Below are 132,886 nucleotides of genomic sequence, written 5' to 3'. Positions count from 1 at the left end.
GGTTATATTTAATTTACAATAGTAAAGAGGTATTATAAAGTATTTTTTCTAAAAGAGGGGGCACTTGGTCTTGGTAAAGCTGAGAACTACTCTAAGTTTATTATACTACGAGAGCCAGCCACAGCCTGAATAAGATAATGTGTACGAAAATCACCTTGTATCTACTAGACACAAAGTTAGGGTCTGTTTAATTCATAACTTATTTACAAGGATCCTTTAGACCCTTGCTAATCTGTAAGTATGGTCTATGGACCAGCAGCATTGGCAACATCTGGAACATGTTACAAATGCAGAATCTCAGGCCAGACTTGCTGAATCAGAATCTGCATTTTAACAAGATTCCTAGGGCATTCTTGTGCACACTGAAGTCTGATAAGCATTGCCCACAGTTTGAAAAGTATTAGTGAAACTTATTATCACTCTCATAGCACATGTTGGATTAGTAGTGCATCATCTTTATATATGTATTTAGAATATATTTTTTATTGTTTAAATGCTGGTTTTAAAAGATAGCTGAGCAATGAAGTTTTAGAACATTCAATTTTGACTTACCTTGTAATACAACATTTATAACACAATATAATTCAAAAGCCAGAAATCTTTATTCATTCATTCCTCATTCAAAAATATTTATTGAATGCCTGTTATGTGTCATGTATGCAAAATACTGGCAATACAATGGTGAACAAGACAGCAGTGCTTTTGCCCTCATGGAATTTACAGTCAGTTGAAGAAGATAGGTTCCCAAACAAATAAATCTCCAATGAAATAATTAAAATTATTTGAAGTGCTATGAAGGAAATTAAAAAGTGCTAAAATGGAGAATAATGGTTGGTGCAGGGTTGGTGAACCTCTCCTCTGAATAAAAGGTCTGGCTAGAGATAGAAATTTGGTTATCCTCAGCCCATAGATGATATTTAGTGCCATGGGAATGATTAGGATCACCTGAAGAGAGAATGTATTGTGAGAAGGGGGCTCGGGTTTGAGCCCTGAGAAGCATCTTACTTAGGTGGTCAGATAGAGGAGGAGGGGCTAGCATGAGAGGAACAGCATAGCAAGACCGGTGAAAAACCAGCAGAGTGTGGTGTAACAGAAATTCAGGAGAGGAGAGTGTTTCATGAAGGAGTGGGTGGTTAGCTATGTTGAATGTTGCTGGAAAATTAAGTAAGGTGAGGACAAAAAGTGGGGGTTGGTTTTGGCAACATAAAACTTGCTAGTGACCTTAACAAAAGTTTTTTTGTGTAGTTGTGGGGATGGAAACCTAATTGAAAGTGGGAATGGGAATAGAGGAAGTAGAAACATTGTTACAGACCATTTCCCCAGAAGTTTAGCTAGAAAGTAAAGCGGAGAAATAAGTGGGGCTGTTGCTGGAGAGAAATGTGGATGTGGATCGAGAGATTTTGTTTGTTTGTTTTTGTTTTCCAAAGATGAATGGCACAAACTATCTGTAGCTTAAGTTTAGTGAAAAAAAAAATCAAAGATCAAAATTGAAACATCTTTTTTTAAATAAATAAATAAATTTATTTATTTATTTTTTGGCTGTGTTGGGTCCTTGTTGCCTCGCGTGGGCTTTCTCTAGTTGCGGCGAGCGGGGGCTACTCTTCGTTGCGGTGCACGGGCTTCTAATTGAGGTGTCTTCTCTTGTTGCAGAGCATGAGCTCTAGGCGCACAGGCTTCAGTAGTTGTGGCACGTGGGCTCACTAGTTGTGGCTTGCGGGCTCTAGATCACAGTCTCAGTAGTTGTGGCGCACGGGCTTAGTTACTCCGCGGCATGTGGGATCTTTCCAGACCAGGGCTCGAACCCGTGTCTCCTGCATTGGCAGGCAAATTCTTAACCACTGCGCCACCAGGGAAGTCCTGAAACAGATCTTGAAATCTCAATTATCAGGAAAATTTGATTGAAGAATTATCTATCACTGAAAATATCTTCATATTTATTTGGTACATAACATGTAAATAAATTTCCTGTCAGAATTTTTATATGGCACCCATTCAGTGGATGGTTGGTATAGATATACGGTATAAAGACGCTATAGAAGACTCATGAGAAACCCTTGAAATTCAGACTTTTTTTTTAAAGTGGGAAGATACTGCTATAATTGTATTTCTAAGGTTTGGGATTTTTTTTTTTTTTTTTTTTTGGCCGTGCTGTGTGGCTTGCAGGATCTTAGTTCCCCGATCAGGGATTGAACCCCGGGCGTCAGCAGTGAAAGCACCAAGTCCTAACCACTGGACTACCAAGGAACTCCCCTGGGATTTTAGATATTTGAAAATGTTTGTGTTCAATAGATTTTTTTAAATTAAGGAGTAACATACGATGAAGTATACCTTTCTTACATATATAGGTTGATTAATTTTTACCTATATATATTTTTACCTATACTCCTTCTAGGTCAAGATATGAAACATTTTACACCAGAAACTAACACAGCATTGTAAATCAACTGTACTCTAATAAAATAAATTTTTTAAAAAGCTATGGAACTTTTGCATCACCCCAGAAGATTCCCTTGTGCCCATTTATAAAACCTCCCTTGGGCTTCCCTGGTGGCGCAGTGGTTGGGAGTCCGCCTGCCGATTCAGGGGACGCAGGTTCGTGCCCCGGTCTGGGAGGATCCCACGTGCCGGAGAGCGGCTGGGCCCGTGGGCCATGGCCGCTGGGCCTGCGCATCCGGAGCCTGTGCTCCGCAGCGGGAGAGGCCACAGCAGTGAGAAACCTGCGTACCACACACAAATTAAAAAACAAAAAAACCTCCGTTTACCCCAAGTAAAACACTATTCACACTTCTGTCGTCATAGATCAGTTTTCCTGTTCTTGAATTCCATATAAATCATACAGTAGGTACTTTTTTGGTGTCCGGCTTCTTTTGCTCAAGATACCTTTGAGATCCATCCATATTGTTACATTTATTAGTAGTTCATTCTCTTTTATTATTGAATAGTATGAATATGCCACAGTTTGTTTATACATAGTACTGTTGATGGCCATTCGACTGTTTCCAGTGTTTGTCTATATGATGAACATTCTTATACATGTCTTTTGGTGGACATATACATTCATTTCTCTTGGATGTGTATCTAGGACTAGCATTTCTGGGTCATAGGGTAGGTGTGCATTTAGCTTTGATACATACTGCCAAACAGTTTCCAAAGTGGTTAGAGACAGTTTACCCTCCCACTGGCACTGTCTGAGAGTTCCAGTTGTTCCACATCTTGTCAGCACTTGCTATTGTCAGTCTTTTTAATTTTAGCCATTCTGGTGGTATTTCATTGTTTTAATTTGTAGTTTCCTGGTGAATAATGATGTTGAGTACCTCTTCGTATGTTTATTGGCTATTTAGATATTCTCTTTCCTGAAGTGCTGTAAGTCTTCTGTACATTTTTTAAAAAGTTGGATTGTTTGTATTTTTCATACTGATTTTGTAGGCATTTTTAAAAAATTTTAGAAACGTAGACTTTATCAGATGTGTATTGCAGATATTTTCTCTGAGTCTGTAACTTGCTTATTTATTTTCTCAATCTATTTGATAAATAGAATTCTTGATTTTTTTTTTTTTTTTTGCGGTACACGGGTCTCTCACTGCTGTGGCCTCTCCCGTTGCGGAGCACAGGCTCTGGACACGCAGGCTTAGCGGCCATGGCTCACGGGCCCAGCCGCTCCGCACACGTGGGATCTTCCCAGACCGGGGCACGAATCCGCGTCCCCTGCATCGGCAGGCGGACGCTCAACCACTGCGCCACCAGGGAAGCCCAGAATTCTTGATTTTAACAAAGACTAACTTATCACTTTTTTTTCTTTTGGGATTAAGTGTACCTTATGTCCTGCTTAAGAAATCTTTGCTTATCCAAAGCCATGAAAATATTCTCTTGTATTTTCCTCTAGAAATTTGATTGTTTTAAGTTTCACATTTAAGTCTATTACCCACTTCAAATTGATGATTCTTGACATCATAAGAACATCATAACTGTTTTTGACATCAGTTATTTTTTATCAGAAACTAGGCATTTTACAGTTACAAAATGAAAATCTTACTTGGAATATGTTGGATTCAACCACTTATGCACAGTTTTTCAAAGTATCAATGACATGAAATACCCATTCTTCCTTTTCTCTCTACATGTTCATTTGTTGGCATGTGATATCCATGCTAAAATATAAATATACTTATTTTTCTACAACTTTAGAGTAACTGACCTTTCAAGGAAAATAACACTAGATATTGAATTTGCTGTTTTAGACCTGTGCCCCACAGTCTATAATTTCTTCACTAGAATTTAATCTAGGGAAAAAATGGAATATTTTGTAAAAAAGGGTAAGGTAGGAAGTATTGAAATGGTAACGTGGGCTGTATTTGATTTGATGTTCTTAGACAAGTAGTCTTGATGTTTCTTAACCTTTACCTTAATCCAAAAAGGAAGGGAAGGAAGTATTTCATGGCTGGAGAGACTACTCTCATTTTAAGGCATGCCCCCCTTTTTCTTTTTAAAATTATTTATTTATTTAGCCCCCCTTTTTAATATCTTCCTTTCCTCTCAGACATAGTCACTTGAGGTGTTTGAAATTAATTGGGTCTAAAATTTCTTCTAGTTCTGACTTTCTTCTAAGATTTATAATCTGTATAGGAAAGCACCTTAAAACATTATTTAAATTCTTTGAAACAAAGGTGAAACTCAAGAAAGGAATCCTGCTTCTCTTCATAATGTGCCACTGACATTGTACCTTTGGACATTTACATGATTTTATATTTTTTTTCATTCTTTGTGTCTTAAATTTCGTTTGTAAAATGGGGAGAATAATAAATGCCATTGCACGTGTTTATCTTCCAGAGATGCTATGAGATAATACGAAATCTCATTTGCACTCCTGGGCTAAGTGCTTGATGCCACATTTTTGGAGGACCACAGGCAAACAAAACCGGGTTCAGAAGAAAGCTGTCACCATGGTTAGGGAACTGAATGGTAGCATTTGTGTAATAACTTATTCTGGATGTTCCCAGAAAGCTGAACTAGGACCTGAAATGGACAGTTTAAGAAATTTGAGTTTCACTACATTTAAGGAGGAACTTTTTGAACCATTAGAGTTTTTCTGAAATGGAAAGGTATAACTTCTGTACACTTGGAAGTGTCTAAGCAGAGACTTTACAACCCAAATAGGGAGATATTGGAGGAAATTCAAGTATCAAATGGCAGGGGAAGGAGAGGTAAGGTAGTTAAGATACCTACTCCAATTCTAATATTCTAATTTCATTGGTTATAGGGATCATTTTTTTAAATTATTATACAGAACTGTTCTTGTGACGGTAAGATTCCAGGTATGATTGTATGTGGTAGTAATAAAGGGAACTCATGAAGGATCTTTCAGAAATAGTAGCTAACACTTCTGTGCCACATTTGTCGTCCTGAATGTGAATGTTTCAATTATGAATACATTTTTGTAGTCAGCGACTCAGTTTCCAAAGCTTTTTATTAAAAAGTAAAAGTGGACATTTTAGATTTTAAAAAGAGGTATGGGGAGAGAGGAATCAGTTTATTGTTATGAAGGTAAAGGAGAATGTCAACGTTCAGAGACGGCTTTCTGGCAGCTGTCAGGCACCAGTGCTGCTGACAGCTGGCAAACTCAGTACATGATTCTTTCTGAGATTGACATTTTGCTCTCCTTTAGCATCTACACTTCCTACTGGGAAAACAGACCCACAAGTGGAAATCTGATCTCTGAAATTAAGAGTAGAATTGTATTAGCTGGTATTCTTAATTGAACGATGATTTCTTAAAGTATCAAAATAAAGACAAGTTTGTAACCATTTGAATTAAAAATATGGTTGCCAATTTTGTTGCTAATGTAAATATTTGATTTTGTTGGTAGATAACATATTATTCACATGTGAATTTTGACAAAATCTCAATTAACCAGACTCCTGCCATTTCCAAGTTTAAATTTTGTTCGTAATCTACCCCTTTTCATTTTGCAACACATAAAATACTAGAATCTCAGAGAAAAATCTTGGTATCTTTTAAAAAGAATTCTAACTAGTGAATTTTTTAAAATAGCATCTTTGTTGACGGAAAGAGAATCTGAAGGAATAAAAACAAATTTGTAATTGTCATCTCTCAGTAAGCATGTGATGAGATTGTTTTCAATTCTGGAAGAAAACAATTTGAGATTGCTAGTAAAGCTTTGAATTTATAGAGTGCTTGGGATACAACAAAAGAAATAACCTTTAACTTTTAAGTCTAATATATTTGTGAACTGTGTCAGTAAGAGACTAGTTATACCTTTCACAAGATTTGTTATTTAAGAGGTAAAGTGTCAGTGGAAAACACTAATGATTTAATTAAACCAAAAATATATCAGGAGTTAGTTAGTTAGTTACGGGAAGAGCAGGGGGGCAATTGATATGAAAGAGTGTTAACTAGGGTTTTCTGCTTGATTGTAATGTTGGCTTTTAAATGAGGTAAGAAAAATGATTTTACCTAATGATATCAAAAAATCCCAATGTATATGCTGAGTTTATATTTGTACACATACAAAGGTACATTTTAAAATATTTTATCTGGATGTTTGGCATCATGTGGGGTTATTTTTTAACCCTCTGAAAAGTCACATTAATTTTTTAATCAGTGAAATTTGTAAAATGCTTCGTATGAAGGGTGCTGTTTAGATCCTTTATCTTTTTGATTACTGCATTAATGGAAAATGCTTTTGCCTGAAATTCCAATTGCAGGAGTTTTGGAAATATTGATAGAAGATGGTCATTGTTAAGCTGTTTCCTAGTATAATATCTTTAGAATTTTGGTTGATATTTAGTTTTTATACATGGTTTGATCTACTTGTTTTTTCCTGACCCAGAGTTTTAATGTTTGTTTTAAATGAATAGCTTTGCAGTGAGTGGTATCCCAAGCAGCAATGAGATATTCTAAAATCTAGAGCTGTGCTATTCAGTAGAACTTTCTACAGTGATGGAAATATTCTTTATCTGTGCTATCCAATATGAAAGCCCCTAGCTACGTGTTCTGTTGAGTACTTAAAATATGGTTGGGGGGACTTCCCTAGTGGCGCAGTGGTTAAGAATCCGCATGCCAATGCAGGGGAGCCGGGTTCGAGCCCTGGTACGGGAAGATCCCACATGCCGCGGAGCAACCAGGCCCGTGAGCCACAACTACTGAGCCTGCGCCCTAGAGCATGCAAGCCACAACTACTGAGCTCGTGTGCCACAACTACTGAAGCCCGCACGCCTAGAGCCCATGCTCTGCAAAAAGAGAAGCCACCACAATGAGAAGCCCACGCACTGCAAGGAAGAGTAGCCCCCGCTCGCTGCAACTAGAGAAAGCCTGTGCGCAGCAATGAAGACCCAACGCAGCCAAAAATAAATAAGTAAAAGACTTGACCTTTTAAAAAAAAAAATGTGGTTGGGTAACTGAGAAACTAAATTTTTAATTTTTATTAACTTAAATTTAAACTCAAATTGGCACATGTAGCTAGAGGCTATTATATTGGACAGTTCAGTATTAGTGCTAGTATTAATAATAGATTTAGAGCAGGTCTTGGTAAACTTTTTCTGTAAAGTACCAGATAGTGAATGTTTTAGGCTTTGCAAGTCATATAGTCTCTGTTACAAGTACTCAACTCTGCTGTTGGAATACAAAGGCAGTCATAGACAACGGGTAAATGAACGGATTTGGCTGTGTTCCAATAAAACTTTATTAACACTGAAATTTGAATTCCATCTAATTTTCAAGTCGCATGAAACAGTATTCTTCTGATTTTTTTCAACCATTAAAAAATGTAAAAATCATTCTTAGTTCACAGGCCATACAAAAGCAGGTGATAAGCTATAGTTTGCAGAACCTTGACCTAGAGTGTTTATAAGTAGCAAGGATAGAGATATAAAAATTCATGTGTTAATTCAACAAATTTATTGAGTGGCTATCACAACTGGGCACTATTTTGAGAGCTGAAGATACAGCAAAATAGCAATAAAAATTACAGTCAACATCCATGTTTTCACGGAGTTTACATTCTGGTGGGGGGAGACAGATTTTAAAAATGAACAAATGTATGTCAGGTGGTGAAAATGAAATTTTTAAAAAATAAATTTATTTATTTATTCATTTTTATTTTTGGCTGCCTTGGGTCTTCGTTGCTGCGCAGGGGCTTTCTCTAGGTGCAGTGAGTGGGGGCTACTCCTCATTGAAATGCACGGGCTTCTCATTGTGGTGGCTTCTCCTGTTGCGGAGCACAGGCTCTAGGTGTGCGGACTTCAGTAGTTGTGGCATGTGGGCTCAGTAGTTGTGGGTCACAGGCTCGAGACCGCAGGCTCAGTAGCTGTGGTGCACGGGCTTAGTTGCTCCGTGGCATGTGGGATCTTCCTTGACCAGGCCTTGAACCCGTGTCCCCTGCACTGGCAGGTGGATTCCCAACCACTGTGCCATCAGGGAAGTCCGAAAAAGAAATTTTATGAAGAAAAATAAAGAGAAAAGAAAGTGCCAATGGAGGATGACATTTTATTATAGGGTAGTTAGGTAAAGCTTGTTCAATAAGGTGACTTTTGAGCACACACCTGAATGAAGAAAGGAAGTGGGCCACGTGGCTATCTAAGGGAAGAACATTTTGGTCAGAGGGAAGAGTAAAAGCAAAGGTCCTGAGGCAGGAGCATGCTTTACCAATTCATGTAAAAGGAGAGATGTAGAAAATTGACAAGAATTGTATTTCAACAAAATTAACCCACTTTGGAATTCTTCCATCATTTGCATCAGATATGTATAAATATCAGTAAAGGGAACTATATTTCTATCAAAAGCAATATAGGGACCTTTCCTTCTTAGCTTTCTAGAGCATTCTTTTTGGAAAATAGTTTAAAACTATGTAGACTGCCAACACATTAAAAAAGACCCCAGTAGACCCCATCATGGAAACTTTTTGAAGTCTTTTTTGGACTGAAGTATGAAGGAATTACAAAATGATCCATTAAAAACTGTAAAACTTTTGCTGCACTTAGAAATGTTTAACAGGTTTCTGGTCTTCAGATGGGAATTCCTTTACCATCTGTTCACTACTGGACTTCATATGTTTATAAAGACCTTTGAGTTCAAGGGGGGAAATGCACTTCAGTCTATTTTGTCCTTGCCTTTTAAGTATTTTTTAGCACCTAAGAAGAACATCCATGTAGCCTGATTATAGATGGCTTTAATGTCTCCTTCAAGTTCTGAATACTCAGATAGTCAAATCTTTTTCTCTTGGAAACTGTACTCAGTTCCTCCTGGTGTTATTTACAGCACACAAAGGCTGCTTGAAAAAATATTGAGAGATATTTAAATGTCACTGTCAGAGTTTAAAAGGTTCAGGGGACCAGGACCTTTTTCCTTTAGGTCACCAAATCAAAAGCCATCTTGCTCTGTAGTAACTAAAAGGTGTTTTCACATGAAGGTTGTTCATGTGAAACTTTTGAGCTAGTTTTCTTTCTTTTTTTTTTTTCTGTTCAGAATCCCTTTAGTGTGCAGTTAAAAGTTTCACAGTTAGCTTTAAAAAAAAAAAAAAACTTAAAAAAACCCACTATCAAACTTACAGAAAAGTTGCAACACTGTACAAAAAACTATTTTTTTCCGGAAATTTTGAGAGTAAGTTGCTGACATGAAGCTCTGTTACCCTTGAATACTTTAGTGTGTCTTCTACCTTCTCCCACATAACCACAAAACAACCATCAAAATCAGGAAATTAACATTGATCTATGACTAATATTTTAAAAAAATATTTATTTATTTATTTGGCTGTGCCGGATCTTAGTTGCGGAATGGGGGATCTTCGTTGCTGGGTGCGGGATCTTTTAGTTGTGGCATGTGAAATCTTAGCTGCGGCATGTGGGATCTAGTTCCCTGACCAGGGACTGAACCTGGGCCCCCTGCATTGGGAGCACGGAGTCTTAGCCGTTGGACTACCAGGGAAGTCCCCATGACTACCATTTAATCCTCAGACCCCATTCAGATTTCTCCAGTTACTTCTATAACGTCCTTTACTTCAGGAGGATTCAGCTCAGAATCATACATTGCATTTAGTTGCCACGTCTCTTCACTCTCCTTCAGTCTGGAATAGTTTCTCAGTCTGTCACGACCTTGACACTTTTGAGGATTACAAGCCAGTTATTTTGTAAATTACCCTCAGTTAGTTTGTTTTCTCACGTTTAGATTCGTGTTGTGCATATTTGACAGGAATATCACAGAAGTGATGCTGTGGGGTTTTTTTATATATAAATTTATTTATTTATTTTAGGCTGCGTTGCAGCTTCGTTGCTGCGCGCGGGCTTCGTTGCGGCAAGCAGGGGCAACTCTTCGTTGCGGTGCGCGGGCTTCTCATTGCGGTGGCTTTTCTTGTTGCGGAGCATGGGCTCTAGGCGTGCGGGCTCAGTAGTTGTGGCTCGCGGGCTGTAGAGCGCAGGCTCAGTAGTTGTGGTGCAGGGGCTTAGTTGCTCTGCAGCATGTGAGATCTTCCCGGACCAGGGCTTGAACCCGTGTCCTCTGCATTGGCAGGCAGATTCTTAACCACTGCGCTACCAGGGAAGTATGATGCTGTGTTCTTTTCATTATCAGTGGGCACATAATTTTCATTTGTCCCATTACTGATGATGATCACTTTGCTCAGTTACAGTGGTGTCTACAGGGCTCTCCACCATATAGTTTCTCTTTTCACGTTTGTAATAATAAGTATTTTGAGGAGAAGCACTTTGAATCTATATAAATATTCCATTTGTTACTAGGCTTTCAACTTATTAACTTTCTTATTAATGTCAATATGGACTCATGAATTTCTGGTTTTTTTCAATGAGTTATAATCTAGTACTATCATAATAATTTTGATGCTCCCTTGTCTCAGATTTGGCGAGTGGAAACCCCTTCAGAATGATTTCTATATCCTTTTAACATATCCTCTTCGTTCTGTGAGCACTTCCTTGCTTTCTGGCACAACAAAATGTTCCAGTCTCACCTGTACTTTCCCTGCCCCAGGCTTCGAGTCAGCCATTTTTCCAAGGAATCTGGTTCCTTTAAGTTGAGAATGATATTTAGAAGTTAATATCTATATGCTAGAAGCTGTTGTGGTGTCACTGCTCCCAGGTGCTCTCAGTGGACAGGGCTAGAGACTATGTGTATGTATGCCATACATATACACACATTTACATCTATATTTTGTATCAATTGATATACAGTAGAAGCCATGTGTTCCCGCCAATACTTGCATTTCCAATATAGGACCACAGGTTTCCATATTTGTAACTCCCTTCTCTGACAGAGAAAACCTGGGTCTCATTATCTGTTATTATATTTTCCTTATTTGATCAATCCTCCTTTATATAACCAGTCATCCATCGCCATTGCCATCTCCTCTTCAGTGGAGATGCTTTCCTTGCCTCATTTGGGTTTTGACATTCTGTCCTACAGCCACTGATCTATGTGGACACTCTTTTCAGCTGTTGGTGTCTGACATCCCAGTGCAAGGCTGCGCCTAATATGTGGATGCCCTCTTCACCCCACTCAAGTTTGGACACTTTGCACTGGACCGCATCCACGCACACAAACTCTCCTCACTCCATTTGGGCTCCTTGGTGCCAGCCCCCACTGTCCCTGTGCAGGTACCTTGCTCACCCTGTTTACTCTCTGAAACCGGAGCACCCCCAGGCATAGATGTCCTCTTCACTATGCTCAGGCTCTGACTCTTCATGCTAGGCCATCACTTACTTGGATATCCTCTTCATGCCTCTCAGACTGTAACACTCCAGGCCACGTAATTCTCCCGCCCTTCTTATCTGTCTCAGGCTCTGACTTCCTATGCTGTCTGCCCTTCATATAGAATCCCTCCTCATTTCATTCTGAATGCCCACCACACACAGGCACACTCTTCATGCTGGTTGGTCTCCAGCAGCCTGCCTAACCTGTCCCCATTCCTTGTATAGATGTTTCTTTCACCCATCTTGGGTTTTGACCCCACATAGCAGGCTGCCCCTTTGCTTACTTTAAAAATACTTGTATTTTCCCTGGCTTTATGCTTTGCTGCTAACATTTAATGGGTGGTGTGTTAAACTTTTAAAATTAGGATAGAATGTAAGTACAGAGACTACATTTTTCAAAACAATAATTGGAATATGTCTGAAATATGGTATAGAATATTTGAAATCAGTGCTATCCGGAGCAGTTTTGGGTATATGATCACCATTAAAATAAAGAGCAGGGACTTCCCTGATGGTCGAGAGGTTAAGACTCCGGGCTCCCAATGCAGGGAGCCCAGGTTCGATCCCTGGTCAGGGAACTAAATCCCGCATGCCGCAATTAAGAGCCCGCATGCCGCAACCAAAGATTCTGCATACCACAGCTAAAGATCCTGCACCCTGCAACAAAGAACCTGCACGTGGCAACGAAGGTCCCGCATGCCGCAACTAAAGACCTGGTGCAGCCAAATAAATAAGTAAATATTAAAAAAAAAAAAGAACAAAGGAGAGTTTCAATTTCTTTCTTTCTTTCTTTTTTTTGGCTGCACTAGGGTCAGTAGTTGCAGTGCATGGGCTCAGTTGCCCCGTGGCATGTGGGATCTTAGTACCCTGACCAGGGATTGAACCCATATCCCTTGAATTGGAAGGTGGATTCTAAACCACTGTGCCACCAGGGAAGTCCCAAGAGTTTCAATTTCTAGTAGTAGAAGAGTACCTCCTATTGAACCAAACTTCCAACAGATAACAATTATAGGTTCTGGACAAAATATGAAAAAAATCTGTTACCTGTTACCAACTTGTTTTTATGGATTTTTTGCCCAAGGGCAGGCCCCAGTTTTAGCATCAGGGTGACCAAAACTTGAGTAGATAATCCACAGTTTTACTAGCTTAAAAAACGATAGCAATCACAACAGTTGGGAGGCAAAGGGGGAAATCCTAGAATGGAGAGGGCAGAGAGGGCTTTTTGTGTATAAATTCTCTGGCTGGACCAAATCTTTAGCTAATCCTTGAACTACACATGTATGGGTCATACCCTGAGCAATCCATCAGAGGTGAAAGTAACTGAATAGAGATTTACACTTCTGCAAGAGCGACCAACTTGTCCCAGGTTCCCTGAGGCTGTGAAAGTTCTGGGGTCTGGGAAAATCCTCAGTCCCAAGTATACTGGGACAATTGGTTATGCTAGCTGCTGCCCACCACAAATGAAACAGAATTTGAGTTTAACTACATGCTTTAAAAAGTAAAATAAACAAAGAAAAGATCCTATATGCTTCAAAAGAACATAACAGACTCCAGAAATTCTGTAATATCTTTATAATGTCCAGGGTACAATCCAAAATTATTAGGTTATATGAAGAAACAAGAAAATGTGACCCATACTCAAGAGAAAAGGAAACCAAAGATGACTGAGCCCAAAGTGACAGGTATTGGACAAGGATCTTAAACAAGTATAATAATTATACTCAAAGATGCAAAGGAGGGCTTCCCTGGTGGCGCAGTGGTTGAGAGTCCGCCTGCCGATGCAGGGGACGCGGGGTTGTGCTCCTGTCTGGGAGGATCCCACATGCCACGGAGCGGCTAGGCCCATGAGCCATGGCCGCTGAGCCTGCGCATCTGGAGCCTGTGCTCCGCAATGGGAGAGGCCACAGTGGGGAGAGGCCTGCGTACCACAAAAAAAAAAAAAAAAAAAAAAAGATGCAAAGGAAAATATGCTTGTAATGAATTAACAAAAAGGAAATCTAGCAGAGAGACTAGAAAAAAGAACAAAATGGAAATTCTAGAACTAAAAATTACAATATCTGAAATAGAAAACTCACTGGATAGGCTTGACAGCACATTAAGATGAGATAAGAAAGAGTAAGTGAACTCGAAGATTTATCAATAAAAATATTCAATCTGAGCAACAGAGGAAAGAATTTGGGGGAGGGAAAGAATAGAACCTCAGGGAACTGTGGGAAAATATGAAAAAGTCTAACATACATGTAAATGAAGTCCTAGAAGGAAAGGGGCAAGAGAATGGAGGAGAAAAAGTATTTGAAGAAATAATGGCTGAAAATTTCTCAGGTTTAGTGAAAAACATAATTTTACACATAAAAAGTTCAGTGGACCCAAGTGGGATAAATGTGGATAAAACCACACCTAGACATATCATAGTCAAACTGCTAAAAACCAAAAGTCAGGAGAAAATCTTGAAAGCATTCAGAGAAAAAGAATACATATATATAGGAAGACGACAATACAAAATATCACTGACTTCTCATCAGAAACAACAGAGGATAGAAGATAGTGGAATGCCATCTTTAAAGTGCCAGAAGAAAACTGTCAACCCATAATTCTATGTCAAGTAAAAACAACCTTTAAACTTGAAGGCAAAATAGAGATATTTCCAAATAAATGAAAACTAAGAAAAGTTGTCATTCATACAGCTGCCCTACTAGAAATGCTAAAGGAAGCTCTTTAGACTGAAGAGAGACAATACCAGAAAGGAACTCAGGTCTTTATGAAAAACTGAAAAGCACCAGAAATGGTAAGTATGTGGGTAAATACAAAGTACTAATTTGTTCCACTTAATCTCTTTAAAGTATAATTGCTGCATGGATTCCTTTTATTCTCCTTGAGGCATATTTTAGGGAGGATATAGAGAAAGAATTAGTCCTGCTCTGAAGAGGAAATCAGCAATTAAGTCTTCCAAAATAGTACCCTTATTAAATTTAGAGTGCTCAAATCTGAAAAAATTTACTCTAAGTAGCTAATATTTGTAATCCTTTTCTTTTCAGATATAAAACCAAATGTGGAACTGAAAAGCACTCAAGAGCAGTCTGTGCCCGCAGGTAACATCAGGTCTTTCCACTCTGATAATATACCGTGACTGAATAGACCAAAGGAAGAGGAATATTCTGATTGCAATAAAAATGCTATGGAAATGTGTTGGGGAAAAAATGTGGTTGTCTCTTCCTGATACAAAAATAACAAATCCATTTAGATCATATAAGTTCTTTGGCATCACAGAGCCAAACCATCTACCTAATGTTAATCACTGGTTTTTTATTTTCTTTTCACATTTCTTCAACTGATTGGTTTGAATAAAGACAGTTTTTGTTGAACAATATAGTAGCTGTTATTTGAACAACTTGTGCTTTTCACTCAGGAACAGTGGTCAGCAAACTTTTTGTAAAGGGCCGGAGAGTAAATATTTTAGACTTTGTGGGCCATATATGGTCTCTGTTGCCTATTCCTCTTTATGTTATTTACAATCCTTTAAAACTGTAAAAACCATTCGTACCTCCTGGGTCCATACAAAAACAGACCATGGCTAGATTTGGCCTCAGGCCACAGTTTGCTGAGCCCTGCTCCAGAATAAACTATAAACATTTAAAGTAATCTATTTCCTAACAATAACTTCTGTGTTTTCTCCATTGATTAACTCACTTTGAATCAAAGCTTTTGCTATATTACAAAATTTACCACTTAAGTGCCTTGTTACATTACTGTGAGTTGTAACCTTATGTTTTTGGGGTTTTGGCTTTTTAAAATTTATTTATTTATTTACTTATTTTTGGCTGCATCGGGTCTTTGTTGCTGCGCGCGGGCTTTCTCTAGCTGCGGCGAGCAGGGGCTACTCTTCGTTGTGGTGTGCGGGCTTCTCATTGCAGAGGCTTCTCTTGCTGTGGAGCACGGGCTCTAGGCACGTGGGCTCGGTAGTTGTGGCACGTGGGCTCAGTAGTTATGGCTTGCGGGCTCTAGAGCGCAGGCTCAGTAGTTGTGGCGCATGGGCTTAGTTGCTCTGTGGCATGTAGGATCTTCCCGGACCAGGGCTTGAACCCGTTTCCCCTGCATTGGCAGGTGGATTCTTAACCACTGCACCACCAGGGAAGCCCTAACCTTATGTTTTAATGGAACCTGTACCTCACATTAGTTGTTCAGGCGTGCACTTTACGTCCGTTATTTCAGGATTGAGAAAAGTAAACTATTTAGAGTCTTACTGTCTAAGAGTGTATGTTATAATATGCAGAAAAGAGAAACTTTACCTATAAATCAAAACCTGAGTCCATGATGACCACATTTTCAGGTCCTCTTAGTCATGGATTTTATGTAATATGTTTCCATTTTACTCCTACATGCCAGTAAAATGTCCTGCTCCATGTGTTCAGTCATGCCTGCAGCTGAAAGGAAGCCCCTGCAGTTTCTAATCACCTCTCTTATTTCAGCCCCTCCTTAGTCCCACAGGATTCAGTGTCTTTATTTGTTGCATGTAATAGATTCTCAGCAAATATTTTATTGAAAATTGGGAAGGAGTTTGATAGCAAGCAGGTATCTTTTCTGTTCATTTCTTTTATCATCTTTTTGTTAAGCTACTATGCTTAAATGTGAAATAATTCCAGCTACGTCATGCCTTCTTCCTTACTTCTAATATTATCAATATTTATTGTACAAAATTATATTTTTGTTAAACTTGATTTTTAGTAAGTTTGCTGTTTATTTAACCATGCTTTTATTATGTCTACTGCCTTTTACATAGGAACTCCCATAACACTTTTTTTTTCCCTTAATCTCATGTCCAAGTCTACATTATAGGCCTGAGTCTTGCATTATAGTTGTGCGTTTGTTTTATCTACATCTGTAAAGTATAAGCTCCTTGAAGACAGGAATTATAACCTATTCATATCTGTAGCCTTGTCAACATTTAGTAAATGTTTGATGAGATACAGGAATTTGGGGGCCAATATGCTTTCCACAGAATCACATTTATAATGTGAACAGAAAGGGAAAATAGGATTTGATACAGAAGCTTACAGGCTTCCTCTCAGGAAAGCATCTTTCCCAAATTGAGTTATGCCAGTAGTTTCAGACTCAGTATTTCTCATCACTATATGTTAATATTTCTTGGTCTTAACTAGCAATAGCATCCTACTGGATATTCTGAGATATACCAAAGGAGAGACAATTTCAATCCAAAGGAACTTGAGTGCATTTTAACTCAGGTGAAAGAAATAGTCAAGAAAATGATGTCTAATGGAAAGGCACATGAACCTTGGGCATCTTTCTAAACCTCAAGAGTTTTCACATATATCTTACTTGGGTGTATGTGAAAGCGATATTGTCTATCTCTAAGGGATTGGGTGAAGCTGAAATAGGAGTCTTACTTAATACATGTTTATAAAAATCCTTTAAAGTTGACTGCATAGTTAAAATTCTTCTTATCTCCTAGAAGGTTCGGTGCTTTTGCATGACTACGATTTAACCAAACCTCATGAAACAGAAAATGTGGATGGTACAGAAGGCCCAGCCAATCAAGATGAAGACATAGGAGGTGAGCCGTAGTGTATAGACCAGAAACTAAAGATATCGTTCAGGCTCAACATGGAGAAGAAATCAGGAAATCTCCGAGGAAAACTTGCATTTGTGGGTTGAGTTGGAAGGAATTCAGTTTTGTTCACTTTACAAATATTTACATTTAATAATTTGCTACAGGATGTCAGCAAACTTTGAGAATTTAAGGTGCTTATTCAGTGTTCAAGTTATACTAACTTCTTTTTTTAAATTTTTTAAAATTAATTTTTATTGGAGTATAGTTGATTTACAATGTTGTGTTAGTTTCTGCTGTACGGCAAAGTGAATCAGTTATACATATACATATATCCACTCTTTTTTAGATTCTTTTCCTATATAGGTCATTACAGATTACTGAGTAGAGTTCCCTGTGTTATACAGTAGCTTCTTATTATCTATTTTATATATAGTAGTGTGTATATGTCAATCCCAATCTCCCAGTTTATCCCTCCCCCCCTTCCTCCTCGGTAACGATAAGTTTGTTTTCTACATTTGTGACTCTATTTCTGTTTTGTAAATAAGTTCATTTGTACCATTCTTTTTTAGGTTCCACATATAAGTGATATCATATGATATTTGTTTTTCTCTGTCTGACTTACTTCACTCAGTATGACAATCTCTAGGCCCATCCATGTTGCTGCAAATGGCATTATTTCATTCATTTTTATGGCTAGTATTCCATTGTATATACGTACCACATCTTTTTTTTTCCTCATCCTTATTGGAGTATAATTGCTCTACAATGCTGTGTTAGTTTCCGCTGCACAACAAAGTGAATCAGCTATTTGTACACATATATCCCCATATCCCCTCCCTCTTGAGCCTCCCTCCTACCCTCCCTATCCCACCCCTCTAGGTCATCACAAAGCATCGAGCTGATCACCCTGTGCTGTGCAGCACCTTCCCACCAGCCATCCATTTTACATTTGGTAGTGCATACACGTCAATGGCATTCTCCCACTTTGTCCCAGCTTCCCCTTCCCCCACTGTGTCCATTCTCTATGTCTGCATCTCCATTCCTGCCCTACCACTAGGTTCATCAGTACCTTTTTTTAGATTCCACATACATTCGTCAGCATATGGTATTTTTCTCTTTCTGACTTACTTCACTCTGTATGACAGACTCTAGGTCCATCCACCTCATTACAAATAACTCAATTTTGTTCTTTTATGGGTGAATAATATTCCATTGTATATATGTGCCACATCTTCTTTATCCATTCATCTGTTGATGGACATTTAGGTCATTTCCATGTCCTGGCTATTGTAAATAATGCTGCAATGAACATTGGGGTGCATGTATCTTTTCGAATTATGATTTTCTCTGGATATATGCCCAGGAGTGGGGTTGCTGGATCATATGGTAGCTCTATTTTTAGTTTTTTAAGGAACCACCATACTGTTCTCCATAGTGACTGTACCAATTAACACTCCCACCAACAGTGTAGGAGGGTTCCCTTTTCTCCACACCCTCTCCAGCATTTATTGTTTGTAGACTTTTTCATGATGGCCATTCTGACCAGTGTGAAGTGGTACTTCATCATAATTTTGATTTGCATTTCTCTAATAATTAGTGATGTTGAGCATCTTTTCATGTGCTTTTTGACCATCTTTATGTCTTCTTTGGAGAAATGTCTATTTCAATCTTCTGCCCATTTTTTGATTGGGTTGTTTGTTGTTTTGGTATTGAGCTGCATGAACTGTTTGTATATTTTGGAGATTAATCTCTTGTAGGTCGCTTCATTTGCAAATATTTTCTCCCATTCTGTGGGTTGTCTTTTTGTATTTCATTTTTTAAATAATATGTTTATTTTACTTCCATCATAAAAGTAATACATGTTCATGATAGAAAATTTGTCTGGGATATTTTCCACCAATTCTCCAATTCTCCAGACACAAACTGGGCATCCAGCAATTCAATTCAATTCAATTCTTATGCTAACTTCTAGAATTAGTGCAGAACCCACAGGTTAAGGGCTCAGTCCCCTAAGACTGCCCTCACTTCAGACACCACTTAAAAGTACCAGGTCCCCAGGTTACCTGAACTTCTGTCCAACTAGACTCCAAATTCGGGATTTCCCACAACCACCCCCGCCCTCAGGTTTGATAATTGCCTAGAATGACTCACAGAACTTAGGAAAGCACTTTACATACTATTACTGGTTTATCATAAAGGACACAACTCAGGAACAGACAAATGGAAGAGGTACATTGGGCAAGCTATGGGATAGGAGGGTGCAGAGCTTCAATGCCCTTTCTGGGCACACCACCTTCTAAGCAGCTTGATGTCTTCACCAGACACTCTCTGAATCTTACAGTTCAAGAGTTTTTATAGAGCTCAATCTCCAGTCCCTTTCCTGGAGGTTGGTGGGTGAAAGTTCCAACCCTCTAATCACTTGGTCTTTCTGGTGACCAACCCATCCTGAGGCTATCTAAGGGCTGCACCCTAAGTCACCTCAGTAGCATAAACTCAGGTGTGATTGAAAGGGGATTGTTATGAATAGCAAAAGACACTCTTATCACTCAGGAAATTTCAAGGGTTTTAGGAACTTTGTACCAGGAACATGGGACAAAGACCAAATGTAGTCTTTGACCATGAATCTCTTATAGCAAATGCATCATAGAAGTCAAAACATACTGGCACATTACTAGAGTCACACTCAGTCATTAATTAGTCCAGTCCATCATCATAGCATATGGAAATGTCTTCTAGGGTGAGACCACTCAGATTTGCAGGCTTCCATTTGATCTTGTCAGGTTCCAAATGCAGGAGTGTCTCAGCAATACATGGCTTCATCTTTTCAAGCATCTGGTATAACTAAGCTAAAACACAATATTATTCCCTTGCTCTGAGTCTCTATTGAGATTGTAATATAATATTGGATTTCCTTCATTGCATAACCCATTGATTCATTCCTTTGCCCTTAACTACTATTCCTCCTTCTCTCCATTTATTTATACTTAAACTTTTCCACCTTTGGAAGGAACTTTAGATTCAGCTACTGTGATGTTCTAGATTTCAGGCAACAATACTAGTCTAGTAAGTGCCTCCCCTTCAGTTCACTTCTATTCATATAGGGTAGAGTTACTTAGGTACGGAACTAGTGGGCTATTTTTACCACCAGACAGTGGCTACTTTCAGTGTTAACCTTGATTTTGCTAAATGGAATGAAGACATAACCTGCCTTATCAGGCCTTTAGGAATTCTGACATAAAGGTTTAAAACTATAGTTACAGTTTCTTGCTTAGAAATCATCCCTGTTTCTTGCACTTGTAGTTGTATCCTTGGTCCTGTGACTACAGGGCATCAGATAGGAAAGAGAAAGTTGAGGTATGCGGAGAAGAAAAAAAAAGTATAGTTATCCTACCAGTGTCCTCTCTCCTTGGAAAGAATCATATAATCATACCATGATCTTCCTCCCATGGAAAAAATTGCATAGTCATACTAGCAGCCTCTCCCCACCGTCTCTTCCCCAGATCCACCAGAAAAACAGAGGAGTCTATCTAGTGGGGACAACACTGCCTTAGCTCCTCTAATGTTGAGTGTGAACACACACTCTTTTTCTTTTTAAATTAATTAATTTATTTATTTTTGGCTGCATTGGGTCTTCGTTGCTGTGCGTGGGCTATCTCTAGTTGCGTTGCTGTGCGTGGGCTTCTCATTGCGGTGGCTTCTCCTGTTGTGGAGCACCGGCTCTAGGCGTGCGGGCTCAGTAGTTGTGGCGCATGGGCTTAGTTGCTCCGTGGCATGTGGGATCTTCTCAGACCAGGGCTCGAACCTGTGTCCCCTGCATCGGCATGCGGATTCTTAACCACTGCGCCACCAGGGAAGTCCCTGAACACACACTCTTGAAGACATATAAACCAACCTTTCATGCCTACGTCTCCCCCTGTTTTAAACAACCAATGTTTCAACTGCTTGTTCCAATTCTCTATGAAACTATTATTCTGAGGAGAATATCTCTCTGCCTACTCATTATTTGATATTATTAGCTGTAAAATGTGTTCCTTGCTCTGAATAAATGTGATTTGGTGGTCCAGATGGGTGCAATATCTTCTGTTCTGGTTCTTTTATAGTAGTTGGACCATTTGCATCTACCACCACGTAAGCAAAGCCCAGTCCAGAGTCAATGCCTATTCTATCAAAACCCATTTGTAGCCCCACTGGGGCTACTGACATTGGTTCAGAGTAATCCACTTGCAAGCTGTGTGTGGGGTCTTCCCCCTGAGGAATCTCCCCCAGAGCCATCTGCACCCTCTGTTTTTCTTGTTGGCATACTGAACAGTTCTTGTTGGCATTTTGAGCCTCAGAGGGTACAAAAGGAATATGTGCAGATTCAGCCCTCTGCACTGCTTTGGTCCCCAAATGTCCACTTACTTCATGGACCCAAGTGGCTGCCTCAAGCTAATACCCCATAATATCCATGGATGATTGGTCATCATCTAATCCTGGAAGGGGTTTCTTCTGTTAGGCATCAACCTGTCCTACTTTAATGTACCCATCGAATTCCCATAGTGATTTCCATAGGGCTATGGTCCATATGGACATCCTTTTAATAGACCAGACTTCCATAGCCCTCTGCTTATTGGTATGGCCAGACCATTGGCCATCACTTATGAGTCAGGTAAAAAAACAAAACATAGAGGCTTTCACTGTTGTTCGATTCTTCCATCCCTGTTAGGTAAACAGCATGTAATTCATCCCACCAAACTGATTTGTTTTTACCTTCTTCAATCAGAGTGGTAGTCTTCCAAACAGGATATTGGCCATTTACCTTGGAACTGCCATCCATAAACCAAGCAGCGTTTTGTTGGTCAGTCAAGAGCTGTTTATAGGGCACTGTCCAAGTGACAATAGAATCCGGCAGCTCCCTACAGTTCAAAAGTCAGTCTTAGGAGAAAAGAGGCTCCCTGCTTGTGAGTATCTCCTGCTTACATTCCCCTTGTAGCACAATCCTGTATAAACCATTGCATTTTATTATGGAACTCTTCTGGGCATTGCCCCCCCATTAGAGCATTTTTCTGACATCTCCTAAGACGTCATGGGTGTTTCAGATATTAAGATTATTTTTTGTCCTGCAATCATAGGGGCAATTTCAATTAATGTCTGATATCAGCCTACTAATTGTCCCTCAAATAGAAACTCTCTATTCCATCCTCCCCATAGTTGTCACTGGGAAGCACTCCCAGGCTTTTGCCGTAAGCCCCAACCTATGTCCTACATAGAGCTATCGCACAGAATTTGTCCGCACCAGCACTCCAGCTTCTCTTCTACACTGTGTGGACTTGGGCAATCTTATCCATCCTCATTTAGCATGTCCAATGAATATCGCTTGAAGGATAGATTTACATGCCTCCTGTTTTACAAAGTAGTTCCCCAGTCAGACACAATACCCATACCCATAATACATTCAGGTAAAAAAGGTACAACCACTTCGCACGTACCAGTTTTCCTCCAAACTTTCACCTTAATCAACCAACCCTTATATTCCTTTTGTAAAAAATTGAAGTATAGGGCTTCCCTGGTGGCGCAGTGGTTGAAAGTCCGCCTGCCGATGCAGGGGACATGGGTTCGTGCCCTGGTCCGGGAAGATCCCACATGCCGCGGAGCAGCTGGGCCCGTGAGCCATGGTCGCTGAGCCTGTGTTCCGCAACAGGAGAGGCCACAACAGTGAGAGGCCCGCGTACCACAAAAGAAAAAAAAAAATTGAAGTATAGTTGATTTACAATGTTCTATTAGTTTCTGGTGTACAGCAAATTGATTCAGTTATACATACATATATTCTTTTTAATGTTCTTTTCCATTTTGATTTGTTACAAAACAGATATTGAATATAGTTCCCTGTGCCATACAGTAGGACTTTGTTGTTTATCTATTTTATATATAGTAGCTTGTATCTGCTAATCCCAAATTCCTAATTTATCCCTCCCCCACCCCCTTTCCCCTTTGATAACCATAAGTTTGTTTTCTATATCTGTGAATCTGTTTCCATTTCATAAATAAGTTCATTTGTGTCATATTTTAGCTTCCACATATAAGTGATATCATATGTATTTGTCTTTCTCTGTCTGACTTCACTTAGTATGACAATCTGTAGGCCCATCCATGTTGCTGCAAATGGCATTATTTCATTCTATTTTATGGCTGAGTAGTATTCCATTGCGTATATATACCACATCTTCTTTGTCCATTCATCTGTTGATGGACATTTAGGTTGCTTCCATGTCTTGGCTATTGTAAATAGTGCTGCTATGAACATTGGGGTGCATGTATCTCTTCGAATTACAGTTTTGTCTGGATATATGCCCAGGGGTGGGATTGCTGGATCATATGGGAACTCTATTTTTAGTTTTTTGAGGAAACTCCATACTGTTTTCCATAGTGACTGCACCAATTTACATTCCCACCAACAGTGTTGGAGGGTTCCTTTTTCTCCACACCCTCTCCAGCATTTGTTATTTGTAGACTTTTTATGATGGCCATTCTGACCAGTGTGAGGTGGTACCTCACTGTAATTTTGATTTGTATTTCTCTAATAATTATCTATGTTGAGCATCTTTTCATGTGCCTGTTGGCCATCTGTATGTCTTTTTTGGAGAAATGTTTATTTAGGTCTTCGGCCCATTTTTTTTTCATTGCAACCCTTATATTGCTAACTAACCTCCATAGGACTCATCAATAGGTTTTGGTTTTACAATATTAGGTAAGAGAGATGTTCTCCAATTGGACATAATATCCATTCTCATAAAACATTCAGGTAAAGGAGACACAATTTCTCCATGTAAAGCTTGTTTAAAACATCCAAGTTTTCATCCAAACTACCACCTTAATCCTATCAACCCTTACATTTCTATATTCTCTCAATCTAATCGGAGCCCCCTTTAGGGCTTCACTAACATGTTCTGGTAGCACAGTGCATGAGGTACCCATGTCAGAGAGTTCCAGAAACTTTTCTTCTCCGCCCCACTGACTATTTTATCTCTTCATGTGCAAAAGAATTTGGGTCCCTATTGAGAGGTTGAGCCAGGGGACCCTGGCTCTTTTGTTATGACAAAGATTAACCTGCCCATTGCCCTAGGTGATTTCAGGTCCGATTTCTCATTGCAGTCTTTGCCTTCTAGTTTTTACACTGGAGTGAATAGAGTGGACTTATCTGGGGCCCTTTAAAGTAGAGGAACTGGGCTTCCCTGGTGGCACAGTGGTTGAGAGTCCGCCTGCCGATGTAGGGGACACGGGTTCGTGCCCCGGTCCGGGAGGATCCCACATGCCGCGGAGCGGCTGGGCCTGTGGGAAAAAAAAAAAAAAAAGTAGAGGAACTAGCAGGGAGTCCTTTTGGTCCACCCAACTTTCTATAGTGCTGTATTAAGACCGTTGTTTCAACTCTATCAATGTCCATTTTATTTATCCCATTTCTTGATAACTATCTAAAGATTTTCATCCTGCTGAAATGAGTCCCTTAACTCTCCCCATTCTTTTTCTTCTTTATTTTGGCCCTATCAATGTTTCCTTTATTCATCTTACTTCTTGATAACCATTTACAGTTTTCCACCTTGATGGGACAAGTCCCTTGACTCTCCCTTCTGCCTCTCCTCATTTTCTTGTTAATTAACCTAATGTTTTTATTAGCATCTGAAAGACCCAAGAGAGGAAGCTGAGACAGCAGATTCAATAAGGCTTCTCAGACTGTTGCTTGATTTTGAAGCAGTAATATTAAATGGGATGCCCATGCAAAAGAGGTCCCCTGTTCTGTGTTTTCTTAGATTCCGTATTTGTCTTTTTGGCATCTATTCATTCATCTATGTTTGATGCTTTGATGTTTGGGGACCTTACAGAACCAGGGAAAGACTGTCCTTCCCAGGGATAGCCAGTTCTTAGAGACAGCAAAGAACTTGGCCAGGAGCGTGCTTTTCCTATATAAACCAACCAATCCAGAGTCCCTACCCCCCAACCATCTCCTTATCTAAATCTCATGAACTGAACTAATATTTCCCCTGTCTGAAATCAATCCAGGGCCAAGTAGCAGACAACTAGAGACCACTCCTGTGTCCCAAAGCCTGCTGGAATTATTCAAACCAGGCAGTCCTAAACTGTTTATCCTGCCTGCCTTGCCTTTTCTTGGAAACTCCAGTGAAGGCTCTAGCCTAGGATTTTCCTTCCTCTTTTCTGCATCCTGACTGACATTGGTGCTTCCCCCCCGTGGCCCTGTGTGGTATAATAAAGTTCTTATGCCACCTGTGTGGTGACCCCCTCTATGGACCCTGTGAGTATAATAAACTTCTTCCTTCCAGACCTTGTTCCCATTTCCTCCTGTGGCTGCACCAACTTTACCATACTATATACAATATGTACATGCTTAGAACACCCCCTTAATCCACAGCATTTACCAAGACCTGGGTAATAGGCATATTTAGTGAGTGACTATCTTGGTTATCATAAAGTCAGTCCATATGGCTTACATATGAAACATATCAGCTGCTTCATCTGGGTTGTTCTACTTGGCACTTATAGAGGGAGTTGGACAGTCCTCTTTCTCAGGGTAAACAGACCTTACAGTGGCTTTTATCCAGTCAACTAGGCTGGCCATTCCCTCAGGAATAACGTGCTGTGTTTGTGGATCATGTATAATCATCTGCCATTGTTCCGTAGTGAGCTGTGGGTCCTGGATCAACCCAGACATGCTCTTCCACTCTGCAGCATCCCAAACTAAAGACAATGCCCCTAAGTTAGTCACTCTCACAATCCATTTTAGTAAAGGTTCTTCAGGAAGCTGATGATACTGATTGAAAAAATAAGACAACTCCTTCACACCCTACCCCCTGGTTTCAGTAGTTTCTTGGTTTTGCCTTCCCTCCACATGAACCGCCTTCTTGGTGACCAGAAGTCTTAGAGATACTCTCTACTGTTCTCACATAATTGTTCCCTTTGGGGGAATCTTTGAGCCTAGTATCTGAAGCACAAACCAACTGAAATCTGACCTTGGTTTATCATCAAGGTCTGACTCAGAACTCTCTTTTCATTTCATTTTGGCTTTGCAGATAACAGTAACCAAGGAATTGTACATTTCGCTTTTCTCTTATTAGTTTGCATTTCTACACATATCCAGTGAGTCAACTTCCCAAGAGTTGGATCCACCTCTGAATACCCTTGGTAATTTTACTTTTAGTAACTGATCAAAGCACAACTGCTGCTCCCTAACACGGGTGACCATGTAACCAGGAATCAGAGGTTCTTCATCCCTTGCTTTTTCTTCCTTTTTCTTCCCAAACCATATGTTTCCATGAGCCAGGACTGTTCTAGCAAATCCCACTCATGACACCTATTGTGGGATGTTTCCAACACCAACAACTGATTCTTCAGACACCAATTCACCATCAATTCAATTCTGCTGCTAACTTCTGGAGTTAGCGCAGAACCCACAGGTTAAGGGCTCAGTCCCACAAGACTGCCCTCACTTCAGACACCACTTGAAAGTACCAGGTCCCCAGGTTTCCTGTACTTCTGTCCACCTTGACTACAAATTCAGGTTTTCACACAACCGCCACTCAGGTTTGATAATTTGCTAGAATGACTCACAGAACTTAGGAAAGCACTTTACATACTATTACTGTTTTATCATAAAGGACACAACTCAGGAACAGGCAAATGGAAGGGGTGCGTTGGGCAAGCTATGGGATGGGAGGGTGCAGAACTTCCATGTCCTCTCTGGGCACACCACATTTTCAGCAGCTTGGTGTCTTCACCAGAAGCTCTCTGAATCTTACAGTTCAAGAGTTTTTATAGAGCTCAATCTCTAGTCCCTTTCCTGGAGGTTGGTGGGTGGGGCTGAAAGTTCCAACCCTCTAATCACTTGGTCTTTCTGGTGACCAACCCATCCTGAGGCTTTCTAGGGGCTGCACCCTAAGTCACCTCAGTAGCATAAACTCAGGTGTGATTGAAAGGGGCTTGTTATGCATAGCAGAAGACACTCTTATAACTCAGGAAATTTCAAGGGTTTTAGGAACTCTGTGTAAGGAATTGGGAACAAAGACTAAATACATTTTTGTGTTTTACCACAGCTTGGAAAGTTCATAGAAGTAGAAAGAAAAAAGAAAAACCCACTTCTATCCTACCACCCAAATATAGTCTGTATTAGCATTATGGAATACTTCCAGGCTTTTTTTTGGAATTTTGAGCACTATATTTATATTAGCATTGCAAACATTTTATACTAATATTTATGTTGCTAAAACTTATCACTATTGCTTTGTGAATATCACTCAGATCTCATCTTAATGTCATTTCTTCAGAGAGACTTTCCTTGACAACCCAGTTATTTTAATGCAGTAGGCTATTGTAATTCTCTGCATGGCACTTTGCAACAGATAATTCTGGAGTTTTATTTGTTTATTGTGTCTCTCCCTCCACCCTTCATGAGCCAGGATCTTGAGTTTTCTTTTTCTCTCTAGGTATTTGCAACACCTAGAATAGTACTTGGCCCATAGTAGATGTGCAGTAAATATGTGTTTCGTTAAAAAAAAAATACACACAAACACACACACACACAAACATTTTTTTCCTTAAAGGAAGAAAAGAAGAAGACAAAAATTGTTTCTCCAGATCTTCTTTTGTCTTAGATCCTTAAGAACCAAGAAACGGAGTTCTATGTCTAAAACTTCTGAGACTCAAATCACAGCTTCAACTAATATTCCAACTCTGCCTAGCTATACATTAATTTGTACCAGTTCTCAACCACAGAGACTGAAAAATGCTGCCTGGCACAGGATGTGGTCATTTGTGCTGAGGAAAGGCATATGGTGTTCTACCAGCTTCGTGAAACTTTTTGAAAGTGACATCCATGGAGTCACACTCAGAAAGAGGCAAAAGATAACTGTGCCTTTGGCTGGCATTCTTCTGAGTTAGGGTTTCTGAGTTCTACTAGTAAACACCATGAAGTTTAGGTTTGAAATTATGATCCCTATACAACTTTTGGTCTGGGAATTTATAATTTATGTTAGAATTTGTTCTGAGTTCAGAAGTAGCCTATGAGTTTTATGTTTTCAGGTAGTCGGGGGAAAAAAACAGATGAAATACTCAAGTATAAACAAGAAACCAAATAATTACACTCAACAATAGGAATTTGAAACAGATATTATTAAAAGCCATGTGGTACAGCACTTCTCTAGGAATCCGTACAATAAATTCCTGGCCTCTGTGTTTTGACCCTGCTCCAGAAGTGCTTCCAAAGGTCATCTTCAACTGCTGTGATGCCTATGCCGCTTCTATCACCTTACCTCCAACTACATGTCAATGGATTAATGGGATACCTGTGTATTTTTCTCAGTTGTTAGGGGTCTGGGAGTGTCATGTAGTTTCTGGTAGAGACTAGACGATACAATCAATCATCCTAAATAATTTGGAAAAGAGAAGAAACAGTTCTTTCTGCTAAGCCTGACTTAGAAAAAAGTGAATAGGCTAACTTTAGCATTGAAAGATTAATTCATCATTTCATGATTAAGCTCCAAACTGATTACTGTACTGTACTGTAATGCTGGCACTTAATCTGGGTCATATATCTGGGGAAAGGTTGTTACCAGGCCCCTGCTTTTTCAAAAGATATAATATGATCAGTATATACAAATTATATATGCTAAATTATAAAATAACAGAACTGAAAAGTAGCATTACCTGGTAAAAGTTATATAATAGTGTATCTTAATATGAATTAAGGCACTTCTGCCATATTCAGCATAGGGAAACATTAAGACTAGAATTAGGATTATACTTTTAAAGGTAGTTAGGGAAATTTAGCTATAATATAATAATGATTATAAGTAACTTTAAAGTATGCTTTAGAGGATCTTAGTCTGTTTAAATTTAATGGAAGCATTTTTTAATGTCCTCTAAAACGTTTTAGAAACTAAGACCAGTCTTGGAATGTTTTAAATTCAGAATAATTGCCGTCATGTTTAATTTACATATTTAAACATATTATGTGCATCTTTGTAATTTTCCAACTCTTAGAAAATTATCTTATAGAAAAATTAGAAACACTCACTTAATTTTTCTCTAGTGGAAAGGCAGACTAACTTTTTAGAGGGAAAAGTCTTTACCCAACTAGAATTGTTGTTTGAGAAGCAAAATAAAATATTTGGAAAAAAACTTTTTAAAGGTATAAACATTTAAGTTAAATTTACTTGTTTCCCATAAGATAAAAAGATATTTTTGGACTTCCCTGGTGGCGCAGTGGTTAAGAATCCGCCTGCCAATGCAGGGGACACGGGTTCGAACCCTGGTCCGGGAAGATCCCACATGCCGCAGGGCAACTAAGTCCGTGTGCCACAGTTACTGAGCCTGAGCTCTAGAGCCCGCGAGCCACAACTACTGAGCCCGCATGCTGCAGCTACTGAAGCCCGTGTGCCTAGAGCCCGTGCTCCACAACAAGAGAAGCCACGGCAATGAGAAGCCCACACACCACAATGAAGAGTAGCCCCTGCTCGCTGCAACTAGAGAAAGCCCACGTGCAGCAATGAAGACCCAGTGCAGCCATAAATAAATAAATAATTAATTTTTAAAAAAAAGATATTTTTATCTTTTTTTTTTAACAATATATTCCTAGGAACCTAGTGCAGGAGTTGGCAACTTTTTTTGCAAAGTGCCAGGTAGTAAATATCTTGGACTTTGCAGGCAACACGATCTCTGTTGCAGCTTCTCAACTCTGCTGTTGTAGTGTAAAGCAGCTGTAGCAGATCCAGAAATTAATGCATATGGCATTCAATAACTTTATTTATAAAGACTGGCATTAGTGATAGAATGCAGGGGTGGTTAAATGGTTGTTCACTGTAAAATTCTTTCAACTTCTCTGTATTTCTGAAAATTTCATAATAAAGTCTTGAGGGGGGGTGAAAAAAGCAGAAAAAAAAAAAAGACTGGCAGTAAGTGGGTCAGATTTGGCCTGCAAACCGTAGTTTGCCGACTCCTGGCCTAGAGTATACATTTATTGTGTGATGACTTAAGAAAGCTTTTGGTCCTTGAAAGGAACAAAGTTCATGTAAGCATATCAAAAGGGCATCAGTGAGGAGTCTAACACTATTATTATTTTTTTAAGATTTATTTATTTTTAGCTGCATTGGGTCTTAGTTGCAGCATGTGGGCTCTTCATTGCAGCGCATGGACTTCACTTTAGTTGTGACGGGCAGGCTCCAGAGCACGTGGGCTCTGTAGTTTGTGGCACGCAGGCTCTCTAGTTGAGGTATGCCAGCCCAGTAGTTGTGGCGCACGGGCTTAGTTGCCCCGCGGCATGTGGGATCTTAGTTCCTTGACCAGGGATCGAACCCGCGTCCCCTGCATTGGAAGGCGGATTCTTTACACTGGACCATCGGGGAAGTCCCTAACACTGTTATTTTTAAAATTAGAAAAATGTACATCACTAACAGCCCTGTTTATCATATACATATACTGTGGGTATATCTCTGTGCCACTATAACATATAAATTAATTGGTCACAAATAAAACCATATGTGGATTCAATGTTGTGTTTACCACTTAGTTGCTTCCTCCTTTCTTCCTGAAAATTTAAACCTAGTAGACTGATGCACTGGAGATATTTAAATCAACTCCAGTTTGTTTCCTCCATGAGGCCTGCTTGCACTGTCCCAGCTCCCCCAAGTGTGGTATTAGAGCTGAGTTTTTGGAGTGTGTTTAATTAATACTTATTTAAGCCTAATTATACTCTATCCATCTGGAATTGTTTGTGCATGACAAACTTTCACCCCATTACATTACAAACTTTTTGAAAAAAAGAGCCCTAGTAGCCCACATTTACATCTTTCTAAAAATACCTACCTAAGAAGTGATATAACCCACCTAGATTTTTGAAGAGGTTGAGAGTTCTTTTTCCAGCCTGGTCATTGACTCCTATGAACAATTATTATTTCTCTTCTTAGTAACGACCAACTCTAACTGTTGTCAGACGGGTCTTGAGCAGTAGGAGATAACCCAGGGTTCCCCAAGTCTTTACGTTTGTTTAATATTGAGTGAGTGCTGAGAGTATCATAGGCACTTCACTGAATACGGAGGATATTGGGACTTTCCTGTGGGATGTAAAATGTCACTGAGATACTGTAATGTCAAAAGCAGGTGTTAAAGCAATTATAAAACATATCATGAGAGAGAATATCTTTATGGCTTGTATCTGGCCTGTGTTCACAGCGGAATAGAATAAAATAAAGCCTCTGGAGATCAGGGTTAGAGGTAAGATGTGTTTTAACAGTAGTGTACCCAGGGATATAACTAGATAGAGATGACACACCAGATGGTGGAATATCATCCCAGCGGGGCCCTGTGAAAAAGAAATGCAGTTAAAGGCAGAATGACTGAGGTAGAACCTCACAGCTTTTTGTTTCAGTCCTTCTTCCTCTGAAATTGGATCCCCATCTTTGCCATTTCCCACTTAGAATAAGGAAGGAAAGATTCTGTCGTTTGCATGTATGTTTTGAGTTTTTGATTCGCCATGAATATGCTGATGGCATTGCTTTTCTTCTTTGAATAATTAGGGAATATGAATTTGGCTATCAACACCCTGCGTTTAACATGATACTGGCTTCCATCTTTCAGCATTCCTAACAACCAAACACCATCTTTTCCTTCTTACACTGGCAGTTTTTTCTGGAGCTACTACTGGGCAAAAAGTACACAATATATCTCAATATCCATCAGCTTCAGCTGTTTGCCCTGCTTAAGTTGCACATTTACCCTTTGTATTAGTTTTCTAGGGCTTCTATAACAAATTACCACAAACTGGGTGACTTAAGCAGCAGAAATTTATTCTTTCACAGTTTGGGAGCGTAGAAGTCCCAAATCAAGGTGTCAGCACCACCATGCTCCCTCTAAAAGGCTCTAGGAAAGAATCCTCCTTTGCCTCTTTCTAGCTTCTGGTGGCCCCCAGCAATCCTGGGTGTTCCTTGGTTAGTAACAGCACAACTCTAATCTCTGCCTCTGTCAACACATGGCCTTCTTCCCTGAGTATATCTCTGCATGTCTTCTCCTCTTCTTATAAGAGCACTAGTCATTGGGTTAAAGGCCCACCCTCATCCAGGGTGACCTCCTCTTAACTAATTACATCTACAATGATCTGATTTACAAATAAAGTCACATTCTGAAGTTCCTGACAGATGTGAACTTTGGGGATACATTCAGCGCACTACACCCTTCATCTTCAAAATCTTTACAATCGAATATCAGATATACCTGATTCTCAATGTGAAATAGATTTCTTTTTAATTGTACAGTGGTGATCAATTAGTGTATTTATTTAATTACTCCTTGTGTAAGAGTTAGGATTGTGACTGATTCCATGAAAAAAGTTGAATCTGATAATTTTTTGAAAGGAAGGCCTTAAATTTTCTCTATGCTGATACCTTGTGTGATGCTTAGGTCAAAGATGAGAACTTTAATTAGAAAGTTTGCTGAAAAAATAATTCTCCCCCCCTCAGGAGCTAGAGCCCCCATCCCCAGTAGTTTTCCGTGTCAGGGTCTCAATATCTTTTGAGGTGTACAACTTTTTTGCACTCATGAGAAATACAAACTATTTTGATGCTTCTGAAAGTGGGAGGAAAAAAACCAAGCCACATTTGTGGTTTATGGATGCTAATTACTGCTACATTTAGATATGTGAAGGAGGGTCTATGTCTGGAGGGAGCTGGGAGAGACTGTCAGCCTCGCCTAGGCGCTCACTGAGGTTCCAGCGGTACTGCTCAACACACGCAAATACATGCTTCAAAAGGAAGTGCCGCTTTTTATCAAAATATTACATCTCTCAAGCCCAGATCAAGACCTGTCGCTCATGGGATGCAGGGGTTATCTTACAAAATCAGCAGTGCTTTGCTGCAGAAGTTCACTCACAGGGGATTTCTGTAAGTGCTCACAATGGGCAGAGAGGCTTCACGGCTCATACTGTGTCAAACGGGTAAGTTCTGTTGGTGATGAAACCCAGACACCTCTCCTTGACTTTTTTTTTTTTTAAACGAAAAACACCCGGATTCTTTTTTTTTTAAAACCAAGCTAAGTGGCACAGTGAACTAAAAGGAACTTATAGGAAGATATTTGGCATCTGCGAAAAAGGAATGTACAGTTGTAACAGTTGACAGAAAAATAGGTCTGCCTACTGTCCTTAGTGGGTCTTCCAAGATTCTTTCCCTTTCCTTTGGCTTTCTTTTAACCATGGAGCAATAGTACTGGTGCTTCCTTGGGGTGGAAGCAAGATGAATGAAATTTAAAAAAATGTAGATTCTAGTCCAGTTGGTTAGCAGTACGTGTGAAACACCCATTTGTGCCCGCTAACTCTCATAGCATCTACTCTTGCCCAGTGAGTTTGGCCACTCAAACTAAGTTTGGCATCCAGTATGGTGAACCGGGCCATTGTGTACCCTGGTACAGTTTGGTAACCACGTGAATGCACCTGCTGAGGGGTAAATGAGCAGTCCCAGTCGTGTGCCAGAGTCAGCTCATAACCACTTGTTAAATTTTCTGTGAGCTGGCTGACTTCACATTGATGGCTTGGGACGGGCCGTGGTATTATACCACTGACATTAGCAAATGCTACAAAGAAGCCCTTCCCCGCTTCTGAGTGGGTTTTTAAGCATTTACCAGCATACCACTGGACTGAAGACTGAATGAAATCCTGTTCTGGCTCACTAGGTCACCATTTTTCATGATTCGTCAGAGGGTTTTTTTGTTTGGTAATTTGCACAAAGGAGAATAGTGTTGGAGAAGAGTAAGTGAGAGATCTCCACAACATAGTAGGCACAATCCAGAAATTTTATCCTTAAGGTATGGGGGTCACATTATTACAAAGTTAATGGAATATAGGAGGTTTTCGGTAGCTACTGTTACAAAAAGCACAAAGCAACAACAGTGAAATTTAGACTAGACACAACTGACCACACATTAAACTTTAAAAGTCTCAAATAATCATGAGGCAGTTACTTCCTACCTAATCCCATAACATAAGAATTTTAGCTTGCTCCTATCAGAGAAGGGAAGAAGAGCGAACAGCTGGAGGCAATCACCAATCCTGTTATATTCAAATTGATATCAATACATATTGCATTGCGGTGAAGTCTTACTCTACTTCATTGATCCCAAAGAGTTGATGACGTGGCAAGGACAGTCTTTTTTAATCTCATTCTTCTTTTATGCTGAAGTTTGAGGTATACGGTAAATGCTAAATATTTACCCATTTTTCTTTCTGCCTTTCCATCCAACCATCCATTTATCCATTCATCCCCTGCACTGTTCCCAAGTGCTCACTAAATAATTGTCAATTGATTAAGTAAAGTGAAAAAGAACATGTGAGTACATTTTGGCCTTGAGGTCTTCTTTAGCAGTGTTCTTCAAACTGGGATATGGGGAGACTTTCCAAGGATTACATGGATGTGGATAATTTTAAGAGAATCAATCTCCAGGTCTTCACCTTCATTATGTTCCCTTTCCTGAAGCAGGTCTCCCCTATAAGGCTGTTGTCTTTGATGTTCTTCTTTCCCACCTCCCTTTTCACAGTGATCCTTTTCCACTTTGTAAAAGAAAGGGACCTCTCTCTCCCATCCCAAATTTTACTTCTTTGCCCTAAAGTGTAAATATTTCCAGGATGCCAAATAAAGGGTCAATTAGATAATTCCTCTTATCAAAGTTTCATAAATGCTTGCCCCCCTCCATCCATCTCATTTAGAGGTACATTCCCAGCAAGTTTTACTTTTTATATTTAATAATTATTGATCCAGATTTATAGCATACATATATTTTTTTCATCAATTGTACGCTAATAATTGTAATGATAACTCAATCCCAAAGAATTTTTAACATAGCATTTCATAAAAATATTTTTATTTTTATTTATAGTTGTTTTCCTTGTAGAGACATATGATAGGATGAGCAAGAGAAGACTCAAGCATAAATGACTAGCACATAAAGGTAAAATTCTATGGGAAAAGAGAAATGGAAATAGAAGTTCAAGGAGAAATTTTCTCATTTTTTAAAGCTTATTTATGTATTTTTAAATTTATGAGGGAGTAAATCAAATCACTATTATTTATATTCCATATGCACCCATTTGAAAGGGTGCAATAACAGTTTTCACCGTCATTATTTACAATGAACAAAAATGTGTTTTTGTTTTAAAAACTTTTAACTTATGATAAGAAATTACAGATGTCAACTTAATATCCACTTAATGTCCACTATATACAAGGGAGAAACATAATTTTTCAAAATTCTTTTGAGAGTACTCGAGCAAAAAATTTGAAGACCAGCCACTGTCATGTACAGTATATAAAATATAACATAAGGAGCCTTCAATTTAAGGCTGAACCTATTTAACGGCCTAATACAAACTTGATACTTCAAGGTTTGAGAAACCTCGCAAAACTATGTGAAATTTTGTGTTTATTGTTATATGTACATTTTTCTACGTACAGTATAGTTCTCAAAGAGATAGGGCCACAACCCAGAAAAGATGAAAAAGCCCTGACCAAAGTGTATAAAGTCTTAAGCTTCTTGACTTCGCTGTTTTTGTTATAGTTTATTTGTAATGGTCTCTATGCTTTTAACATAAACAATTTTGGTTCATTTCTGTATGTGTATAAAATAATATATACTAATTATGAAAAATCATGAAATAGGCACAATCCCCCTTACTTCATCACCAGCCTGAACCCTATCCTAGGCAACCTTTTAATTGTATTCCTTGTTGATTCAAAAGCCTTTCCTTTTTTCTTAATTTTGATAGGGAATGTTGGAAGTGCTTCATCCATAGAAAAATGCTGGGTGGCAATTTGGAAAACAGTTTTTAAAAGAATAGACATCATCTGCCCCTGACAATTCTATGTGGTTTCTTCCAGCATTTGATACCCAGCAGTCTAGCAAATAGGTTGACATAGTATTCAGGCTTAGAATTAGGAAAATTACATTTGGAAGTGACTGACAGCGCAGTAGTTTTAAAACTTTGGATTTTAAAGTGTCACACACAGAGCAGATGAAAGAAGATGTCAGAGCCAGGGCTAAAGGAGGACTCTGGTAATCCAGCCCTTGGTGTATAACCTTCAAACACCAATAAACAAGATTGTCTGTATTTAACATGTGACCTTTCTCATTCTGACTGGTAGGTCCAGATGTTTTCTCATTCAGCTGCCTGGTTGAAATCTGCTTTTTAACCGACTGCATTTCAATCTAGATTCGAGGTTGCAGAAATGACAGTCTTGAAAACTATATTCTTCAGTGAGTGATGCTGTCTAAACAGTAACATATGGAAATCCATGTTTTAATAATTAAAAGTAATTTGCGACCTTACCCTTAATAGATTTGTTAATTATGTCAACTGAATAAGTAAAAATGGGATCGCAGTAGATAGTTCACTATATTAGTCAGTCTGGTGGCATTTTAAAAACGTTGGCGGGATTTGTTAGAACCAGGCTTTTCTGCACCTGCGTCTGCAGAGGCAGAATTCCCAGTCATGCCTTTGTTACCCTTTGTTACTCCTCAAAGAAGTTCATAGCAGCCCTAGAGAAAATAGGAAAGGCTCTTTATTAGCTTCTCTTAAGTCACTCTAGGCTTCTGGCCATACTTCTCACCCACTTTAATGTACCTTTATTACCTTTTTTCATTACTTGGAGCCCAGAACTATTTCTGGCATTTTTGTATGAACTCTTACTCACCATTAACTTGATTTTCCGGTTCTAGTCCTTCAGGTTGTACTAGTTCTCTCTCTTAGATTATATAGAAAAGATAACTCTTTATTTTCTTCTTTTCTTATGGGAGAACTAAACTCTCACATTCTTGAGTGAACCCTCAGAGAGCTTCCCCATGTGCTTTGTACCACTGCTAACTTGTAGATCAGGGACAGTGCTCATTAATTAAGTAATAGTCATAGCCTAGTAAAGCACACTAAACCATTAACAGAATAGAAAGTGAGACATAAAAAGACATAAAAGCACAAAATGTGACAAAGAACTAATACAATTAGAAAATCTGGATCTTTATGGATTTTAGTACAATTTAGAAAGAGAGCAAAAATCAGTAGTTACTTAGGTATTCTCTGAAGTGGATAACTATAGGAGATGTTCTGTGAGGCCAACTCTTACATTGATTGTTTTAGCCTCTTTCCTACTGCCAAGTAGCAGATACAACTTGTGTTTTTAACAAAAAATTTATTTAATTCTTTGCAAAGGGCATGGAATTAGTTACATAAGAACAAAAGGAGTTAAAGATAGTCTTATGAGGATTCGTCATATGAGTTTAATCATAGCTCAAAAGCTACACTTGTCACGATGCTTCTTGTAATAGTTGGTGAATGAGCTGCTAAACTCTCCCCTCTTGAGACAGTCAGTATCAGTGTAGCTGGCTATCAGTTGTTGGGTTTTTTTTTTAATCCTTATAGTGTTCTTTAAAAAAAAAAAACTTTAGTGTGGTTATAATTTACATACCTTTAAGTGTCCAATTGAACGATTTTTAGTAAATTTACAGAGTTGGGCAACTAGCACCATGTTTTAGAACATTTCTGTCACCCTAAGAAAATTCCTTGTACCTGTTTGCAGTCACTCCCCATTATTACTCCCAGCACCAGGCAACCACTAATTTGATTTTTGTCTCTATAGACTTACCATTTCTGGACATCTCATATAAAAGGAGTAATACAATATGTACTCTTTTGTTCTGGCTTCATTTACTTAGCATAATGTTTTTGTTTAAGTTTATCTGTATTGTTGCATGTACCATTACTTTGTTCCTCTTTATTTCTGAACAGTATTCTATTGTATTGATAAAGTACATTTTGTTTATTAGTTCACCAATTGATGGATGTTCTGATTATTTCCATATTTTTTGGCTTTTATGAATAATCCTGCTATGAGAATTTGTGTACAAATCTTTTTTTTTTTTTTTTTTTTTTTGCGGTACGCGGGCCTCTCACTGTTGTGGCCTCTCCCATTGTGGAGCACAGGCTCCGATGCGCAGGCTCAGCAGCCATGGCTCATGGGCCCAGCTGCTCCGCGGCATGTGGGATCTTCCCGGACCGGGGCACGAACCCGCGTCCCCTGCATCGGCAGACGGACTCTCAACCACTGCGCCACCAGGGAAGCCCTGTGTACAAATCTTTGTGTGGACATAGGTTTTCATTTCTTTTGGGCAGATGCCTAAGAGTGGGATTGCTGGGTTGTATGGTAAATTTATGTTTAGTTTTATAAGAAACATTCTATATTAGTTATTGATTGCAATATAACAAATTACCCCAAAACATAACAGCTTAAAACATTACAAAGCTATTATCTCAAGAATAGACGCACAGCTTATCTTGGTCCTCTGCTTCAGAGTCTCTTATAGGCTGCAATCAATGTATTGACCCAGACTGTGGTCTCATCTGAAGGCTTTAGTAGGGAAGGATCAACTACCAAATTCACTCATGTGCTTGTCAGAATTCAGTTCCTTGAAGCTTTTTGGACTGAGGGACTCATTTCCTCACTGTAGCTTGGCCAGAAACTGCCTTCAGTTCCTTGCCACGTGAGCTGTCTAGCTTACTTCATCAGAGAAGCTCATGAGAAGCATGAGCGTGCACACGAGAGAATGAGAACAAGATGGAAGTCATATTCTTTTATAGTATAATAACAGAAGTGATTGCCCATCACTTTTGCCATGTTCTTTTAATTAGAAGCAAATCACCTACGTCCAACCCACATGCAAGGGGAGATTACACAAGGATACAAATACTAGGAGTCAGGGATTATTGGGAGCCATTTCAGAAGGCTGCCTACTGTATTGCCAAACTTTTCTTCCAAATGACTGTACCATTTTTCATTTCCACCAGCAATGTATTAGGTAGAGCTCCATTTTTTCCACGTACTCGCCAACACTCATTATTGTCTGTCTTTTTGCTGATAGCCATTCTAGTGGGTGTGAAGCGGTATCTCACTGTGGTTTTAATTTACATTTCTCTAATAACTAATGAGGTTGAATATCTTTGCCTGTTGTTCATTTGGTTAATTTCTTTGGTGAAATGTCAATTCAGATCTTTTTAACATTTTCAGTTTAGGTTATTTGTCTCATTATTGAGTTGTAAGAAATTTTCATTTATGAATCATGCTTTTGGTATCGAATCTAGATTCCAAGGTCACAAAGATATTATGTCTCAGCTAATATGCTAGGCCTTTATATACATTATTTTGCCTAATTTAATTACAGTAACAACCTTGTTAGGCGTAGATGTTATCACTGTTGCACAAATAAGAAAATTCACAGAAGTCAAGTGACTTGCTGAGATCACACAACTAGTTAGCACAGCTTGAACCTAGATTCTGTCTTATACTCCAAAGTTCATGCTCTTTCATCAGAACTTTTTTAAAAAAAGATATTCAAACCTATTTTCTGTGGGCAAAATAAGAGTGAAATATGGTATTGTTCCTTCCTTATAATTATTAGTGCCCATTCTGGTGCTATTTGAATACTGTTATTAGAAACCTCTATTTGTGATCATTGGAAGTTGCCTTTTTAAATAGAAAGGGGCATGTACTACAGTTTGTTGCCTAGATTCCATCCTCGTTTCATTCTGCCAGACAATATTCCCTCCACAGTTTCTGGTGGGGCTAGGATGCAGTTTTGCTTGCATTCTTGAAGTGTGTCACTGGGCAGCTGTTAAGCAGTTACACTTTACCCCCAGGGACGAGCATGTTCCAGTGACAAGATAGCTCATTCCCTTATGTGCTTTTAACGTTGTACATTCACCTAGGACAAGTCAGTGCTGAGTTCCTTCCATTGTTTCTTAGTGCTCTAATTCCATTATTTGAAAAACAGGGGAATGGAGGAAGCAGAGAAGAAGAAAAGTCCAAAGAATATATAGCAGATGGTAAATTTTATATTATTTTGTACATATTTTGTTTTAATTAATTTAATGTTTAAAAGAGCAAGAATCTTCTAATTCTTAAGCCTTATATTCATTTTTCTCTCTTCCAAGAATCCTTTATACCCTTTGAGTCTGGTTGATATACTTTAAGTTAGAAATACAATTTATTATTTTCTTCTGCTGTGGCCTAAGATGCTAGCCTTAGGCAAAATTACAACCTGTGGAATATTTTGGAAACATCTCCAACCTTAATTTTGTACTTGAAGCAAAGAACAAATAATTGTTTACTCCTTCCTTCCTCCTTGCCTTCTTTCTTTCCTTCCTTCTGTTCATTTGGTAAGCAGTCGCTGAACTATGTGCCCAACAGAGTGCTAAATATTAAGGGCGCTAGTGGAATGATATACAGACATTGACATCAAGGAGTGGCTACACAGAGAAGAAAATGGGGACTACCATAGGAGGAGCAGACGTGGAAAGGAAGTACAGAAGATAGAAACAGTGAGCCAAGTTGAGTATGAAACAAGTATAAGAAATCCAAGAGGTGATTGGAAGTATCTGTTGGGCTCAGCAGGGAGAAATGGCTGGAAATAAAGATTTGGGAGTCATTAGCAACAAAAAGTTGGATCAGGAGAATATGTAAAGTGAAAAAACAAAAGCTTCAAGAAACAGACCCCTGGAGACCATTCACACCTAGGAGGCAGAGAAAGAGGAGTAAACATGGAAAATAAATTAGGTAGGAATAGAACCAGGAATGAATAGAGTGAGGGAAGAGGTTCAAGAAGCAGGGACTGGTCAGTGGCATCCTGTTCTAAAGTAGCAGAGTAGGAGGGGCTGAAGCCAGACCACGCCAGGCAAAGAAATCATCTGGAAAACTGATCATCACTGTAGGGCTTGGGACTTTCTCTAATGTATCATGAGGAGAAACTCTACATACTACAGCTCATCTTCAGACTGTTGTAGACAAGTTGGGGGGTGATACAGCAAACTGACTGACTTCTTCCTTGGCTGGCCTTCTTGTTATCATTAAATTGGTTCAGGGGCTTCCCTGGTGGCGCAGTGGTTGAGAGTCCACCTGCCGATGCAGGGGACACGGGTTCATGCCCCGGTCCAGGAAGATCCCACATGCCGCAGAGCGGCTGGGCCCGTGAGCCATGGCCGCTGAGCCTGCACGTCCGGAGCCTGCGCTCCGCAACGGGAGAGGCCACAACAGTGAGAGGCCCGCATACCACAAAAAAAAAAAAAAAAAAAAAAAAGTTTGGGCTTCCCTGGTGGCGCAGTGGTTGCGAGTCCGCCTGCCGATGCAGGGGACGCGGGCTCGTGCCCCGGTCCGGGAGGATCCCACGTGCCGCGGAGCGGCTGGGCCCGTGGGCCATGGCCGCTGAGCCTGCGCGTCCGGAGCCTGTGCTCCGCAATGGGAGAGGCCACAAAACAGTGAGAGGCCCGCGTACCACAGGAAAAAAAAAAAAAAAAAAAAAATTGGTTCAGGCTGCCCAAGGAGTTCATTCATTCATTCATTTATTCATTCAATACCTACGATAAGTGGGCCCTCTGGAAGGTTCTAGGGAACACAAAAGTTCTAGGTTCTGGCCCCTGCCTTGATGATGCTTCTGATCTATATGGGAAATAAACATGTTACTGTTGTACAGTTGACATAACACATACGTGTACTATGTATACCAAGAACTACTTATGCTCTGCATATATATAGAAGACATTTTCATTCCTTCCCTTACCCATCATCCTGAGTTTGGTGTTGTGACAGTCAGAATGTTTTCAACCAATTTAACTGTATTTGGATGACAATTTTTGAATTTTTCTAAGAATTATGTTTTAATATGCCTGAAATTTTTTAAAAAATTTATTTATTTTATTTTTGGCTGCATTGGGTCTTCGTTGCTGCCCATGGGCTTTCTCTCTAGTTGAGGCGAGTGGGGGCTACTCTTCGTTGCGGCACGTGGGCTTCTTATTGCGGTGGCTTGTCTTGTTGCAGAGCACGGGCTCTAGGTGCGCGGGCTTCAGTAGTTGTGGCTCACGGGCTCAGTAGTTGTGGTGCACAGGCTTATTTGCTCCGCGGCATGTGGGATCTTCCCGGACCAGGGATCGAACCCATGGCCCCTGCATTGGCAGGCGGATTCTTAACCACTGCGCCACCAGGGAAGCCCTATGCCTTAAATTTTTTTAATTGAACTCTGTTAAGAGAAAGATAGAGTGAATATTCTATACAAGAAAATTATGAATGAGAAGAAAGTTTTTTCTTCTAGATTTATAAATGAAATATCTACCAGGTACATATTTTAGTCTATCTCTAGTATGTTTAGGCAACATCCAAAACCTTAACCTCTTTAAACGCATTTTCAGTCAATATTTTTCAATGGATAACAGTTCTTTCTCAGAAATATAAATATAAAATAATAAATACACAGGTCGATCAATAGAAAAATTCATAGCTATAATGGACAAAAATGAAAAAATATACTTGTATACTTTTTTATAGTTTAGAAGGAACTTCCACACATCATGCTTTTCAGTCCTCACAACTCAAAGAATTCACCTGGCCTGATGATAGCTGAAGAGCTTAGCCCAACTGATCAGCTGTAACCATACCTACTGCTGATATGTAGTGTATTCCTGTTGTTAAAAGTAATAAATCTCCTCTTGTTCTAAGGGAGAAGCAAAGAATCGCACTGAAATTATTAAGCAAAATTATTTTTACTATTATGGCAATGAATGAGCTATTTGATAGTCAGATAATAAGACAAAGATTAATGTCAGTAAAATTGAGGGTGGTTCCTTTGCAGCTGAAACTTTCTTCATGTTTTCATGCTAATGCTCTTGAATTTGAAGTGACATGATTTACTGATTACCAGTTTAGCTTCTTTAAGGGCAAGTTTAAAAGTCTGATAAGAATACGTTTTAATGAGAACTTAAACCAAATTAAATATTGTCCAAACTGCTACCTCTTATTTCATCGCTATTGAGATATCAATATTTTATCTCTTATTAGTCTGATTCACATTTTCCAAGTTTTTCCTAATTTTAAAATAATTGTTTTAAAGTTACTAGATGTCTATCATTTTAAATTTTAAAAGAAGAGAAAAATGAAAACATAATGGATACTATAAATCAATGACCAAAAGTTTTGTTTTCATTGAAACTTTATAATTTTACTGATTAGAAAATACTAAAACTTCATATTCTGTTGTTTTTTTTTTTTTGTGGTACGCGGGCCTCTCACTGCTGTGGCCTCTCCCATTGCGGAGCACAGGCTCCGGACGCACAGGCTCAGCGGCCATGGCTCACGGGCCCAGCCGCTCTGCGGCATGTGGTATCCTCCCGGACCGGGGCACGAACCTGCGTCCCCTGCATCGGCAGGCAGACTCTCAACCACTGCACCACCAGGGAAGCCCCAAAACTTCATATTCTTTAGTTCTCAAAATATAATTGGTTTTTCTCCCTTCTCACTTTACACAGAAAAATGTAAATTAGAAAATGAAAATGACCCATAATTTCAGTGTTCCTGTTCGTAATACAAAGAAGCCATTGTGGGAAAGGAGTACAGACATTAATTTTATAAGGAAAACTGTTCTAGTTAATCTGTCTGTGCTATATTGGGTGATAGCAACAAACTCTGTAGACTAAATACCTACAATACATATATCTCCCATTTTGCTCTTTAGTGCTTCAAGCTTCTAAATCCTATTAACAGCTGTCAAAACTTGGTAAACTATTTAGATGCTTTCACAATTTGTTTAATTGGTTACTTAGAAAATGACATGCTAGAAAAGCCCATTCCCCCACCCTTTCTTTTAGCCTGGCTGAACATCTGTAGCATTAGGGCCTCATTATCTCTGAATTGGCATAGCAAATCAGTGGCATCATTAAAATGCCACATTAAGATGATTAAGCTTCTTTGTTATCCAGTTGACTTTTGCATGTGCTGAGGATTTCATGGTTATGACCCCCAATCCTTGTAAAACACTTAAACAACATCACCGTTTTGTGTCTTCCCTGTCTAACAGTCGCTATCTGGTTTTGTCCCTTCTCACAGTATCTTTGGCAAACTTGAAGCTATTACTCCAGACTTTGTCCTGATTTAAACTGGATTCTGAGATCTCATAGTTCAGAGTGGAAATTCAGAACCTGCTTTTTACACTGGGAAGGTCATACTAAAAACATGTTATCCAAGACACCCAAGTTGCCTGTTCTGTTTGCCATCTTTGATAGGTTCTTCTCTCCAACTGAGCATTTTATGTGCCTGTAAAACAAACTGAGGCACGGTTGGCTGAGACTGCTATTGCCCCTGAAGGATTTAGCTGTTGGATCCTTTCCAAGACCCATTGTTTTTGCAATGTCTCAGGTGAAACCAAAAATGTCTACTCTGGAGTGCAAACCTTTCATGTGATAAGCATCACCCCAGGAAATGAGACCATGTGCCTCAGCCCCGGTGAGCCAAGCCTTTGTTCTTTTCAGCCTACAAAATTCTCTCTGGGGGGTGTGTGTGTGTTAGTGTGTGTCATCTTCCTAAGAGGCCTCCAGAACAGAGACAAAGATGGGAGCAATTGTACCCCAGAGTAGCTCCTTTAGAAAGAAGTTCAGCTTAATCTAATTTTCTGTGGGTTAGATTCAATTTAGACATCTTTTCCCCCCTCTGGGAATGTTTAGCAATTACCTTTATCAGCAATTTGTGGTTTGGTATGTTCTTTTCTCCACAAACTCAGTTATAAGAAATTTACTCAGGAAGCCTTTACCATTTTTTGTTATGAAGTATATCACACATAAAAAAGGCAAATATAATTACATGTATAAAGAATAATAGCAAAACAAGCATCCATGGGCCCACCACCTGGCTTAAGAAATAAAATATTGCTGGTACCTGTGAAGATGCTTGAGAGTCAAGTGGCAATTTAAGCCATGTGTCTAAGGAACCTAATATATTTAATAAGAGACTGGAATTTACAAAACTGAAATGGGAGATTATTCACATTACAAAAGGTCTGTTCACTGTACAGAAGACTTCAGGATGCTGTGGGGGCCTCTCCTCAAGTATATTCAAGTATTTCTTGCCAGATCTTTAAGACTTTCTGCCTTTATTAACAGTGCAGGTGTTGCCAGTCACTGACAACTGAAAAATTGAGGAAAAATGAAGATAAACATCTCTGAATGTATAATGTAAATCTGTGGAACAATAGTATTGGTTTTACATGTAATGTTTTATGAAGACAGAAACAGGAGAATTTTTTGCTAGTTTAAGGTATCTAGGAAGACTTCATGGAAGAAATGGCATTTAAACAGCATCTGGAAGTTTGAATAGAATGTTGATGTGGGGAAGGGCATTTTAGGTAAAGGAAAGACTGGAGAAGAGGTTTGGAAAACTGCAGTTAGTAAGATGGCTACTGTGCTTCTCAAACTTTAATGTGTATAAGAATCCTTGAGGATTTGTTGAAATGCAAAATCTGATCCAGTACGTCTAGGGTGAGGCCTGAGAGTCTGCATTCCTAACAAGCTCCCAGGGGATGCTGGAACTGCTGATTCAAGGACCTCACTTTGAGTAGCAAGGTTCTAGTCTAGAGAGAAGGATGATTCAAGGAGTCTAGTGAGAAATGAGATGATCAGGTCGGCTTGGGGCAGATTCTAGACAGGTCCTTGAATGTCTCACTAAGGAGTTTGGACTTTATTCTGTAAACAAAATGAAATCCTTGTAAGTTTCTGAACAAGAGTTTTAGTACTACAGGATGATTAATCTGGCAATAGGATATAATCTAAAAGAGAGGTCACATATACCGTGGACCAGCTAGGAAGTTAATGTAGTGGTATATTCATGTATTAAGTATTTATTGTGTATGTACTTTATGCAGAGCACTGTGTCATAGAGCAGCAGTTCTCAAACTCCATTGTGCATAAGATTTGCCTAGAAAACATATATATTTTTTAACATCTTTATTGGAGTATAATTGCTTTACAATGGTGTGTTAGTTTCCGCTTTATAACAAAATGAATCAGCTATACATATACATATATCCCCATATCTCCTCCCTCTTGAGTCTCCCTCCCACCCTCCCTATCCCACCCCTCTAGGTGGTCACAAAGCACCGAGCTGATCTCCCCGTGCTATGCAGCTGCTTCCCACTAGCTATCTATTTTACATTTGGTAGTGTATATATAAGTCCATGCCACTCTATCACTTCGTTCCAGCTTACCCTTCCCCCTCCCCATGTCCTCCAGTCCATTCTCTACGTCTGCGTCTTTATTCCTGTCCTGCCCCTAGGTTCTTCAGAACCTTTTTTTTTTTAGATTCCATATATATGTGTTAGCATACGGTATTTGTTTTGCTGTTTCTCTTTCTGACTTACTTCACTCTGTATGACAAACTCTAGGTCCATCCACCTCACTACAAATAACTCAATTTCATTTCTTTTTATGGCTGAGTAATATTCCATTGTATATATATGCCACATCTTTATTCATTCGTCTGTTGATGGACACTTAGGTTTCTTCCATGTCCTTGCTATTGTAAATAGAGCTGCAATGAACGTTGTGGTACATGACTCTTTTAAATTATGGTTTTCTCAGGGTATATACCCAGTAGTGGGATTGCTGGGTCGTATGTAGTTCTATTTTTAGTTTTTTAAGGAACCTCCATACTGTTCTCCATAGTAGCTGTATCAATTTACAATCCCACCAACAGTGCAAGAGGGTTCCCTTTTCTCCACACCCTCTCCAGCATTTATTGTTTGTAGATTTTTTGATGATGGCCATTCTGACTGGTGTGAGGTGATACCTTATTGCATTTCTCTAATGATTAGTGATGTTGAGCATCCTTTCATGTGTTTGTTGGCAATCTGTATATCTTCCTTGGAGAAATGTCTATTTAGGTCTTCTGCCCATTTTTGGATTGGCTTGTTTGTTTTTTTGATATTGAGCTGCTTGTAAATTTTGGAGATTAATCCTTTGTCAGTTGCTTCATTTGCAAATATTTTCTCCCATTCTGAGGGTTGTCTTTTTGTCTTGTTTATGGTTTCCTTTGCTGTGCAAAAGCTTTAAAGCTTCATTGGGTCCATTTGTTTATTTTTGTTTTTATTTCCATTTCTCTAGGAGGTGGGTCAAAAAGGATCTCGCTGTGATTTATGTCATAGAGTGTTCTGCCTATGTTTTCCTCTAAGAGTTTTATAGTGTCTGGCCTTACATTTAGGTCTTTAATCCATTTTGAGTAGAAAACATATTTTTAATGCATGTTTCCAGCCCCCACACCCCCAATTTTGGGACCCCCAAAATTTCTATTTTAAAACCCCACAACCTCTCGTCTTACAGATAGAGGTGAAGCAGTGTCATAGGGGATACTGAGTTGAAAGCAAAACAAAAAACAAATAACAAACCTGTGTAGCTTCTGACCTCAGATAGCTTACATGTCCATATGGGAGATGAGGTGAGCTTACAAGTAACTCAAAGAACGAAGGAACAGATTATTTTGCAGCCGGGGGATCAGGGAAGGCATAGTAGGGGGAAATGGCATATTAGTTTTGCCTTAAAAGACGTGTAGGATTTGGACCCGTGGTAATGTTGGGGAAAGACCTTTAGGGCAGTGGAAATAATAAAAGGAAGGATACTTAGAAGTTGTATAGTTTGGTTAAAGATATCTCAGTATTCAGAATCAACATTACAAAAATTGTTGGGGCCAGATATTGAAAGGTCTTTTAAATTCTTTGTTTCTGAGTTTGGATTTTATTTTGTAGGCAGCAGAGGATATTGGAGAATTTGGACAGGGTCATGATATGACCAGAGCTACAGTTTACAAGAACCATCTGGTGGCAGAGTATAGCATGAGCTGGAAAGGAAAGAGAAAGGAGACAGGGAGAACAATGTAGAGGCTAGCACAATAGGAGAGCAATCAGGGTCTGAGATTTGGGATAAGGAGGGTGTAAAATAGTGGGGAGGAGAAGCAGACTGGAGAGAGGGTACAAAAATAAAACCAATGGGTGATTAAACGTGGGGTGCAAACAAGAGGAAGGAAAGATGACTGTAAAGATTCTAACCTGAATAACTATGAAGATACCTAGGAGGCCTTTGGGAACAGAGGACTGAAGAAGGGGAGAGAGATTACACCTGGAGATACATATTTGGTGATTAATCATGTAAAATGCTAGTTGAAGCCTTAAGAGTGGATGAAATTGCCATAGGGGAGGGGGTATAGAGGGAAGAAAAAAGGGGGTTAAGGACAGTATTTGGGAGGCAGAGCTGGGGGAAGAGCTAGAAAGAGGCAATCAGAAAGGTGAGGAAAGAAGGTACAGTTTCACTGAAGAAGCAGAAATACAGAAGAACAAGGAGTGGAGGTCAACAGTATCAAGGGCTACAGAGAAGCTGGGGAGAATGGCACACAAAAGGCCATTAGATTTAAGAATCAGGAGTTTATTGATGATCTTCAAGGGAGCAGATTCAGTGAATTATGGAGGCAGAAGCCAGATTACAGGGAATTTTATATCAGTTTTGAGATCGTAGAGACAGTAAGCACAGATTACTTCTGTATGAAATCTATCTAGAAAGGAATGTTGAGAGAGGATGAGTTTAGGTATGATGGGATGAGAGGCTAAACTAAATTACAAAGGGAATAGAAAAGAGGAGTTGGCATCTAGAGAACCTGAGGACGTAGAATCTATAGGACTTGGAGACTGACTTGATGTGGAGATTGGACAGAAAAGGATTCCAGTTTCAAGACTTGGAGAATGCAAGAAGGAAGATGCCATGTGTGACTATAAAGACATCATAAGTTAGCAGCAATTTTGGGTTCAAAGATGACAATTTGATTTTAGATATGTTTCTTAATGTTTTCAAGGGATACTAAGTAGAATGCCCCCACCTTTCCTCTGCTCCAATAAATTTTTAAGGAAGAGAATGAATCTCTCAGTCCTTAGAGCAGACTAGTGTCGTTTCTGGTAGTTTTGGTGGACTATATTTGGAGACTGGGTGCTAAGCCCAATAATCTCTCAGGAATCCCTTTTTTATCTTAGATACTAATGTATTCTAATATTCAGCTCTGTTTATTTTCACATGGTAAACCATAATGAATTGTTGATCCCCAGTAACCATGCAGAGAGGACAATCCAGTTCTTTTACCTAAAACTGGTAGGACTCCAAGGGCAAACCAATAACTATACCAGGAGCTCTTTTGGTCTGCTAAGTCCCAGGGACTTCCTTAATGCCCTGTCCATGTGTCTGTATGCGTTCCCTTAGAGCCCTGGGTCTCAAATACTGTCTTCCTTGTTCTATGGCTAAGTCCCAAATGACAAAAGCCAAGAATTTGTTTTGAGCCAGGTCGGGGTAGTATTGAGTTCTAGGTCAAGCCCATTAAAGCCAAAATCCTGAGAGAAGGAGCAACCCTCTCATGTCCTGTGTTTTCAGAAAGACCCGAAACATTGATCTTACTAGTTTTTAATTGTCACTGACCACAGAATGGCCTGAGTCTGTTCATATTAACATTTACAACGAAATTGAAAAGGATCCTTCTCTGCCGGCCCTTTCTGTATGCTGTTTCTGGTTTTCAGTAGCTGAAGTTTTCCGTTGAGTTTCTTTTAAACGCCTACATGCAAACTAAAGAGCATTCAAGCTTTGGTGGGATATCACCCACAGCTGGAGTGATGGAGGAAGGGAGGAGGGTACAAGCCTCAGGTGCATCCTTCTCTTTCAAAAAAAAAATTTTTTTTAAAGCAAAAGCCACTTAAGAAAACAAATTCCATCTGAAAGCAGGCAAGATGTGTCCAGAGAAAGAAGGGAATGAATCTCTCTCCATTCCCTTCTCATCCGTTTCCTGTAGGAAAACGTATAATCTGTATACGTTTTCATATAATCCAGATGCATAGGATGGGCAAATTTGAAACACGTTGGATGTTTCCTGTAGCCCTACATTTCTTCTAATCACGGAGTGAAAGATTGTGAACCATGAACCGTGATGAGAAGCAGTGGAACAGTGTTGCAGCAATGGCTCCTCTGTTGGTGGTTAGGCCCTGTCTTGCTCTATTAAGCAAACACAGTTAATATAGATGAAAGGTAACCCTGATAGAAGTGAAAATTGAAACTTGAGTGGAAGGTAGCAAGCCAGGCACAGCTGCAGTTATACTTCCTCCTATGTGGCAACAGGAGCTGCACTTACTGGTGTTGTTTGGAAGGGATGTCGTTTTTTAAAATATCTTTTCTTCAGCGTGTTTTGGTTTTTAAAGTCTACCCCATTGATGGGGGAGTGTGGGATATGATAGTAAGGGGCATATTAGACTTGATGTGTCAGAGTGTGAGGCCAAATCCAAGCTCAGTGTTCTAAGCACAGTTAATCTGCTATTAACTGGCTGTATAACTTTGGACTACTCACCAAAAACGTCTCTGATCCTGGATTTCCTTACCTGAAAATCAAGGGTTGGATTAGATGATCTCTAAACTCCCTTCGAGCCCTGAAATTCCATTGATTTGTGATTCCTCATGGAGCATTACAATTTCCAGTTTCTAAGAATGAATTTTTTTTAAGTAAGCATTTATGCAGCCTTATACATATATGAAAAAATCCCTTGTAAATATTTATTGTTATTATATCAGGCAAATATTTAGGTTTTCTTAGTATCAGTACATAAATTTACCTTCTTCATTTCTTATGTTCTTCAGCTTAAGAGTGCTGCACCTCTTTTTGAGATAGTACCTGATCCGCCAACTCACTTTGGCCAGCCCCACCTCTCCTATCCAGTCCTACAACTCTAGGACCTCGAGTTTAGTCCTCCCTAACTTGGGTATAGGTGCCCTTCCCCTTGCTTAGGTTGAGCTTCATTTACCTGTGTCAATGAAAATGACTCCTTAGAAGGTTATGTTAAAGGATTACTTCTCCTTTTATCTTTCTCAACACTATTTCACTAGTACTGCCAGCTTCCTCTACATTCAGTGTTCTCTCTTTATTGGTTCCGAGAGAGAGAGAGATAAGACTCATTTTAGCAGTTGGTATACATGGAAGGGGAAGAGGCAGAGCCTGGCTTAAAATCAGAAAAAAACATGTTAACTATTCAACTCTCAGTCTTAGTGGCATAAATTGGATGCAATTGAAGAATTAAAGCAGCATTTTCTTCTTGAAGCCAAGGAGAACATCACCTTGCCTTGTAACTGCAACCACCAAAGAAGTACTAAATCTGAGAACCTTTCTCCTCCCTCGGTACTGGAGAAGAATTGCTCAAAATGTTTTTTTCATAGTCGCTTTGAACAGTCATAGCTAAAATCTATTCTCTCTAATTTTCTGGATGTCCTAAAACACTGTCATCTCTTTGTGTGCGTGCGCGCGCGTGTGCGCATGCGCGTGCCCGTGTCTGTGTTTTCCCCTGACTATGGTTCTGAATTCAAATAACGCGTGATCATCCTAATGGTATTTTCTTGTTTTGTGCATGTACAATATTGTTAGCTTCATTTGGTATTTAATTGTCAGTTGTGGGTCTCTGCTCTTTGAGCTGCTTTGATAGCTCCAAAACCAATCATTGTTCATTTCTTGCATTTTCCTCCCTACAGATGATTCAATGAAAGTGAAAGATGAATACAGTGAAGGGGATGAGAATGTTTTAAAGCCAGAACCCTTGGGAAATGCAGAAGAGCCTGAAGTTCCTTACAGCTATTCAAGAGAATATAATGAATATGAAAACATTAAGTTGGAGAGACACGTTGTCTCATACGATAGCAGCAGGCCAACCAGTGGCAAGATGAACTGCGATGTGTGTGGATTATCCTGCATTAGCTTCAATGTCTTAATGGTTCATAAGCGGAGCCATACTGGTAAATAGTCTCCTTTATCCATTGTTCTGAAAACTGTCCTAATTCAACCACAGGAGAAAAGAAGTGGTGGTATTTAAGACTTACTTTTGATTACTTTCATTGATTTTTGCTAAAATTCTGATGTATCTCTCCCTCTCTGTATTTCCATTTACCCAGTGATTTTTATTCCTGCTTCATGGTGCATTTGGCAAACATATTGCAAATGCTATGAATAAAAGAAGACTGTAGAGAGCACAGTGTTCTAGGTCAGCCACATATTTTTCTTCAGTTAATAAGTGGGAGTTAAATTGTGTGATATGCTTTTTAGGCGTCTTTCATATATTTTTGCATAACTTTTAAAAAAGCAGATCTCATTGTATTGAGTTCAAATTTGGTAGATGAAAGGACATAGCTTTTTTTTTTTTTTTTTTTTTTTTGCTGTACGCGGGCCTCTCACTGCTGTGGCCTCTTACGTCGCGGAGCACAGGCTCCAGATGCGCAGGCTCAGTGGCCACGGCTCACGGGCCCAACCGCTCCGCGGCATGTGGGATCTTCCCAGACCGGGGCACGAACCCGTGTCCCCTGCATCGGCAGGCGGACTCTCAACCACTGCACCACCAGGGAAGCCCAGGACATAGCTTTTATTAACAATTTTAAAAAATTTATTTTCGGACAACAAAAAGGCAGTCAATAGAAATGCATACAAACATAACACTCCCAGTGAGCCCAATAGATTTCATCTGACATCGGATATGACAACTTTAAAAAGCATTTCTTGAATTAAAGAAAAAAAACACTTCTGGCTCTTTATACCTTGTTAGGACTTCAGTCTGTGATTCTTTTTACAGATTGAGATTACATTCAGAAGGAATGCTAAGTAATGTAAAAACTTAAATCTAGAAAGCACTTCTAAAGCTGCTCTTATTTTTTTGCTCTGATCCAAGACAAGATGCCTCAAGTAGCCTTGCTAGGTGAGTGCTTTTTCTCTTCTGGAGGGAAGATTCCATAAGTAAGTCTTAGGCTTGCCTTGAAATACAGCTCCCATCTGATCCCAATATGAACAGAAACTATCTAAAAAATGAGCTTTTGCCATAGGCATCTAATCTGTGCATATGTTTCGCCACTTGCTGGGTGATCAGAAATCTCTTTTTTGTCCTTTTTAAAGGTGAACGCCCATTCCAGTGTAATCAGTGTGGGGCATCTTTTACTCAGAAAGGTAACCTCCTCCGCCACATTAAACTGCACACAGGGGAAAAACCTTTTAAGTGTCACCTCTGCAACTATGCATGCCAGAGAAGAGATGCACTCACAGGTCATCTTAGGACACATTCTGGTAAGTGAGAGCAATGAGCATTCCATATCTAGTAAATGTGTGTTCCTCAGTGCCCATTGAGGAAACTAGAAAGAGTTAAGTGTGGAGGTTTTAATCTGTCACTCCGGTTCTGAAGGGTTACAACAGCAGAGACCTCTAGGGCTAATTGCACTTCCATTAAGGCATTAATTGCTCTCCGTCTGGCTCAATGGGGTTGATCATCTCCGTACCATCTTTGCGCCCCTAGAGAACATCACAGTCAGACAGGAAAAGCCTGCCCTATAAAAATGCTTTTTTAATTTTTGCAAAAAAAATTATAGCCATCAGTATTTTTATGGTAAACTTTATTAAAAGATTATTTTCCTAAAAATATACACACATACTTTTCATTCAAAAGTCTGGATAAAGCAAATGATGTACTGTTTGTAAATTATGTAAAACTGTAAACTGGGTATGACTCATTGTTGGGGGTTAGTTTTGGCTAGTCTGGGCTAAATTGGGGAGTTTTGGCCATTCTGGTCTAAATTTCTTTTTTTGCATTGAGATATAATTGACAATATAACATAGTATTAGTTTTAGGTATATATGAGCTAAATTTCTTAAACCCAACTTTCTTCTTCATCAGCCTATTTATTTTTAGTCTCTAAAAGATGAGCAGCAGTAAGAATTCATAAAAAGCTATGTTCTGTCTTGATGTTTTCGCTCCTATTTTAACCACGGAAGATACATTTTTTTCAACATTTAGAATTTCCCTCCTAGAAAAATAAAACTGAGTTTATTTTCAAATTTGGGACCTCATGTTCTTGATGTTATCTGACAAAATTTTAATTGAAGAGCTTTGTTTTTATGTCAATTCACATTCTGCTTTGATGAAAACCCAGCCCCAAACCCGCAACTGGTCACAATGCAGAGACTAAGGATTAAACAAATCAGCCCCAACGAAACCCACCATGAGAGATCATAAGTGGCAAAAGAAGGGTTTCTTTTACAGCTCATTGTTCAAAGTAATGAATTACGACTGAGTTTGGTCCAAAAAATTAGAGTAGTTCTTTTCTGTTGCTTTTTCCAAGTAAGATCCAACAATAATAGTCATTTTTAAGACAGATTCTAGAGGACCCCAATTTATGCAGAAACTTAACATTCTTAGCCCTAACAGAGCTGCATTTATTTTAACTTGGGATTCCATAAGGATCTTTTAGTGCTTTAAGTCCCAAAGGCACTGTTTTAAACCGAGCAAGAGGATTAGAAAATAAAAAAATCTCAGTCCCTAAAACTGAAAAATTCATGGGGTATATTTCATTGACAAGTCAGAAAGGCTAGCCCCGCACACAGAATTGAAGTTATTACTTACATAATTTAAAAAATAACTCATTTGGAGGAGTTAGGAGGTTAAAGGTGGCCTGAATTGTATGGATGAACTTTTGAGGAAACTTTTGCTTTATCTTAGAAGTTAAGATGAAGTCATTTTGGCAATTCCTTCTTATTTCTATTATTCAAAACTATCCTCAGGGGCTTCCCTGGTGGCACAGTGGTTGAGAATCCGCCTGCCAATGCAGGGGACACGGGTTCGAGCCCTGGTCCGGGAAGATCCCACATGCCGCGGAGCAACTAAGTCCATGCGCCACAACTACTGAGCCTGTACTCTAGAGCCCGTGCGCCACAGCAGCTGAGCCCACGTGCTGCAACTGCTGAAGCCCGCGTGCCTAGAGCCCGTGCTCCGCAACAAGAGAAGCCACCACAATGAGAAGCCCGCGCACCGCAACAAAGAGTAGCCCCTGCTCGCCGCAATTAGAGAAAGCCCGTGCGCAGCAACGAAGACGCAACACAGCCAAAAATAAATTAATTAATTTAAAAAAAGAAAACAAAAACTATCCTTAGTTGGTTAGGTCAGTTTTTATTGATTGAGCCCAGACTTTGCTATAGCCACTGAGCAAGGACAAGCTACATTTATCGAAATATGTCAATGCTCTAAAAAGACTGAATGACTAACTCCCACAAACTGCAGCATTCTTTACTTACAGCCAGCTGGATGTCGCAGAATATGGGATTTCTTCCTACTTCATTCTTTTTTTTTTTTAATTTTATTTATTTATTTTTGGCTGTGTTGGGTCTTCACTTCTGTGCGAGGGCTTTCTCCAGTTGCGGCAAGCGGGGGCTACTCTTCATTGTGGTGCGCGGGCCTCTCACTGTCGCGGCCTCTCTTGTTGCAGAGCAGAGGCTCCAGACGCGCAGGCTCAGTAGTTGTGGCTCACGGGCCCAGTTGCTCCGCGGCATGTGGGATCCTCCCAGACCAGGGCTCGAACCCGTGTCCCCTGCACTAGCAGGCAGACTCTCAACCACTGCGCCACCAGAGAAGCCCCCTACTTCATTCTTAAACCACACTAACCTCCTTGAAAAATAAAAAGTTCCTATTTTTATTTTTTTCCTGAAGAAGCAAGATTGGATCGGGAGCCAAAACACTATGCTCCATGATAGTCATTAAATCCAAATCCTTTCATTTGTGAAAAGACTCTATCCTTTCAAAGAATAACATGATAGTCAATCATAGGCCATAACCTTATTTCAGTTGACTAAATTTAAAAGTAATTGTAAGTGCACAACTATCCAAATACTCTGGCTTCTGTCAGCAGTCTCATTCCTAGTGGACAGTTTTCACAGGGCCCCAATACACCATTTGTTCTATAACCCCTGAGGGTCACTGAGTACCCCTTGTGCTCTCCTTATAGTTGAGAAACCCTATAAATGTGAGTTTTGCGGCAGGAGTTACAAGCAGAGAAGTTCCCTTGAGGAGCACAAGGAGCGCTGCCGTACATTTCTTCAGAGCACTGACCTGGCTGAGACTGGTGAGTTCATGCGACACCGTTCTGCACATATTTAGTGAGCATCCGCTGTTCTAGGTGGTAGGATACAATAGTAGACAAAAATACAAAAAAATCCTGCCCTCCTGGAGTTTATATTTTCATCGGGAAAGACAGACTAGAAACAAAGAGAATAAGTACCTTACACAAGAGAAGGTAGTAATTGCTATTGAGAAAAATAATGCAGGTACTGGGGGCTGATGGTAAATCAGGAAAAACATCAAGGAGCTGACATTTTAACAGACTTAAAAGCATAAGGAGAGAGCCCTGCAGATAACTTGGAAATAGCAAGTGAAAAGGACCTGGGCCTTGAATTTGAAGAAGTATAGCTAGCCCTTTGTGGCTGGAACAGAGTGAGTAGTGGGACATGAGGCCAGAGAGGAAATAGGAAACCAGCTCTTATCAGGCCTTGTAGGCCATTGTAAAGACTTGGATTTTTCTCTGAGTGAAATTAAAAATCTTCAGAGGATTTTGAACAGAGAGGTGACGTGATTGGACTTCTCATTTGAAAAAAAAAATCACTCTACTTGCTACTGAGGATAGGTTGTATTTGGGATAAGATTAGAAATTGGGGAGTCCAGTTAGAAGGCCACTGCAATAATTCAAGCAAGAAAAAATTATGTCTTGGTAATGGTAGAGGTGGTACAAAGTGTTTTAACTCTATACAGTATAGTTTAAAGATAGAACCAACAGGATTTCTTAACAGATTGTTGTGGGATGTGATGAAGAATGCAGTTGCCATTAACTGAAATGGTAAAGATTGAGGGTAAAGGCAGTGTGAGGGGTGGCAAAGGCAGAGTCCATTAAAACCAAAAGGATTTTCTTTGCGCAAGGCCGCCAGATCATGTATTTGTCAACTCATATGATTTATTGTGATGCTTATGTTTGGTTCTGGGAATTTCATATTTTATTAAGTGTTTTGAATTACATGCCTAGTGACAATTGGTTGAAACACTGGATGTCTTTCCATGTATCAGTTGTGGTTTTATTTCCTTTCATTCTTGAGTTGAAATAACCTGAAACTTTTTTGTGTCACATCTCTGCAGTTGTCCTTTGACCCATATAGTTGACCATCAGCCTGGTTCTGCAGCTTGGATTGCCTGATATTTTTATTTGTTTACTTGAACCAGTTGCTTATTTAGAGTAGGTATAAACCCTCGTGGGATTTGGTGTTTGACAGCAGTAGTTGCAATTGAATCGTTTGAACATTCTAAAACAGAAAGATTACAAAAAAGTGACAGAAACAATGTGAAACTCAGGAAAAATGCAGTGCAAATCATGAGTAGTTTAACTGTACCCGTTTTGAGTGAGAGGAACCTTTTGTTTTAGATAAAGCCTATTTTATGGTGTTAGGAGCTGGCCAACTGAATTCTGTTGGTTTGCACTGCTTCTGCTTTTTATCCTGATGGCATCTTTAGTTTTATCAAGGAGTTGGATTTCCTCCTTATTTCTAAAAAGAAATGTTTACTCTTAAAAAAAAAAAAGGCACCTAAAACTTGGGTTTTGACGTCTTAAAGCAACATGCTTAAGGTTAGTCAGGCAATACCTGGGCATCTTTACTTGACGTTCCATTTCAGACAATAGACAAAGCTCTTACTGTGAGAAATTCTCAAGTTATGAAAATCTATTATATTCCAAATAGAATCATTGGTATTTAAAGCAAGAAGGATTAAAGAGAGCATCTAATCCCACCTGTTCATTTTATTTTATTTTTTGACATCTTTATTGGAGTATAATTGCTTTACTATGTTGTGTTAATTTCTGCTGTATAACAAAGTGAATCAGGTGTATGTATACATATATCCCCATAGCCCCTCCGTCTTGTGCCTCCCTCCCACCCTCCCTATCACCTGTTCATTTTAGAGGTGAGGATATTGAGACTCATCAAAAATTCAGTGACTTACTTAAAAATCACTAGAACTTTTGTTGTTTTCATGATTAGCTCTTTTTTTTATTTTCAAAGACATATTGGGACATAATTCACATACCATTAAACTCACCCTTTTAAAGTGTACAATTCAGTAGTTTTAAACATATTCACAAAGTTATACAACCATCACCACTCTAATTTCATAACATTTTTTCACTCCCAAAAGAAGCCCTGTACCTATTAGCAGTCACTCCTGTTCCCCCTCTCTCCAGCCCCCAGCAACCATTAATCTACTTTCTGTCTCTGTGGATTTGCCTATTCTGAACATGTCACGTGAATAGAATCATATAATGTGTAGCCTTTTATGTCTGCCTTCTTTCACTCAGCATAATGTTTTCAGGGTTCATCCACGTGGTAGTACTTCATTCCTTTTTATGGCTGAATAATATTCCATTATATGGATTCATTGCATTTTATCTGTCCATTTATCAGTTAATGGACATTTGGTTTTTTTCCCACTTTTGGAAAAATGGCTTAATTAGCTATATATATTTTAAAGGTTATGTATTATCTAGTTAGCAAGAGTAGAGTAACACACATACTAATAGGCACATACATATGCATATGTCTTGATTGTCCTGGAAGCAGGGGAAAAAATTGAGTAAAACATCCTCTATGAACAGTAAGTTCAAAATTACTGATTTTGAAGTAAGGTTACCACCTTACTTCCCATTCCCATGACCTTTTTTAGGAATTTCATATTAGAAAAGTATCAAAAGAAATGTTTTCACTATCTTCAGTGGTATAAGGTGATTCAGGAAATACTGAAATACGGAGGTTGAGTTAATTTGCATTTCATAGGCTGGTTTGATGGATCCATGCAACACACTTTAAGTCTCAGCAAAAAAATAAAGGGTCAACTAAGTCAGCAACTCTTGATTTTTTAAAAAAACAAATATGTCGTTATGGTGGTTTCAGGTTAGAAAGTGTATAAAGTCACAGCTTAATCAAATATAATAAATACTGCATGTCCTGTCTATCTTTGATATTTCAAATAGTTCTCATGATTTTTCCTGAAATCCAAAATATAAAGAATGTTTACTCAAACACAAGCCAATCCTTTAATTATTGCCACAGCTCCCTACGTGGTTTCCATTTCTGTTTCCTTCTTAAAATTGGGAGTCCCAGTCTGGACACAGTGTTCCATTTTGAGCCTGACCAATATAGTGTCACCAGCGGTACCTCCCTAGCTTTTATTTTATTTTTAAATTTATTTATTTTATTTATTTATTTTTAGCTGCGTTGGTTCTTCATTGCTGTGCCCGGGCTTTCTCTAGTTGCAGCGAGTGGGGCCCACTCTTCGTTGCAGTGCGTGGGCTTCTCATTGCGGTGGCTTCTCTTGTTGCAGAGCATGGGCTCTAGGTGTGCAGCCTTCAGTAGTTGTGGCATGTGGGCTTAGTAGTTGTGGCTCACGGGCTCTAGAGCGCAGGCTCAGTAGTTGTGGCACACAGGCTTAATTGCTCCAAGGCATGTGGGATCTTCCCGGACCAGGGCTCGAACCGGTGTCCCCTGCATTGGCAGGTGGATTCCTAACCACTGCACCACCAGGGAAGCCCCATCCCTAGCTTTTAAAGTGATGCTGCTGCACTGTGGATGTGGCACTTATTCATCAAGGGCTTATTGTAAATTCAAGTGCAGCCTAGAGTGAGAGCCAAGCCTTGGGACAAACCTGCCCCAGTCAGGAAGCAGGTCTTTATGGAAGCAGAACGAATGAAAAGGTCTTGTACTGGAGACCAATCTGCAAAAGAAGGTCGTGTTGGGCAACAGGACTTCTGGCCTTGCTAATCATTTTCTTTTGTTCAGATAGCATGCGTTGGATTCTCATGTGCCAGGCTGTGTGTCAGAGCTGTTTATAAAGATGAGTGAAGGTTAAGCCCCTACCCTTAAAGTATTCACAGTCCAACAAGGGACCGGGTACTTGATCTGTTAATATAAAGGTCTAATAGAGATACATGTGATAGTGTTACTTCAGTCCAAGTTTTTATACCAGACATCATCAAGATACTCTAATCCTGTCTTAATGGAGTATATATGAAAAGAAGAATGAATATAGACGATCACAGATTTCATTTTCTCATTAGCTTGATCCTTATTCCAGAAAGGGACTAACAGCTGGTATAGAGATTCATTTAGCCTCATTTCACACAAATTATGAATACTTGGAGTAGGACATATTTTTGTATGACAATGAGTTCTAGTAATAACAAGATTTTTAAACTAATTGAATAATTATATTTATTTATGAATCTAGGAGTCAAAACCTTTTATCTTCATTCTCATTGTTGCGGTTGAGATAATACAAGCATGAGAGTTTCAGAATAAATTTATATTTTTACCAAATAGCAGTCCAAAGAAAAAGCTTAAAGTGTTTTAAATGTCTCTTTTCCCAACAGATTATTAGAAAATCAATACTAACTCAACAAGTAGTATTCATTCTACTTGCTCAAAAAGGCAACAGTTTTATGTAACTTTTTTGTTAGAACCTGACTTGCTCTTTGATAGCAGTCTCTTGTTAGACAATTCTTATTGCATAATAACACCCCTTTGTTCCACTCTCCATCAGTTACTGGCTGACCACACCATAGAAGAGACAGGAAGAAATGCCTCTTATTTGAGATCCATTTAACACGTCAAGATCTAATGAAGGATTTTGAACAAAAACAAAAACACACACACAAAAAAAAACAAAAAACAAAAACACAACGAATTATATAGTTAAATCTGCAATCACTTTGAAATAGAAATGGCATCATGCAAACAGTTAGCTAAAACCCAGACAAACTATTAATATTTTTGCAGAGATTAAAGGTAGTAACCTATGCTGTAATTTTGACTTCGTATGAGTTTTATTATTTATTTTTTCAACATGTCATTAAAATCATTTTGCTAATGAAAATGGGTATATCCACTATATACTAGTAGGCAAGTAACATGAAGGGGAATTGACCCCGAATTATAGTCCTACTCCCACTGTGCTCACTTATGAACCAAGTGTGCAAATTGTCCCTTGCCACCGTCCCATATTCCCCACACCCACCCCTTGCAACACTAAACTGCCAAACACCACCCAGGAACGGATTTCCTATTTCGTCGTTTAAACCCATTATCTTGTTCCCTTACTATCTTGCCAAACTGGTTTCCCTCCACTTACATTCTGAGATGTGATGTGGCAAGATAACAAGTCTAGACTATTTGTTAAATAGACAGTTGGGTCTTAAAGTTGAAGCAGAGGACCAAATGCCAAGTCCTCTTTTTTCTTTTCGCCCTTTCAGTGTACTGCCTAAACTCCTTGTAATCCCAAAGAGATTGGCTTGACTCCAAAGCATTTCTTTGTGTTTTAAAGGGTGTTCGTTTAGTACAGCAGCTGTCCAACAACTGCAAGGCACAAGACTGAGAGTTTGGGAAAGAAAATGAGAGTATACCATAGTCAGTTGAAACTTTAGCCTTTGCCTAACTTGCCAATTAGAAAACACAGTTAACTCAGTAAAGATGAACTTAATCTCTAGAGTGTGTTCACATGTACAGTGAGGATAGGGATCTTGGAGCTGATATTTTGAGTGAATGACCCTGCGGGTGGGTGTGGGTAGATGGCAGCCCTCTACATTAGTAGTTTCAGAGGATTCCTTTCAATCCAACCAGAGTTGTGGAATATGGGAAAGTCTCCACCCTTGCCTCAAATTATCAGTCTCTCCGTAAACACTCCAGAATTTTATCTTTTTAAATGTCAGGCATTTGGTCACTGATTTCCAGAGTAAGATTTACCTAGAAATGACTGTCATGACAAGCTTGGTGAGTAACCAGGGATAAAAGATGATGTTATCTCTGAAGGTTGCCATTTAGTGACATGCCCCAATTATGTTATTTAGGTCAGCGTATCCCCGCTTTAGCCTCCTTCCAAATATAGAGTATATAGAGTATGTGTCCTCGGAAAGATGCTTGTGGTAATTGATGGTGGCTTTGGTAAAATGTAGGGAGATGCTGAGAGCCGAATGGGAAAACTAAACTGGCAGCATAATGCTTGCAGTAAGTACTGGGACTGACAAACAGATCTCTGGGTAATGATGGGGCCGTTAGAGGAGTAACTAAAAGACTTAATAAGAGTAGTGGTAAAATGGGGATAAAGTTAAAAATTCCCAAAGTACTGTTTTTCATTCTTGTTTTACTATAAATCTTTTTTGATAATAACTACATGGGGTAGGCATGGGGGTGGGGGAGGACCTTACCTGGCTTTAATGCTCTCAAAGTTGCTGGAACCAGAATGAATGTTCCTAGTCAAAGCACAAACTTAGCTGCCTCTCTGATGCTTCTAAGAAAAAGCCTCCTTCTAACAGCCTCAGGAACTTATTTCAAATCCCAGGCCTTTGTCTTTCATCTCTCTGCTCTTGGGGCTCTGGGTAGTGCCACATCTGGTGGTGGTTTGTGTGAAAGGAAATAATATGTATAATAGTTTCCTGTTTGGTCATTTAAACCTATCCCTGTGCTGGACAGAATTTAACCCACTTCACTCAACAGCAGTGTTCTGTCACTAAAGTGCCCGTTATTTACAACGATCGGTCAGCTAAAGTCGCAGTGCTTTACCACTGGCCCCAAAGCTGCCCAGTTCCCTTATTCGGACCCTTATTGTTTTCATTTACACAAATAGTGTTGTTATAGCTTAAACTGGAGGCTGGGATTTATTTCTTTAGAGCATAGAATTATTTTTGATAAGAAACTCACAAAGTCTAGTAAATATGGTCATTGTCATCATTCTCTTCTCTTATTCATTTTTGGAGCCATTATTCTTGAATTTTTAAAACACTGAGCTTTATAATTTATTGTGTAATGACTGTCAAGGAGTTTTAAAAAAACAGAACCAAAACCATGCCAATAATAAAATGAAAAATATTTAATACTTTGAATTCTCTCTTTCTCATTTGGCTTTGGTCTCCCACCCTGGCCATTCTTGATAGTCTTGCCCTTGAGGTCTTTCTTTCTATCTATCTATTTATTTATTTATTTTTGGCTGCGTTGGGTCTTCGTTGCTGCTCATGAGCTTTCTCTAGTTGTGGCGAGTGGGGGCTACTCTTCGTTGCAGTGCGCGGGCTTCTCATTGTGGTGGCTTCTCTTGTTGCAAAGTACAGGCTCCAGACACGTGGGCTCAGTAGTTGTGACTCACAGGCTTTAGAGCGCAGTCTCAGTAGTTGTGGCACACGGGCTTAGTTGCTCTGCGGCATGTGGGATCTTCCTGGACCAGGGATTGAACCCCTGTCCCCTGCATTGACAGGTGGATTCTTAACCAGTGTGCCACCAGGGAAGTCCCTTCCTTGAGGTCTTTTTTTGTCTTTCATTTACTTCAGAGATGGCCAGTTTTATTCTCTCTGGGCATGTCCATTTACGATACTGAATATCTGAGAGACCATGGAACTTGTGACATTTTTTCTGTATATCAGAATCTCTTCACACAGCAAACTCTTCAGCTACAGAATGAGCACTGACAATTCCTAAATCTGTGTATGTATTTGGGGGAAAAAAAGTCCATTCTGTAAAAATCATCACTTGCTTTTTACTCTAGTCACTTAAGCTGATTTCAATTTCTTCTTCCTTAGAGACATTAAGAATGTACAGATACTTCATTTTAGCTTGGACACCCTGAAATGCTTATGATAAAACAGAGGGAAATGTTTGTAGCATCACAACATGTTTGCTTAGGGCAGGGGTGAGCAAAACTATGACCCTCAGGCCAAATGTAGCCAGCGGCCTATTTGTGCACAGGGGTTTTTACATTTTTAAAGGTCAAGGAAGAACCAAAGAATATGGAACAGAGACTGTATGTGTCCCACAAAGTTTAAAATACTTACTATCTATCTGACCCTTTACAGAAAAAGTTTACTGATCCCTAGCTTTGGCTAGCATCATGTGTTAACATTTAAAGCCTTGTATTTAGAGCAGCTGGTATCTCTTTGAACTTCAGACATAAACTCTCATTGGGTATTGCCTGATGTACCAGACTAAATTGTACTATATTTATTCCAATTTACTATTTAGTTGATTCGATGTTGGCACTATTTATATATTCTTCTAGCGGTTCTCAATTCTTGCTGCATCTTAAAAATCATCTGGAGAGGGGCTTTCCTGGTGGCGCAGTGGTTGAGAGTTCGCCTGCCGATGCAGGGGACACCGGTTCGTGCCCCGGTTCGGGAAGATCCCACATGCCGCGGAGCGGCTAGGCCCGTGAGCCATGGTTGCTGAGCCTGCGCGTCCGGAGCCTGTGCTCCGCAAGGGGAGAGGCCACAACAGTGAGAGGCCCGCGTACCGCAAAAAAAAAAAAAAAAAAAAAAAAAAAAATCATCTGGAGAGCTTTAAAAGTGCTGTTGCCGGCCTTCCCTGGTGGCGCAGTGGTTGAGAGTCCGCCTGCCGATGCAGGCGACGCGAGTTCGTGCCTCCGTCCGGGAAGATCCCACATGCCGCGGAGCGGCTGGGCCCGTGAGCCATAGCCGCTGAGCCTGCGCGTCCGGAGCCTGTGCTCCGCAATGGGAGAGGCCACAACAGTGAGAGGTCCGCGTAACGCTAAAAAAAAAAAAAAAAAAAATGCTGTTGCCTAGGCCCCTACACCAGAGATCCTGATTTAATTGATCTGAAGGGGGGCCTGGGCATGTGTGTCTTCTATGCTCTTAAGGTGATTCTAATGTTCAGGCAGGTCTGAGAACAACAGACCTATACCACTTAAAGGTCTATTTGTGGATTGACAATTGGACCATATTCTTAGGCAGTTTTTATTCACATTTTTCATTAAAAATATAATAAAGATGCATTATACAAATTGTTCTTTAATTTCAAGACAGAAGTGTTGCTCAGGGAAATTTTAACTGAGACAGTTTTGAAATGTGAAGAGCATATGAAACAGATAATGCAGAGACCAGAAAAATATAATTTAAAAGACAGGAACTGAAAGGAGCATGCTGGAAAAAAAAGAAAAAGAAAAAAACACTCAGAATTTCAATACACAAATCACTGAGTAGATTTCTCGCTGTCTGGGTAAGTGTATCTATTTTCAAAAGTGCTATTAACATAAACATAGCAGTAAATCTGGGGCACCGGCCTTTTTTTTTTCAAAGTTGTTAAGAAGAATTATATCAGTCTGCAGGTGTCACATGCAGTTACTCAGAATCAGAAAGAAGGCTGATCGGGGGTTAGAAGATCTCCATCTATCTATCTTTTTGCAACCAACCACGTCCAGGCTGTTTATTTAATACTTCCTCTTGCTAATGAAGGTACTGGTTGGGGATGGGTTGGGCTTTCCCATGTCGGCATAAGACTGCAAGATTTGAATGTGCCCTGGTGTTGGCTTCACTGACCACAGCAGGTAACCCAGGCAAGAATCTGAGCAGTAATAACAGGTAACAACAGAGTTTGCATCAGACCTCTGACACTTTTCCTTCCAGTTTATTTCTTTTTCTCTCCATTTGTCAACGTGTTCTTTTCCCTCTTCTTTTTTCATTTTTCCAAACCAGCAAGTGCGGAGGCAAGACACATCAAAGCAGAGATGGGAAGTGAAAGAGCTCTCGTTCTGGACAGATTAGCAAGCAATGTGGCAAAGCGAAAAAGCTCAATGCCTCAGAAATTCATTGGTAAGAATACAACCCATTTTCCTGCTGTTGTTAGCAGATAGTTTGAATGAGATAACATAGGATGCTTACTACACAGGCCCTTCCTAGTTTAATCTCTGTTAAAATAAGGTAATTGATTTTCCATTGTACAACTTTTATTCTTCAGGATTCATTTTGGTAACTAGAGCAAATGATAAAATATTTTAACTAAAGAATCTTAACTACTGAAGATGGGATTATTTGGTATCCAATTTCTTAAATGAAGTTGGTGTTAAAAATGCTGTTCCTTCCTCTTTATTCCGAATGACATATGTTCCATGAGAGAGTTTGTGCAATTGATACCAGTAAGATGTTCAAGATAGCATTTTTGTAATCTTTTGCAACTATGTTTTACAACTTGGTTCCCTTATCATGCTCAAACTTTTTTCATGCCCTAAAATGTATTGCCATATTTTCTTGAATTTGATTGAGAATTGGTTTTAAGAGAAAGTGGTTGGGAATGCATAGATTTAAATAACAAGGTTTGATTTAATCATTTGTCTTACTGGAGTTAATTTTTATACCATTGGTTTTCACATTGTCAAAAAATACAGCAAGAATGAGATGGCTAAGAAATAATTATGTCCATTAAAGTGTTAGGACTGCCAAATGGCAGAAATATTGTGTTGAATTCTCCCAGATGTTTACATAAATGTGACTATGATATTTTAAATAGATTTGTATTTGTGAAGTAGGCAGCTGAATTGAACGTATTGGTTTTGCTATAAATTGAAAGTCGGTGATATTGAACAAAAATAGTTATCACACAAAAATAGACCTCCCTCAACACCAGTAATATTTTAGAAACCTGTCAGTCTGTTTTTCCAAAGCTACTTGCTGCTGCTGTTGATTTCTTACTTCAGTCCTTTTGTGTTTATTCTTTTCAATAGCTTTTACAGATATCAAGTGCCTGCCTGGTTTTTAAATCTGGTTAAACTTTATTCTGGTCTAATTAGTTTTTTAATTTTATGTGAATTATAGAGATATATTGAAAGAACCCATATATTTCAAAGCTACCTAGCTTGTTTTTGTTTTTTTTTTAACATCTTTATTGGAGTATAATTGCTTTACAATGGTGTGTTAGTTTCTGCTGTATAACAAAGTGAATCAGCTATACATATACATATATCCTCATATCTCCTCCCTCTTGCGTCTCCCTCCCACCCTCCCTATCCCACCCCTCTAGGTGGTCACAAAGCACCGAGCTGATCTCCCTGTGCTATGCGGCTGCTTCCCACTAGCTATCTATTTTACATTTGGTAGTATTTATAAGTTCATGCCACTCTCTCACTTCGTCCCAGCTTACCCTTCCCCCTCCCCGTGTCCTCCAGTCCATTCTCTACATCTGCATCTTTATTCCTGTCCTCCTAGCTTGGTCTTTATACTTATTTACTTTATGTTGTTTGACTGAGAAGTTATTGTATTCTTTTAGTCACTTTAAGAATAAACTGTGTCAGACTAAAGTTGGTGAATTTCATTTCAGAGAGACCCTATCCTCTTTACCATCTTCCCTCTCCTTGGTGAGAAATGTCAGGGGGCGTGTAGCGACTTCTATATGGGACCAATGGACAGTGGTCCAATTGGCACAGTGGACCAATTGTGATTCCAAGACGTTATCTTAGAGCATTGCTCATACCTCTTTTGAGCTGTACTTATGTGAAGAGGTTCTGACTGGCGTACAAAAGGAAACTTGGATTGTTATTCTATGCCATGAGTATAATTTAATTTGGGGGATGTTTTGGCTGTAGAAATGGCTGCAGCTGATATGGGTGGGGAGAAACATGGGGAGAAATGGGAAAGAAAAAAAATGTAAAGTGACTTAATTTCAATCCAGTTATGGTCAATGCATGTTGGTCTAAGAGAACTAAAATATGAGAGAAGGTACTTAGTCCACATAGTTGCCCTAAACCTGTCCTTGAGCTAAAGCCCTACTTAATAAGATAAAAGTTGCTTCGGTATCTTCATGGGTTTAAAAACACATGTTTCACATGTCCAAGTCCATGCCATTTTGCTTATTGCATAGGGGATCCATTCCATTTGTTTATTACCATTGTGACCAGAGGATTTTCACTCTTCCATTTCCAGACTCAGGAGAGGTGCTGATCTTATAGGTACTGATCTCTGTCATCTTCTGAACCATCATGTTCTCTCTGAGATGGAATCAGGAAACCCAGTAGAGTTAGCTCTTGATTTGAGCTGAGGTAGCAACTTCTGGACTTTGGTGCCCTGAATAGCTGGGGGGATTTTTGGTTTTTTTATAAATTGTGGTAAGGTGCAGTAGGAAGAGCACTGGATTAGAAGCCAAAAGACTGAGGTTGTGATTCCAGTTCAGTCATTTCTTAACTGTGTATGTTTAGACAAATCACGTAACCTTTCTGGGCCTCTGTTTACTCACCTGTGAAATGAGTAGACTGAACAGGTGATGAAGTGATCGAGAAGGTCCCTCGCAGCTCTACCATTCTGTAAGTCTGCAAGATGAATTATAAAAGGCAGCAATAATGAGCACCACTTTTTGTTTATAAACCCATATGTATAACTTCAGATAACTTTTTTCTCAAGGTTGTACAGATATGGTATGTTATTTTATGTTATAAACCATGGTATATAATTTAGGAGGTTTTTTTTAGGAAGATGTCATTTAATCTGAGAATCTATAAAACAGCTGCATTAGTTCAACATTTATATATTTTACTTAGTACATTACTACTTATTCATTTGCTTTTTCGTCCATTCATTTATCATGCAAATGGTTACAGAGCTCCTGCCATATATGTGATATTCTTGTTCCTGAGCACTGTTCTAATCCTCTAGCATTAGCTTATTCCCTGAACCTTAAGAGATTTTTTTAAAACTAAAAGAAACCCCTTCAATCATTTAACTGAATCCACCTTTTGATAGAAAATAGTAATATCAAGGGGAAAATAAAGGAACATTATGACACTGTGCAGTATATGGGATGAAGTGATATAAAACATATGGGGCTACTGTCTCCCCTCCTTCTCTTCTCTCTCCTATATTTCCTCTCCAAGGCATCATTTTCTGAAAAGATTCAGCTGCCAGGGAAATGGCAATGGGTAAAGTATGAAGGAAGAATGAGTCACTCCCTTTAATCCTTGTTGACAGTTGCACAGCTTGGCTTCCCTGACCTCTTGAACTATGAGGGTAAAGGTGAAATTTACCATCAGGTCAGCCTGTTACTTTCCTAACAGGCTTGAGATAATTACCAGTAGATAGCATTTTTCATCCATTAGAGATGAACTGAGGAAGAGGGATGGATTGGATTAAGTCTAAATGCATTTAGAAACACAAAAACATGCCTCTGTTGAAGAGTAGGAGAAAAATGAAATCACTTTTTCCCTAGTTCTTCAAGAAATTTTGACTCGCTTTCTATAAAATAGGAAATAAATTGACACACATTCATTAGAAATCAGCATCTTTACGTCATCAAAATAATTCTTTTTAGTTGTTCTTTCCAAAGGACAAGAAGACCTTACTTTTAGCACCTAAGCCCTTTAGGGATTGTCTTTTTTCTGAATCTTATTCTCCTGTTACAAACTTGCTTGACTATGCTTCTAACTAGGCCATCTTCAAATACTTGGCTCAAAATAGAGGCCAGATTTCTCTCCTGAAGGGAGGAGGAAAATGACTACATTTCTGCATATTTCTTTCTCTGATTTTCATTCTTTCTCCAAAAACAGATGTGTTATTTAGACCAAAGTGGTTACCATAGCATCTCCCTATTTTTTAAAATTTCATGTATTACTTTATTAAAGGAAGTTTTCATGTTGAAAAGAACATGAAAAAAGATCTCACTCACCCCCCCGGTAAACATGTTGTGAGGTTTTGACACTTCAGCAAACACTGTCGGTTCTCCCTGTGAAGTAACTAATGAGAAATTGTCTGCTTTGGTTAACAGAGCAACAGGAAGCAGTTTTAATACCTGTTTCTAAAAGCAAAAAGTATCTTCTCCCATCCCTTCCCAAAGAGCCAAAATCCCTAATCCTATAAGCATCAAAAGTCATAACGAAAAAAAAAAAAAAAAAAAGTCATAACGTTTTTGAGCTTGAAGGGATATTAGGAACCACCCAGTGAAGTTCTTTTACTAAGGAGGGAAGGGGGAAGGGAAAGATGGAGAGATGCAGCTAGTAGGTGACAGAGCAGGGCCAGAGCCTGGGTCTATAAAGTGCTGCAGTCCGAGGCCCTCCTCTCCCAGAAAGTCGCCCAGAGCAGTGCATGTCATGTGTGCTACACAGGAGCTTTGGAAAGGGAAGGGTCTAGTCATTGAGAGCTGGTGGAAGAAAAAGCCTTGAAGAAGGGCAGTCATTCTCTCTTAAGGGTGTGTTTTCTTGAGAAAAGATCTGTGGTGACTCCATCAGGGCAGATGACAACCAAATAGCACTTCACGGTGACTCACAGAGGACAAAGGCTTCTGCAGCAACAAAATGTGGTTTCCAGCTCAGTTTTCCTCTCTGACACCCCCATGGCTCTCTCTGTTCTCTCTCCTCCTTCCTGCTTCTCGTTCTGTGGCTTCCTACCCTCTGCCTTCCTCCTCCTGGAAGAGGTGTTATAGCCACTTCAGTCTCATTTAGATTGAGATCAGCCATCATCATCATCAGATATTCCATTTACCCTGCTTACCTGCCCTTTTTCGGGGGGAGGATATGTGCTTGGAGTACGAGTAATCGATGATACATGGGAAATTGCATGAAGGCATCAGCAGATACAGTTAAATGACTTGAAGAAATTTAAAGGCTTAAAGAAAACCCCAGTATTTCACATTATCCCATCATGATGACTGTAACCTCAGAATTGTTATTTTTCTAATGTTCAAATAATTTCTCCTCCTCTTCAAAAAATCTTTCAATGGCTCCCCATCAGAATAAAATCCAAACCACCCAGGCGTTCTGAGTCTTTCACAACCTGTCTCTAAGTTATCTTTTCTGAATGTATCATTTCAGCCGACTAATCTTTTAATTCAGCCAATAATGAACTACTCCCACTTCTCTGTAATCCTTCTTTCCATGCTCACTGTCTGGAATGCCCTCCCTCCCATCTGCCCCCTAAACCTCCACGTGGTCTACGTTCCCATACTTGCCTGAATTCTCTCTCTTCTCTGTTCTCCCTCTGCACTCAAGGCGAGTTTAACAGTCTGCTTTTTGAGATGTGTGTAACTGTCTCCAGCACCACCACTACTACCACCCCAGATTTCACGGAGACTTTAGAGGAGAGAATAGATTAATATTTGTCCCATGTTACGTGGCATATTTGAGACATGGTCCGTATTTTTCTCTCTCCACTCTCTTGGCTACTCTATACTTTGTTCCACCACATAGTATTAAGGATACTAATTTGTAATGAAATTGTGTACATACTACATCTCCTCCTGGATTGCAATTAAGTTTGTATTCTTCAAAACACTTAACATGGTGTGAGGCAAATAACAATAATAATAACAATAATAATAGATCTACCACTTATTGAATGCTTACATGTGCCAGTTCTCTGTTAAGCACTTTATGGACATCATGACAACTCTGTTCATCATAGAAATTTCTTGAATGCATGTTACTGGTCCGTATGGAACAAAGCACAGTTGCTTTTCTACTGCCTATGGGAACCATCCCAGCAGAGAATCTGAAGTCATTGCTAGTGGTGGGGTTGTGCAGCCATGGGCAAGGTAGCAGCCAGGAAACAGCAGTTAATGCTCAACCATATCCTGAGGTATATGGGCCCTTGGATCACATCCTGGTTCTCCATTTACCAGCTGAGCAACCTGAGCAAGTTAATCAACCCGTTTGTGCTTTAGGTCCTTCATCTGACTAAGAGATGATAATTCATCTTAGGTAAAGTGAGACAATATGCAAAGTACCTAGGACAGCACTGAGTATATAGTAGTGGCTCAAGAAATAGTAGCTATTCTTCTTGGTATTATATATAAGGCATAGTGCTCGGTACTGTGAAGTAGAGAAGTAAACAGGTTAGAGTAGTGGATCTTGTCCCTCCATCCCAAAGGCAGAGGTCTAAATCCACATGCTCAGCTAAGGTCCCTTTTAGCTTTAGGCTATGATTCTGTACTTTCAAGTTGGCACTTAGAAGCCAACAACCATATGCCCTCACCACATTGCAGCAATTCAGGTCAGGCAGTTGCTCAGTTCAGAGTTACCAAAGCCTAGATGGTAGGGATTGACACCTTTAAAAGGGATCACAGGTAGGGAACGGCCCAACCAAGTAGCCTTGGTTTCTAAACTTAGGACTTGTTGTTGCCATTTGTATTATCATTGGGAGAAAACCTGTAATTCAGCACGAAGCTTCTCTCATTAATCATTCAAACGTGTGTGGTACGATTTTGACTAGAAGCTGGACTAGAAGCTCTGTGCAGGTTTGGGAGCAGTTACACTCTTGTGGTTTGAGTAACCTTTTTTATGAGTGTATTACTAAAGAAACGTGAGCTGTTGGCTTTTCAATTGCTGTAGTTTACCCCTTCTGAGTTTCATACACATTGAGTCATCGTGTCTACAGGTGACTGATAATCATCTGCACTAATCAAGTTACCGTAACTCGGAGATGAGGGGACCTGATGAGTGCAGGTTGCGTGCACGTGAAGATCTGAGGCTCTCCCATCTTCTTAACAATGAACAATGGTCTGCGTTAACCACAGAACTCAGTCACATATTTCCACTCATCCAGGGGTTGATTTTCCTCTTATTGTTTTGCCTCTTACAACTTCAGCACTCAGCTGTTTTCTGACATGTGCTGCAGGTGGTATAGATTATGAAATTGTAGGCCTAGTTAAGTAAAACCAACTCTTGGGAGAAGAGATAAAAGCAGAGTTTGTGATGTGCCTGCCCCACCTCGGAAACTTTCTGGAGCCTCTCTGTTAGGCGAAAAGATTAAAAAGATTTCCAGGGACCCCCGGTATTTGGGGAACTGAGTAGATCCAACCACACTGGAAAATCATCAGTAACCTTGAAAAGGCCAGGAAACAAAGTTCATCATTTCTGTGTCACTTTCAGGGGAATGAATATTTGTGACTTTAGACAGCTTTCATGTCCTCAGTCTCGTTCTTCCAAACAGCTCTAATCAGAGACTTATCCAATCTGGCAGTTGAAAAGAAGAACCGTTGATTACTTTGGCAAAGGTCTACGTTTCTGTTCCTTTTTATTGAGTTGCCAAGGTACGGTGATTTTCTGTGCATACTTTTTCTCTCAGGTATTTGTCTGGAAACTGTCAGGTTGGCCTTACGGTAGTGGGGATACAGGACAAATCTATCTGATTAGATTGGATCTTTTAGCAGGTCTTTTTGTCTCCAGTTTCTCACTGTTCTGGTCCATCTTACACATTGCTGTTACATTAATATCCTGAAAATAACATTCTGACCACAAGCATCTCTTGCTCAATGCGGTTTATAGAGGTTTGCCGTTTGTCCAAATCTAAACCCTACGGTTGGTTATTCAGAATGCCCATCATTTGGTCCCACCACGTGTTATCTTTTTTCAGTATCTCCTAAAATGTTGGCGGCAAAGTGCCAGGAGGCTCACAGAGCATTTGAAAACCTTGATCCACATGGCAAGAAAGTTATTTTCTTTTTCGTTCTCTTTCAATCTTCCTGATTATACCAAGGAGAAAGACTTAGGCGTAATTAGATGTTAATTGTCTTCAACACTAATCACACACTTGGTAATCTCTATTTTTAGCAAAGAGAGAGGGGATCTTTGTCTCCAGGTACTTACAGTATCTGATCAAACTTTAATAAATTGCTGTTTCGTTGTCTTTATTTTTCATAGTTACCTTATATTTGTGGCAAGTGATTCTGGTTTTCTGTTTATGTTAGTGATATAAAGTTTCCTTAAAAAACAAATTTCTTCAGCAAAAAAAGAAAGGAAGGAAATGCGAGCTGATTCAAACAAAATTAAAAACCCTAACATTTACCACGTGCTTTCTACGTGCCAGGCACTGTTCTAAGCGCTTACCAATTGAGGTAGGTACAATTATTACCCCCATTTTACGTGAGGACATGGAGCCATAGACAGGTTAAGTGACTTACCCAAGGTCACACAACCAGGCAGCATCGAATCCACACCATCTGACTCTAGAGTTCATGCTCCCAACTACCACACCACCCTGGGGTATGATTATTGTGGAATGTGGAGGGCTGAGTGAAGTTGGAGAAATACTTTCTTCCATACTTCTTGATATTTTGCTCTAACCAGACTCTCTTACCCCTCCCAGCCCATGTCTTGGACGGTCCCACGTGTCTGTCTTGATTCATGCTCATCCCTCAATTAGGATATCTCTTCTACGTCTCTGAAAATCTAAATCCTACCAGTTCATCAAGACCCTTCTCAAAATTTAGGTTTTCCAAGAATGCTTTCTCTTCCACAAGTACTCCTGAATTTTTCGCATTCCCATAACACTTAAATATAGTTTGTATATTTACAAACCACCCTGCCCTTCCCTTTTAATTCTTTTTACAGAAGACACGTCACCCACCCTGCTTAAACGCCTCAAACATGGCATTTAAAATAAAATCAAAAGCTTCCATAGAGCAAGGCATCCCTTTCTCAACTTTTAACATTTATTCTTCTCCAATTCCATCTAGCCAAGTCTTATTTCTCTCCCACTAGGTTGGAGATACCTCAAGAACAGAAACTGGTTCTTCCAATCCTTTTTGTTTTCTTCTGTTTTGTCTTCCCAGAAGCCTCTACTGTATGGCAGTGACACGTTCTGGCACCACAACATGCCTAGGAGATGTTAGGGAAGAGAGGATACGGTTTAGCAGATCTCTCAGAATCCAATGTCTACAGAATGAAAAAGCATCAGCAATAATGTTAGCCTCACCTCCAGCCCTTGACACATCTTCCCCACTTTCTCTTGCCTCTACCAGCCACTCACCATTGAGCACATCCGCCAGCATTGAAGATCCCGCTCCTGCCTTCCCTGTGGCCAGAGAGCCTCTGTTTTCTAACACACAACACCCACACGCCCTGAAGGTGGCTAAACTCTGTTTTCAAAATTTCTCAGCAGTTTGACATGAGAAGTAGGAGAGGGTGACCACAAGTAAATTTTTCAGTTAAGTGTGAGATAAGTACTAATGATCACACATGTATCAATGATACATCTTTTCAAGCAAAAGAAGAATAACACACTTTATGAAGAGGGCGAAGATCATGATGATCTTTCATCAAGAAAAAGCCTTTTCTAAAACTCTCTACATTTGAAGCTCTTTTATTTAAATCTCAGTCAGTCTGATAACTGATGTGTCTGGGAAGTGGTAAGCTGGAGTTTGGGGGGCTATTTTTTCTGCCTCTGCAGCTATTTAAAAAGCTGCCGAGGCCAGAGCATCCCCACTTTTTGCAGCACTTCCGGCCCCCGGCTCCCTAGTGTTACAAGCAGAAAAGTACAAGCAAACTAAGAGTTCGGGGATTGACTGCGTCTTCAGAGTTCATGGACAATAGAAGTGCAGAGGTCCCCATGCTCCTGCACACTGGCGGCTGCCTTGCCCCCTCTTAAGCCCCTTCCTGGTGTTCTCTTGCTTCTTTTCTCCAGGGTTCCCTTCTGACATGAGCAGTGGAAACAACTCACATTGTAGCCTCAACTTAGTGACATCTCTGACTCCCTTTTGCCCGCTGGTTTCAGTTATTTTGACTGTCCAAGCATGTGCTGTCAATCACTGTCCCCTGAGGCTTCAACACCCGTGTGGGACCATTCTGCCTGGGCTGAGTGTTCTTGAACAGGCCACTTGTCCTTCCTCACTTTCCAAGGACTCCAGAAAATAATTTTACAAACTCTCTGCCTTTGTGTTGTTCCTTTTGTCACTCTTTCCTTCCCTTGTTCTAGGTGAGAAGCGCCACTGCTTTGACGTCAGCTATAATCCCAGCTATGTGTATGAGAAAGAGAGTGAGATGATCCAGACCCGAATGATGGACCAGGCCATCAATAACGCCATCAGCTATCTTGGTGCCGAAGCCCTGCGCCCCTTGGTCCAGACACCGCCTGCTCCCACCTCAGAGATGGTCCCAGTTATCAGCAGCATGTACCCCATAGCCCTCACCCGTGCTGAGATGCCGAATGGTGCCCCCCAAGACCTGGAAAAGAAGAATGTCCAGCTGCCAGAGAAGAGCCTGCCTTCTGAAAGAGGCCTCTCCCCCAACAACAGTGGCCACGACTCCACGGACACTGACAGCAACCATGAGGAACGCCAGAATCACATCTACCAGCAAAATCACATGGTCCCTTCTCGGGCCCGCAATGGGATGCCGCTTCTGAAGGAGGTCCCCCGCTCTTATGAACTCCTCAAGCCCCCACCCATCTGCCCAAGAGACTCCATCAAAGTGATCAACAAAGAAGGGGAGGTGATGGATGTGTACCGGTGTGACCACTGTCGAGTCCTCTTCCTGGATTACGTGATGTTCACTATTCACATGGGTTGCCACGGCTTTCGTGACCCTTTTGAGTGTAACATGTGTGGCTATCGAAGCCACGATCGCTATGAGTTCTCATCTCACATAGCCAGAGGAGAACACAGAGCCATGCTGAAGTGAAGATCTGGGCCCAGAGATGATTGGCACCTGAGCATTCAACATCATTTTTAAAAGCTGATAATACCCCTCGCCTAACAAATCACTCTCAAAACAAACTCAGTTCCAATCCCCTTTTCATGCCATTTTAGTGTCCAAAGGATCACGTTCACACGGGCAGCAGAGAAATGCTGTCCCCATTCAGAAATTGTTTGCAGATATATCATGTTACTACTTTTGTGAAACCTTTGTTTTCCCGTCAGGGACTTGAATTTTATGATATTTAAAAGCCAATGAAGCATTTGGTCATTATCTTTTGCAGCAATAGACAGGCATTCTTTGGAGTCTGTTGCCAACCAGAAGAGTCCCCTGGTTGTGCTGCATGAGACATTGTTTCTGAGACACATCAGCCATATGTGGAAAAGACTTTTAGCCATATGCCCAGGTCCAGTTCTACAGAGAAGAACTGCTGACCAGCTGACCTTGCTGGGAAGGCTTGCCCTTCTGCACTTCACACAAGACTAAAGGGTTAGGATATAAACCTTCCATCGCAAATTATAGTCTAACAATAAGGAAAAGAACAGCCATAAAATGTTACCAATAACTGAAGTCCCTAGTCTCCAAGCATCAGATCCACTTCTTACCACACAAGCAAAAATAACCCAAGTTTTCTGATGGTACTTCTGCTTCTACTCTTTACCCTCCCGTCTCCAATTAAAAGCTGCTTTGAGTCAAACCATTCATGCACAGGAGAAACTCTCTCTCAGAGGAACTAATGGTTTCAATATAGACTGTCATGGGAACTCCAGGAGGTTGTCCACCATGGGTGATGGCATCCATTTCCTGCTATCTCGAGTGGCAGGCTTGGTTCTGAGGCGGGGAGTTGTTTAGCAGCAGCACCCAGGGATGGAGGGAAGGAGGAACAACCACCTGAAAGTTTTTCATCTCCTTCATGCAATATTGGTGGACAAACCCAAAGCACACTGGCCAATGATTTTTTGACCAAAAAAATACCAAAGAATCCTCAAAGTATGACTTAGCCTCCCCCTCCCCACAGGAAAGGAACCGAGGATGACCAGGATCAGAGCTGAACTTCAGGATGGAGTGAGAGGGGAGCACCTCTGCTGGCAGGATATCCTCGATCAGGCAGGTCGGAGTTGGGGGGAGGGTTCCCAACCCCCATTTTAAATGGAGCTGTTGTATTCCACAAAGATTCCCGGAAGTCTGACCTTGGTTCTGCAGATGTGTCGGTCATCTTTATCATTAATTATGGGAGACATGCTATCAAGGAAAAGTGATGTAATAAGCGTAAAAGTAGGGCTTCCCTGGTGGCGCAGTGGTTGAGAGTCCGCCTGCTGATGCAGGGGACACGGGTTCGTGCCCCGGTCTGGGAGGATCCCACATGCCACGGAGCGGCTGGGCCCGTGAGCCATGGCCGCTGAGCCTGTGCGTCCAGAGCCTGTGCTCCGCAACGGGAGAGGCCCGCGTACTGCAAAAAATAAATCAATTAAAAAAATTTTTTAAAAATGTAGAAGTAGCACTGGACTGAGGGTCACAAAATCTGCTGATTCCATATTTGCCACTACTTAGCCAAGTGACTTTGGGCAAATCACTTAACTCTTAAAACTAAGCTTCCTCAACCATAGAACTAGGAATTGGATTCAGATGTTCTCGAAGGTCCTTTACAGCTTTAAATTTATGTGATTATGCAGGAACCACAATTATTTTTTTAAACCTCTTAATGTATGGGTATTAAGCAGAAGAGTATGTATATGAATATACGTTTCACATTTCTTTGGTGTGAAAATGGAAGTATTGTTAAGTTTTTCCTTTAACCACTGAGTTGTGGTGTGAAGAGGATGGTGGAGAGGAACAAAAAACAGGAAGGGATTTTGATCTTGCCCCAGAGTGTACACACAAACGGGCACCTGCAGCTGCTTGCCAAAGCCTTTTTTTTTTTTTTTTCTCCTCTCCTTTTAAAGAACCTATGTTAGGGAAAATAAATCCGCTTCCAGGAACAACTTCATGGAGCCTGTTTACAAATTAAGAGTCAGCTGTGTGAACATTTCTACCGGAGCCAAGAACCCACAATTCCTGGTGGATTAGCGTTTTATGTATCTGCCTTGATATTTCGAAAGGGCTTTATGCATTAGGCTCAAACTCAACTCGTTTATGTGCTGCCAGTAATTAAAATGTTCCACCACAGACTGCACAAATGGTTTATCCTTCTTTGTAGCATGGCGTCTGTCTCAGGAAAAAAGATCTTGTGAAATTCCATGGCAACAGTCCCAACACGTTTGAGATTTCAGCTAAAAGACTGGATGTATTTCGGTGTGTAGTCTTCAGTACCTCACTGTATTTCCATAATCCTGGACTCCAAGCTACACCAGGTTGCTTATACCCATTGTGAAAGAAGAGCTGCTTATTATATTCTTGAAATATCACACATCATGTTGACTCTTTAGGGGACAAAAGAAAGAGCGTTTGAAAGCAAGGATTAGTAGGAGAGAAAGCTAGGGAAAGCGAGCATTTCTACCAGCTTAGTGGGAAAGTCTTTAGTGAAGAGACCAACTCCTGCACCTTAAGATAGTGACTAAGGCCCATCCCACCAACCTGGGAACTCTGTAAGTATAACCCTCATTTCCTCTGTGAGTAATGGATTTTCTGAATGATTTCCATTCTTCTGAGGTCAGTTTTCTGAGTGGGGCGACCACTCACACAGGCTGCACTTTCGTTGTCGCATTCTGAGCCTGGACTGGGACATGTCAAGTCCAGAGAAAATGTATATGTGGAAACTCCACATTCTTAAATCTTGAAGTTGAAACAGGTGGTATGTAGTCGTTCCCACAACACAGGTAAACACTTACTTCTGCAGGTAATCCTTATTCTACTTAACCCCCTCCCTTGCTGGGGGTGGGAAAGAAGGTAAAGGAGAACCTTAGCAAGATGCCTAGAAAGGAGGACCGAGGAGGATTCACATCTGACCCTGCTGGACAGTGAGGTCCCCTGGCAGCTTCCGACAGCACGTTTCCTTTCTCAGCCAGAGTCCCTGTGAACGTGAGCCTCATAGGTCTTCTCTCTCCATTTCCCACAAACCCTCTTATTAGCCAGGCCCCCACCACACACCCAGGAGACCGAAATCTGAGGAACAACCAAACCCGTGAAAAGTTCCCCTTACAGCCAAGGTGGCAGAATTGGGATGAGTGTGGAAAAGACCGAGAGCTGGCTCTCCAAATGTTCCTTATCGCTATTTGAGTTGTTGCATAGGTGTTCCTCCTGGCAGAGAACCAAACAGAGGTGTCTCCCCCATTACCCTCCACCAACACCACCAGGAAAAAGAGAGATGTTAATAAATCCACCAGGCTTTCGATTCCCTAAGTCATTCTCCCAAAAAGATGTATTAGCCTTGACACAGAGAAGCTAGCTAATCATATGCTTTGTTACCCATTCTGAATTGTTCCTGACTCAGCTTCTGACTTTGTCAGTGACAAAATGTCTCACCTTTTAAATGCAAGGCTTAACATTTTGCCAGACCCAGAAGTAAAGCGACCTCAGATTTCTTTTGCAAAGATAAATGTTTAAAAACACAAAATTTTACTCAGTTGAAACGCTGTGTTATTAACAAATCTCACGTCAACATAACATTTTTTCCAGGTAGCCTCTGTATCACTGTTCTTATCCTCTGCTTTTTTTCCTCCTGCGGAATGTGAGATTTAGAATGTTTTCAGGGGAAAAAAGCAGTACTTCTGATCTATATCCCAGGACAGCCAGTAAGACTGTAATGGAAATGTTAAATGTTTAGTGTTTGAAGTCCTAACTTTAAAGTGTACTCCACTATGAGTAGGTACGTTGGTCTCTAGTGGAGATTTGGAAACTCTGTGATACTTAAGATTTGAGTTCTCAGAGTGTCCAGGCTCTTTGACAAAGACTCAGAATTAGGAGTTTGAGCTCAAGAAGAGACAAGAAAGTGGAGTGATGAAACTTCTGTCCTAGAAAATAGAATTAGGCTGTGCAGAAGACAAGAGATACACAGTGATCTCTCTTATCTTTTAAAGAATTAGGAGCTATTTTTGTGCTCAGGCAGAAAGTATAGTTCAGAGAATCTCTATAGGCAGAGTTCAGAAAAGCAGAATGATTTGGGATTTAAGTGCCTGTAAAGAGGACAATTTTGACCTGAAACCAAATGCTAAACCTGGGTCATCCCAGGGAAAGGGCTCTGTTCTCTAAGCCTAACAGACTGAACAGTTCTGAGAATGATGAGTGAACCCAAGGTCGGAGACTGTGGACTTGGAAGAGCCTAGAAGAGAGGTGTAGGCTTTCGACTTGTATGAGCTCAAAGCACAAGACTGTACCTCTGTTTACCCAAGCTGTATATAGCGTGTCCCATATCATGCCAGCAACATGAGAAACAGGGGCTTCCCTGGTGGCGCAGTCATTGAGGATCCACCTGCCAATGCAGGGGACATGGGCTTGAGCCCTGGTCCGGGAAGATCCCACATGCCACGGAGCAACTAAGCCCATGTGCCACAACTACTGAGTCCGCACACCACAACTACTGAGCCTGCGTGCCACAACTACCAAAGCCCGTGCGCCTACAGCCCATGTTCCACAACAAGAGAAGCCACTGCAATGAGAAGCCTGCGCACCACAAGGAAGAGTAGCCCCCACTCGCTGCAACTAGAGGAAGCCCGCACGCAGCAACGAAGACCCAATGCAGCCAAAAATAAATAAATAAAATAAATAAATTTATAAATAATGAATTTTTAAAAATTAAAAAAAAACATGAGAAACAGGTCTTTGCACTTTGAAGAAGCTGGAGGCAAGTTTCCTCTGAATATTACAATATTGGAGTGTCTTATATGCTGATATTGAGTTGTTATTTGAAACTGGAATGTTAATGTTTTGATTTTTTTAAATGTAAGGACATAACAATATCTACCTCCCAAGGACGTTGTGAGGTTTCATGTAATTTTGTCTATTAGGTAAAGTTACTCTGTTTTTTGTGTGCGTGGGGGCAGATTTTGTTGGATGGTTGCAAATTTTCCACTATATGTACTGTATCTGGATTTAAAGACATGGAAAATATTCAAAGACCATACTAGGACTGTGATAGTAATTCACTTGCCAATGAAGGCAACTGATCGCTAACACACATGTTTCCTTCATGTTGTTTTAATGCCTAAGAGTAAAGAATATGCTGAGCCTTAGAACCAATGTGTGTGAACCACATGGTACAGATACTTCATGGCTTTGAAGCCAGGGAAGTAGCCTAGCTTTGCTCCCTCACCGTCTTACGAGCCCTCAACCATTAATTCTTCAAGCGATTTAGAGTTTCCTCAAATGGTTCTCACTGTCCATCTCTCCATCCACCCCACTCTAGAAGCCTGGAGAGCAGTCCCATGATGCCACCCGCCTTCTCCCAAGCCCATGCCATGCATCTGGGGGGCCTAGTTCATTTTCTGAATATGGGTGCAGCTTTGCTTCACCCTCTCCTAAAAAGACTGAGAACAGACATTTTGACATGTTAGGAAAATGGGGCAGCCTTAAAAATGACTGATCCCATTGCCAATGACTCATTTACACAAGGACTTTTCCAGGTTAGCAGACAAGGTCCTTTTCGGTGGGCCTGCTTCTGTGGGTTCACAGAAACCAAATTACTGTGGGTTGCAAAGAATTAGCAGGTTATTTGAAAAGCAGACATCCCTTCACCCAGACTGTGGTTTTGCATGCTCAGGTTCTCAGTCTGTGAGCTTTGGTGAGGGATCCTTTTGGCTACTGGAAAAACCATAGTTTATTTTAAATTGCTGGTTGCCAAAGCCACCACACGTGTGGTCTGTGGATGACCCTTGTCTGCAGAATGACGGGGTGGGGGCGGGGCAGAGAAGGGAACATGGTTTGGGGCTCAGGGTGGCCTTCCCACCAGGAGTGAGGGAGAGACAACTTGCCGAGTGGTTTTGACACAGCCTGTGCTCACAGCACGCTCATCTGGGTTTCTCAGAAATGCCCTCCCTGCCCAGCAGTGACCTTCTCTCTTGACTCCTCTCGGATTTTACCTGGAGTCTGACCCCTTGGACCCCTGTAGTGCCCTACTCCTCTGTAAAGACTGTGTAAAGAAGCAGCTTCTGCAATGTAGCAATGCTAGCCTGCCAGAACCGTAATGAATGCATTCCCGCGTCACAAACAACCCTGCTGATAGTTTTCAAAGTTTCTTTATTATGTTTGGTTTTTACACTGAAAAATAAAAAAAAAAATACTGGTGTGTTTAAAATTAGTCATTGTGCATGCCTATCATTTGTCGTTGCTGCTGTCAGAAAATGGAATTAATTCTGCCCCTAGGAATAGTTTCTTAATTTAGCCCCTCCGGCTCTTTCTTAAAGTTCAGATACCTAGATAAAGAGAATTATCATTGAAATAAAACATCTTGCCTGAGGCCTTGCTGAACCTGCCGTCGGTATCCTGCCGCTGGCCCCCATGTCCCCATGGTGGGGTTCTGGCTCCACTGGCCCTTAGTTCACTAAGGGGATCTGAGGAGGTCGGGGCCTGGACGTGACAAGCTCGACAGATTTGGCACGGTGTCTCCCAGTTCCAAGACACCAGCCCGCCCTCCCTCCTAGCAGGGATCCTTCCTGAAAGACAGGCAAGTCCTGATTCTTCCATCTCTGGGTTCTCAGAAACATCCACGCTGGGGAACTCAACTGGCAGGAGAACTCGGCCACATTGAAATGTAGTCTGTAGATACTTGGAGGCCCGAGCCTCAGGCACTGGGGGAAACTCCTAGGAGAATGGCCTCGGGATCACGTGGCTCTCTTCCTGTCTTGATATCCTCTGTTCTCTCTGAGAAGAGGTCGGAAAAGAGTGTGAGGGGTGGTCTGGCCTTCTGCTTAGCCTCATCCAGAACACCTTACCTTCCCCTGCTCTGTGGAAGAGGCAGGAGGAAGACGTTCCTGAAGTTAGGGGCTAGCAAATGCGGGGCCGGGTCGGTGGCAGCTTTCACTGGCTCTGTCTTCAGCTCCATCCCCTCCCTTCAGCACCACTAGACGGCCCTGAGACTCTCCAGCAGGTTTTCCAGTCTCAGCGCTAAGGCCAGGGAGAGAGGAATGGCTCTGCAGCCTGCCTGTGTACTGCAGCATTCAATACATTCGAAAATAGCCCCTCAGGAGCTGATTTTCAGCCTTGGAGAGGATGGTCTGTGGCCTTCCCCGTCCTCACTCCCTTCCCAAAGCAGAAGCAGCTCAGAAGAGGGAAGCGGGGAGACTCCTCTGCTGAGGAGAGAGCTCGGCAGCTGGCTGGGTCTGGGATTGGGGCTGAATGGACTTCCTTCCAGCTTGACGACAGCTTCCTTTACTAGTTCTTGGCAACTAAGTGGATGCTTTGGGGGTGGGGGTGGGGCTGGCGTTGGAGGCCTCCCTACACCTGCACCCTCCTCCTCCCCCATCCCTCAACACAAGCAGGCCATTCATCCAGGCTGCGGTGCAAACCTCCACCTGCAGGCAACTTCCACCCGAGGGCAGGCAGGGGGACAAGACCTAGCTCCCTTCCCTCCCTCCCATCCCCTAGAATCCAGAGTCTGAGGAAGAGTGGCGGGGGGGTGGGGGTGGGGGGGTGGGGGGGAATGTTCTGGGAAGGCCAGGAACGCTGAGGACTGGTAGAGGAGGTCCTGCAGCCAGGACAGACACAAGGTCGGGCTGCAGAGCATTCCCAGTCAGACAGTTGTTTGCATAAAAGCCAAAAGCCACTGCACCTGGGGTGGGGAGGCCCTCTGGGGAGGTACTCCCTGGCTTGGGGGAGAGGGGGGAAGGAAGGTGTCATGGAAAGTCCCTGAAGGACACGGGGTGTTGAATTTGCTGCGGTTTTGTTTTTAACTCTGTCTTGACCTGTGAAGTAGGCAGCTGCCTCCCTTCCCCCCAAATAACAGAGCTTCCCCCAGAATAACAGGAACATACCCAGGGAAAGAGCCTGCAGTGGAAAGAATGGAGGTTAGAGGGCCTGCGGGTGATGTAAATTGCCCCCCTTCCCCAGGACTGAGGGGGCAGGAAGCCCCAGAGCAGCCTTTTCCCATCACCTCGCCTTTCCCCTCAACCCCCAGCCCCCCAGGCCCCCTGGCCCAGAAGAACTGCCTAGTCAAATAAACCACAGCCCCGGGGGTGGATGGGAACTAGGGGGGCAGATGCCGCCTCCTCCCCCAGGCTCATCCTTCCGTTGTCTCAGTCCCTGTGTTGCCCCCACTGGAATCACATTCTCAGCACCTCCACCTCCCTCTCACAAACCTTACCTGCCCTCCCCTAGACTCGTGTGTGTGTGTGTGTGTCTGTGTGTCTGTGTGTGTCTGTGTGAGTGTGTGTGTGTCTGTGTGTCTGTGCATTGGGGGAAAACAGGCAGAGTCAGTGAATCCAGCAAAGCTCTGTAGTCTCCGTAAAGCAAATGCTGGCCTTGTGCAGACTCCAGCTGAGTACTTGGACTCCTGGGTGCCAGTCCCACCCCTGCCACTCTCTGGGTGACCCTGGGCACTCTGCTTTCCCTCTCTGTGCCTTGATTTTTTCCCTGGAGTCAGGGATTTCTGAAGTTCTTTCCACCAGAGACAGCCTGGCCTCAACCCCACTGCTCCAGCCAGACCTTTCCCATCATCCAGAAACAAGAATAGGAGAGAAAGAAGGTTCTGTCCCCTCTTCCTTCCCTCTTTGGGAGGGAGGTGGGGCGCTGGAGCCAGGGTGATGGCGGCCTATGATTTTCCCAAGTGGTCGTAGAAAACCGTTCTATAAAATTCCAATCCCGGCCCACAAGCTGGGGGTGGGGAGTGGGGACAGGGACGGACAGTGGAATGGTGGGAGACTCTGAATATGGGCAGTGAGGTTGGGTCTGAGCCCCGGGCCCCTGTCCTGTCAGGACGTCCTCTTAGCTCTTCGTGGACTCAGACGCCAGATTCCCTGGTTGGGGGTGCCTGGGAGAGGAAAGAGAAGGCCGGGTGGAGTGGGGGAAGGAGTGCGGTGCGAGGTGGGAGTTGAGGGGTGTGTGAGGGGAGGGGCAGCGGCACTTCTGAGAAACAGCTCGGCGTCTCAGCAGCCCGCAGCCTAACCCCCTGCCTGCGGCTTCACAGCTCGCTCCTCCTGCCGCCCACGCCGCTCGGGGCCTCTCCGGGGGTCGGCAGCCCCCGCGGAGGCGGCTGCTGCTGGGGAGGAGCGGTAGCTCCGGGGACAGCGGAGTGGAACCCATGGGGCGGGGAGGGGGGACGGAAAATGAAGGAAGGCGTGGGTCGCGTGACACCCCAGGAGTAAAAACCCATCCTTTACTCGGGGTCCTGAGCGCTGGACCTCGGCGAGCCGTGTGTCCCCCCTCCTCCCCCAGCCCAGGTACTCTCCCTTCACACCCCGAGCAGGATCCAGAAGTGAAACTGCTCAGGGTCACAGCCCAGCGCCGCCGCTGCGCCCCGCCCCGCCCTTCCGGGCACTGAAGCCTTGCAGGATCTCCTAGCGTTCGGGCGACTGCAGGGGAGGAAACTGGGGGAGGGGAAGGGGAAGTGCCCCGCCGGGCAGTCTGCAAAGCGAGGCCTTCTCCCCTGGGGGTGCCCGCTCGTCACCACGAGTGGGAACCTCGAGAGGCGCGGACCTTAACAACGGGAGCCGAGGGAGAGGCGCTTGCACTTCCCGCCACCGCCACTGGGTGTCACTGCAGCCGCGCGGCTGAGCCGGATCGGGGCGGCCGGGAGGCGGGGGAGAGGGTCCCAGGGAGCTGGACCGCCGCGCCCGCGAGGTCTTCCCTGGCCTTCGCCCCCGGAGGCCCCGCGGTGCTTGGATGAGGCGCTCAGACCTCCCTCCACCCGCCTGGTCTCTAGAGGCGTTCACCCAGCCCACCGACTCGCAATGAAGAGCAAACTAATCCCCTTGCCCCGCGACGGATGGGCTCGTTGCTGTGGCGCCGCGCGAGCCTACTCCCGCTGGCCCGGGGATCGACGGCGCATCTTTGGCGGCTTCGGCGGGGCCGGGTCAGCTGAAAGTCAGGCACCGCCCCCCTAAGCGCACCCGCTGGCGAAGCCGGCGGGTCTTTCAGCCTCAGAGGCGGAGGGGGCTCTGTCCAGACAGGTGCCCGCAGCTCCGCGACAGCTCGAGCCCGTCGGCGCCGGCGACCGCGTGCAGGCCGGGTTGTTCCTGGGGGGGAGAGGAGAAAGGAAGGGCTTGCGGAAGGTGCAGATCATCTTGCGCACGTGTTGCGGAGCCAGAGCGACTGTGGGATAGGTCCCCGACTGCATCCTCACTCCTACTCACCCAGCCGCCCCTTCCCACCCCCAGCTCATCCCCTTAGATGTCTGGGACGGATGGCTCAGCTTGGGAGAAGGGAACCAAAAGGTGGGAACCTGTATCGGACTGATGGATGTAAGAGGAGAGGGAAGAAAGGAGATACCCTGGAACGCCTGGTAGGAATGTGCACTTCTACACTGTCTTGGATCTAACTCAGGGCGCGCGTTGGGCCAGTAAATGCAGAGGAACACGTCCATCGGCTGTGGGTCTGTGGGGGTACAGGTGGCCCGTTCTGTCCCCGTGTACAACTTCCCCTCACACTCCAAGGTCACAGGGCCCAGCGCCACTACAGAGACCTTAGAGGGATCCACATGGCGGCCCTAACAGAGTGGCATTGGCTTACCACTCTCCCTCAGTCTCCCCAGAACCACAAGATAAACCCAATCCGAGTAAAAACAAACTGCTTACCATGAAAACACAGCTCCGGCTAAACAGCCCTCCAGGTGCCTGGGAAAGAAAAACCTGCCCTTTCCTTGGGGTAGACGCGGCCCTGCAAGAGGACGCTAGAAGCCATCATAGCTCAACCCACATGAGATTGAATTTCAGGCCTCATTAGGGCCTGGTACAGCACGACCCTTCTCAGCCCAAATGGTACCGCTTCCCAACACCCCTTCCTGTATGGACATCATGAGGGACCCCCGAGCACCAGCCTCAGCCCCCAGGATCACCCACTCCCCTGTGGTTCTTTTATTTTTTTTTTCCCCTGTGGTTCTTGATGCCAGTCTGCAACATCAAACTCCCCCAAGATACGATTCTCTCTTTTGCCTCCTCTCCCAACTCCCTACCCCAGCTGAAAGCTCTGTCTGAAGAGACTACTGCACACCTCACGCCCACGCCCCAAAGCTGAGGTTCTGCTACAGACCCCCACCACTCCCCAACCTCTGTGCAAGTTGGACCAACCCCTGACCTCTCTGGCTCCTCTCTTCTGCCTGCTGGACCAGAGAAGTGGTTCAGTAGTGGAAGCCTTTTTTTTTTGTTTCCCAAATACACCATGAAGCCGAACTCCCAGATATAAAGGCAGTGCTCCCTCCAGAGCTCCCCAACCTGCCCCCAAACCCCTGCTGGAACACTTGAAAAGTGCTCATGTAGACAGTTCAGAAGAAAGGATCTTTCTGAGTGTCCTTGGGCTCCCCTGCCTCTCTCCTTTCCTCCCTCCCTCCCTCCTCGGTGTGTCTGGCACCGGAGCAAGAGGAAGGAGCCAGACAGGGTCACTGACCTGAGGTGGAACCCTCAGGCCTGCACCAGGAGGTCCTCCGCTCATGAACTTGGAGGCTGCATAGATTTCATTGACCAGGATGTCTGGGGAGCAGGGAGAGAATGAACTGGCCAGAGTTTTGTCTGTCTGGATGACCCTCCCAGGACATCCTAGGAGAGATGGGCTCCCCTGGAATCATGCCCACCTTTTCCCAGAGTCCAGAAAGTTGGCACCAGCCCTCCCTGCCCTCCATACCTGAGCAGGCAGGGAGGCCAACCCTGTGGCCACACCCTCCTACAGGCCCAGTTGCTGCCAAGGACAGCTCTGCGCCTTGGCGCCAGGCTCACAGCAGCCACACGAGCCCCAGGAGCCGGTGTCTATGACGTACTACAGGCCTTTTAGGGCCAGCTCCCTGCGTATGGCCCTGCACCACCCTCTCTCAATGCTTGCGTCCTCAGCAGGGGGGGATATGGGGAATTTCCTTGTCTTTCCCAAAGTCTTTTACCGGTTTCTGAAATGTTCTTTAACAAGGACATTTTTTAAGATAATCAAAGCCAATAACTTAATATTGAAAAGACAATATCTGAGGCACTAGCCCCTACTTCCTCTACCTGCCCCGCCTCCTCCCGCCAGCCCAGATTTCCTCATAACCACAGGCCTCCGCTATCTAGCACTGCAGCTCTCCTTGGCAGTCCCTTCTGCTGTCTGGCCTCTGGGGGTCATGCTGCATCCTCAGAGCTGGGGAATCTTGCCTTGGTCTCTCTGTGAGCTGAGGGGCCCTTGTCTCCCGCATTCTCAACTGCTGCCTCTCCTCCAGGAAGCCAGCAATCTCAGCCACTCACCAAGGATGTCCAGCTGCCGATTTCCAGCACCCAGCTCAGGGCTGAGCCAGCTGCTGCCTCTAGAGGCCCCCAGCAGTCCAGGTCCCTCATGGTGGCCCTGAGAAGGAAGGGGGCAGAGAAAAAGACAGGGCGAGGAAGGACTGTGTTCACCACTCGCAGGATGGGCTGAGTCTGACCTCTGTCCCTAACTGTATCTATGACCTCGGGGGGGACTCTCTTTGAAGCTCAGTTTCCCATTTATAAAATGGGAATGATCTCTGTCTCACATCCTCCAATTAGCTGATTGACATAGAAGGGCTTTGTCTCCTGCCCTGTGTCTTAGGCTGTGAGGGGACACTGTGTCCTGTTTTTTGTTTGTTTTTAAATAGAGCTTTTTTTTTTTTAACATTTATTTATTTTTTGGCTGTGCTGGGTCTTCATTGCTGCACCGGGCTTTGTCTAGTTGCGGTGAGGGGGGGCTACTCTTCATTGTGGTGCGCGGGCTTCTAGTTGCGGTGGCTTCTCTTGTCGCGGAGCACGGACTCTAGGCATGCGGGCTTCAGTAGTTGTGGCTCGAGGGCTCTAGAGCGCAGGCTCAGTAGTTGTGGCACACGGACTTAGTTGCTTCGTGGCATGTAGGATCTTCCCAGACCAGGGATCGAATCCGTGTCCCTTGCATTGGCTGGCGGATTCTTAACCACCGCGCCACCAGGGAAGTCCTGTGTCCTGTTTTTATGCAGCCTAAATCCCTGGACATGCTTAAGCGGTGACTCATTGTAACCCCTTTACTCTCACCCCGGCCTGGACCCCTTGCACCCATGCTTCGGAAGTGGCCCTGGGCATCCATGGCCAGCACACAGCCAGTACCAGCCAGCTCGAGCCCGAGGGGCAGCCACTGGTAGGATGGTTCTGGGAACCGTGGCACGTAGCAGGTGGCAGGCAGCAGGTTGCACTGGTCCCTGCCTCCTTAAATCCTGCTAAAAAGAAACAAAATCTGCACCCCTCTCACACCTGGGCTGCAGTTAAGTTCTTCAGGGTAAACCCCGGAAGGTTCCAGGCTGAGGATGGATGAGGCCTTTCTGCCCACCTCTGTCTGACAGGCCTGGCTCCCCAGCCTGGGATTAGCCAGGGTTGGGGATGCTTCGGTCACGAGTGGCTGCTGGAGCTGCCAAGCCTGGCCCGAGGGCTGGCTGTAGAGGTTGGTCCTTCTCAAGGTCACCTCAGGACAACACCTCCCATCAGCCAGAGGGCTGCAGAGAAGGGAGGGGGCTCTCCAGGGGAGGACCCCCTACAGGCCACTTGGGAATTCCACCTGGAAGTCAGCCTGGCAGGGGCAGGGGAACGGGCCAGACCTGGCTCTCCCACTGATTTGGGGCAGTTCTCCTCGAGGAGGAGTCAGTTTCCTCACCTGCAAAATGGGATCCCACCACCTCGTGCCCAGCCAATCTCAAAGATCTGGGGAGAGATCCTACATTAAATTTTTTTTAAATTATTCTAGATTTTCAAGCTTATACAAAATTAAAGAATAATTACCCAGCTTCAATGTCAACTCATGGTCAACCTATGACTATACTCACACTCTCTCCCCTAACCTCTGGGTTATTTAAAAAACAAAGCTGAGACATCATTTCACCCATCAATACTTCAGAATGAATCTCTTAAACGTATAGACTTAAAAAAAAAAAAAAACCACAATACCACTATCACCCCTTAAAAAGTTAACCATAGTTCCTTAATATTACCAAATATCTCATCAGAGTTCAAATTTCCCCCAATTGCTCATAAATGCTTCTTCCAGTTCTCTAGTTTGGATTTGAATCAAATAGGTCAACACATTACATCTGCTTGATAGATGTCTAAATTTCTTGAAACCCCGTCTTTTCTCTCGTAATTTTTTGTTGTTGAAGAAGAAACTGGGTTATCTGTTCTGTAGTTCCCCAATCTGGATTTTGGTAATTGTATCCCCATGTGTCATTTCACATGTTCCTCTGTTCCTTTTATTTCCGATAAACTAGTCATTGGATTCAGGGAGCTTGATTCCTTGGCAAAAATAATGACCCGTTGAGGTTCACACGTGTGGAGGGAGGGTCTATCTCTTTGCGATCTGAAGATTGAGCAGGAGTTCAGGTGTTACCAGTCTGATACCTTTCTTATAAAGCTCCCCCATCATGTAAGAGCTGAAACTATAAAACTCTTCGACAAAAACATGGGCTGGTATGGGCAGTGGGCAGAGGCCAGACCCTGCAGGGTGCATCGGGGCTGAAGTGGAGGCACGGGGGAACAGGCGGAGTGATATTCTGGAAAGATCACTCTGGATGCTGAAGGACAGACTGGAGAGGGAAGCCAGACCCAGAGGGCTGAGTGCTGTGGGATTCCATTTATAGGACTTTCTGGAGGGCGTAGAACCAACTGTAAGGACAGGGAGCAGACCTGGGGTTGGGGAGGACGGAGAGGGTTGACAGGGCGGGGGGTGGGGGGTGCGTCACAGGGACCTGCTGGAGGTAAGGTAACAGAGCCATTGTGTGACTTGGTGGTAGTAGATCGTGCGTTTCTCAGGACTCCTTATCTCGCCAGGTAGCCCAGGACTTGTCAAGGACACGGATGCTGTCTGACTCATCTCCAGCTCCCAGGCCCTGTCAGAGTGACCTCCATAGCTTTAGGTCCTGTCAGGAAACCTCACCTGGATGACAGTCCCCTGTCCATTCATTCATTTAACAAGCAATCCTTGGGCACCCACTATGGGCCAGGCTCCATGCTGGGCACCGGAAACTCTCAGATGACCAAAAGAGGACCTCAAGAAACATCCAGGTTTCTAAGAAATGACTGGGGGATTAGTGGGGAGATGGGATATACAAAAAAAAAAAGAAACATCCAGGCTTGGCCAGCATGTGGCCTCGATCCATCCGACACATCCTCAAGGCCTTGACGGGTGCCCACCTCTCCTCTCTACTCCACCTAACCGTGACTTGCCAGACAGAACTCACCCCTGTGAGTACCAAAAAATAATCTTTATTGTCACTAGTATAAAACAGAGATCAACTGGCCTCTCAGTCTGTACAAAGTGTGGAGTGTAAAGACCACCGGGGCTGGGCTTCCCTGGTGGCGCAGTGGTTGAGAGTCCGCCTGCCGATGCAGGGGACACGGGTTCGTGCCCCAGTCCGGGAAGATCCCACATGATCCATGGCCTCTGAGCCTGCGCGTTCGAAGCCTGTGCTCCGCAATGGGAGAGGCCACAACAGTGAGAGGCCCGCATAACCGCAAAAAAAACCACAAACAAACAAACAAACAAAAGACCACCGGGGCTGCCCCCATTTCTCCCATAATGCCCTGCCCCAGAGCAGCGCCATGAAGGGGAGATGCCCACCCAAGCGCCTTCCCTTAAGGAGAAGTTAAGGGTGGACCGGGCGGGGAGCACTTTCGGCCTGAGGGAGGCCAGGAGCAGAGGAGGAAACCGGGGTGGGGGAGCCCCCAGCCATTCACGATGACCCTGGCCCCACTTTCTGCCCCCTCCGCGTCCACCCTAGGAGCAGCGCAGAGTGGGCTGAGATGCAGGCCTGCCTGTGTGGTGGTCAGAGGGCCACGCGGGTGCAGCAGTGGCGCAGCAAGCAGGGCAGGATGCCGCGGTTCAGCTGGTGGAATTCCACAAGCTGCAGCAGGTCGGTGAAGCGAGTCTGGCCCTCGTCCATGCTGAAGTACAGGCGCCCCTCCTCTTCGCTCTGGGGTGTGGCCATAGGGGGGTGGGAGGTCAGGGAGGGGCCCGGGGCCGAATGAGCTCCCTCCTGGGTCAGGGCTGAGGTCCCCACAGCTTGAGCAGGAGGAAGGAAAGGGCGGGAGACCCCAGGCACACTGGGGGCCAGCGTGGGGAGGGGGCCTGGCGAGGAGGGCAGGTTGCTGGGACTCCTGCATCTCCACTGCAGCAGGAACCTGGGACTACTCACCGGCATGATGAGGTAATGTTTGACTTTCTGCACATGGCACAGCGAGAGGACAAAGCCCTGCGGGTTCCGCTGGCTCTCTCGCACGAGGAACACGCTGCCAGGAGACAGGGCAATATTACCCGAGGACACACGGCTGCCACCTTGACCCACGTCTCTCTTGTCCCCGGCGCTGCTGCCCTGCCCAGCCCTGCCCCTTACCCGTCTACCAGGCCCTGCTGCCCGATGAGCCGCTGGCTCTCCTCGCGGGAAATGCGTCCGTGGAACCAGGGTTGGGTGCGGTGGATGGCTGGGGTGAGGAGAGGCAGAGGGGCGGTCACTCCAGGGCGGGGACCCTCATTCTAAGCCCCCCGTGAGGAATGCGCAGAGAAGCCACGGCAGTCCCCACTCCTGGGGACGGCGGGCCCTCACCCACCTGCACTGAGGCTCGTGCCGGAGCTCGGGGTGGGCAGGCTTAGTCGGTGGTTCGTCTTCTTCTGCAGAGCAAGTGAGGGACACGGGGGGGTCAGGGCGTGGCTGGGGTATTACCAGCCCCTGAAGAATACAGAGCCTCTTTCCGCAGCTGGGAGCCTCCCCTCTCCCCTCGCTTTCCTCTTCCCACTCCATGGAAACCCATGTGGAGAGTAGGTCCCCAGAACAAACCCTCCAGGCCTGGGCCTCCTCCAGGGCGGCACTCAGAGCTTCCCGGGGGTTCTCGATGACACGCCCGGCGTGGCCAGAGAAGTCCATGGCCACCAGGGTGTTGTCTGAGACACTCCTCTGCAGATTGGACAGGGTGGGGGGATGGGTCAAAGCAGGACCCAAGTATCCCCAGCACGGGGCCTGGGTGCCTCCCCCGTCTCCCCACACTAACACCCCTGGGCACACTCACCAAGGGCGGGGAACCCACACAGGGTGGGCGCAGGTGGCGGCACAGTGCCTGCTGATAATTCTTATACAGCTGCACCCCATACTGGGAGGTGGAGAGAGAAAGAAGGCCGGAGGTCAAGCAGGTGCTGGGAGCTGGGCGGCGGCACCGCCCCCTACCCAGACCAGAGCTCCCCAAGAGCAGGGCTACATCTCTGCCCCTGCATAAGGGCCTTTCCTGAAGCCAGAGCTGAGACTCCAGCCTTGGACCAAGGATTCTGAGAGAGCAAGGTTGTGATGCCCCCTCATTCTGGAGCCTTCCTGAGGGCAGAGCTATAACTCCTCCCTCACCCCAGGGATCCCCAGGGCTGGGCCAGCCCCCCAAGCCAGTGCCAGGACCTCACCTTGAAGAGGCGGAAGGCGGCTAACCAGCAGGTGCGGCTCTGTTCATCCTCACTGCAGAAGATGCGAAGCCCCTTGTGGCCATTTCGAAGCTTGTTTGGCTGCGGGGAGAGGAAACTGGCTGGTCCTATATCTGCCTTTAGGACCAGAGATCGTCTCCCGTCTCCCGTCTCTGTGGGGCAGGGCAGGGTGCAGGGAGAGGAGTCTGGTGGTCCCAGAGGGAGCTTAGAAGCCCCAGTAGGATCTGGTGCTTAGAAGCTCCTGCTGTCTCCCAGACCAGGCCAGGCTCTTCACCTTGATACAGAAGCCGAAGTCCGTGGGCATCCCGTAGAGCTTGCGGCCCTGGGTCACCACGTACACGTTGGACTCGTTCACATCCGCTACATACTGCAGGTGCCTCGGGTCCTGCACAGCACAAGGGAGCAACACTTGGTAAAGGCGGACCCCATCCCCCACCACTGCCCCCCGAAGCCAGCTGGGGAGAATTCAGGCCCAGAGAGGAGCAGAGAGGTGCCCCAAGTCACACAGCACACAGAAGTAGAGCCAGGACTTGAACTCAGTTCACTGCCTCTCCCACTGCTAACTCCTGAGGCAGGTAAGTTGGGAGGGAAAGAAGAGCAGCTGTGGGTCTCAGGGCCTAGAGGGGGGAAGGTCCAGGAGTTCCAACAGAGAAGGGGCAGCTCCTAGAAGGACCAGGGATGGGGTATCTGAGGGGCTGGGGCTGTCACCCTCAAGACCTCACCTTGGAGGTGCCCTTGGTGGAGTAATAGAGGCCAGACCGGCGTAGGAAGCAGAAGAAGCGTTTCCAAAGCTTGCGTCCTGACCCCCGTAGCTGCAGGAAGCCCTGGATCTCTGGGAAGCTGCCTGCATTCAGGAAGTTCTGAGGCCAGAGGAGAGCAGGGTGAGAGGCCTAGAGGTGGACAGACACACACAGACACACAGACACACACACCCACACACACACACACACACACACAGGGCCTCCCAGGACCTGCCTTTATGGCAGGAGGTGCTTCACATACATTTATTGTCTTCATTTAACAAAGAAACTGATGGTCAGGCAGAGAAAGTGACTTGTCCACGGTCACTTAGGGCTGCGCTGGGTTTTCCACCCCAAAGACGGAAGGCACAGGCTTAAGGGCCAAGAAGCACTGGGCATTCCTGCGGAGTCACGGACATGCCGTGCAATGGGGGTGTCCCCTCACCTGGATGAGGTCTTCGTGGGATAGGCCCGTGTGTGCGTCCAGACAGCTGGAGACCATCTTTTCTGGGAACAGGGAGTGCTGGGGGAGAAAGGAGCCAGGAGTCAGGGACTGAGGGTCCAGGGTGGGGATCGGGGTGTCCCAGTGCCCAGACCCCCCCACACACACACTCACTGGGGTGTTCTTGAACAGCTCGTACTTGGCAAAGTTCTTCCGGAAGAGAAAGCGGCTGTCTCCGCCGATGGGCCAGGCAGCCTGCACTTCCGCCACCGACTCATGGTCCTCCAAGACCCGTTCTAGGGTCAAGGGCAAAGAGCAGGGGTCAGTGGAGACCAACAAGGCCTCCCGGATGGGCCACCGGCCTAGCCCAAGGTGTGAAGCATTGACTCCCGGGCCAGGCAACCCCCTGCACCCCAACTCACCCAGTGCTAGGTGGGGGTGGCCCTCCACCAGCCCCCAGTTCTCGTCACTCAGGGCATGAGATCGCTGCACCAGCATCTCACACACGTAGCGAGCCGTGGCGCCCGCTGCCACCTCCACTGACCGGCAGGCCCCATCTTCACTGTACACCTTTATGACCTGTGCCCCAGGAACGGCAGAAGACTCGGGGAAGGGCAAAGGATGGTTCTTTCCCGTCCCCCGTCTGCTCTACCCTCAGGGATCCCTGACCAAATCCCCCCACCTCCTCCGGGGCGGCACTGTGTCCAGCCCTGTCCCGTAGCACCCCACGCTCCCTGCCTTCTTTTTCCCAGGACAACTCACATGGGGGCAGCTGGTGTCTCGAGGGAGCAGCCCCCTTGCACTGGAGGGCCCCCCAAGAATGGGGGTCTGTGAAGGAGGACTGCAGAGCTCGGGGAAGGGGTTGGGGATGGAGGGTAGAGAGGTTGACCGCAGCTCCTCCTGTCGAAGAAGTTTCCTGGGCGGTGTGGGGGGAAGGAGGGGGGAGTGAGGAGTTGACTGCAAGCTTCTGTGCGTTACCCCAGCACTGACCACTCCCCCCCGGCCCCCCTCAGCCGTCACCCCATTTTACCTGCTGGTCGGAATGGGCAGAGGCTGGGACCTCTTCACCTCCCCAGACAGAGGAACATCGGGAGGTGGGGGAGTCCCAGGAGGGGTCCCAGGGGCCAGGTACAGGTCTTCTGGGGAGCTGCTGAGATGAGGTGGAGACAGACCCAGCTCCATGACATCTGAGGGAGAAGAGGGGGCTGACACAGCTGCTCCTGTGCCCTTGTCCTGGGGAGAGGGGCCAAGAGGACCCAGACCTCCTGACTTCACCCTGCTGTCAAGGTGCCCCCCAGAGTTTACACAGCACCTCCTTGCTCCTCCCTAACTGGCATTCCCTGGAGCCTTTGAGGAAGGGTAGATTGTGCCCATTTTAACACAGGGGACACTGAGTTCCTGAGAAGGAAGCATCGTTGCCCCATCACAGGTGAGCCAGGGAGTGGAACCCGGTGTTTGGGCTCCAAGTCCAGTGCTCTTCCTTAGGCCCAGGTTGTCCAGGGGAAGAGCTGTGAGGGTCCCCCACCACAAGACAGGCAGAGGCAACAGACTCCATGATGCACGGACGGTCTGGGGCTCAGCGTCTCGGTGTCACCCTTTCTGAACGTGGGGCATTCACTCCTCTGGGCTCTGCCCCAGGTTTTTCCAGCGCTTTGCCGTCAGAGCCTGTTGTGGCAACGCCTTCCCAAGTGCCGAGTGATGCACAGAAGGGGAGAAGGAGGTGCGGAAGGACAGGAGCCAGGAGGGCAGGAGGCGGGCTCAGCTGCTGTGGGAGGGAGGAAGCTAGCCTGGGAGCCCTCGCCCTAGCAGCCCCCAAACCTTGTGTGCCTTCCCCAGGCCCCTCCTCCTGCCTAAATTTCTTAAGGCCTCAATGCTGAGCCACTTCCTCTGAGAAGCCTTCCTGGATTTTCCACATTCAGACTGAAGGGCTCCCTCTCCACACTGTGCTGGGGCCTCTGCGCCAATTACTGTGCACCTGTCTTATCCACCCACTGGTCTGAAGATGCCCGGCCACCCCAGGCAAGGCCAGGGTCTTACCCGTGTCTTATCACCCACAGGCATCCAGGACGAGTAAGGAGAGAAGAGATGAGGCAAAGGTGCCCACTAGCGGGTAGAGGCATTGCAGGCCCCTCCCCCACAGGAACCAAGACCATTTTGGCTGGGCTGAGACCTGGGAGGACCTGGGAAGACTCACAGTTCAGCCCCCTACTTGCTCTCCAGACACTGGGCCGGTGCTGTTCGGTGCCTAAGGTACCTGGGATTGACCCCCGCCCCCCAGGATGAGGCAGGTCCCCAACCCTTAAGTGAGGGCATTAGGAGATCTGGGGGACAGGTGAGTCAGGGTGGGGTGGGACAGTACTGCCTGGGGCTCTCCATTCAACCTTGACTCATCTGCACAACTTCCTGGCTTAGGAGAAACAAACAACCCTGCCTCTACCCACCCCCTCCACTCCCCCCCCCCAACCTACTGGCCTGGGAGGAATGGGGGAGGGGCCGGGAACAGGACAGGGGAGGAGGAGGATGTGGGGAGGGGGGCGCTGAGGCTCCTCTGACATCATCTCCTCCTCCCACCCTTGGCCTAACTCCCAACTCCTCCAGCACAGGTGGCACCTGCAATGGGCCCCAGTAGCCACCACCCAGCCCAGGAGCCCCTTCACCCAGGAGGAAGAGAAGAAAGGCCTGGCCTGGATTCAGAAGCCCATCTGGAGTGGAGCTGACCTCTCAGGGGTGCCCCTAGTGCACCCAAAGTAACCCAAAGAAACATGCAGTGCTCCCTCTCCTGTCTGGGGCCCTCAAGACTTTCATTCTGCTGCTGCTGCCCACCCTTAGCACCCAGGACTCAGCTGGCCCATGGGGCTCATCCTCATCACCCCTGGGGGATGAGGGTCCTTCTAATTAATACACTCTCCTGGCTGTCCTGGCCAGAAGTGTGCTCAGGAACAGGAGTAGAAAGTCAAGACACACAAGAGGACAGACACAGACAGGCAGACAGGGGAAGGCCAGGAGAGAGAGAGCCAGGGGGGTCCTGCCAGGAAGGGGAAGACACACCCACCATCGAACATCCAGAGACACCGGCACATCAACACTCCACTCGCACCCGTCTAACCTCTGGCAGCCAGCCCTGGTGACTTCGTTCCGAGGAGGACTAGGGGAGGGGCTGCAGGGGCTACCTCCACCAGGAAGCCAGAGACCAACAGTGCGGTGGTCTGGGGCCCAGAGGACTGGGTCCTCCCCCATCCCAGAGGGAAGAGGAATCTGGGCAGCATTTGGAAGGGAAGAGGGTAGATTTAAGTCAGACTAGAGTCTGGCCTCTGTGGGCAGGAAGGCTGACTCAGGATGGGTTTAGCCTTCAGATTCCTCCAACCTGCTCTCCAGACCCTTCTAAGGCAAGACAGGCACGGGGCAGTGGGGACCAAAGAGAAGAGGGAGCAGAAACGGGGTCCTAGCTGCCCGGCTTGGGCAGCCTCCACCCCCATCGCCAAGAGAGCTGAAGCTTTCAAACTGGGGCCCTGGGAAGGTTATATTGAAGAAATCGACCCCCCAAATCAATCTGTCCCCTCATTACTGCGAATCCCAGCGGTGGCTTCCCCAGCAGCCTCTCCGGCCCCGGCGGCTCCGGCCCCACCCTCCTTCCCGTCCTCCAGGCCTTCAGCCTCCTTGTTTACTTCCAGAATCCTGCCCCACCTGGCTGGCCCCGAGGGCGGGTGGCAGGGCCCAGTAAGAGGCCCGTAGAAAACAAGGCCACCTTCGGTACCTCCCAGGGGAGGGGGAGGGGCTGGAAGCGCCGGGAGGTGGCGGGAAGGCCCCGGCCTGGCCCAGGACCCCACGCCCCGCCCCCATCGGGTTTTAGTGTGTGTGGGGGGGAAAAGGCTTTACCCGTGGGGGAGCCCTTAGGGTGAGGGCCCAGGTGAGTAGGCGGGAAACCCCTAGATGACCCGGAGCTGGGGGGAGGGCCACGGACCCTGAGGCCCCGCCCACTCCCTAACTAGGGAAAAAACGCCCAATGGGAGTCCGGGGGGCAGCTCTTTTAAAGTTTAATTTGGGAAGAATGCTGGAGTGTCTGTGGAGTTAATCATTACAGGCTGCTAGCCTTCACGGGGGGCCTCCCCAGCAGGATATCAGGGGGAGAGGGGAGAGCACAGTCCAGGACAGGCAGACCAAGAGGGGGCATTCTTGAGGGGCAGTGGGGTTGCAAGGCCTGACAATGGCGGGCAGGTGCATTCTCCATCCCCAACGTGCCAGGGAGACCCAGACTCGGACCGGGTCTTTCCTCAGCCTATTCAGACAGACGAGGCAGCCCTCCCCGCCCCGCACGCACACACACTCTTCCCAGGCCCCCCCGAGCTGCAGATCCCCCAACATCTAGCCCTCCAGCCTGCCGAGACCACTTCTTTCTGAAGCCAGAAGAGACCACCCCACGTCCCCCGGGCCTGCCCCACCCCCACCTTCCCACCCGAGGGCAGGACCCTGTGTTCCTGAGTCAGGATACAATCCAGAGAGACGGAGCTCCAGCAATTAAGAGAATCCCTCTCCTTTACTGCCCTCCAAATTGGTGGGTGCCCCGCTGCCCCCGCGGAGACGTCTGTCTTTAATAAAGACTTGGGGGAACTCAAACTGGGGTCAAGTCAGACTGAGCTAGGGAGAGACTTGGGGCAGCTCCCTCGGTATTCGGACTCCTCTCCCAGCTCTCTTTCTGGGAATGTGGGGAGGGGCTAGTTTCAGCGGAAAAGCCGCGTCTCCACGGGGAGAGAATCTGGTATCTTGCTTCCCCGACCCCATCAGCTGGTTCCTGAGTGTGTCTGGGGTAGGGGAGGTTAGGGAGGGGGAGATGCGGAGAAGGACGAAGGACCAGGCAGAACGGGAAGTGAGCATAGGGAGAGACTGGGGGTAGACGGTGAGGAGGGGGCGGGATGGGAGACTGGAGAGAAAGAGAAAGCGAGGCCGCTAGAGCAACACAGCAGGAGGCCAGAACTTTTTCCTTATTGATCCTGCATCTGCCGGTGCTCCCCGACCCCAAGATGAAATGCCCGCTCTGGTCCTTACCTGGACCCTGGGTGTTGGTACACCTGGCTGGGGCCACCGGTTTAGGGAGGGAGACTCCAAGCCCTTAATTACCTGTCCCCCTCCTGTCCCCGCCCTTGGCCTGACATCACTGAGGGGGGAAGGGGAGGGGGAGCCAGGCGGCCGCCCGTCCTGTCCACCTGGGCATCCGGCCAGCCAGCTGCTGGCCCTGAGACTGGCACAGCCTGGGGCCCTGGTGCGGCTGCGGGGTGGGAGCAGGTTGTCGTCTGGGACCGATCTCGGTCCCCTTACCTGGAGGAGCCCCAGCAGGAGTAGCAGGACACAGCGTTCGAAGTCCGGCTCTGTCTAGGAACATCAGATGCCTGGACTCGATTTCAAATCTGCTCCCTCTTCTCTACAGGTGGCATGAGGGTGTCCTGACTGGACGCAGAAGTGGGGGCAGGCTGAGCTCTGTTGTCCAGGCTCCTGGCCCAAGGAAACAAATTATCCTGGGCAGGTGGGGGCGGGGCCTGAAGGAGGGGCAGGGGAGGAGGAAGCACAGGAGGAGGGGCGGGGACTCCCTGACACTCTACGCTGGCTGGGATTGTTTTTGTCCTTCTTAGCAGGTGCCAGGGGAGAGACAGTCGAACTGAACTGCCTCGAGAGCGAAGATCTAGTATCCTCATGACCTGGGAGGGAGAGGCTGGGGCCTGGAAAGTCAGGGAAAATGGCCCAGCCCACTCTTCCCCATGCCCCTCCCCAGACCTGGTCTGTTCATTGGCCAATTTAGGGGGCCTGTCTGCTGCTCAGGGTCCTATCCCCCTGGAGCAAAGGGCACTCTGCGAAAGAGGGAAGCCAGCCAGAGGGAGTCCAGCAACATGGCCTGCCCCTTGACCTCTAGCCACAGTCTGGCCACCCAGACTGCACCCTGGCCCCTCAGAGGCACCCAGCATATATCTTCCCTTCTAAGCAAAGTCCAGGGTCTCAGCTTCCCCTTCTAAAATCGAAGGGGTTAGGCAAGGTCTCATAGCAGGAGGAGTGATTTGGGGAAAGGTCTGGCCAGGTGCCAGGGGACTCCCCTTAGCGCTCTCCTTCTGCACTAGGCAAACACAAGGGTGGAGAGAGGGCCTGGAAGGCTGAGATCAAAGGCAGCAGCCGCCTTCCAGCCCAAGTGGGTGACAGTGGGTTAACCAACAATTCATAGGGGTGATAAGAGGTCTGCCCTGGGGGACCAAGAAGGAGTGGCTCCAGGCTCAACTTTCTCCAAACTGTGTTTTCCTTGGAAAAATCAGTACGAGTGGACCAAGCAAAGATGTGGGGGAGGGGGCACGGTCACCCGGGCCACTAGACAGCTTGTGCAAAACATAGTAGACAACTCACTCAATCATTCCTTCATCCACTCAACTAATATTTGTTAAGTACCTAGTATATGCCAACCCCATGCTTGGCACTGGGGATACAGTGAGCAACAAAACAGACCCCACCCTTATCTTCATGCAGCCCAATCAGGGAGGCTGGTGTTAATCAAAGAATCACACAAATAATAAGAAATGACAGGAGAGGGCTTCCCTGGTGGCACAGTCGTTAAGAATCCGCCTTCCAATGCAGGAGACACGGGTTCGAGTCCTGGTCCGGGAAGATCCCCCATGCCGCGGAGCAACTAAGCCCGTGTGCCACAACTACTGAGCCTGCACTCTAGAGCCTGTGAGCCACAACTACTGAGCCTGCGTGCCACAACTACTGAGCCTGCGCTCTAGAGCCCACAAGCCACGACTACTGAAGCCTGTGCACGTAGAGCCTGTGCTCCGCAACAAGAGAAACCACTGCAATGAGAACCCCACGCACAGCAACAAAGAGTAGCCCCTGCTCGCCGCAACTAGAGAAAGCCCGTTCGCAGCAACAAAGGCCCAACGCAGCCAAAAATAAATAAATTAATTAACTTAAAAAAAAGAAAGAAAGAAATGACAGGAGACAACTATGCTGGGAGAATGGCTTACCCAGGGAGTTAGGGAAGACTTCTCTGTAGAAGTGACAATTGAGCAGAGGAGAAGTTGTATGGGGCAGAGAGATTTGGATTGGTGGATGGGAAGTGGGGGGGGCACCTTTCATGATAATGGAACAAACGTCAAAGCCCTTGACTAAACGGGACAGAGCACGCGTAGGCAGAGTGGGGTGGAGAAGGAAGGAGAGGAGGCCACACAGGTGCAGCTGAGCAGGTGTGGAAGGTGTGGGGAAAGGCTTTATACTCAGCTCTGTTTCTCAAAGCGTGGCCTGTGACCACGGCCTCCAAATCTCCCTAGGCTTGTATAAAAAAACAGATCCCTGGGCCCCTCCCCAACTACTGAATCTCGGTCTCTGGGGCCAAGACCCAGGAATGTGTGGTACTGACAAGCCCTTGGGTGGTTGTTCTGTAAACCGGGTTTACGAGCCATCCATCCTGTCTGTCCAGACCAGCAGGAACTATGGGCAGAGGCCAGACCCTGCAGGGTCCATTTGGGCTGAAGTAGAGGCACAGAGGAGCAGGCAGATTTATATTTTGGAAAAATCACTCTGGATGTTGAAGGATAGGTTGGAGAGGGAAGCCAACTCAGACTCGGAGGGCTGAGGGCTATAGGATTCCATTTATATGACTTTCTGGAGGGGGCAGAATGCTAAGGACAGAAAGCAGATCTGGAGTTGGGGAGGAGGGAGAGGGGTTGACAGCAGAGGGGCTTATGAGGAGGTAATGGAGATGTGTATATCTCGGGTGGACGTACAACAGGACTCACAGAACTGTACACTCAAGAGGATGTGTATTACTGTGTATAAATTATATCTGAATTTCTTAAATAAAAAAGGAAACAACAACAAAAAGGAATAGATTTATAGATCAGTAGAACAGAATCAAGAGTCCAAATAAAACCCCTTACATTTCTGGTCAATTGATTTTTTTTTTCTTAATATCAACTCTATTTATTTTTGCCTGCGTTGGGTCTTAGTTGCGGGACGCATGCTCTTCCTGGCAGAGCATGGGCTTCTCTCTAGTTGTGGCGCGCAGGCTCAGTTGCCCTGCAGCACGTGGGATGTTAGTTCCCCGACCAGGGATCGAACCCAAGTTCCGTGGTTTGGAAGGTGGATTCTTAACCACGGGACCACCAGGGAAGTCCCTGGTCAATTGATTTTTTTTTTTTTTTTTTTTTTTTGTGGTAAGCGGGCCTCTCACTGTTCTGGCCTCTCCCTTGCGGAGCACAGACTCCGGACGCGCAGGCTCAGCGGCCATGGCTCACGGGCCCAGCTGCTCCGCGGCATGTGGGATCTTCCCAGACCGGGGCACGAACCCGTGTCCCTGGCATCGGCAGGCGGTCTCTCAACCACTGCACCACCAGGGAAGCGCTGGTCAATTGATTTTTGACAAAGGTGCCAAGACAATTCAATGGGGAAAAGGATAGTCTTTTTGATAAGTGGTTCTGGGACAACTGAATATCCACATGCCAAAAGATGTGTTTAGATCCTTCCTTTATATGATGTACAAATATTAACTCAAAATAGGCCATAGACCTAAATGTAAGAGCTAAAACTATAAAACATCTAGAAGAAATTATGCAGGAAAATCTTCCTACCTTGTGTTAGGCAGAGATCTCAGATGCAACAGCAAAAGCACAAATGACAAAAGAAAAAATTTATAAATTATACGTTACCAAAATTTTTAAATTGTGTACTTCAAAAGACATCATTAAGAAAATTTTTAAAAAAAAGAAAAAAAAACAAACCTGTGGAAGACTGGAGGAAAATAATTGCAAGTCGTATGTTTGATTAGGGACTTTGTATCCAGAATAGGGTTGACCCCTGAACAATACAGGGGTTAGGGGCACCGATGACCCCTGAGCAGTTGAAAATCTGAGTATAACTTTACAGCCAGCCCTCCCTATCCAGTTTCCATCTACAGATTCAATCAACCTTGGATCATGTAGTACTGTATTACGTACTTTTAAAAATCCACATATAGGGCTTCCCTGGTGGCACAGTGGTTGAGAGTCTACCTGCCGATGCAGGGGACACGGGTTCGTGCCCCGGTCCGGGAAGATCCCACATGCCGTGGCTGGGCCCGTGAGCCATGGTTGCCGAGCCTGTGCGTCCGGAGCCTGTGCTCCGCAACGGGAGAGGCCACAACAGTGAGAGGCCCGCGTACCACAAAAAAAAAAAAAAAAAGATTTGAATAAGTGTTTTTCCAAATAAGATATATGAGTGGCTAATAAGCACAGGAAAAGGTGCTCAAGATCATTAGTTATTAGAGCGATGCAAATTAAAACCACCTCACTCCCATCAGGATGGCTATAATGAAAGAGACAGACAACAAGTCTTGACAAGGATATGAGGAAACAAATTGTCATATATTGCTGGTAGGAATGTAAAATGGTGCAGCCACTTTGAAAAACAGTTTGACCATTGCTTAAGATAAACATAAACTTTCCATACAACCTAGCAAGTCTACTCGTAGGAATCTACCCAAGTAAAGACACATGCACATACAAAGACACTTACATGAACATTCATAGCAGCATTACTCAAGACAGCCCCAAACTGGAAACTCAAAATGTCCATCAACTGGTATTGAACAGATAAATAAAACAGTACATCCATACATTGGGACATTACTCAGTACTGAAAGGAACAGAGTACTGGTACATGCTACAGCATGGATGAACCTCAAAAACTTTAAACGGAGTGGAAGAAGTCAGAAGCAAAAGACTGCATATTAGTTCATGTATAAGAATATCCAGAAGAGGCAAGTTTATAGACAGAAATCAGATCAGTGGTGGCTTAGGGCTGGAGCCAGGCGCTGGATTGACTGCAAGTACACAGGTGGGACTTTTTCATGTTGGTGGAAATGTGCGGTGATGGCTGCACAACTCTATAAGTCATCGAATTGTTTAAAAATGAATGTGAGGATATTATGGTGAGACTCCAAGGAGAGTAGAGGCAGGGAGACAGCCTCCATTTCTAGAGTTACAAGACGGGAATAAAGAAGCCAGCTCTGTAGCGGGGCTAGGATGAGACGGGGAGGTGCAGGAACTGGATGCATGCGATGGCAGCATAGAGCCTGCGAAATCGAAGCATCAAAGCCTAAGGTTCCAGAAGGCGGAAGGCTGGCGGCGACTGCCCAGACTGTGCCTGCAGTTTAGAGCTTAGGAGAAGTACCTGAGTGTGTAACTGTGGAGTGGTTTAAAATACCATCAGTGGGACTTCCCTGGTGGTGCAGTGGTTAAAAATCCGCCCGCCAATGCAGGGGACACAGGTTCGAGCCCTGGTCTGGGAAGATCCCACCTGCCGAGAAGCAGCTAAGCCCGTGCGCCACAACTACTGAGCCTGCGCTCTAGAGTCCTTGGGCCACAACTACTGAGCCCACGTGCCACAACTACTGAAGCCCACGCGCCTACAGCCTGTGCTCCGCAACAAGAGAAGCCACTGCAATGAGAAGCCCACTTACTGCAACAAAGAGTAGCCCCCGCTCGCTGCAACTAGAGAAAGCCAGCGGGCAGCAACGAAGACCCGACGCAGCCAAAATAATTAATTAAAAATAAAATAAAATAAAATGCCATCAACTAGTGAGAAATGGCAACTGCTCCGTACCATCAGCCCACCCCAGGCCCTGGGTCCGCTTGCCCCACTTTCTCTTCCTTTCGTAAACTGGAAAGCGCTTTGCAGTCTAAGACACGTCATTAGGTTAAATAAGACCGTGAAGTCCAGCGGACACTAGGTGCGGGGCAAGTCGGGCGCTGAGAACGCAGGCCAGGAAAGTTGGTCTGGTCCCGTCCTCGCAGCCCAGCTCTCCAGCTGTTGACAGTGTCAAAACAAAGCAGCAGCAGCCGCCTGAAGGGGGCGCCCGGATGTAACGCGCGGCCCCGCCCCGTCACGTGCCTGCGGCGTCGCGTCACACCCGGAAGCAGCTGCTGTGGGGAGCCGGCAGTAATGAGCGGGGAGACAGGGCCGGCGTCCGCAGCGCCCCCTCCCGGGGAGGTCGAACCGGGCAGTGGGGTCCGCATCGTGGTTGAGTACTGGTGAGGGGCTCCGGCCAGTGGGGGAATCCGGGCCGGAGGAGGGTGGGTCCACCGGAGGTACCGTCCCCGAAACCCAAGCGGACCTCAGGTATCTTCTCCCTAGTGAACCCTGCGGCTTCGAGGCGACCTACCTGGAGCTGGCGAGTGCCGTGAAGGAGCAGTATCCTGGCATCGAGATCGAGTCGCGCCTGGGGGGCACAGGTGAGGCCGCAGAGCACTGCTGAGTCAGTGTGCTAAAGCCCAGCTCTACCGCTTTCTAGCTCTGGCACTGGCTGTTTTACATAGTGTCCGGCAGTGTCTGGCACATAGTAAAATGTCCATGCAACTTGAGTGAGGGGGGCTACAGATGAAGCCTGTTGGGAAAAATGGGTGAGACTGAAGTGTAGGGTTGGAGGGGAGGGAACCCCCTATTGAGTTAGGAAGCCAAGTTCAAAGGAAGCGGATGGGGCCCGTGAAGGACATGAAGGAGGAGCCTGTGTTAAGTCTAAGGAGTGTGGAGGGCCTCCCCTGACTTTTGCCTGTTCTCAGCATACAGTTCATTCATCCGTTTATTTAATACCAGGGGCCTTTGAGATCGAAATCAACGGACAGCTGGTGTTCTCCAAGCTGGAGAATGGAGGCTTTCCTTATGAGAAAGATGTGAGTACTTGCCATGCTGGGAAGACCCCTGGTTCACCCTGACCCTACAGTGAACGCATTATCCCATTCCACATCTCTGCCTTCTAGCTCATTGAGGCCATCCGAAGAGCCAGTAACGGAGAACCCCTAGAAAAGATCACCAATAGCCGCCCTCCCTGCGTCATCCTGTGACTACACGTGATTCTGGGCTCCTGTTCTCTTCTGGGATCCAAGCCTTGGTCACTCACCCCTTTGGTTCTGCTGAGGGCTCCCTACTGCCTCTTTCACCTCACTTAGCTCCCCGTAGCTAAGAGACCCTGGCCTCCACTTTGCCCCTTTGGGTACCAGGAGGGTTCTGCGGTCTTAGGGGTGAAAGAGAAGACCCTCTCCATGGACATTTCTACAGCCACCTTATACCCCTCTCCCAGGATCAGTGCCCACAAAAACCTGCTCCCCTCTCCAGCTTAGCCATACCTGTCAGATGCTACCATAGTTCTAATTTATTTTCCACTAACCCCAGGCAATGTCAGCTATTGGCAATAAAGTGGCACTGCAAACACCAGTGCCCACTAGTGTGTGTTTTTCTGTCCAGTTTGGGACTGTGGGAAGGGAGGAGAGGGAGACAGAGGCCAGCCCAACCTTTATACCACCAACGTGATCGTGCTGTCTGGGTGGGTTTTTTCTGGATAGCTACTTCTAATTCAACGATTTCCTTGCCAAGGCACGGAAAATGAGTCACACAGTAGGCACTGCCTCTTCTTTCCTCCATCCTTCCCCGACTACCCCTACCTACAGGGAGGAAATTACCCCATTCTGGTGGGTGGCCTTAGGAGTTTCTTTTTTTCCAAGCAAGAATGATCTGGTCATCAAAGGGCTCTCAGGTCAGAATCCCAACCAGTTTTCCCCCAACCCAGGAGCCAGGAAACTGGCAGTAGGCTCCTCATTCAAGCTTTCCGAAGATTCCTAGCCAGTCCCTCCAGGCAAGATGAACTGAATGTAGGTTAAGAGGTGAGCAGTAAAGGGATGGCTCAGAGCCATCCCAGACATAGGCTTGTGTCCAGCTGTTTTCCAAAATATATTTGCAAATGGAGAAAGTGGGTATGGAGAAGGGACATTCCTCCCGCAACCCCAGGGACTGCCCCCCCACCCCGCTTCCACAATACCCACTCTCCACCGAGTCCTTATTTCATCTTAAAAAAAATAATAAAATAAAACAACCAAAAAAACATAAGTAAAAACAAAACCAGAAAAGCACTCTGTACAGGGACCGGATCTGGGCACTGCTGCCGTCCCCTGCTGTCCCCTTCTTCTTAGGGGCAGAGCTAGGTCTCAGGGAGTCTCTGCTCTGGTTCCTAGACACCCTCTTGGGGCCTCTTCCCTTCCTAGGCTCAGCTTCCCTGTCCTTCAGTGTCAGGTTCTGGAAGAAGTCAGGCTGGGCTGCTCCCGCAGGTAAGGAGACTGGCTGTGGCATCCAGTGGACCCTAGTGGCTGGGCCAGGGCTCCAGCATCAGTCAGGACTCCCCGGTGCTGCCCCCTCTTCCAGCCAGGCTGGGCGGCTCTCAGCCACCTACGAGTTGGAAGAGGAAGGAAGATTGCTGGCATGGCAGGCCACCCTGGATGTGATCCAAGGGCCCTCTCCCTGCCTCGTCCCGACGCGGGCCATAAGTCAGGCCTTCCACACTCCCTGAGGGGCCAGCAGGGCCTCAGCGGCCCGGGCCTTTTGGCTCATACTGGCATGTCCAGACCCAGGTACTCAGGGTTCTCTGCTGTAGGGGTCCCTTCAAAGGTGCTGGGTGGAGAGCCCCGCTCTGATGGGTCCTGGTCCCAGTAATAGAGGTTGTCAAAGGCTGGGCTGAAGGCCGGAGAAGAGTGGGACTGAGGGGCAGCCCTGCCCCGGGGTGCCAAGTACTCGGGGTTCTCCACGGCAGCCCCAAAGGCAAAAATGTCTTTGACAACCCCATTCTTCCCAGGGGAGAGAGTCTTGGGCCTTTCCAGAGTGGAACCGGCAGGTCGAGGAGGAGGCCGAGGACCCTCTAGGGGTGAGGGGGGCTGTGGCCGAACCTCTGGCTGGTTCACGTATTCTGAAAGGACAAGAGAAGGAGGCTTGTTAGGGGGAGGAGCCCGTGTGTTCTGGCTGCTGCCCCTGCCCCCATAGTGGGCCCTGGGCTGAGCACCCCCAGTCCCCACCTCCCAACCTCTCAGCTCGGGCCTGGACTCCATACCGGGCTGGGGGCTGTAGGTCAGGGGGGCAACGTAGCCATCGGTCTCGGGAGGAAGCGGTACTGTGGGGTCCTCGCTGTACCGCTGTAGAGGGCTGGAGTCATGTTGGGGGAGGTTCTGCAGCCCCTTGGCTGCCCCCATTCCCAAGTCGCCGTCAAACACATCAGAGCCAGCCCCTTCGGAAGGTGCCAGTGGAGACCTGGGGGGCTCCTCCTCCGAGGGCTCCAGACCCAGCGTCAGCTCACCACCGCCACTCTGAGGACGAGCGAGAAGGGCATGATGGGGGTCATTCATGATGGGGACTCCACGGGAGGTGACAGGGTCACAAGAGATAAAAGGAAGTTGCCTTCGGGGTTTGACACAGTCACTGTGACAAGAGTGGGGTCACAGTTGGAAAGCAGTAGGAATCCTTGGGGATATTGGGGTCTCCTCCGTGGGGGACATTGGAGAAAGGGACTCTAGTCCACTGGGGTCGGGGGAAGTAACCAGACACACCCACCACACTGTGACAGGGGGCACTGACCCTGGTGGATGTGCTGCGGTGCCTGCGGTGGGCTGTGCCCCCAGAGCCCGGGGCAGGGTCTGGGCAGAAGAAGCCTTGCTGGGGTACCAGGTACTCCTCAGCATCCACCAGGTCCCCCATGTCATCATCCTCCAGCAGCGAGCGGTAGAAGGTGCTGTCCAAGGGGCTGGGAGGGCCCAGGTCTTCATTCTGGGGAGGCGGGAGACAGAGCGTGGCAGCCTCTCCCCAGCCCAGCCTCCCGAGGGAGGCTCAGGGAGTACCAGAGTTCTGACGAGTCAGGCAAGGGCTGGGCTTGGAAGCCTGGGACCCAGGAATCATCTCCCTTTCCTCCCTCTAAGGGAGAGTGATCTTAGCCACAGGCAGGGACGGCGTGGAAAGGCCCGGTACCTGGATGACCACAAAGCGCTGGGGGTCCCTGGCCATGCGGGAGAATTCGGCCACCAACTCCCGGAACCTTGGCCGACATTCAGAGTCGATCATCCAACCTGGGGGTGGGCAGGAGTCCAGCATCTCAGTTCTGGCTGCAGCCTGTGTGCAGAGCCCCTCACCCCCACCCCCAGCCTAGACAACCCCAGTTACTAGAGTCCAAAGCCCTCAGGTGGTAGAGAAGAGGTACCAGACTCGGATCCTGAGAGAGAACCTTTGAGAATCTCTACTAGTTTCCCCTTTTTATTTTGCATTAAGTTTCTTTCTAGCTGGTCCTTGATAGCTCCTCTGGACCGGTACTGTAAAGGGAAGTGAGACCCTTTTGAGGCTGCATTAAACATACCCTGCTCTTGGCCCCCTCCCTTGCCCCTTGTAGGCCCCTCCACCCAGGCCCTCCCACTCCTCCAAGCAGCCGACCCAGCTCAACCACGCACATTTGACCATGATCATGTAGACATCAATGGTGCAGATGGGGGGCTGGGGCAGCCGCTCCCCCTTCTCCAGGAGGTCAGGGATCTCCCGGGCTGGGATCCCATCGTAAGGTTTGGCCCCAAAAGTCATCAGCTCCCACACAGTCACACCTGGGGCAGAGATGGGGTCAAGAGGTGGGGGGACCAGAGGGAGCGTTAGTGCACTGAGCCCCAGAGGCTCTATCCAAGAGCCTGGCACCATGGGGGAAGGAGGGGAGGGACGCAGTGTCAAGGGCAGGAGATACCCAGTCTTTCCGCAGTCCCTGGCAGACTGAGGCACTGGCAGCCCCTTCCTTCCTTCATGCTAAAGTGTCCATTAATTCGCTCCATCCCAGCTCTCATCCTTCTACCTACATCCCCCCCAGGGCCACGGCTCTGTGTCCACCCTTCCGACCCACCCCATCACACACCATAGCTCCACACATCACTCTGGTGGGTGAACCGCCGGCGGAGAATGGACTCCAACGCCATCCACTTGATGGGCACCTGGGAGAGCAGAGAAGGAAGTGCTCCAACCAGGTGTGGTGGGGAGGTGGCCGTTCTGAGTTCTCCCAGGGGCCAGACCCCACCCCCCCTTGCTTCACTCTGCTCCCTCCTCTGACCTTGCCCCCATCCGCATGGTACTCCGTCTCATCAATGTCCAGCAGCCGAGCCAGCCCGAAGTCTGTAATCTTGACATGGTTGGGACTCTTGACCAGCACATTCCGGGCAGCCAGGTCCCTGTGCACGAGCCGCACATCCTCCAAGTAGCTCATCCCCTGGGGTCAGAGGCATCGGTGTGGACCTCGCTCTGCCAGAGCTCTCCCAGGAAACCTCCTCATCCTAGCTCTGAGTGGAGACAGAGGCTTGCTCCCAAGGGCACCCGCAGAGCCCCGGCCCCCAAAGTGCATACCTTGGCAATCTGCACACACCAGTTCAGCAGGTCCTGGGAGCCCAGGCGCCCGCGGTGCTCCCGGACGTGGTCTAGGAGGCAGCCATAGGGCATAAGCTGTGTCACCAGCTGCACCGTGGATGTCAGGCAGATGCCCAGAAGGCGGGACACGTATGGGGACCCTACACCAGCCATCACATATGCTTCCTGGGAGCAAGGGTACACACTGAGAGGGTATGGGAAGCCACTAGCCCCCAAACCACCACACACCCCTCCCGAGGGCTGAGCCGTGACTGGGGACCCTCACTCAATCCAACCCCATTCGTCACAAACCAGAACCATGGCCCACAGACTCAGGAGGTTAAGAGTAGAGATCTGGGGGATCACAAAGTGTCTCCTAAAACCCCAGTGAAAACAGAGCCCACAGCCCACACCTGCAGCCAGGGGGTCCCCACTGTACTCCCAGCTGGAGAGGGTGGAAGGGCTTACGTCCAAGATTTCTTTGTTGGCTTTGGGGGATGTGTTTTCCCTCAACACTTTGATGGCCACTGGGATTTTCACATTTTCCCCATCGGGGATCCAGATGCCCTGAGCAGAGAGAGGAGGATGTGAGCAGGAGGAGGGTGGGCCAGATCCAACCTGCAGTCGTCCAAGGGGTCACTACTTGTGCTCCCAATCCTTCCCCACCCTTGGGCCAACCCCATTATTGAGCAACAACCTCGCCATTTCAGCCCACTCCCTATCCCCTTATACATAACTGCCCCACCCAACAGAACCGCCCCCAGCCCCTGGCTGTCTTCCAGACAGAACCCCCGTCCCCGCCCTGACCGCATCCTCTGGGACCGCCCACCCAGGACTTTGGCCCCACCCCTGACCTTGTAGACGGTACCAAAAGCTCCGGATCCAAGCACCTTCACCTTCCTCAGCTCTGTCTCTTTCAGGATCCGCATCTGAGCCTGATTTGGCATCGCTCCGCTCGGTGTCAGGGGCTCCACCAGCTGGGGTGAAGGGGTGGTGCGTCAGTGCCGCGAGCCGGGCTGCAGACCACAGGCCACGGGACAGGCCCTCGGGCCGCCTCACCTCTGTCTCCTGCAGCAGCCGCCGCATCGTGTACTTCCGGATCTTCTGCCGCCGCCGCTTGACGAGGATGCCGAAGACCAGCCCCACGACGACGACCAGCAGAATGCCCACCACAGCGGCAATGATGGACGTCACAGGGCTGGGGGCAGGAGCCAGGGTCAGGGATTGGGGACCAGTCTGGGGCAGGAGGGATGAAGGGGTCCCATGGAGGGGCATGAAGGTCACTGGCGTTTGGAAAGGGAAGTTGGAAGGGTGACGTGCAGGCTCCCGTCCTGTTTCACCTACTCAGAAACCTCCCTCGGCTCCTTACTGCCTCCAGGATGAAGTCCAGACTCCTTGCTGGGCATTCAAAACCCTCTCCACCCACATCTCCAAATTGTCTGTGCTCTTGCCCAGGGCTCTAGCCCAGGATTCTCAAACTTCCTGACAAAAAATCACCAGGGAGCTTGTCAGTATGCAAGAGTCTGGAGCCCTACCCTCCAGAGAGTCTGATTGTGGTATGAGGTGGGGAACGTGCACCCAGTGATTCTGATATTCTAGCCACATTTTCCACCCATAGGTCATGATTTCCACACCTCCCAGCCTTTGTTAATTCTACCTGGACCATCATTTCTGCATGAGGTCATCTTTCAAGACTCAGCTCATCCTGGGATAGAAGGATCTCCTGGGTGCTGACCCTACATCACTGTCATCCTTGCCCCCTTCCCTTGCTTAGCCAAGGGCTGGCACATCACAGACCTCTAATGAACGCTTGTGTCATGGACAAGTGCTTACCTAGGACATACTCCAATCTGTTTTTCTCCCCAAACACCCCACTGCCTAGAAATCAAGTCCAGTGATGGCAGTGATGGACATCACAGGGCTTGTGGCCTCATGGTGAGGGAGAGCCTATGCCCTCCAAGATCCTGCCCTAACCTGATTCAGACTTACTCCCTCCTCTGAGCTTACTCAGTGGCCCACCACAGCAGAACCTTCAGCAAACACGTCCTAGATTGTCCTGACCCCTCTCACCATGCTGCCTGGTTGCTTTCCTCCTAATGCAAGTGACATACCTGCCCCTCTTTCAAGACCTGGCTCCCATGCCACCTCCTCCTTGAAGCCTCCCACTGACCCCAGGTAAGAATTCATTGTCCCATCCTCAGTGCTGTAGTTGCGTTCTCTTCTCAACGTGCCTTGAGTCCCAGGGAGTTGCAGGCTGCCTGTGTCCCTTAGGAGACCCCTACCTACTCGAGGGTGGGGAGGTGCTGGGTGTCTTCGCCATCTTTTCCTGTTCCCTGCCCCCCAAGCATCCTGAGCAGGTCCTCCGTCCACTGGTTGAAGCTAATTGAAAGGAGGGTCCTTAGTGGAAGAGTGGGCTGGGGAGGGACATGTGTCATGTCAGGAGACCCCCTCCCTACAGCAGTGACCACTCAGGGGCCGGAGGGGGACTGAGGGGCAACATGGGATGTGTCCTGGGGACCAGGCTGACCTGGCTCTCTGCTCAGCGGGGCAGCCCTTGTCATCCAGGTCCACACAGCTGCAGAAGAGAGAGAGTCCTGTCAACAAGGCTGGGAACCACCTCTTGCACTCACTCAGCCTCACAATATCCCCAGAGGTGGGTGTAGCTGAGTTACGATCCCTAATTGACAAAGGCAGAAACTGGGCTCAAGGTCACCAGGGCTCTTTCTACCACCCCACAGGGGAGGCCTTCTCCAATCTGCAAACCTGCATCCCCTGCACCTCCCTGTCTTGGGTAGGAAGTGGGGGGCACCCAGAGGAGCATCAAGTCCAAAAGCTTGCCTATCCCCTCTGTAGAGGATGCCAGGGTAGTAGCTGGGCACAACCTGCACCGAGGACAGTCTGACGATACTGTGACCCAGCAGTTCCGCCTCTCAGGATAGACCCTAAAAATGCCAACACCTGTACGCTAGGGGGCATGTACAAAATGCTCACGTGTACATGGAGCTCAAGTGCAATAAACTGCACGTCCCCCCCCCCCAAAAAAAGGAGACAAGTTCAATGAATATCCCTCGAACAGGGACATGGTTAAATAATACTACATCCATACAGCAGATTGAGTAGTTAAAAAAAAAAAAAAAAAGGAGGTAGGTTCATGTGCGCTCACAAGAAAGAACCTCCAAGATACATAAAGTGCCGGGACGGAGGGGAAGCAAAGTGCAGAACTATATGTAGAGTACTATCCTGTTTACATTAAAAAATGCACACACACAGAAACCAAAACTGACTATATGTGAGTCAGATGAAATTGCTGTTTCTTGATCATTTTTGACTTCCCAAAACAGCAATCTTCAACCTAACATAAATGTAAAATGCGTTTAGGTAAATGTGTAGAGCACACCAGAGTGATCTGGTGGTTCTCCCCAGGGAGGGGAGGGTGGGGGACTGGGTGGGTGGGGGAGTGGACGAAAGGGCACTTGTGCTTTACAGTGTTTATACTTTGATACTGCTGAAAATGTGTATCACAAGAATGTATGCATGTACTCCATGTGTAATTAACAACAACTAAGTGAAAAACATAAAAAGAACAGGGCAGATCACTGTGTTAGGACATGGAAAAACACTGCAAGCAAAATTGCAATGCTGAGTGAGAAAAAGCAATTTCCAAACAATATGTATGGTCTATGATCCCATTTTGGTAAAAAGAAGTATATACTAGAATGTGCACAGATAAAAACTGGAGAATAATAATAATAATATATAAACATATACTTTATGTTATAATAATAATCCGTATGTTAGTGTGTGCATAGATTAAAAAAGCTGGAGGAAAAATATTGCAAATTATTAACAGTGGGGTAGAATTGCTAATACTATTCACTTTCATGCTTTAATTAAAAAAATTTTAACCACGTGTTACTTTTGTGATCAGAAAAAAAAGATATGAAAAATTAAGGGTCTCGGGGTAAGCAAAGGCAGAGTTGTCCCACTTTTAGAATAAGAGCCCCAGAGAGGGTCCTGGAACAAAGCCTTTCTTTCCGTGGAAAAGGCCCTCAGACTCACGAGTGGGTGCAGTTGATGGGGCATGGCTGGCACATGCCCTCCTCATCTGGGAACTTCCAGATGGGCATGAAGGATAGGTCAGGCTTCACACCACTGGGGCAGCGAGCCACGCAGAAGGGAGGATCCTTGTAGTGGGTGCAAGCCACACACTGGTCAGCCTCCTGGGAGGGGAGGAAGGGTTTGTGGGGGGCTGGCACCGACACCCCCAGGGCAGCAGGATCAGGCCCTTGGGTCCCCTCTGTGCTTTCCTCAGTCACTCAGCAGCACTGTCCACCTTGCTCCTGGGACAGCCCCATACCTGCTGTGTCTGATGCCCCTGTTCTGCACCCAGCTCCCCACCTTCAAAGCTTGATCCCCAGGCCTGGTGGGGTGGGGGGAGTGTATTACCTAAGATATAACAGCAAGTAATAATAGTAACTAACTTGTGAAGCCTTTTTCCTGTGCTCGGGCACTGTGCCAAACCCTATTTTGAGTTAATTCTCACTGCATCCCAATGGGGTAGGTACTAGTATGACGTTCATTTTACGAATGAGCCAATGCAAGTGGGGCCTGGATTTGAATCCAGGTCACCTGATGTCTAAGCCCCCAGGTCTAACCACCTTAGCACAGCCACGGCCAAGGGCACAGGCTTCCCTGGGCCCTTTGCATGGTCTGAAGGGCCTCAGCGTCCGCAACTCTTGCTGTCCCCAGCATCCCAGCCACCTTCCACCCTCCTACCACCCTCCTACTGTTCAGGTCTGGGCTTGGAGTCCTCCCCAGGGGTATTTTACTGGACTTGGCCAGGTCCCTGGCAGCACCCCCAACCCTGCCCTGCTTCCCTCCACCCATCTCTGAGCGCACCAGCACCTCACCGAGCCAAAGCAGGTCACTGAGCCGTTCTGGGGCTGACACTCGGGGTGGCACGGCAGACAGTACCTGTCCTTCACGTACTCCCGGGGGAGCCTGAGGAGAGGACGGCCGGTGAAGGGGTCTGGAAGGAGCCCCGTGCACCCCCCAGCCCGGCCGCCCCCTCCTCTGCCCCGCATACCCCTGCAGTACTCGGCATTCTTCCACGCACTGCTGGCCCCGGAGGAACTGGCTGCAGTTGACGCACTGGGTGGGCCCTGGACCCCAGCAGTGCCCGTGGGCACACAGCGGGTAGCAGGCCAGGCCCTCGCCCACTGCAGTGAGGAGGAAGGGGTCAGAGGGGACTCTCAAGGGAGACTCCAGGGAGCTGGGGGAAGAGTCTGTGGGCATGGCTCTGAGCTGGAGAGGTGGGGATAGGTGCCGCGCAAAGCAGGGAGAGAAAGAGTTCTGAGGTTCCAGGAACAGAGAGGAAAGGGAAGGGAGGGATGCCAAGGCAGTGTGGCAGGACCCTGCTAGAAGCCATGCCAAGAGGCCAGGCCAACCAGAGCTATGTCAAGGATGGTGCACCAGGGACGGGCAGTGCACACGCACAAGTAAGTCCCAGACTGCTGCTGCCAGAGGCCCGTGGGCACGCCTGAGCAGCAGTGCTGGGCTCCCTGTCTTACCGCACTCGACCTCTGGCCGGTTGGCACTGTGGAGCAGGGCCTGGTGGGGGTTCCGGAAGAGCTGGTCCCAGGGCACCGTGTGTACAAAGCAGAGGCGGGCGTTGCGGTGGATGAGGGCCAGTCCACTGCCCAGTTCCCGCAGAGAGCGCAGCCCCAGCCAGCGGATGCCCAGCCCTTGCAGGGTCAGCGAGTAGGCACCACTGTGGGAGGGGGAGTGCTCAAATGCAGGGGGGCAACCCGCCACTGACCCTCCCCCCTCAGCAAGGGCTGCCCTCGCCTTCCTCCTGTCCCCAGCACACTCTGCAAACTTCCATGGGAATGCTGCTGCTGGAGTGCCCGGGGAATAAGAACCCCCATTCCCCCCCTACACACTCAGAGCTTCTCCCGGGCCTCCCGGGGCAGCTCCTCCTCCGTCAGGCCTCCCTCCCCTGGTGCTCACTCATGCAGAACTCGTCCCCGGATTACTCGCAGATTCTGGAAGACGTGGAGGTCCGGCAGGCTGTCTGGCCACGCTGAGATGTACAGGTAACCTGCAGACACAGGGTGAGGCTAGGGGTGCGGGGACAGGACGAAGACCTCCCAGCCCCATCGAAGCAGGATTCAGAGAGACAGAGCTCACCTGTGATCTCCTCCAGAGACTCAAATACTCTGAGCTGCTCAGGCTGTAGGGGGGCAGTGTTGGAGGCTCGGTCCCTAGAAGGAGGATTAGGAGAGGGCCAAGAAGGGGGTGGGTAAGACCCCCCTCCATGAGCTGGCCCTGCCATCCTCCCCAACCTCCCCTCCACTTAAACCCATTGCCCATCGAGCCCGGCTGTTCCCATCCTGAACTTCAAAGCCCAGGCCCTGGCTTGGCAAATATCAAAACAATATTTATATCCTTTGATCTAGAAATTCTACTTCTAGGAATGTGGCCTAGAGAGACACTGGCCCCTGTTCCCAAAGGCATGTGCAAAGGAGAACCGTTTGTTAGAGGGAAAATAAAAAAACTAAGGAAATTAAAAATTAAAATCTTTTTAAAATTTAAACTTAAAAAAATGTAATTAAATTTTAATTAATTTATTAATAATTTATTTTATTAATTAAATTTAAAAATTTTAAATTAAATACCTAAACATCAGTAAATGGGAGCTATTAAATATAATCCTGATCTATCCAGACTACACACGAAAAACTAACATTCAGGAGCGTGTAGTATCTGCTGGGCACGGTTATAGGAGCTTTACAAATATTAACTCATTTAAGCTTTATAACACCTTATGAGGGCGGGACTATTTTTGCCCCCATTTAACAGATGAGGAAACTGAGACTCAGCAAGAAGGTCACATGATTAGTAAGTGGTAGAAGCCAGGTCTCAAACCCAGGCAGCCTGGGCTCTTAGCTGCTACTTTTTGCTGCCACCTCTTCCACAGCTGTGGAAAGAACAAGGCAGCTGGACATGAACTAACTGTCATAACCAGCTCTCCAAAGCCAGGGGCAGACAATATTCACAACAGGCTCCCATTTTAAATCAACCTTTCCCCCCAAATTACTAACACTACGTTTCTCTGTGCGTGTATATCCATATACGTATGAACGGTCTAGAAGAACACACACAAACTGTTAAGGGTGGTCTCCTCTAGAAAGGGGAGTAAAGGTGGAGAAAGTGTCGAAGGGCATTTTCTCCTTTTTTAATACATATTTTTATTGAAGTATAATTCACATACAATAAATTGCAGATTTTTAGTGTGCAGTTTAATGAGTTTTGTCCAATGCATTCACTCGCCTATCCACTACCCCAACTGGTATACAGAACCTTTCCATCACCCCAGAAATTTCCTTTGTGTCCCTTTCCAGGCCCTCACCCTGGCGCAATCACTGTTCTGACTTCTCTCACCACACAGTGGTTTTGCCTATTCTAGAGCAAAGGGAATCATACAGTGTGGACTCTCTCTTGTCTGACTTATTTTGCTTAACATAATGTTTCTGAGACACATTCATGTTGTTTCACGTATCAGTAGGCCATTTCTTTTACTGCTGAGAATTTCACCGTACGGATATACCACCTTTTACGGTTGACCCTTGAACAACGCCTGGGTTACGGCACCAACCCCCCACAAAGTCGAAAATCCAAGTATAACTTTACAGTCAGCCCTCTGCATCCATGGTTCCGGATTCAAGCAACCCCGGACTGTGTAGTACTGCCGTACGGATTTATTGAAAAAAGTTCACATTTGAGTGGACCCACGCAGTTCAAACCCGTGATGTCCAAGGGTCAGCTTTATTGATTCCTTCAGCTATTGATATACATTTGCATTATTTCCAGTTCGGGGCCATTATGAATAAAGCTACGATGAACTCAAAGAGAATTTTACTTTATCTGGATGGTGTGACCTCCATACAAGTGCATGCTCATAGATAACGTGTCATTTATGAGAAAAATCCCAGGAATTCCCTGGCAGTCCAGGGGTTAGGACTCCTCGCTTTCGTTGTCAAGGGCCTGGGTTCAATCCCTGGTGGGTGAACTAAGATCTAGCAAGTCGCGCGGCGCGGCCAAAGACAAGCAAACAAAAAAGAAAAACTCCCCCCTCCAAAGTCCCTGCTGGTCTTCCACCTGCTTCCTCTGCATCCCTGGCCTCCCACCTCTGTCTCCCGCCATCCCCGAGAAATCCTTCCACTTCTGGGGCCTCAGGATTCAGTGACTGCCCTGATGCTGCCTCAGGCCATGTGCCCACCCTTAACTCTGAGTATCCTTACCCCTCAAAGCTCTCCGGCACAAACGCCAGGCTCCCAAAGATCTTCTTGCAGCCAGCAAACTCCTGGATGTTGGCACTGGTGACCGCCCTCACCTCCCGCAGGTGTTCCATGCCCAGACCATAGCACACTGTGGGGAGGGGGGCAGGGGGCACCTCAGCCTCCACATGGAGCACCAGGAATTCAACCTCCTGGGTCCTGTCCACAGTCCCCTCCTGGGGCCACATGCCCCCTCCTCACATTGGCAGAGACATGGGGGAGCTTGTGGGAGTGCTCAGGGGAGGGCCAGGGGCAGAGTCAGTGGGAGAACAGGACCGGGTCCCAGGAGGGTCTGAGGGAGGGTGGCACAGCGGGCTAGGCCAGGCTGGGTATGCAGGGGGCGGCCACTGGGTACCTCGGGCACAGGGCTTGCTGCATTTCTCACACCGCTGGGTTCCATCCTCAGCTGTCACCTCTTGGTTGTTCAGGGGACAAACCAGGGTGCAGGATCCCACGTCCGTGGACAGGTAGTTGTCTGAGGAGATCAAGATCGTCTGTCCACGTGCCCTGGCCTTTTAGCACTGCCCCACCATGAGCTGTGTGACCATGCCCAGGTAGTGCAATAAGAATGATATCAACCGATACCGAAATGCCCTTACACCATATCTGAGCCCTGGACACTCGTCCACTCCTCACGACAACCCTGTGCGGTAGGCACCGTTGGATTCCCATTTTGCCAAAAGGGAAACCAAAGCACAGAGTTTTCTGTTTAAATTACTCAAGGTCCCTGTGCTAGTAAGTGGAGGAGCCAGGATGTGAACCCAAATGATCTAGCTCCACACTCCGTACTCTCACCCACCATGGGGAGGGTACAACCAGGACCCAAGAGCCCACTGCTGTCTCCTGTGACAGGAGGAAAGAGGTCCCCAGGTCTGAGGCCAGTCCCTAAATGCCCATCAGTAAATAGGGGAGCTAGTAAATAAAACTCTGATCTATCTAAAAATCAACATTTAGGGGGTGCTTAGTATTGTCTGGGCACAGTTATAAGAGCTTTGCAAATATTAACTCATTCAAACTTTGTAACCACCTGGTGAGGATGGGACTATTTTGGCCCCCACTTAACAGATAAGGAAACCGAGACACAGCAAGAAGGTCACGTGACTGATAAGGGGCAGAGCCAGGTCTCAGACCCAGGCAGTCTGGCTTCTGTGCGTGGGCTCTTAGCTGCTATTCTGTGCTGCCACCTGCTCCACTGCTGTTGAAAGAACGAGGCAGCTCAGTACGAACTGCCGTGACCAGCTCTCCAAAGCCAGGGGCGGACAGTACTCACAACGTGCTTGCATTTACATAAACCAAAGTCCCCAGCAAAACTACTAAAAGTACGTCTCTCCCCGGCACTCACAAGGACAGGTGGTCACGCAGCTGGCGCCGAAGGTATAACGGCCCTCGGGGTTGGGCATGGACTCGAAGGTGTCCGTGTTGTAGGTGACCAGAGCTGGGCAGTGCAGCTCACAGATGCCACTGTGGTTGAAGTGGAGGCAGGCCTGGGGGACAGGCAGCTGGTGGGCACTGGGCTGCTTTGCCCTGGTGTGCCAGAGGGTTAAGGGCAGCACCAGGCGGGACGCCCCTCCCCTTGCACCCCGAGGGCTGGGGCGCCGGGGGCACGTACCAGACAGTCAGAGTGCTTGGGGCCCGTGCAGCCGGCAGCACACTGCTCGTGGCAGCAGTCGGTGGGCTGCGGGCCCTTACAGCGGGCACAGCCGCTGGCACAGACGGTTCGCGTCACTGTTGGGCAAAGGGCAGGATGAGGGCTGGGCGGCAGCCTAGGCACCGGGCCCCTTCACCAGCATCACCTTCTGGGGAGACTTCCTGCCTCAGGGACGATGCCGAGGCCTGGCACCCACCCGCCATGTCACCTTTATGCCCACCCAGCCCCTGCCCCCAGATTCTGGGCCTCCCTGTAACTCACAGCTCTGACAGTCCTTGGAACTTTCTCCCCAGCAGTGGGGAGCTTTACAAGCTGGAGAACAGGGTGGGCCTGGGGAGAGACACAGAACGGCAGTGAGAGAGACAGAGACCGGGAGACAGCATGCACAGTGAGGGAGAGATGCAGGCAGGAGGAGAGGACTCCGAAACCGGAGGCACGGTCTGGAAGCAGAGGGAGACAGGGCAGAGAACCGCAGAGATGAAGAGACACAGAGAAAGAGGAAATGGGTGGTGTTAGTGCAGCGGCAGCGGGGGGCGTGGAGTAAGCCAGGAGTCTGGGGTCGGTGGGCTGCGTGAGAAAGAGAGGCGGCTGCAGGCGGCGAGGGGCGTGGCTTACAGGCCCGTGAGCGGTTGGTGTCTATCAGCATGAGGGCCAGCTGGTTGTTCCTGTGGAAGATGTCCTTCCACACAATCGTGTCCTGGTGGCAGAGCTGGGGGTTCCGCTGGATCAAGACCCCTCCCTTCAGGATCTCTGTGGGGCGGGCAATAATCAGGTGCTTCTTCCCTCATCTGTCCTCTTCTGACCTCCCTCGGGGCCTGCCTGCCTTCTAAAAGGGGAATGGGGCTCTTAAACACGCCCCAGGTTCCTCAGGGAGCAGAGGAGACTCCTTCGGCATCTCTTAGCCCTACCAACACCACCCCACACGTGAACAAACGGAGATCCGGGGCAGAGTGAGTTGTCCGTGTCACTGTCTCCCCTCCTCCACCTCTACTCTGGGCACATTGCTTAGCAGTTAAAAGAGAGTGTGAAATCCAGCCTCACCACCACTAACTCGCTGTGTAACCTCAAGCAAGTCACTCATCCTCTGTAAACCTCAGTTTTCTCATCTGTAAAACGAGAATAACACTGATGCTTCCCTTGCAAGATTAAAGCACGACTGAAATGGGGTTATGCAGGTAAAGCACCAGGCTCTCAGAGTCTGGGACACCGTCAGCTCCAAGGCTGCCGCGTACAGTTACACAGGTTGTTCACTGTACGTGTGCATTCAGCCAGGAAGTGGGCAAAAACCCAGCCTGCATCCTATCAAGCTACGTGGGCTGGCACAAGCTGTGACTTCCTGGGAGGAAGGGAAATCTTTTTCGAATCCTCACAAGGGCGCCTCCCCTAGCTCCACTTGCATCCATCCGGAAGGGACCCCAGTTCTTATTCACACGAAGCATCCCCATGGCTGACAGGGGCCCTGGTCAGTTCTCAATGACCAGCAGGGAGTTTCAACGATAAGGATGAGCACCTGTGAGGCTTCGCAGCTGCAGCTCCTGCAGCCCTCCCGGAGCAGCGCGTGCAGCAGGGGGGGCACCTTCCAGAAGGCCTCCGTTGTCCAGCACGGCCAGGGCATAGTTGTCCTCAAAGAGCTGGGTGCCTCGTACGATCCGCAGCCTCTGCAGGGGGACCTGACTCACTCGGTTCTTGGCGATGAGCACGTAGCCCTGCACCTCCTGGATCTCCTGGGAGGGGACAGGGTAGGGTAGGGCTAAGGCAGGTCCAGGCCCTGGACCACTACCACCGCCCCCCCGCACAAGGCCTCCTCCAGGTTACCCTGTGCTTGGGGATCTTGGGCAAGGCCCCCAGCCACTGACCAGTCCTGCTCCCTCAGGCATAAAATGGAGATCAAGGCCACTCCCCACATCCCCGAACCAGATTCTAGTACGATCAAGAAAGAAAAGGGTGGGGGAACACTCTGTAAACTGTAAGCAAGCACCCCACCCTCTCTGCATCTCAGTTTCTTCATCTGTAAAGGAAAGGCCTGGACGAGGTGATGTTTGTGATCTGACAGACTAAGCGTCGCACCTGAGGCCCCGCTCCAGGGCACCATGGACACAACGCAGAGGCTGGTTGTGTCCTGCTCCTGACCCTTTCACATACATTTTCCATGTGATTTCAAAATGGGCCCCCCAGGGAGTTCAAGCATGTCTGTTGCTCCCAATATACAGATAGGGAAACTGAGATCCAGTGAAGCCAAGGGCCTAGATCACATTCACATGGCTTGTCAGTGGCAGAACTGGACCGGGAACCGGCCAGCCCTTGCATTACTCCGGGTAGGAGGGGGACAGTGGCTGGGGCAGTTGGACAATGGAAGGTGATCATGCTGGCAAGAGAGCAAAAAATTTAGCAGAGGAACGGGTGCATTCCACCCAGAGATGTCCATGGCCAGCCACGTTGTAGAGAAGGAGTCAACTGGTCTTGCAGTAGGATGGACGGGGGTTAGACAACAGAAAGGACTTCCCAGTTGAGGAGCCACAACAAAAGAGGAAATACAGGGTGGGGAACACTCTTCTACCACCCATCTGCAAGCAGAGGGCTCAGCCCAGCAGGAAACAGGGCCTGGCTGGGTTTTGCCCATGGGCCTCACCTGCAGGAAGGAGAGGCTGGCATTAGCGGGCAGGTAGGTGAGCTCCAGGTTACCCTGCACCACCTGACAGCCCTGGTAGAGGTGGCGGAGCATGTCCAGGTGGGTCTCGGGACTGGCCAGCGGCCGCAGCTTCATGTCTGTGCCGGTGCACACTGGCAGGAGAGAGAAGATGGGTCAGAGGGCACTGCCCAGTGAGCTTTGCCAACCTGGCCACCTCTGCCAACCTACTCGCCAGAGTCATGCCACCGCAGACAGCGAGAAAGCACAACGGAAGGATCCCTCCTCCTGTGTCGCTTGTACCCACAGAACGTGCAACAGCAAAAGAAAGTTTGCAAATCTGGGAAGAGGAGGGACATCAGGGGAGAAGCTCCCCTGACTCGGCCCATCCTGTGCGTCCAGAGGGCGTCTCGCTGTGCCAGCCTTAGGGACTTGCCCGTTTGATCCAGAGTGTTGGCTGGCAAAGAAAGCCTCCCTTTGTCCCAAAGGCACAACTCAGGGCCAACGGGTAAAAATCCCCCAAGAGAAGCGATGATGAATCATGAATCCTCTGGATACCCCTTGACCCTGTCCCGAACAAACAACGCCACCCACGTGCCAACCTCCTGGCAAGGGGTACCCACCCCCACAATGCCACCCAGAAAGTGGGGAAGGAGGGTCAGCTGGAGTCATAGCTGGGGCATGGGGACCACCAGGGTCCTGGTCACTGCAGGGACTTCTGGAATTCCCCCAGGCAGAGAAAAGGAACATCAGATCCCAACTATGGGCATCCGGACCCGAGCTGCAGATGCTGAGCCAGAGTGCCGCCTACTCCAAAGGCTCCTACGCTGGTACCTCACCCTTGCCACCTCCTCAGCGCAAGACTCCAGAACCAGCTGGCAGAATCTACGCCACGAAACTCCTGCCACAAGGGCATTACGTCAGCCCTGTGTACCTGCCTGGTGCCAACCACCGGCCAAGGGGCGTCAAGATGAACTGCCGCCCAGTCCACCTGGACTCCAGCCCGGTGTCCCTGAGACCAGAAGTACTCACTAAGCCCAGGAATACTAGAAGGGGTACACTAGCCCGGGTAAGGGGGCGCTCTGGGCAACAGCTGGCGCCATGCTTGCCAGCAGTGGGGGCGATTAAAGTGCCCAGTTAAACCCGTTTTTCTGCTCTGGTGAGAAGATGAATCACCTGGCACATCTTGCCCAGGAGGGTGTGCCGGGGGAGGTGGGTGGGGTGCACCCCCAGATCCACAGGTGCCTCAGCTGCCCTGAATTCCTGCTGGTCCCCACTCCACCTCCCAGGGACTACGGGCAGATTCAGGGGGACAGCACAGTGGCTGACTTTGGGGTCTGATCCCCTGCTCTCCCAGCAGCTTGGAGCCTAGGGTCAAATCCTGGGGGGTAATCAGAGATACCCCCTGCCTCCAGAAATCGGGGGAAAGGCTGGTGGGACAAGCCCCCAGGGTTCTGGCCTGGGCCAATGGCCACTAGCTGGCAGCCTCCCAGGAGCACCTAGAGCGGTCTCTGTTCCCACCCCTCTGGCCAGATAGGGAAGGAAGCAAAGAGGGAGGAATGGGAGGACCCAGAAATAGAACTCAAGGGTCCCTCCCCCCAGACTCCCAAGAGAAACAGGAGCCGGGGATGGCAGGCCAGGCCCAAAATAACGCCCGCTGCCAGGACCTCCCCCAGCCTCGGCAGCTTCAGCTGCTTTGCAGGCACAGCTGTCTCCAGGCCCAGACCCCAAGGCCCTGGCCCAAGCCCGGGGCAGGGGCCCGTCTCCACGCCCTGTGCCCTCTGCCGCCTCGAAGGGACACCAGCTGCGGTAGCCAGGCAATAGGAAAACAACAAGGGAGAGCTCGGCAGGCACTCCGGGTGGAGCCTCATCCTCCAGAGGCTGCGACTACAACCTCGGTCTTGCAAAGAAGGAAACTGAGGTTGCCAGGGGTTATTCTCCCCAGATCAGAAAGCCTGTGAGCAATAGAGGGAGGATTTGAACTCGAGTCTGCGCCGACTTCAAATCCCACATTCCTTCCACTAGACCTAACTGCACACACACCCCTCCCCACACCCTGTTCAAAGGTAAATACACACCAGCTCTGTTGATGCCACTGATTACATTATAGGCTTCGGGCAGGGCCGAGTGGCTGAGCTGGGTAGGAGGACCAGAAGGAGCAGCAGCCCCGCCCCACGAGTTTGTTTGTGTCCGTTTTTGAGTCTGATTCAGACTAAATGTTTGCAACAGGTGGTAACGTTGGGAGCCTGAGACCTACTCCCAGGGAGCTGGAGGCTTGGGGGCTAATATCCTCCAACCTGACACCTCCTCTACCTCCACACTTCCCTCCCCCTCCCATCTCCTCACTCATCTCCCCCTCCCCAGTCCTCGCCATGGTCCCCATATCCACTCTGCCCCCCACTGATTTTCTGGGGCGGGGGTAGGAGGTCCTGTTCCACACAGGGGAGCGCTTTGTCTCCGGAGCACCTGTCCCTCGGGAGCCTCGCCCTCCAGATCTCTGGGGCAGTCAGTGTGACCGGAGCCAGGGACACAGTGGGCCCTGGATAAGTGTTTGCGGGATGAATGAATGAATGAATAAATAAATGAACTCCAATCAAGACTCTCCAAACCAAAAGGGACCAGTTGAGGTCACCATGTCCAGCCCTCTCTTCAGAGGCTGGTCACGGCCGCCATGTCCCTCTAGCTGGGTGTTAGTGGTCAGGTCCCAGCTCTGGGGGGCTCTCAAGTGGGTTCTTTCTTCCCCACCAGCCTTCAGCCCCAGCTGCCTCTCTCGCTCACCAGCATGAAAGCCAACACTTCCTTTGGTTTCCATGAACACTGCCTGCATCCCCAAAGCTCACCTCCCCCAGACCCGTGGGGCCAGAGCCCATTCCAGTGACACCAGGACTCACCCACCACACACGCCTGGGGCCAGGGCTCAGGTCATTAGGCCACAACCCTAGCTGGGCCACTCACGGTGTGACCTTGATCAAGTCCCTGGATCTCGAGGGCAGAGGTCAAATCAGATTCACCTCTACGTCCAGCAGTGCCTGTGACTTAGCAGGCACTCAGTGAATATTTACTGACCTGACCTTGACTGTGAGTGGGGGATGATGACAACTCTTACTCTCTGCAGAGAAATTACACGAGAGTTAAATGAGGTGATGAATCAAGAAACAGTCTGTAAACGTGACAAGGCTTTGTAAACAGAGCTGGGGCAACACAACATCGGCTATAATAATTCTCCCACTCCTTAAGAGAGCACGCACCCCTCACCCCGTCTCGGCTCTCTTCCCAGGGGTGGGGAGGAGAGGTGGCCTATTAAGAGATAGGGGTGTCACCCCAGAGGGGTTTCCCACAGGGCAGGGAGGGGGATCTCTTTCCAGGTCATCCCAGCACCCAGGGCCAGGCACTACCAGCCTGGCCCTACACCAGCTCCCCAGCCCCAGCCCGACACTGGTCCCTCCCTCACCCGTAGCCCTGTAGGTCCCACTGGCCTCTGGCCTGGTCCTACCCTCAGTCCCCTGCCATGTCAGGAGGGCCCAAGAGGAAGGCAGACATCGGCTGGTACAGGGAAGGAGAGGACTCCAAAGCCAAGAGGGAACCTGGTGGGGGGCGAGGAGCAGCTCACCCTCATTTTCTTCACCCTCATTTTCTAAAGCCTAGATAAGGGAGGTCATTCACCTAAATAACAAAATAGCACCTCTACCGGAGTCTGACCACCTGAATGCCCCTGAGGCTTTGCTTAACCCATTCCTGTCGAAGGGAATAAGACTTTGGTCAACTCTTAATGCCTCCTCGTCAGAGTCTAAAAATGCCCTGGACATGACTGGGTCGCTGGGAAGCCTTGGCTAAGTCACTTCGTTTCTTTGAACTTCAGTTTCCTCATCTGTGCACCTACTTCACAGGATTGTTGCAGAGATGAAATGAAACTGTAATGGATGAGAACCAGGCAAATAGGAAGCACGCTGTACTTTTCTAAAAGTTAAGGCAAGAGAAGTTCATATAGCAGGAGTCCGGGTAATTCCAAACCCAGAGAAAATTAACAGTGCTCTGTGTTTGACTTTGTAATACAATGCATTTTCTCTTTCGGCATTTGATCCTATCTTTCAATTATTTTTTTTCTTGAATATTAAAATGAGGTTACTTTCCCTGAATATAGCAAAAAGAAGGATGCTGTTGGGAGAATCATTCAGGAATTAAACTATGAGCTCTGCAAGATGTGTTTGCTGCGCTTTACAAAACCTTGACCTCTAAGAAAAGAAAATCCCAACCCTCTGGGCCTTCCCCATCTCCCTTTCCCCCACATGCCTGCGCCAGCCCTCAGCCCTGGCATATACCGGGCGTGCTAGAGGCAGCTGAGTGGGGCTCTGCTTTTAGCCATTCCCCTGCACAACACACCCAACACCTCTCTCTGCACCCAGCACTGCAGGCGGAGGGGTGAGGAAGACCTGAGAAGCTCCCTGTCAATGGCGGGAGAACCGACCCCTCAGATCCCAGCACTGCAACAACCCAGCCGCCCTCCCCCTGCTCGACTCCCAGGCCCAGGTGAGGAGGGCTGCGGCTCAGCCTGACAGCCCAGCCTCGCCTGCCTCACCTCACGCTTCTCAGAAGGTCAGGGGAGAAGACGCCTGCCTGGGAAACACGGAGGGGAAGGGGAGGCTCCTGGGAAAGAGGAGTCTCCTTCCTCAGAGAGAAGGCTGCGCGGGGGCACCTCCCGCTATTCACAGCAGCTCTTGAGGGAGTTCCTTGAGAGGGCAGAGTTCAGCAGGGAGACTGCCGTTTGGTCACACAAAGGCCAGACACACAAACACACAGACCACACAACTCAAGAACACCCTAGTATAGACATCCCTCAGATAACACAGCAGAGCTCTGACAGAGGGGGCCCTCGGGCAACACACAGACAGCCCGACACCCACCCCTTCTCCAGACTCCCTGATCCATGAAGACCACGCACTACTCCTAGAACATTCTCATTCTGTCTTCTCACAACCAGGCGATGTAGGGAGCAGCAGCGGCCCCCCCAGTGTTCAGGGCAGATGAATATAGTGATTTTGAAGCTGTGGTTGGGGGTTGCACTGCCTGGGGTCCAATCTGGGACCCACCAATTACTTGCTGCTTACTTCACCTCTTGAAGCCCGGGTCTTCAAGCCTGGAAAATGGGCACACTAGTTAGGACTTCTCTTACAGGGTTGTTCTGAGGATGAAAGCAGGGAACCCAGACAAAACACGCACAGCACCTGGTACACAGTGTATTTCCAGTACACGTTAGCTTTCACCGTTATCGCACCCAGACGGACAGATAGGGCAAGACACACACTGCACCCCACCCCAGCACCCTTCCCCATACACAGCCCAAAGGAAAAGGCAGGACAACCCGGCCCTCGGCATACCCGCATCTGGCCCCGTTCCTTACCCTCCCCCTCCCTCCAAGTGCCCAGGAATCCCTCAGAACCCTCCCACTTTATGTCCCAGACCAGGAAGCCCACCGCCACCCCGCCGTGACCCACGCTCTCCAAGTCACAAAGCACAGAGCCCTAAGTCGGCCCTAACGAGACTTGTTCAAAACAAACGTCTCCCCCTTCCCCCACGCCAGTCTCCGGCGTGAGGCAACTCTGCAGTCGGACTGGCCACCCTCTGCTCCCCGGCTCTGGCTGGACAGGTTGCTTTCCCCACCTCCCCCCTCCACACCCCGATCGTGCCAGAAGCTGGAGTAACTCAACCCAGTCGGCCGAAAGGGGGCGGGGAGGGGGCCGGGCAGAAGGGACCCCCAGGAATCCAGCCCAGTCCAGTCTGGAGGCGGACGCTGCCAACTGGAAAGGCTTTGAGAGAGGCGCTTGAGGGGGCTCAAGAAAGGGGAAACACACACACACACACACACACACACACACACACACACACACACACACACACACACACACACACACACACACACCCCCTGCTATACACCCTTTGAGGGAAACTTTCTGAACAATTGCAGAGACCTCTTTTGACAAGTTCCGGAGCCGTCGCGGGGTCTGCAAAGCACAAGTCCCTCGAATGGGACGTCTAGAGCCGCTCCGGTGTAATCGTCCCCCTGCCCCACCTCCTCTGGTCCCTCCGAGCCCGAGGGCTGGCGGCTCTGAGCCCCCGGACTGTCCGAAACTTCGGGTCGGGAAGCTCCGATGGCCCCTCTGTTCCCGTCTGACCAGGGATTTAGACGGGGGTCCCAGGCTGCACGGGCCCGTCGCCGCTCCCTGCCCTCCCCACCCCAGACCCACCTTGGGTGCCCGCGGCTCCGGGGGACAGGAGGGCGAGGAGGAGCCCCCAGCGGCACCAGGCCGCCAGCTCCATGGTGCTCACTGCGGCTCCGTCCCCATGGCTCCGGCTAGACCAGGCGGCGAGGGCGCCGGGCGGGCGAGGGGAGGGGGCCGGGCGCTCGCGCCGGAAAGAGCACCCAGTGCAGGGGCGGCCGGCGGCCTCGGGGGGTCTTCTCGGCTCTGTGGGCACGATGGAGAGGAATCTCAGCTCCACAACTTCATTCCTGTACTTCCTCAAGGCAGCCCTCCTCCTCCACCCCCTCCTCCTCCGGTGATTGGGAGCCAGCGCGCTCGCAGCTCGTCCCCCCCACCCCACCCCCTCCAACCGCATTCCAGCAAGTCCCGGGGAGTGGCAACTCCCAGCTTCACTTTCTCCCTCTCTCCGCGCAGGCCTGGGTGGCGTTGCTGCCAGCGCGCGGACTCCAGGGTTGCCCGCAGCAGTTCTCACCCGTTTCCATGGAGAACCCCCCAAAGCAGAGGAGGGTGATGGCGCCCCTCCCCCGGGAGTCCGGGGCAAACGCTTTAGCCTGCCATTCTTAACTTTCTTTTAAGTGGCAGGTTTTATCTTAAACATTCCTGGCCGTTTGCATCCTACTCCATCCCATGCCTATTTGTTTTAATATCAAATAATGGTTTTCCTACCGCATCCTCAGGTAAAAATGTTAGTCAAGTAGGGGGATGTGTTGCGTTTAACCTGTGGCTTCCAGGACTCCCTGGCATACCTTCTCGAATCTTCTAGATATCTTTTCCAGTCTGAAAAGCATGCTTTTAAGGGGGTCTACAAGTTTGGGGAGTCAAATTGGGGAGAGATGTAGAAACCTACATCTCAATCCTTCAAAGAACATCCTTGTTTCTTTACGGGGCACTCAGCACCCAATTCATCCAAGGTTCCTTCTCTGTCCCTGGCCTTTTATTAGTCTGCTTAATTCCACCTCCCCACCCTGCATTCCACCTGGAGCCCCTGACCCAGTTACTAAGACCCGGTCTTAGGTCTCGTGCGGGTGGGGATGGAAGGAAGGCATGTTTTTGTTGGAAATGCCAACAAAATATTGCACGAGATACACTTATCCTAACAAATTATCTGTTGTTTATCTGAAATTCAAATTTAACTGGGCATCCTCATTTTTATTTGCTAAATCTGGCAACTCTAGTTGGAATGCTCAGCCCTGAGCATGTCTGTGCTGGTCAAGAGGGGATCAGAGGCACCTACTGGGGGCTGCAGAATGAAGGACATTAGCATCTCTTAAACTGCTTCCTTATTCCTAGCGTGGCTCTAGGCAGGGACTTTCACAGTAGGGAACTTGAGAACAAGGCACTCTGGGATCAGAATGACCTCGGTTCAAATCTCAACTCCACCACGCGTTAGCTGTGTGACCTTACACAAGCGACTGAACCTCTCTGGGTGTCAGTTGGCTCACTTGTAAAATAGCATCTGGCACACTGTGCTAGGGGTTAAAGGAGATAATACTCCTGAAGCTCTAAGCACAGTACTTAGCACACAGTAATTGCTGGAAAAGTGGTCTCAGGTTTAGTTATACCGGGACAGATCCAGGTTTTGTGAGACCTGAAGCTTATGAAATTTGGGGGACTCTCTTTAAGAAAAGGAAAACAAAGTTATAAATACAAAATTAGACACATAAATGCAAATGAGGGGCCTGAAGCTTACCCCTCTTTAACACCATGGTAAGTCCACCTCTGGCTCTAATCAGTGATGATCAAACTGCAGGTCAGTATCCATTAGAAGGTTGGTTGTGAAACCAATTTCAATGATCAGGACAAGTCTTTCTTTTTTATTTTATTTATTTATTTAGTTTTTTCTGTTTTTTAAATAAATTTATTTTTATTTTTAATTTTTGTCTGTGTTGGGTCTTCGTTGCTGCACGCAAGCTTTCTCTAGTTGCGGTGAGCAGGGGCTACTCTTTGTTGCGGTGCACGGGCTCTAGGCGCGTGGGCTTCAGTAATTGTGGCACGTGGGCTCAGTAGTTGTGGCTCTCAGTAGTACGGCACATGGGTTAGTTGCTCCACGGTATGTGGGATCTTCCCGGACCAGGGCTCGAACCCGTGTCCCCTGCATTGGCAGGCGGATTCTTAACCACTGTGCCACCAGGGAAGTCCCAGTTAGTTTTTGAGAAATAGAATGGAATTGATTGACTACAAGTGGGATAAGGGCATGTGTGTCCTGGGTGATGAGGTACAATGGATTTATTCTTTGGATTATAGTCATAAACGTTCAAGAAATACTGCTGTGTATGGGGACACAGTGGCCCTTCAGGATGGGCATCAATATCCCTACTTTCTCTAGGGTTAGAGTTAGAGTTAGGATGAGGGTGAGGGGCAAGGAAACGGAGGCTCAAACACGTTAAACAATTTGCCCAAGACATTCCCAGAGCTAATGAGGGAAATAGGTGAACAGCCAGCAAAGCCAGCCCCTCACCCTCACCCCATCACCCAGCCCAGGACCTAGTCAAGGTGCTGCTCAGACGCGTAGCCTCTCAGCCCTTCAGGGAGAGGAGACGCGCTCTGGCTCCAAGAGTCACTTGCTGGTCGCACACTGAAGGACTTGCACTGGGCGCCCAAGCTTGAGGCTTCAAGAGACCATCAGGGTCTTAGAGTCAGGGTTAGAGATGTCCTATCTCCCCTGGGCCCCATGCTCCCTGCCATTGTGTTGGGAGGGCTTGTCCTGTCGGGAAAGCTGCTGTGATGGCATCCTTTCCTGAGTCCCTTACTCGGTGCCACCGTCTGTCCTAGAGCCACACTCCTCATCTCACTGAGTCCTCTGGCGGGGTGTTATCTTTCCCCATCTTGCAGAAGAGGAACCCTTGGATCCCGAGGTAACTGAGCCATGAGACTTTGGCTTTATCCATTTGGCTCCAGAGCCCGGAATCAAGGGTGCATGAACCCACCCTCCCTGCGGGTCCCTGCACAGGAGTCAGAGGGGGGG

At 46.1% G+C, this 132,886-nt stretch overlaps 4 protein-coding genes across 11 annotated transcripts; 2 read left to right on the top strand and 2 right to left on the bottom strand.

The window, feature by feature from the left end:
- The first annotated feature begins 14,754 nt into the window (after positions 1–14,754).
- IKZF3 (IKAROS family zinc finger 3) lies at positions 14,755–76,194 on the top strand. Its single transcript, XM_060133302.1, has 4 exons — positions 14,755–14,803; positions 17,182–17,283; positions 65,519–65,635; positions 75,491–76,194. Exons 3-4 carry the CDS (start codon positions 65,551–65,553, stop codon positions 76,192–76,194), a joined length of 789 nt encoding a protein of 262 aa, XP_059989285.1. The 5' UTR covers positions 14,755–14,803; positions 17,182–17,283; positions 65,519–65,550.
- A 10,025-nt stretch (positions 76,195–86,219) lies between these two features.
- On the bottom strand, positions 86,220–103,918 carry GRB7 (growth factor receptor bound protein 7). 4 transcript variants are annotated; one of them, XM_060134257.1, is made up of 19 exons: positions 103,464–103,918; positions 100,177–100,350; positions 95,894–96,050; positions 95,626–95,779; positions 95,286–95,442; positions 95,038–95,159; positions 94,867–94,944; positions 94,404–94,541; positions 93,956–94,066; positions 93,664–93,762; positions 93,285–93,365; positions 93,056–93,172; positions 92,829–92,889; positions 92,615–92,702; positions 92,417–92,510; positions 92,037–92,194; positions 88,500–88,596; positions 86,871–87,761; positions 86,220–86,312 (listed from the first exon to the last, which is right to left on the bottom strand). In XM_060134257.1, the coding sequence occupies exons 2-16, from the start codon at positions 100,238–100,240 to the stop codon at positions 92,048–92,050; spliced, it is 1,668 nt and encodes a 555-aa protein (XP_059990240.1). In that variant the 5' UTR covers positions 100,241–100,350; positions 103,464–103,918; the 3' UTR covers positions 86,220–86,312; positions 86,871–87,761; positions 88,500–88,596; positions 92,037–92,047. The 4 variants fall into 4 exon arrangements, with proteins under 4 accessions (XP_059990240.1, XP_059990241.1, XP_059990239.1 ...); XM_060134258.1 differs by lacking the exon at positions 103,464–103,918 and having other exon boundaries at positions 95,894–96,096; positions 100,177–100,302; XM_060134256.1 differs by lacking the exons at positions 100,177–100,350; positions 103,464–103,918 and adding an exon at positions 96,901–97,195 and having other exon boundaries at positions 95,894–96,013.
- A 1,857-nt stretch (positions 103,919–105,775) lies between these two features.
- On the top strand, positions 105,776–107,079 carry MIEN1 (migration and invasion enhancer 1). The gene is made up of 4 exons (XM_060135416.1): positions 105,776–105,902; positions 106,006–106,103; positions 106,465–106,541; positions 106,629–107,079. The coding sequence occupies exons 1-4, from the start codon at positions 105,814–105,816 to the stop codon at positions 106,710–106,712; spliced, it is 348 nt and encodes a 115-aa protein (XP_059991399.1). The 5' UTR covers positions 105,776–105,813; the 3' UTR covers positions 106,713–107,079.
- A 442-nt stretch (positions 107,080–107,521) lies between these two features.
- On the bottom strand, positions 107,522–130,210 carry ERBB2 (erb-b2 receptor tyrosine kinase 2). Of its 5 annotated transcripts, none has more exons than XM_060135411.1 (28): positions 129,907–130,210; positions 123,668–123,819; positions 122,549–122,762; positions 121,654–121,788; positions 121,300–121,368; positions 121,000–121,115; positions 120,733–120,874; positions 119,746–119,865; positions 119,355–119,481; positions 117,241–117,314; positions 117,061–117,151; positions 116,622–116,821; positions 116,138–116,270; positions 115,962–116,052; positions 115,111–115,271; positions 113,579–113,626; positions 112,111–112,249; positions 111,906–112,028; positions 111,520–111,618; positions 111,338–111,405; positions 111,052–111,256; positions 110,762–110,917; positions 110,570–110,645; positions 110,124–110,270; positions 109,651–109,748; positions 109,264–109,452; positions 108,743–108,995; positions 107,522–108,601 (listed from the first exon to the last, which is right to left on the bottom strand). In XM_060135411.1, the coding sequence occupies exons 1-28, from the start codon at positions 129,977–129,979 to the stop codon at positions 108,246–108,248; spliced, it is 3,855 nt and encodes a 1,284-aa protein (XP_059991394.1). In that variant the 5' UTR covers positions 129,980–130,210; the 3' UTR covers positions 107,522–108,245. The 5 variants fall into 5 exon arrangements, with proteins under 5 accessions (XP_059991394.1, XP_059991395.1, XP_059991396.1 ...); XM_060135412.1 differs by having other exon boundaries at positions 111,942–112,028; XM_060135413.1 differs by lacking the exon at positions 111,338–111,405 and having other exon boundaries at positions 111,052–111,237; positions 129,907–130,209.
- Between the last annotated feature and the right edge of the window lie 2,676 nt (positions 130,211–132,886).

This window comes from Lagenorhynchus albirostris, chromosome 20, assembly GCF_949774975.1.
Source record: "Lagenorhynchus albirostris chromosome 20, mLagAlb1.1, whole genome shotgun sequence".
NCBI classification, from domain to species: domain Eukaryota; kingdom Metazoa; phylum Chordata; class Mammalia; order Artiodactyla; family Delphinidae; genus Lagenorhynchus; species Lagenorhynchus albirostris.
The sequence above is the reverse complement of the archived record's forward strand: the minus strand, read 5'-3'. Positions and strand labels throughout refer to the sequence as shown.

Coding starts and splice junctions, on each gene's coding strand:
- IKZF3 (XM_060133302.1), top strand. CDS start 65,551: ATGGGAAGTGAAAGAGCTCTCGTTCTGGACAGATTAGCAAGCAATGTG. Junction 65,636..75,490: donor AATGCCTCAGAAATTCATTG/GTAAGAATACAA, acceptor CCCTTGTTCTAG/GTGAGAAGCGCCACTGCTTT.
- GRB7 (XM_060134256.1), bottom strand. CDS start 97,016: ATGGTCTTGGTTCCTGTGGGGGAGGGGCCTGCAATGCCTCTACCCGCT. Junction 93,173..93,284: donor GTGTGGGTTCCCCGCCCTTG/GTGAGTGTGCCC, acceptor TCCAATCTGCAG/AGGAGTGTCTCAGACAACAC. Junction 92,511..92,614: donor CAGCAGGGCCTGGTAGACGG/GTAAGGGGCAGG, acceptor GTCTCCTGGCAG/CGTGTTCCTCGTGCGAGAGA.
- MIEN1 (XM_060135416.1), top strand. CDS start 105,814: ATGAGCGGGGAGACAGGGCCGGCGTCCGCAGCGCCCCCTCCCGGGGAG. Junction 105,903..106,005: donor CGCATCGTGGTTGAGTACTG/GTGAGGGGCTCC, acceptor TCTTCTCCCTAG/TGAACCCTGCGGCTTCGAGG. Junction 106,542..106,628: donor GCTTTCCTTATGAGAAAGAT/GTGAGTACTTGC, acceptor TCTGCCTTCTAG/CTCATTGAGGCCATCCGAAG.
- ERBB2 (XM_060135411.1), bottom strand. CDS start 129,979: ATGGAGCTGGCGGCCTGGTGCCGCTGGGGGCTCCTCCTCGCCCTCCTG. Junction 117,315..119,354: donor GTGCCGGAGAGCTTTGAGGG/GTAAGGATACTC, acceptor TCCTCCTTCTAG/GGACCGAGCCTCCAACACTG. Junction 117,152..117,240: donor GTCTCTGGAGGAGATCACAG/GTGAGCTCTGTC, acceptor CTGTGTCTGCAG/GTTACCTGTACATCTCAGCG.